Below are 144,179 nucleotides of genomic sequence, written 5' to 3'. Positions count from 1 at the left end.
AGATATACAGATCACCAACAAACACATGAAAGGATGCTCAACATCACTAATAATTAGAGAAATGCAAATTAAAACTACAATGAGGTATCAACTCACACTGGTCAGAATTGCCATCATCAAAAATCTACAGACAATAAATGCTGGAGAGGGTGTGGAGAAAATGGAGCCCTCTTCCAGTGTTGCTGGGAATGTAAATTGACATAACCCCTATGGAGAACAGTATGGAGGTTTCTTAAAAAACTTAAAATAGAGCTACCATATGACCCAGCAAACTCACTACTGGGCATATACCCTGAGAAAACCATAATGCAAAAAGAGTCATGTGAAGAGGAACCAAGATGGTGGAGTAGAAGTACGTGCTCTCACTCCTTCTTGCAAGAACACTAGAATCGGGTTTCCCTGGTGGTGCAGTGTTTGAGATCTGCCTGCTGCTGCATGGGGCACAGGTTCATGCCCCGGTCCAGGAAGAACCCATGTGCCATGGAGCGGCAGGTTCCATGAAGCATGGCCGCTGAGCCAGCACATCTGGAGCCTGTGCTCTGCAATGGGAGAGGCCACAACAGTGTGAAGACCGCGTATGGCAAAAAAAAAAAAAAAAAAAGAAGAAGAAGAAGAAGAACACCAGAATCACAACTAGATGCTGGAGAATCATTTACAGGAAGACACTGGAACTCACCAAAAAATATATCCCACAACCAAAGACAAAGGAGAAGCCACAATGAGATGGTAGAAGGGGTGCAATCATGGTAAAATCAAATCCCATAACTGGTGGGTGGGTAACTCACAGACTGGTGAACACTTATACCACAGAAGTCCTCCAACTGGAGTGAAGGTTCTGAGCTCCACATCAGACTTCCAAACCTGGGGTCCTGGTAACAGGAGGAGGAATTCCTAGAAAATCAGACTTTGAAGCCTAGTGGGAATTGATTGCAGGACTTCAACAGGGCTGGGGGAAACAGAGACTCCACTCTTGGAAGGCATATAAAAAGTAGTGCGTGCATCGGGACCCAGGGGAAGTTGCAGTGATCCCGGGGGGAGACTGAACCAGACATACCTGCTAGTGTTGGACGGTCTCCTGCAGAGGTGGGGGGTGGCTCTGTTTCACCCTGGGGACAAGGACACTGGTAGCAGAAGTTCTGGGAAGTATTCCTTGGTGTGGGCCCTCCCATAGTCTGTCATTAGCCCAACCAAAAAGCCCAGGTAGGCTCCAGTGTCAGGTTCCCTCAGGCCAAACAGCAACAGGGAGAGAACACAGCCCCACCCATCAACAGTCAAGTGGATTAAAGTTTTATGGAGCTCTGCCTACCAGAGCAACCCACCACCAGTCCTTCCCTTCAAGCCTCTTAGATAGCCTCATGCAACAGAGGGCAGAAAACAGAAGAAAGAAGCACTACAATCCTGCAGCTTGTGGAACAACAACCACATTCACAGAAAGATAGACAAGATGTAAAGGCAGAGGGCTATATACCAGGTGAAGGAACAAGATAAAACCCCAGAAAAACAACTAAATGAAATGGAGATAGGCAATCTTCCACAAAAAAGTATTCAGAATAATGAGAGTGAAGATGATCCAGGAGCTCGGAAAAAGAATGGAGGCAAAGATTGGGAAGATGCAAGAAATGTTTAACAAAGACCTAGAAGAATTAAAGAACAAACAAACAGAGATGAAAAATACAATAACTGAATTGAAAACTACACTAGAAAGAATCAATAGCAGAATGACTGAGGCAGAGGCATGGATACGTGACCTGGAAGACAGAATGGTTGAATTCACTGCTCTGGAACAGAATAAAGAAAAAATAATGAAAAGAAATGAAGACAGCCTAAGAGACCTTTGGGAAAACATTAAACACATCAATATTCTTATTATAAAGTTCCCAGAAGGAGAAGAAAGAGAGAAAGGACCAGAGAAAATATTTGAAGAGATTATAGTGGAAAACCACCCTAACATGGGAAAGGAAATAGCCACCCAGTCCAGGAAGCACAGAGAGTCCCATACAGGACAAACCCAAGGAGAAATACACCGAGACACATAGTAATCAAATTGGCAAAAATTAAAGACAAAGAAAAATTATTGAAAGCAGCAAGGTAAAAATGACAAATAACATACAAGGGAACCCCCATAAGGTTAACAGCTGATTTCTCAGCAGAAACAGTACAAGCCAGAATGGAGTGGCATGATATACTTAAAGTGATGAAAGGGAAGAACCTACAACCAAGATTGCTCTACCCAGCAATGATATCATTCAGATTCAATGGAGAAATCAACAGTTTTACAGACAAGCAAAAGCTAAGAGAATTCAGCATCACCAAACCAGCTTTACAGCAAATGCTAAAGGAACTTCTCTAAGTGGGAAACTCAAGAGAAGAAAAGGACCTACAAAAACAAACTCAAAACAATTAAGAAAATGGTCATAGGAAAATACATATTGAAAATTATCTTAAATATGAATGTATTACATGCTCCAACCCAAAGACACAGGCTTGCTGAATGGATAGAAAACAAGACCCATATATATGCTGTCTACAAGAGACCCACTTCAGACCTATGGACACATACAGACTGAAAGTGAGGGGATAGAAGAAGATATTCCATTCAAATGGAAAGCAAAAGAAAGCTGCAGTAGCTATACTCATATCACATAAAATAGGCTTTAAAATAAAGATTGTTAGAAGAGACAAGGAATGACACTATATAATGATCAAGGGATCAGTCCAAGAAGAAGACATAACAATTATAAATATATATGCTCCCAACATAGGAGCACCTCAATACCTAAGGCAACTGCTAACAGCTATAAAAGAGGAAATCAACAGTAACACAATAATAGTGTGGGAATTTAAAACCTCACTTACACCGATAGACAGATCATCCAAAATGAAAATAAATAAGGAAACAGAAGTTTTAAATGACACAATAGACCAGATAGATTTAATTGATATTTATAGGACATTCCATCCAAAAACAGCAGATTACACTTTCTTCTCAAGTGTGCACAGAATATCCTCCAAGATAGCTCACATCTTGGGTCACAAATCAAGCCTCAGTAAATTTAAGAAAATTGAAATCATATCAAGCATCTTTTCTGACCACAATGCTATTAGACTAGAAATGAATTACAGGGAAAAAAAAGTAAAAAACACAAACACATGGAGGCTAAATGATATGTTACTAAATAAACAAGAAATCACTGAAGAAATGAAAGAGAAAATCAAAAACTACTTAGAGACAAATGACAATGAAAACGATGATCCAAAAGCTATGGGATGCAGCAAAAGCAGTTCTAAGGGGGAAGTTTTTAGCTATACAAGTCTACCTCAAGAAAGAAGAAAAATATCAAGTAAACAATCTAACTTACACCTAAAGGAACTAGAGAAATAAGAACAAAAAAAGCCCAAATTTAGCAGAAGGAAAGAAATCATAAAGGTCAGAGCAGAAATCAATGTTATAGAAACAAAGAAAGCAATAACAACGATCAATAAAACAAAAAGCTGGTTCTTTGAGAAGATAAATAAATTGATAAACCATTAGACAGACTCAGCAAGAAAAAGAGGGAGAGGATTCAAATCAATGAAATTAGAAATCAAAAAGCAGAAGTTACAAGAGACACTGCAGAAATACAAAGCATCCTAAGAGACTACTGCAAGTATCTCTGTGCCAATAAAATGGAAACGCTGGGAGAAATGGACAAATTCTTAGAAAGTATAACCTTCCAAGACTGAACCAGGAAGAAACAGAAAATATGAACAGACCAATCACTAGTAAAGAAATTGAAAATGTGATTAAAAATCTTCCAACAAACAAAAGTCCAGGAGCAGGTGGCTTCACAGGTAAATTCTATAAAACAGTTAGAGAAGAGCTAACACCTATCCTTCTCAAACTCTTCCAAAAAAAGTGCACAGGAAGGAACACTCCCAAGCTCATTCTATGAGGCCACCATCACCCTGATACGAAAACCAAACAAAGGTACTACAAAAAAAGAAAATTACAGATCAATATCACTGAAGAATATAGATGCAAAAAACCTCAACAAAATATTAGCAAACAGAATCCAACAACACATTAAAAGGATCATACACCATGATCTAGTGGGATTTATCCCAGGGATGCAAGGATTCTTCAATATATGCAAATCAATGTGAAACACCATATTAACAAATTGAAGAAGAAAAACCATCTGATCTTTTCAGTAGATGCAAAAAAAGCTACTGACAAAATTTAACACCCATTTATGATAAAAACTCTCCAGAAAGTGGGCATAGAGGAAACCTACCTCAATATAATAAAGGCCATATATGAAAAACTGACAGGAAACGTCATTTTCAATGGTGAAAACCTGAAAGCATTTCCTCTAAGATCAGGAACAACACAAGGATGTCCACTCTCACCACTATTATTCAACATAGTTTTGGAAGCCCTAGCCACATCAGTCAGAGAAGAAAAAGAAATAAAAGGAATACAAATTGGAAAAGAAGAAGTAAAACTGTCACTGTTTGCAGATGACTTGCTACTATACATAGAGAATACTAAAGATATTACCAGAAAACAATTAGTGCTAATCAATGAATTTGGTAAAGTTGCAGGATACAAAATTAATGCACAGAAATCTCTTGCATTCCTGTACACTAATGATGAAAAATCTTAAAGAAAAATTATGGAAACACTACCATTTACCATCACAACAAAAAGAATAAAATACCTAGGAAAAAAACCTACCTAGGGAGATAAAAACCTTTAAGCAGAAAACTATAAGACACCGATGAAAGAAATTAAAGATGATACCAATAGATAGAGGGATATACCATGTTCTTGCATTGGAAGAACGAATATTTTGAAAATGACTGTACTACCCAAAGCAATCTACATATTCAATGCAATCCCTATCAAATTACCAATGGCATTTTTTTTATGGAACTAGAGCAAATCATCTTAAAATGTGTATGGAAACACAAAAGATCCCGAATAGCCAAAGCAGTTTTGAGGGGAAAAAAACAGAGCTGGAGGAATCAGACTCGCTGACTTCAGACTATACTACAAAGCTACAGTAATCAAGGCAATATGGCACTGGCACAAAAACAGAAACATAGATCAATGGAACAAGTTAAAAAGCCCAGATATAAACCCACACCCTTATGGTCAACTAATTTATGACAAAGGAGGCAAGGATATGCAACGGAGGAAAGAGTCTCTTCAAAAAGTGGCTCTGGGAAAACTGGATAGCTACATGTAAAAGAATGAAATTAGAATACTCCCTAACAACATACACAAAAATAAACACAAAATGGATTCGAGACATAAATGTAAGACTAGACACTATAAAACTCTTAGAGGAAAACATAGGAAGAACACTCTTTGACCTAAATCACAGCAAGATCTTTTTTGATCCACCTCCTAGAGTAATGGAAATAAAAACAAAAATAAACAAAAGGGACCTAATGAAACTTCAAAGCTTTTGCACAGCAAAGGAAACCATAAACAGACGAAAAGAAAACCCTCAGAATGGGAGAAAATATTTGCAAACGAATCAACAGACAAAGGATTAATCTCCAAAATATATAAACAGTTCATGCTGCTCAATATTAAAGAAACAAACAACCCAATCCAAAAATGGGCAGAAGACCTAGATAGACATTTCTCCAAAGAAGACATACAGATGGCCAAGAAGCACATGAAAAGCTGCTCCACATTACTAATAATTAGAGAAATGCAAATCAAAACTACAATGAGGTATCAACTCACAGCAGTTAGAATGGGCATCATCAGAAAATCTACAAACAAGAAATGCTCTAGAGGTTGTGGAGAAAAGGGAACACTATTGCACTGTTGGTGGGAATGTAAATTGATACAGCCACTATGGAGAACAGTATGGAGGTTCCTTAAAAAAACTAAAAATAGAACTACCATATGATCCAGTAATCCCACTACTGGGCATATACACAGAGAAAACCATAATTCAAAAAGAGTCATGTACCAAAATGTTCATTTCAGCTCTATTTACAATAGCCAGGACATGGAAGCAACCTAAGTGTCCATCAACAGATGAATGGATAAAGAAGTTGTGGCACATATATACAATGGAATACTACTCTGCCATAAAAAATGAAATTGAGTTATTTGTAGTGAGGTGGATGGACCTAGAGTCTGTCATACACAGTGAAGTAAGTCAGAAAGAAAAAACAAATACCGTATGTTAACACATATATATGGAATCTAAAAATAAAAAAAAAAAATGTTCTGAAAAACCTAGAGGGGCAGGACAGGAATAAAGATGCAGACGTAGAGAATGGACTTGAGGACACGGAGATGTGGAAGGGTAAGCTGGGATGAAGTGAGAGAAGAGCATGTATGTGTATACACTACCAAATGTAAAACTGGTAGCTAGTGGGAAGCAGCCGCATAGCACAGGGAGATCAGCTCTGTGGTTTGTGACCACCTAGAGGGGTAAGATAGGGTCGGTGGGAGGGAGGGAGATGCAAGAGGGAAGAGATATGGTAACATATGTATATGTATAGCTGATTCACTTTGTTATATAGCAGAAACGAACACACCATTGTAAAGCAATTTGAATCCAATAAAGATGTTTAAAAATATTTCATCTATAGAACTTGAGGAGGATGTAAAATTCCTTGAGTTTTTTAAGTGACAAAACTATTTTTATTTTGTCCTGTTTGATGGCTTTTTCCTTGTTTTTTCATTTTCTCATTTCTCTGATTAAATTTATTCTTTGACTAAAGTTTTTCCACAGACGAAAAGCAGGAGGACATGGCAGGGAAGAATAATAGGGTCCTGCTTCATTTCAACTCTACTTCATGTATCATTTAGAAAATAAATAATTTAAGAAATTTGTTATTACATTTTTCCTTGCTGTTATTGTTGTGTGTCATTCTATGCTATTTCAAAACTGTTGATTGAAATGTGACTATCAAGCTAAAATACAATTTGCTAGCATGAAGCCAGAAACAAGTTTTCCTTGACTTTATATTAAACAATTAAATTTTGTCAAAATAATATGTAAACTCATCCATAGCACCCAGTATTTTAAAAATTGTTTATCTCACATGTCAAAATGACAGGACAATATATTTGTACAATATGACATAGTCCCTGAAAATCTTCCCCATTTCATTCTGAATGGATGTATCATAAAATTCTTACAAAATCAGAATTGTTTTTGTCTAAAAGACAGAAAATTGAATGATAGAAGCCTTCTGCTAACAATACACATAGCATCCCTATAGAGCACTTTACCAAAATATAGCTGCAACCAAGAGATATAAGAGATAGATTCCCTTTAACAATCTAGCGTTACTATAATTCAGCCAAGGCCTTTAGAGATCAAATGGAATCTCCTAACTAAGCATTATAGAACATGGAAATTATTGTTACTCTCTTATAAGATGTCTTTATCAAGTTTTATTGTGATCTTTAAATCCCTCCATGACAGAAATGCATGTTTAGTCTTTGTTTTGAGTCACACAGTCTACCTAGAGTCAAATTACAAGCTTTTACTTTTAAGACAACAGAGGCTGTTAATCACTTCACTTCATTTCACTAGAGAGCAGGAGAAAACATCACTAAAATGAACCAATACAAAGGTCTAATGAGATACTGACATTTAAAGAAGAAATATTTGTTTCATACGACCAAGATCCATGCTCCATGGACCCTATACAGATAGAGGGTTGCAACCAAGCAAAATGTGAGGGTTAGATGCTCTGTCCTTGATACCACTGAATCAGCAGGACAGAATGGCTGGCTTGAGAGTTTAAACTGTGCATGTTTTGGCACATTTCCAGTACCACTTACAAAATAAATGATTCCCTTGCCATTGTTGAACATTCAAGGCACGTTCACCCTTAATTCCCAGGTCAATCAAAATGAACAGAGTAAATGTTATTGAGAAGTCATTTGATTTCTACCTTGTGTTGATAATACAAGCCTTTGGACAAGTATTCTTTTAAAGTTCCTTCCACCCAGTTTTATCCAGACATCCATGCTCTTTCTTTAGTTCAGTGTTTTTCTTAAGGTGTGCTTTTCCATTTGAACCCTGAACAAGAACACTCATATCATATCTATTTTCTCACACTTCCAGGAGAAGGCAAGTTTTATATGTATCTTAGGCTGATTGTCCCTTCAAATCCTGAACAGTTCAATATCTTCTGTTCTCAGATTTTAATTTAAATGCTTCAATATTTTTGTTATAATTAAATCTAAACAAACCCAGGAAATTCTCAGTAACAAAGTTGGTTTACTACACACAGCTGAATCTTTTGAGAACTCAAGTCATGAAATGTAAACAATGATTCTGATTTCCAGTGATGATTTATATGCAAAATAGTAAGAGTTGTGTGTTAGAGCTTTGATATCATAAGAGAAAAACAAAAATATACACCAAGTTATAAAACAACAGAGGTTGTTCAGAAAGTTAAAATGAATGCTTTTGTGGGGAGGATATTTGACCACTTAAATCCCCTACAAAAATTAAAACCTTTTGTATACTTTCCTAAAGTAGATTTGAGAAGATTCTCGACATTTCTATAGTTTGTGCATGTAAGTTGAATACAAAAATGAAAAAAGATTGGAATGGCAGAAACCATTTTTGGAATCCCACATGGTTTAAAAATCCACTTATTAGTATGGTGATTAATGAAAACCAGGAGTCTAAGTTATTTGTAAAAGCACTCTCCCTTTTCAGTTTTGTAAACTATGTGCACATAAAACTAAATATTAACTGAAAAATCTAATCAATTATCAAGATATTTTAAAATATTTAGTAACAAAAATATCCAGACATTAAGCTGACCATTTATTGACATTTTCGAACACATGTTTTGAATAAGAGTCACAAAAGTTATGTTAAATATTTTTTTTTTCTTTTAAGATGAAAGCCAAAATGGGAATGTGCTTACTTACTGATTTTTTTTTAATAAGAAAATGATCTCAACATAATCATTACTCTTGAAACAGCACCGCATTTTGTTACTGCTTTGCTAGTAATTCATCACATTATTTAAAAAACAAAAACAAAAATATTTGTTTACCAAGAGTTCAGAGCATCTCCATGTAAAGCAAAGCATTCACACATCCAACTGACTGTCTCCATAGTGCATTACCAGATATCTGTAAATGATATCTCACTATCTAAGGACATCTGTGAATATGCTTTGGCCTCAACAGCAAAGCAATGCAATGCCAAAACAATCAATGTTGATTTATACAATCTTTATGTCCTTGGCTGAAGGGCAGAATAATTTTGGTAATACATAGGCAAAAAATAAAAGGCTATGTAACCAACCTAGTCAGTCAGGCTATTTTATTTTACATAAACTTTGACAAAAGATATTTATAGTGACAGCCACTTACAATGTATACAACTAAAAAACTTGCAAAAGTAATAATAATCAGTGAATAGGTTTAGTAATCAGAAATCAGATAAAAACCTTCTTAGTTATTCTTTATTATGGCATAAAAATGAAGAAAATATTATTGAAGAATAACTATAACTGGCAGAAAATTATTCTAACAACTTAGTCTATATTATCTATATTGAGTGAAGTAGGATGATCCCATAATATTCCTAACTTTCAACAGCATTAAATGGAGATTATATATACATACGTATGATTTTTTAGACATATATATATATAATGTTTCTTAATGGATTACTAATATGTAGAATATATATATATATATTTGAATGATATATTCTGCAGAAGTAAGAAATTCTGCTTTGCCTCCCAGTTCTATATTACAAAAGATAATTTGTTTTTCAATAGTTTAGAATGGACTGGTATTTGGTCTCACAGAATCCCTATTACACAGGTGGTGATCTTTCATCTTCTTATGATATACCCAAGACAGTTGAATAGGACTTTTCCCTCCTTTTGTCTGACTTATTACATATTTGCAGTAGTTTGCTGGCTCTTCCACAATCAAGCTTATGGGAACAGCTAAACTCAGATTTACCCATTTATGATCCTATTTGTGGTCTAGTCAGTAGTAAACATGACCATAACCAAATGCTTGTTGATAAATGGATGAATTACCTCAGTACCTACTCAGATAAGTCAAAGTAGAGCAACAATTTTCTTGCTGAATGATGGACCTCAAAGTGAAATGGTAAAATTGGACCAGAGTAAATTTTATTTGGATTTATCTATTTAGGGATTTGAAACTGAATAGCAACTAAACAGCAGATAGACAATCTCTGATCATCAAACTGTTCTGTTTTATTTAAAAATTTTGACATTGGGATCATGGGCTGGTAAGCAGCACTGACACAGAGACATTCAATCATTTAGCAAAGACTTATTGGACACTTATTCTCTGTTTTAAATGCTGGAACTATGAAAGTGAACAGGAAAGGCATGAACTCTCGTCTAATGAGGGAAAGAGAAAAACAGGTTAAAAATATTTTTAAAAGAAGAAATTGTGGAATTTGTTGAAATAGGAAATAAATGTGGGTTGAGATAGGTATTTACAAGAGAAGAGCAAGAGAGAGTGTGTGTGCGTTGCTTAGAGAAAGCCTTTAAGATAAAGAGAAACTCTCTTTATGCTGAGCTATAAAAATTGAGAAGATAAATCTTTGAGGAACAGGGAACAAGCATTCCAGACAGATAAATTAGTATGAGCATAATGATAGGAAAGTCACAGAATGGAACATTACACTGACTACAGCTGCACATATAAATGTCTATGTATTTTAACATTTTATCTCAAATTATTTTCCCCTTTCTTTTAAACTGTGTTCTAACTTACTACTTTGGAACTCAAAGAGAAGGTTAGTTTATTCATTATGGAAGGGAATTCTTGGAGATTGGTTGTAAATGAATATTTTGGCATAGGAAAATGGTTCATAATTTTTTCTAAGCAGGCATTGCTTAGATGCTCATGACTCAGATAATCATGTCATGCTTTCATTTTTACTCTTCACTGGAAGGAAATTATTCCTTGTGATTAACTTAAATTCTCATGCCATACATTTTTTCTGCTCTATTTGTCATCCCTTGTATAGAGAGAAAATTAAAGTTGAGCATTTCTCAGTGAATTGTGATAAAAAAATAATAAGTATATGTTTTTCTTTTCCTCTATGCTTTTCTTCCTGTATCAGACAGGGTTAAACCAGAGAAGCAGAACCATTAAGAGATATTCTCAGAGGTTTATTACAAGGAGTGTATGTATGTGATTGTGAGGATGGTTAGGAAAGTCCAGATACATAGGGCAGGCTGGCTGTCAAGAAGGGCAGGTTGGTACACTGGAGCATAGATGGAAGCTGCTTTCCACAAACAAAATTTATTCTTTTCAGGGAAGCCTCAGCTCTGCACTTACAGTCTTTCAGCTGATTGAATATGGTCCACCCATACTATCTAGAATAATTTCCTTTATTTCAAGTAAACTGATTATGAACTTAACAAATTTATTCATAAAACTCCTAGATTTGTGTTTGATTGAATATCTGGGAACTGTAGAATCACCAAGTGGACACATAAAATTGACCATCCCACTACCCTTACCTTTCCTCTCTTCCCTTAGTAAAATATTGGGTCCAGGGTGTATTGGTTGGAATTGAGTATGATAGAGGTCCACATAGAAAGGTAGGTTTAAAGAGCTACAGTAGTCTAGATTGAGGTATCAGAACCCAGTTAGAGAAAGAAAGCAATGCATGCAAGAGAATGACAATAGCAGTGATTCAGAGAAAGAGACATTTGTGCAAGAGGGTGACCCAGCATGGGAGAGGAAGCCTGTGTGGGATAAACAGGGAATCCACAAGGGAGAGGTAAATACACTGATGATCTGGTATGAGATGTCAAAGCCTCAGAGGAAAGATGAGTATGTCCACATGGGGGAGAGTGGGAGTGGTGGCCATACCAGTGTTTTATTTTTGTGTATATATGCACATGTTCCCTAGAGCAGAATTATCTCAGTACCAATAAGCATACCTAGAGCCCAGATCTTGGCTTCAAGTATCATTCTCCACCCACAGAAACCATGATTTCTTGGGGAAATAGCTGACTCTGGGACTGGGGAAGGATAAGTCCAATATAAACCTGGAATATCTGATTGTTCCAAACAGTAAGGGAGTGCTCAAAGAATGAAAGGGACATGCATTGTAAAGCAACTATACTCTAATAAAAATTAACTAAAAAAAGAAAGGGACATGCTAAAAGAATACAAAAGCCATCTTCTCCAGGGCTCTCACTGGGTAAATTTGAGAAAATCCGGGCACCAAAATAAATAACAATAGTAATGGATTATTATTTATAGAATAAAATGAGCCTCTACTTATGTAAATAAATGAATTTTAAGTTGATAAGGAAGAGGATATTTTCATAGCCTCAAAATATCTCCAACAAAATACTTATTAATTACAAAGGGAATAAAATGAGTAATTTTACACTAGAGAATCTCAGCAGACACTATCTTAATTAAATGATCAAAGTCAACATCACCATTAATGGGAGGAATCAAAATCACACATCACCTGAGATAATGCAATAAAGAACAGCATCACTTCTTTCATATTTCTCTGTATTTAATTATGAGAACACATCAGACAAACATCAATTGAAAGACATTCCACAAGCTAGTTGATCTTCCAATTTATCAAGATGATGAAAGTCAAGGAAAGATGGAGGAACTGTTCTACATTAAAGAACCCTAAAGAGACAGATGTATATTCACCTAACTCTTCAAGGAACGTTGAGAAGAATACAGGGAGAATATTTTTATTCTGATTAGATAAGGAGAGACTTGGTGATCCTAGAAATAAAAGGACTTGTGTGTGCTTCTAGTTATCGAGGAATTGGTCAATTACACATCTATTCAGTTTTTTGAAAATGTAGGGAACCAGTGATTACTATTTTTAAGTTTTATTTTCAGTGTATCCTGTGAACCAGTGCTTTTCATACATTACTGGGCATACAAACTACCCAAAGGTCTCAGGGAAACAATTCTGATTCTGTAGATTTAAGGTGCATTCTGGGGTTTTGAATTTTTTTTTTTCAGTACGTGGCCTCTCACTGCTGGAGCCTCTCCCGTTGTGGAGCACAGGCTCTGGACACACAGGCTCAGCGGCCATGGCTCACGGGCCCAGCCGCTCTGCGGCATGTGGGATCTTCCCAGACTGGGGCACGAACCCATGTCCCCTGCATCGGCAGGCAGACTCTCAACTACTGCACCACCAGGGAAGCCCTGGGGCTTTGAATTTTAATAAGCTTCCAGGTAATGCTAATGCTTCTGACCCATGAAGCATGCTTTGAATCACAAGGTTCTTCACTAGCATAAGGCATGGTTAGGGTAGGATCATAATATAAATGGTACTAGTCTCGTATGACTATTATAATTTTTTAAATATATCACAAATGGAAGTAAGGGTTTATTTTTATGGGTTTAATTCCTCAAGAAAATTGTATGTCCATGCTACTCAAGTTTTATGCAGGCACTCAAAGTAACTATGATAAGTACATGCATGAATTTAAATGCAAGTAAAATGAATCTTTCTCTTTTAATGGCTGCTCAAATATCTGAATCCACTTTTCCTTTCTCAGAAAATTTAATCTTGTGATCTCCAATTGGCTAGATGCATTATGGTTTATGTTTTGCCTGCCCCTGAAACAACAAAAGTAGGCCTCTGCCATCGAGGGCTATTAGATTAAATGGACAATTAATGTGATTTCCTGTGCCAGCTCTTGTGGAGTTTAGCCAAAACGCTGAATAAAGTGACACAGACTAAACATTTAATGCAAAATGGAAATGACGTGGAAACAAAGTCCTAGGAAATTTGTTATCTGGAAAAGAACTGTTCTGCATTCAAGGAAGAGATTTTCCCTACAATCTTTGCAAATAACAATTATAAGAAACTGGTAACAGAAATGCCTTCTAAGAGGCCAAAGTGCTTTGATCTAAAGAAATAAATCTTTGAATTTGAGCCAGTGAGTACATTAGAATCTTATTCTCCAGAGATATTGTTTTACTTGCCATGCACCTGTTTTCCCAGAATCTTCCATACGAAGTAAATTCCCTAATCTTATTATAAGCCTATCTCTGCCACAGATATTTCACAATTTTATTGGATATCCAAGATATTAAATCAAATTAAGTCGCTAAAGATTATTTATAAGAAACACACACACACACACACACACACACACACACACACACACCCCTAAATGGAGATAAACTTAAAGCAACATAAAATGTTTCTAGCCAAAATGAGGGAAAATAGAATTATCAAATCTAAGATATTTAACAAATCCGGGGTTTCCACCAAGCCAGACATAGGTCTAAGACAAACCATTTGGAGAAACATCTCATCGACCCCATAATGTTTTAGCCAAAAGGGTTTTATTAAAAAGTATATTATTTACAAGGAAGATAAAACAGGTGAGAAAACATATCTAGGAATAAAGAAAGAAGTAAAAAGAATATGGCAATAAATCTATGCAATTAACAAAGATAAGAGCAATTTGATTGAGCAAGACGTAGCCAGAGGTAGGACAGAATAATAACACATTTCCTATAAAAAAAATCTAATACTTAGTGTTTTCTTTAATTTTTTCTCCACTCTTTAACTTTAGTATTATTCTAGTTTTGCATTAATAAGACCCTGTTTGTTAGAAATAAATCTATTTATTCTAAGTAATTCAATAGAATATAGGAAAAAGAACAATTTTGACAATATGAAATTCTTGATGTGTCTAATTCAATTTCCCTCTAAAGACCACAAAGATTAGTGTCTAAGAAGCTCACTCATGCATATGACACAGAATCATTCCTTTTGTCTGAGTGTCAAAATTTATAACATAGAATAGTGAGGATGTAGCAAAATACTATTTCTCCAGACAAAAGGTTAAAGGGTCATAGAGTCCCATACCCTCAAGTATTTCTTCCTTTCCCCACTAAAGTCTTCTGGCAGGAGCTTCCGACTCTGTGAAGACTCAAGAGTTCTGAATCAGGAATTAAGAGGTATTAAGTCCTGGAATACTCAGACTGGTACATGATGAAATCAGTGGAGCTTTACAGACAAGGATTTATTTATTTATTTATTTATTTATATTTATTTTTTTCAACTTTTTATTTTATATTGGAATATAGCCAATTAACAATTTGTGACAGTTTCAGGTGCACAGCAAAGGGACTCAGCCATACCTATATACGTATCCATTCTCCCCCAAACTCCCCTCCCATTCAGGCTGCCACATATCATTGAGCATATTTCCCTGTGCTATACAGTAAGTCCTTGTTGGTTATACATTTTAAATATATCAGTGTGTACATGTTGTTACCAAACTCCCTAAGTATCCTTGCCTCCCATGCTTTCCCCAGTAACCATAAGTTCATTCTCTAAGTCTGTGAGTCTGTTTCTGTTTTGTAAATAAGTTCATTTGTATCATTTCTTTTTAGATTCTGCATATAAGGGATAAAATACAAAATTTCTCTTTCTCTGTCTGACTTACTTCACTCAGTATGACAATCTCTAAGTCCATCCATGTTGCTATAAATGGCATTATTTCATTCTTTTTAAAGGCTGAGTAATAGTACATTGTGTATATGTACCACATCTTCTTGATCCATTCCTCTGTCGATGGACATTTGGGTTGCTTCCATGTCCTGGCTATTGTAAACAGTGCTGCAATGAACATTGGGGTGCATATATCCTTTCAGACCATGTTTTTCTCCAGATATATGCCCAGGACTGGGAATGCAGGGTCATATGGTAGCTCTATTTTTAGTTTTTTAAGCGTACTCCATACTGTTCTCCACAGTGGCTGTAAAAATTTACATTCCCACCATCAGTGTAGGAGAGTTCCTTTCTCTCTACATCCTCACCAGCATTGACTGTTTATGGATTTTTTACTGATAGCCATTTTGACTGGTGTGAGGTGATATCTTATTGTAGTTTTGATTTGCATTTCTCTAATAATTAGCTATGTTGAACATCTTTTCATGTGGCTCTTGGCCATCTGTATGTCTTCTTTGGAGAAATGTCTATTTAGGTCTTCTGCCCATTTTTTCATCGGGTTGTTTGTTTTGATGATATTAAGCTTCATGAGCTCTTTGTAAATTTTGGAGACTAATCTCTTGTCAGTCACATCATTTGCAAATATTTTCTCCCAATCTGTGGATTGTCTTTTTGTTTTGTTTATGGTTCCCTTTGGTTTATGGTTTCCTTTGCTGTGCAAAGGTTTGAGTTTAATTAGATCTCATTTGTTTATTTTTGTTTTTATTTCCATTACTCTTTGAGATGGATCAAAAAAGATATTGCTGTGATTTATGTCAGAGAGCATTCTGCCTATGTTTCCCTCTAGGAGTTCTATAGTGTCTGGTCTCACATTTAGGTCTTTAATCCATTTTGAGCTTTCTTTTGTGTATGGTGTTAGGTAGTGTTCTAATTTCCTTCTTTTACATGTAGCCATCCAGTTTTCCCAGTACCATTTGTTGAACAGACTGTCTTTCCACCATTGTATAGTCTTGCCTCCTTTGTCACAGTTTAATTGACCATAGGTGCGTGGGTTTATTTCTGGGCTTTCTATCCTGTTCCATTGATCTATATTTCTATTTTTGTGCCATTACCATACTGTTTTGATGACTAGAGCTTTGTAGCAGAGTCTGAAGTCAGAGAGCCTGATTTCTCCAGCTCCATTTTCCTTTCTCAAGATTGCTTTGGCTATTTGGGTCTTTTTTGTCTCCATACAAATTTTAAGATTTTTTTGTTCTAGTCCTGTGAAAAATGCCATTGGTAATATGATAAGGATTGCAATGAATCTGTAGATTGCCTTGAGTAGTATAGTCATTTTGACAGTACTGATTCTTCCAATCTACAAACATCGTATATCTTTCCACCTGTTAGTGTCTTCTTCAATTTCTTTCATCAACATCTTACAGTTTGGGGAGTGCAGGTCTTTTGTCTCCTTAGGTAGTTTTATTCCTAGGTATTTTATTCTGTTTGATGCAATGATAAATGGGATTGTTTCTTGAATTTCTCCTTCTGATCTTTCCTTGTTAGTGTATAGAAGTACAACAGATTTCTGTGTATTAACTTTGTAACCTGCAACTTTACCAAATTCATTGATGAGCTCTAGCAGTTTTCTGGTAACATCTTTAGGATCTTCTATGTATAGTATCATGTCATCTGCAGACAGTGACAGTTTAACTTCTTTTTCAATTTGTATTCTTTTATTTCTTTTTCTTCTCTGATTGCCATGGCTAGGACTTCCAAAACTATGCTGAATAAAAGCAGCAAGATTGGACATCCTCATCTTCTTCCTGATCTTAGAGGAAATGCTTTCAGCTTTTCACTATTGAATATGATGTTAGCTGTAGGTTTGCCATATATGGCCTTTATTATGTTGAGGTATGTTCCCTCTATGCCCGCTTTCTGGAGAGTATTTATCATAAATAGGTTCTGATTTTTGTCAAAAACTTTTTCTGAGTCTAGATGATCATATGTTTTTTATTCTTCAGTGTTTTATGTGATGTATCGCACTGATTGATTTGTATATATTGAAAAAAACTTCTTGCATCCCTGGGATAAATCCCACTTGATCATGGTGTATGATCCTTTTAATGTATTGTTGGATTCAGATTGTTAGTATTTTGATGAGGATTTTTGTGTCTATGTTCATCACTGATATTGGCCTGTAATTTTCTTTTTTGTGTGATATCTTTGTCTGGTTTTGGTATCAGGGTGATGATGAACTCATAGAAGGAGTTTGGGAGTTTTTCTTCCTCTGCAATTTTTTGGAGTAGTTTCAAAAGGATAAGTATTATCTCTTCTCTAAATATTTGATAGAAATCACCTGTAAAGCCAACAGGTCCTGGACTTTTGTTTGTTGGGAGTTTTTAAATCACAGTTTCAATTTCAGTGCTTGTGATTGGTCTGTTCATATTTTCTATTTCTTCCTGGTTCAGTCTTAGGAGACTGTACCTTTCTAAGAATTTGTCCTTTTCTTCCAGGTTGTCCATTTTATTGGCATACAGTTGCTTGTAGTTGTCCCTTATGATCTATTGTATTTCTGTGGTGTCAGTTGTAACTTCTCCTTTTTCATTTCTAATTTTTTATTGATTTGAGTCCTTTCCCTTTTTCTCTTGATGAGTCTGCCTAAATGTTTATCAATTTTGTTTATCTTTTCAAAAAGCCAGCTTTTATTTTCATTGATCTTGACTATTGTTTTCTTTGTCTTTATTTCATGTCTTTGTCTTTATTTCTTTGTCTTTATTTCATTTCTGCTCTGATCTTTATGATTTCTTTCCTTCTACCAACTTTAGGTTTTGCTTGTTCTTCTGTCTCTAGTTGCTTTAGGTGTAAGTTTAGGTTGTTTACTTGAGATTTTTCTTGTTTCCTCAGATAAAATTGTATTGCTATAAACTTCCCTCTTAGAACTGCTTTTGTTGCATCCCATAGGTTTTGGATCATTGTGCTTTCATTTTCATTTGTCTCTAAGTATTTTTTGATTTCCTCTTTGATTTCTTCAGTGATCCACTGGTTGTTTAGTAGCATATTGTTTAGCCTCCATGTATTTGTGGTTTTTTGTAGTTTTTTTTTCTTGTAGTTTATTTCTAATCTCATAGCATTGTGATCTGAAAAGATGTCTGATGTGATTTCAATTTTCTTAAATTTACCAAGGCTCACCTTGTGGCCCAGAATATGGTGAATCCTGGAGAATGTTCTGTGTGCACTTGAGAAGAATGTGTATTCTGCTGCTTTTGGATGGAATGCTCTATTAATATCAGTTAAGCCCATCCCATCTGGTCTAAGGTGTCATTTAAGTCCTATATTTCCTATTGATTTCCTGTCTGGATGATCTGTCCATTGAAGAAAGTGGGGTGTTAAAGTCCCACACTACTACTGTGTTACTGTTGATTTCTTCTTTTATGGCTGTTAGTATTTGCCTTATATACTCAGGTGCTCCTATGTTGGGTGTATATATATTAACAATTGTTATAACTTCTTCTTGGATTGGTCCTTTGATCATTATGTAGTGTCCTTCTTTGTCTCTTATAACAGTCTTTATTTTAAAGTCTATTTTGTCTGATATGAGTATTGCTACTCCAGCTTTCTTTTGATTTCCATTTGCATGGAATTCCTTCTTTCAAACTCTCACTTTCAGTCTGTATGTATCTCTAGGTCTGAGGTGGGTCTCTTATGACAGCGTATATATGGGTCTTGTTTTTGTATCCATTCAGCAAGTCTATGTCTTTTGATTGATGCATTTAATCCATTTACATTTAAGGCAGTAATTGATATGTGTATTTCTATTGTCATTTTCTTAATTGTTTTGGGTTTGTTTTTGTAGGTCTTTTTCTTCCCTTCCTCTTTTATTCTCTTCTCTTGTGGTTTTATGACCATCTTTAGTGTTGTGTTTGGGTTGCTTTTTCGTTTGTGTGTATCTATTGTAGTTTTGGGGTTTGCTGTTCCCATGAGGTTTTGATATAGCAGTCTATATATGTATAAGGTTGTTTTAAGTTGCTGGTCTCTTTCCCCCCTAAAGAAGTTCCTTTAACATTTGTTGCAAAGCTGGTTTGGTGGTGCCAAATTCTCTTAGCTTTTGCTTGTCTGTAAAGCTTTTGATTTCTCAATCAAATCTGAATGAGAGCCTTGCTGGGTAGAATATTCGTGGTTGTAGGTTCTTCCCTTTCATCACTTTAAATATATCATGCCACTCCATTATGGCTTACAGAGTTTCTGCTGAGAAACCAGCTGATAACCTTACAGGAGTTCCCTTGTATGTTATCTGTCATTTTTCCTTCATTGGTTTTAATATTTTTTCTTTGTCTTTAATTTTTTCTCAGTCTGATTACTATTTGTCTTAGTGTGTTCCTCCTTACGTTTATTCTACCTGGGACTCTCTGTGCTTCTTGCATTTGGTTGACTGTTTCCTTCCCATGTTAGGGAAGTTTTTAGCTATTATCTCTTCAAATATTTTCTCAGGTCCTTTCTCTCTCTCTTCTCCTTCTGGGACCCCTATAATGTGAATGTTTGTGAATTTAATGTTGTCTCAGATGGCTCTTAGGCTGTCTTCATTTCTTTTCATTCTTTTTTTTTTTTCTTTATTCTGTTCTGTAGCAGTGATTTCCACCATTCTGTCTTCCAGGTCACTTATCTGTTCTTCTGCCTCAGTTATTCTGCTCTTTATTCCTTGTAGGGTATTTTTCATTTCAGTTATTGTATTGTTCATTTATGTTTGTTTGTTCTTTAACACTTCCAGGTCTTTTTTAAACATTTCTTACATCTTCTCAATGTTTGCCTCCATTCTTTTCTGAGGTCCTGGATCATCTTCACTATCGTTATTCTAAATTGTTTTTCTGGAAGGTTGCCTATCTCTATTTCATTTTCCTGTTTTTCTGGGGTTTTATCTTGTTCCTTCATCTGCAATATAATGCTTTGCGTTTTCATTTTGCCTAACTTTCTGTGATTGTGGTTTTCGTTCTGTAGGCTGCAGGACTGTAGTTCTTCTTGCTTCTGCCTTTTGCCCTCTGGTCTATGAGGCTATGTAAGTGGCTTATGCAAACTTCCTGACTGGGGGCACTGGTCGTGGGTAGAAATGGGTCTTGCTCTGGTGGGCAGAGCCATGCTCAGTAAAACTTTAATCTACTTGTCTGCTGTTGGCTGGGGCTCTATTCCCTCCCTGTTAGTTGTTTGGCCTGAGGCAACCCAGCACTGAAGCCTACAGCCTGTAAGATGGGGCCAATGGTGGCCTCCAGGAGGGCTCGTGCCAATGGGCAGTTCCAAGAACTGCTGCTGCCAGTGCCCCTGTCCTCGTGGTGAGCCACAGCCATCCCCCATCTCTGCAGGAGATGCTCCAATGCTAGCAGGTGTGTTTGGTTCAGTCTCCTATGGGGTCACTGCTCTTTTCCCCCTGGGTCCTGGTGCACACAATACTCTGTGTGTGCCCTCCAAGAGTGGAGTCTCTGTTTCCCCTAGTCCTGTGGAAATCCTGCAGTCAAATCCCGCTGGCCTTCAAAGCCAGATTCTCTGGGGATTTCCAGCCCTGTTGCCAGACCACCAGTCTGGGAAGCCTGACTTGGGGCTCAGAAACTTCAGTCCAGTGGGATAACATCTGTGGTTTAATCATTCTCCAGTTTGGGTGTCACTCACCCAGCAGGTATGGGATTTGATTTTATTGTGATTGTGCCCCTCCTACCATCCCATTGTGGCTTCTCCTTTGTCTTTGAATGTAGGGTATATCCTCCTTGGTGAGTTCCAGTGTCTTCCTGTCATTGGCTGTTCAGCAGTTAGTTGTGATTTTGTTGCTCTCACAAGAGGAGGTGAGTACACGTCTTTCTACCCGGCCATCTTGAACCAATCCCTTAAATAATATTTCTTCACTGGAAAGGTTTTAATTTGGGAAATCTCAGACAATTTCTCTTGCAATTAATTCATGGGTATCTGGCCCTCCCAACATGCTTGTGATCTCAGTGAATGATGTCACCATCTTCTCTGGTTCCCCAATCATAAAACTGGAGTTATCACCCTCTCCTTTCTTCACGTCTTCTAACCAATCATGTAATCCTATCAGCAATCATTTTTTCTATCCCAAGGGTGTGCTCTTAAATATTTTACCAGTGAAGAAAATGTGTATATATGTATGTAGAGAAGTTTATTAAAAATGTTACTGATATAGATGATGTGTCATACACAATTTATAAATAATCATAAAATATACAATACTCTATTTAAATTCCATATAGCCAGTCAGGTCTCACAGATGCTTTAGGTGATTTTTGCTCAAGTTTTGTGTACAGAGCCCATCTATGGTTGCAACCGAAGCAAATGGATGACCAACTGTGGCTCCTACAAAGATGTTGCTTCATATTTTTATTTGTATTAATGATTAAGATGAAAGTGAAGCAATTAAGATGGGTGTGGTAACTAAACTTAGTAAATACTGCAAGTGATGGCTTTCCTGAATTAGATAATAGCTTTTGAATACTGGCAGAATATTTACTTAATTTTTTGCACTATTTAAAATGTAATGTTACAGATATGACATACTGTTATTTTTAACCTGAATTGTTCTCTTTTCTCGCCACTTTCTTCAGTCTAGAAAATAACTTGGTAGTTATTTTCATAGCACTTTCAGATTTCTGTGGTGTAAATACAGAAATGTATCTCCCACCATGTCTCGTTCTAAACTAACAATGTGATATTCCTGAATGCAACATTAGAAATATGTGAACAGTGGCATAAAATTACATAGCATTTCTGCAGTATGGATACAGTAGATGTAAGTAAACTAGAGAACATAAAAAATAATAAAATGTAATAAAATAGGAAGGAAATGATGAGTTTCCAGTATTTTTTACCTTTGTTTTAATATAGTATGATTTTATATATTTTTAAAATTTGATTTTTATTAAAAGTCATGCTTAACAACCATTTTGAACAATTCTTGAAAATTTAACAATAGGTTCTCATGAGCCAGTGGGATTTGGGTCCAGCACACTGGTGTATTACCTACCCTCCAGCATACCCTATATACCCCTACACTTCCTAGTCGAAACCTAACACTTGTTTTCCTAGGCTGTTATGGCAAAGTAGCAACTGACTTTATTGTGCCCTACTCTTGACTCCCTTTGAAGCTGGAGGGAGCTTGCACAAGTCTTTAAATGACAATTTCCTGCTTAAATTCTTTTAGTAGTTCACTTTTATTTTGAAGATGAAATCAAATACTTTGTTATTAGGTACACCTTCAAGTTCTGAAAAGTTTATATTTCTCAATTTCACTTCCCAAACACTACCAAATGAACTGCAATGCTCTAGGCAAAAACAAACAAACAAAACACACACACACACACACACACACACACACTGTTTCCTGGACACTTTACCCTTCCTCACAAATGCTTACATTTGATTTCATTACTTTTTTTTCTGCCTCCAACTTTATTCCCCTGAATTGTATTAAAATACTTAAACAAACCCTTGTCATTGAAAACTCACTTGACCTACCTTGACTGAGCCAGGTATACATTTTCTGTGTTATAGCCATCAACAGTCCATTCATATCTGCAGTCGAAATTTTAATAGTTGATTTACTTGACTACATCCTTAAATAGTTTGAGAGTTACTTGCGTAGAAGCAAATTGACATTAGTTTCCTTCAATGTGCAAGAGACTGCTCTAAGCACTTTCCATATTTATCTCATTTGCCTAAAGGGACAACTAATATTTTACACATTAGGAAACAGAAACTCATAGAGCACATATACACTGCCCAAGGTCACAAGACTCCCAAATAGTGGGGCTCAGAATAAAATGAAGGGGAGCATAAAGATGGAGTTGCTTTCTGAAACATACCTTGCTTCCTTATTCATCTCCAGATTCCAGGAGTCTAGCACAGTATCTGGCAAAAAGTGGTGCTCGGTAACAGTGGAGAATTTTATGAAGAAATCCAATGATTCTCAAGTGTGTCCCCTATGGAACAGTGTTACTAAAAGAGCTGATTAAAGTGCAGACTCATATGGCTCACTCTAGACCTGCAGAATAAGATTCTTAATGCACACAAAATATTAAGGAATTTTGAATTAATTGTGTGTGTGATTAACTTTAGAAATTATTTCATATTCTTTCATTCTCATTCACAGTAGCCTGATATACAGTGGCACAGAATTATGCAATGTTTCTGCCATACAGATACAATGGACAGAAATAGTCTCAAGAGCAGCCTCCACCTTCCCTCTCTGTGAAGAGTCAGAGAATCAGGATTTCTAACACAAAATCTGACTGGTTTTGTTAGTAGACTCCCCACTGGGCATAACATTGGGAACCAGATGGCCTCCTTAAAGAGGAATGACCTATGATGGAGCCAGCTGGAACTGACTGTGCTTATCACTTCCCAACTCCACATTCATTGACTTCACATTGTTAGCCTGAAATTGGTTTTGGTGGGATTATTTACACCATGGAAATTGGCAAATGCTACAGATTAGGCCTTTCTCCCCTTCCCCTAAGAGCCACTTTCTATGTATTTACCAGTATGCTTCTGAATCACCAACCTAGGACCTGTGGTCACTGTGGAACAATTTTTTTTGAAAGGTTGAGCATAGTGTTTCTCTTAGATTTCCTCTGCATTATATCCCTGGATCAATTAGCAGGAACCTCTTATTTCAAAAATATTACCATATACAATTTTCTTAGTTCAGTCAGTATTCATTTCCTTGTGTTATGTCTTTTTGTTTCACATTCTTAAACTTTCAGCAGCAGTTTAGTGTTGTTTTTGATTCATGGTGTCTGCTTATATTACCTTCTCATTTAAAACCATGGGTGAAATCAATGTCATTTTTTCTCTCTGAATTTGACCTTGCTAATATCATCCCATAATCTTAAAATCATTTTCTATTTTATTATTCACTGATTTTAAGACTTCACTAAACAGCTAATCCATGTGGTACTAATTTTTGCCAATTCATTTTAGTAAAATTTAAAAGTAAGTTTATAGGAGGAGGCAGACAACATTATCTTCACTCAGTATTTTCTGTTTTCCCTCCATTATCAAATTTTGTTTTAACTTCATGCCAATTAGAATTTATACTGGAGTAGATAGATTGTTTTAAACCCATAAAAATTATTTTCCTCCTTTGGACAATTAAAAGTTTTAGCTCATTAAATTGGAATTGTGAATTTTAATTATTTAGCATGGAAAAGAGAAGGCTAATTTTGCAAAGTAAACTGGACATAAATTCAACCAATATAGCTAAAAAAAAACAAAGATATTTCAGGAAATATTATTGCCAAATAGTACCACTGGTTACCAAGAGTGGGTTAGATTTCCTTTCTTTGTGTGATTATTAAATAGTTTGGAGTCTTTGATTGCATATAGCAGATGCTAACTTGAGACAACTTTATTTAAAAGTGAAAAAAAATTATTACAGGGATATGTCATAGAAGCTAAGTCAAGGAATAAAAAAATGCAGCTAGCCTACTTTAAATGAATTGAACACAGGAAATGGAATGCTAAATGAAAATCTGGAAGAATTCTTTTTCTACTTCCCATTTCTCTTCTTTCTGTCTGATACTCTATTGTCTCTCTGTATACTAGCTTTTCTGCTCCTCAGATTACAGTTTAAGTGATTACTTCTTCACAGCTCCTGATAAAGCTCCTCTGCTCAAGACAGAAGCCCAGAATGACTGAAAAAATTTTAGTTCCAATTCGAAATTTTCTGGAAAAGGACCCTGACACTGTTTATACCTAGTATCTTAGTATCTTACTACATAATACAAGCATAACTGTTGGGGACAGTATTTATTTTCTGTAATGTGTAACAAATCACTACAAATTTAGAGATTTAAAATAATACATACTTATTATCAAATAGTTTCTGTGGTTTGGGATTCCAAGTACAGCTTAACTGGGTCCTCACAAGTCTGTAATCAAGGTGTTGTCTGGGCTGCATTCTTTTCTCTCCCTCTCTCTCTCTCTCTTCTGTTTTTTTTTTTTTTTTTTTTTTTTGTGGTAACGGGCCTCTCACCGCTGTGGCCTCTCCCATTGAGGAGTGCAGTCTCCGGACGCACAGGCTCTGTGGCCATGGCTCACATCCCAGCCGCTCCGCAGCATGTGGGATCTTCCCAGACCAGGGCATGAACCCATGTCCCCTGCATCGGCAGGCGGACTCTCAACCACTGCACCACCAGGGAAGCCAAACAAAGATCTTTTAATTCTGAATGGATTATAATACCAAATGTCTGTTAGGCATCATTGAGTGTTGTCATTTTTCTACTTTGATTATTAATGCAATGAGTTATAAGGATGTATTTCCTCATTTGAACCATCTTTACATTTGTGGAATAAATCCTGCTTAGAGTTGGGATACTTGTAAATATTCCATGAGAGGGAGTTGATTTGAGATTTTAATTATCTGCACTTACAGAGGTCTCCAATATTAGTTTTTTGAATGTAATTTTTATCAGCTTTTGGTGCCAAGATGATATTAGTATTGTAGTAACTTTTCCAGTTTTGTATGCTCTTGAATGTTTAAAATAGCAAGGAAAGCATTTCTTGAAGTTATGGTTGAAATTGCCCCAAACTTGCATTAATTCAAAAATTTTAATGAAGATAGGGAATCATTTCTAAGACAGGGTTAAATTACTTCCATGGTTATTGGCCAGTTAAAGTTCTGTCTTTCATAGGACAATTTTTTTACATCAATTTATGGCATATGTTTGGATTGTCACAACTTGTGATAAACTCTCACCCACCAATTGACCATGTACCTCACCCACTGGATACCCCTTGACTTAGTCTTTGACCTTTGTATCAAGTTGGGAAACTTTCTCTAATTTTTCTGAAAGAGATGGATAGTAAATGTTTTATGCTATGTGGACCAATAATAAAATTTAAAAATATGTATAGGTAAGTATACAACCAAGAGAATATAGCCATTTAAAAATACAAAAACCAGTCTTTGCCTCTGGGTCTTTAAAAAAGAAAATAGAATATGGTCTGGATTGTGCTAGCAGGTCATACCATTTATCTTAATTTATTGAAAATTTAGTACGGGTAAGCAAGTAGAATAGAGGAAAGAAGTAATATAAAGAGGTTTAGTATTCCTTGAATGACTATAAAGAGTTCAGTTTTTTTTTTGTTGTTGTTTTTGTTTGCTTTTGAGGGGAGATTGGAAGATTCAAGAAAAGTCTTTACTCCTGGTTCTTTATAATTTTTTAAACATACATGCATAAATAGATGTTTACATAAAGACATACATAGAGGCATTACATATATGTTTTAATATCACTGTTATTTGTCTGTTTCTTTATTGTGTTTCTTCCCTCTTTTATTTCTCCCACTTCTCCAAAACCCATGGAAACATAATTTATACACTTTCATATTTTCCTCTGAGATCATATTGTCATACAAAATATGCACACTTATTAGAAAAATACACATTTATATCCATAAGTATACCTATCATTGTTTGTGTTTTATGAAAGTAAAATAATTTAAGCACACTCCATTCTGCTTTTTAAAAAATATTAAGGATACCTCATGTAAATTCCTGAAAGTGAACTTGGGAAATTTCTAATTCAGTGCTTCTAAAGATTGTGTGTTCAGAAACCATTGTGTGTTTAGAAATTATTTAGAGTGTTCCATAATTTAGTCAGAAATTAACCACTTGAGAGGCGCTCATTATGCCTTCAGCATTGTTTTGTTTAGAATTTGTTTTCCTTGACATTTGGTGATATACATACTTGTGTTTATATCCTTACCAATATTTATTCTATGCTATTGATTCCAATGAAAATTTATAGTTAAAAGATATATGTATTTATAATTTTATCAGATGTTCCCAGTTTACTTTCCAATAAATTGAAGTAATTCACATTTCTGCAAAAAAATATGAGTAACTTTTGCCCACAGCCTGCTAGTAGCAGATATTGAACCTGCTAGTAGTAGTTTTCTAATTTTTTTTGTTTAAATTATTTTTCAGTGCAGATAATATAATGCATTGTTTTATTATAAGTTTATGAGTTTTTTTAAATATTTGAAATAAAGTTTATTGAAAAGCCATTAGAATTATAGTATAAAAACTCTTGAAAATCAACAAGAAGATAATTAAGACTCAATTCTGAGGAGGCAATTCACAGAGAGCAAATCAAAATCTCAACAATCCAACAGAAAATACACAACTCAAAAGGAAATAAAAATTAAAATTGTAATGGGCAATATGTCCTGTGATCTATTTCCGAATTCCCTCTCCTATTTCTATTGATTTGATTAAAGCAACACGATTGTTCTTCAAATTTTTCTTTACTATTTTCAACAATGATTCTTCCACATAAAAGTTAATGCTCTGATTTTAAATAGCTACAGGAAATTTATATCCTATTTCTATAAATTCTTTTTCAGCATTGATTCATATGACCAAATTATTTTCTCCTTTCATTGGTTATTATAATGAATAAGGTTGATAGGTTTCCTGATATTGAATCATGTTTCTGGTACTGAACCCAGATATTCTGATCTTGGAAATTTTCGATTTCTTTCTATGGCCTGAAAAGTTTTTAAAATATGAATACCATCTGATATTTAAAGGAGAACCCTAACTTTTTAGTAAACCCTTCTGATCCTATTGGCTTTTTACAATAGATTTATAAGCACTTTGCAAACTCTTCTATTATAATGATGCTATTGTAGATTTCTAATTCTTTTGTGTCGATTTTTGTAATTTATATTTTGCCTGGAAATTATTCACTTCTGAGTTTTGAAATAAAACATCTTAGAGTTGTAAGGCTATTCTCTTATAAATTTTTAACCCTGTCTTTATCTGTAGTTGTGTCTTTTCTCCATCTTTTCTAATTTTACTGTCTTTTTTTAAAAATCAGATTAATACCACATATTTACTTGTAATATATTTTGTTAATCTTGACAAAATACTATGAAAGTTATTGTCATCTCTGGTTTACAGATGAGACATGAATTTCTCCTAATCAATATGACAGATATTTTCAATCATAAAATCCATTTTTTATACTGGAAACGTGGTAGTATTTCATAATGCTGGTAAGCTTGTATGTTAAGATAGTATTTTGGCTACCAACTAAACAGCAATTGAGAAAAATTGTGACAATGTCTTTGTTTTTTAACATAGCTATTGTACTTCTAAATTTCTATGTAAGGATATAATTAAGATTATGCAGAAAGATTTAGCTAACTTGGAATGCTTACTGTCAAATAATTTAAGATATTAAAAATCTTCGAGACAAAATAAATGACCATGAGAAAACTTTGGATAAATAAACAATGGCACAGTACTACAATGAAATGAAGAAACACATTAGCTATGCAATCATTTAAAAGCTTTTCTAGCATTACTGATATGGAAAAATATTCACAGAATAATACTATGATGACAAAATTTAAATCTTATATGATCCAATTTTTAAAAATCTACACATGGATGCATGTAAAAACTATCTGATATGTTCATTTAGAGGGTTAACACTGGTGTAATTATTAGTGTTGTTTATTTTTTATTTACTTATTTTTTCTATAACCATTATATGCTTATGTAAGAGAAATCAAAACCCATTTATTTAAATATTTAAACTAATATAATGGTTTTGACCCCATGATAAGTAACAACAGCTTTGAGTTCTCAAACTCTCTGACATATTGAATCAGTTCAGTGAGACAGAAGAACTTGTAGAGTATTTATGCTATCACCTTATTTATCTACTTATTGACTCCACCAAAAGTGACACATTTATTTGAATGAAAAGACCCAGAACAAATATCACCAGCAGAGTGCTCTATTTCTATATCTCCCAGGTAAAACTGTTCCCTTCAAACTCTGCTCTTTATCTCTATCTCTCTACAAGGCATTTATTACTTTATAATTTTAATACAGATACTTGTAGAGCCACTGCTATTGGACTGTAATCTCCATAGAGCATGAAAACATATTTTGGTCACATTTGTATCTTCAATTGTACATATCACAGTAATTTAAATAACCTAAGTAATGGATTTTGTGATGGAATAAATTAACGAATTAATGAATGAATGAGAGTTAGTTAGGAGACTGCTACTGTGTTTGAGGACTCACGAAGAAAGAGGTGTGTCATAGCTTGGGATCCCTAGAAACAAAGTCTCAGACAAGGGTAAGATACCAATTTTTTTTACAGGATGTATAATTTCAGAGCAACCAAACGAAAAGAAAACGGAGGCATTCCTTCTTGACAAGCCACAAAAAAAAAAAAAAAAAACAAGTACATTCATTCGACCAGTCAGTCATAGAGGAACCTCTCTTCAGAACTGTATATCAGAAGGAAAAGGGGAGAGAAAGAGAATCCATCTGCCTGCTCTTTCTCTTGTTTGTCATTACTTAAAGTTTGCCCTACAAGGAGTTAACCAGATCAGATCCCACACCTCCTCACACTCGTTTCCACATTATATAACCTTTTTGCAACATCTCAGGAAGTCAGATCCATGTCTTATGTTACCTTGAGATTTCTGAAAGTGCTGGAAAGAGCTAGAAGTTCCAGCTGTGAGGTTGGTAGGCCTCAGAATACACACCTCATGGTCTTCAAAGGCATCAGTAAGCCTAAACAGAAGTTAAGGGGGATAAGTGGCCAAGGGTGTGGAAGAAGATTTGACTGAGAGAATTTAAAGAGGTGCAGAAGATGTATTCAATACAATATCCAAAAACACTGAAATACAAATTAATTATTAATTATTGTCAAGGTCACAAAGAAGTGCTGTTGTTAGTACTTGGGTTCTATTGTGAGACATTCTGCAAAACATAGGAAAAAATTAAATTATTGCCCTATGAAAGTAAAATAAAACAATGCATTATTTATCTGTGCAAAGATATGCAAAAAATTAATATTAATTTTATTTAATGCTTAGTATGGTCTAGCCATGTTTTTTTTTAAATTATCACTTAGTATACACAAAATTCTTAAAGATATGATTATACCTTTATATCGTTATAATTTCAAATTTAAAGATTAGAAAAGTGAAGCTTGGAAACTTTAATTTGCCCCAAATCACATAGCTAGTATGTTGTAGAGGTGATTTTAAAACCCAGGGAATCTGATTCCAGAGATGGTCCACTTAATGTACCACCCCCAGAACTACAAGACAAATTACTATAAGGTGAATACTGTGTGTTCCCTGAACCTAGCAGAAGGCTCACCAAGAAGAGTCAATCATCCATGGCAACTAAAGGCAACAGAATTAGAGTGAAAAGGCACTGTCCATAGATATTGTCTGAGTTTGAGACTATATCTAAATTTGATGGCAAATCTATGAGGGAGAGGGAGATTACAGAGCCTTAACCTGAAGACCAGAGAAATGTATTATAAACTAATGCCATTCCATTCTTGCTTTGTAAATCAGTCTCTGGGGTCTTATGTAATGCATCAGTCCCTATGAGATAGAGCTACTTCACATATGAGATAGAGCTACTTCACATATTCTAGAAATCATGTTTCAGAGTTTGCAAGGTGGGCCCAAAATCTTGAATATGGGGAATTCACCAAAGAATGAGACCTGGAAGTGTGATTTTTTTCTCCTGAAATTATGTTTTTTGTTTGATTTTTTTTTTAATTTAATGCCTTTTACATTTGGGCATTCATCTTATGCTTTCTACATTGTGATTGCTGTCTTGCCAAAATAAGAGTTACTGTGTCTCAAATTTAATTGTTTTCAAAATGTCTTATTTAATAAGAAGCAAAGCTAAAAGCATAGTTCTGTCTAAGCCTATATTTTGGTGTGAGATTGGTGTATTTTTACTTCACATTGAATATAGCCAGATACCGAAGGAATCTTTGATTATGGTTTTTGGGCACAGGTGACTAGGACCTGACCCCACCTATCTAGGTCTTTAGATTTGAATATATGTATAAGAGTAATAGCTTCCTTCTGACTTCCTTGCCTAATGAGCAGGTGATCTAAACTCATTTGATATGGGTCTGGCTACATCTGTGTAACCATTTTTTTCAAGGTTACAAACTTATGGCATTCATCCTTTTCTATAAAAAAGTTCATCCTGAGAATCAAGAATCCATAGGGTTAATTTTGTCCCCTGGAACATGCTTACATCATCCACCTCTCTGATTCTTAGTTTTTCATAATCCATCTCACAGATTTAAAGGAGACTTTAATAATAATGTTATTTTTTTTACATTGAAATTATATAAAACATTTGATATAATAAAAACTTCCTTAGCTAGCTATTTTAAGGAATTGAAATCTACTGGAGATATAAAAATTGCTCTCTAGAGGCCTTTTGATAGATATTAGTGACAGTGGAGCAGAAGTTATACCAGAGGAGAATGCATTGTGTCACACCAAAGAACAACATTTTGTAAATTCACAACTCACCCAGGTTTCAAAGTCTTTGTTGTAAGGCAGATTTGCTTTCATTAACTGAAATTCTATAGTAGATACTGGTGACCTAAGAGAAGTTGCTTAGTTAGGTGTCAAACTAATGAGGTTCTATTATAGAGGTTTGTTTATTTTTGGTTTTGTTTTTTCATTTAAATCTGAAGGAAATCAAGTTTAGGTCTTTTAAACACTAAAGATAAAAATTTGACTTATACTAGTGTTTAGTTTGGTGCCAAACTTCCAAAGAAATTAATAATTGTACATCCTGAATTTTATTTGCAGAGATTATCCTAATAGACTGATCCTTCACTTTAGTACATTCAACTGTCTTAAATTTTCCTAGGTCAAACTGCCCTGTTCATTAACTAAAATGATGTTAATTTTTCTTTCTTTTAAGTGAGAGAGAAAGAGAAATTAAGGCAAAACTCTCTGCTGGAATACTAAAAGATTGGGCTTTTTAATTTTAAAATTTGTAGTTATTATACTTAGATTTATTCCATAGTTATAGTAACATTTCTCAGCTCTGCTTCAAGTTTGTAAACAATGTAAACCCTCTACCAGAACCCCAGAAATTAGTGAAGGATAAAGCACAGAGAGGCAGGGAAAGAAAATAATCTACTTGAAAATGGTTTTGTTGAAAAAAGAAGAATGAGGGTGCGGTCACTCTTGAGACCTGTTCTTTAAACCCACAAGACTAGGCTGTTATCACATGGAGTTGTAAGATTTGCTTTGTGATTGACATCACAAAGTGATAGCAATCTGCTATAAAACCTAATTAAATTTTAAATTTTTCTATGCTTTCCATGTACTATTAAATACTGAAGAGCAACAGAATTGAGACTTTTTCTCTTGTCAACAAGGTTTCCAAAAGGGCGGATTCTTCTCATTACTGAAGCTTACTGATTTACAAGTATCTCTTAATTGACTTTAGATAATGACATTGAATATTTAATATTATGCTATCATTAGTACACTTATTATTCATCTAAATCATACAATTGTGGCAATTAAGTTGGCTGCCTTTTAAACAATTACCTCATTGATCTTTAATTACACTTATAAGAATTACACCGGGAGCAGCTTCAAGATGGCAGAAAAGTAAGACGTGGAGATCACCTTCCTCCCCACAGATACATCAGAAATACATCTACATGTGGAACTGCTCCTATAGAACACCTACTGAACGCTGGCAGAAGACCTCAGACCTCCCAAAAAGCAAGAAACTACCCAAGTACCTGGGTAGGGCAAAAGAAAAAAGGAAAAACAGAGGCAAAGAATAGGGACTGGACCTGCACCACTGTGAGGGAGATGTGAAGGAGGAAAGGTTTCCACACGCTAGTAAGCCCCTTTGTGGGTGGAGACTGTGGGTGGCAGAAGGGGGAAACTTCGGAGCCATAGAGGAGAGCACAGCAACAAGGGTGTGGAGGGCAAAGCAGAGAGATTCCCACAATGAGGATCGGTGCTGACCAACGCTCACCAGCCCAAGAGGTTGTCTGCTCACCTACTGGGGTGAGAGGGGGCTGGGAGCTGAGGCTCGGGCTTCAGAGTTTGGATCCCAGGGAGAGGACTGGGGTTGGCTGCGTGAACACAGCCTGAAGCGATTAGTGTGCCACAGTGAGACAGGAGGGAGTCCAGGAAAAATGTCTGGAGCTGCCAAAGAAACAAAAGACTTTTTCTTCCCTCTTTGTTTCCTGGTGCTTGAGGAGAGGGGATTAAGAACGCAACATATAGGAGATCCAGAGACGGCCCTGAGCCAGGGCTATCAGCACAGACACCAGAGACGGGCATGAAATGCTGAGGATGGTGCTCCTGCCACCAAGAAGCCTGTGTGTGAGCACAGGTCACTATCCACACCACCCCTCCCAGGATCCTGGGCAGCCCACCACTGCCAGGGTCCTGTGATTCAGGGACAACTTCCCTGGGAGAATGTACGGAGCGCCACAAGCTGGTTCAATGTCACACTGGCCTCTGCAGTCACAGGCTCACCCCGAACCCATACCCCTCCCTCCGCACCCATACCCCTCCCTCCGCCCAGGCTGAGTGAGCCACAGCCCCCGAATCAGCTGCTCCTTTAACCCCATCCTGTCTGAGTGAAGAACAGACGCCCTCATGTGACCTACACACAGAGGCGGTCCAAATACAAAGCTGAACCCTGGGAGCTGTGCGAACAAAGAAGAGAAAGGGAAATTTCTCCCAGCAGCCTCAGGAGCAGCGGATTAAAGCTCCACAATCAAGTTCATGTACTCTGCATCTGTGGAATGCCTGAATAGAAAGCAAATCACCCCAAATTGAGGAGGTGGACTTTGGGAGCAAAACATATATTATTTTTTCCCCTTTTCCTCTTTTTGTGAGTGTGTATGTGTATGCTTCTGTGTGTGATTTTGTCTGTATAGCTTTGCTTTCACCATTTGTCTTCAGTTATCTCCGTGTTTGTTTTTTTTGTTTGTTTTGATTTTCACTTTTTAACATTTTTTTCTTAATTATTTTTTTAATAAATTTATTTTATTTTATCCTCTTTCTTTCTTTCTTTCTTTCTTTCTATTTATTCTCCCTTTTACTCTGAGCCATGTGGATGAAAGGCCCTTGGTGGCCAGTCAGGAGTCAGTGCTGTGACTCTGAGGTGGGAGACGCAACTTCAGGACACTGGTCCACAAGAGACCTCTCACCTCCATGTAATATCAAACAGTAAAAATCTCCCAGAGATATCCATCTCAACACCAAGACCCAGATTCACTCAATGACCAGCAAGCTACAGTGCTGGACACCCTATGCCAAACAATTAGAAAGACAGAAACACAGCCCCATCCATTAGCAGAGAGGCTGCCTAAAATCATAAGGCCACAGACACCCCAAAACACACTGCCAGACGTGGAACTGCTCACCAGAAAGAAAAGATCCAGCCTCATCCACCACAAAACAGGCACTAGTCCCCTCCACCAGGAAGCCTACACAACCCAGTGAAACAACCTTAGCCACTGGGGACAGCCACCAAAAACAATGGGAACTATGAACATGAAGCCTGCAAAAAGGAAACCCCAAACACAGTAAGCTAAGCAAAATGAGAAGACAGAAAATCACACAGCAGATGAAGGAGCAAGGTAAAAACCCACAATAAATGAAGAGGAAAAAGGCAGTCCACCTGAAAAAGAATTCAGAATAATGATAGTAAAGATGATCCAAAATCTTGGAAATAGAATAGAAAAAATACAAGAAACGTTTAACAAGGACCTAGAAGAAATAAAGAGCAAGCAAACAATGATGAACAGCACAATAAATGAAATTTAAAATTATCTAGATGGAATCAATAGCAGAATAACTGAGGCAGAAAAACGGATAAGCGACCTGAAAGATAAAATAGTAGAAATAAATACTGCAGAGCATGATAAAGGAAAACGAATAAAAATAACTGAGGACAGTCTCAGAGACCTCTCAGACAACATTAAATGCACCAGCATTCAAATTATAGGGGTCCCAAAAGCAGAAGAGAAAAAGAAAGGGACTGAGAAAATATTCGAAGAGATTATAGTTGAAAACTTCCCTAATATGGGAAAGGAAATAGTTAATCAAGCCCAGGAAGCACAGAGAGTCCCATACAGGATAAAACCAAGAATAAACACGCCAAGATACATATTAATCAAACTATCAAAAATTAAATACAAAGAAAACTTATTAAAAGCAGCAAGGGAAAAACAACAAATAACACACAAGGGAATCCCCATAAAGTTAACAGCTGATCTTTCAGCAGAAACTCTGCAAGCCAGAAGGGAGTGGCAGGACATATTTAAAGTGATGAAGGAGAAGAATCTACAACCAAGATTACTCTACCCAGCAAGGATCTCATTCAGATTTGATGGAGGAATTAAAAGCTTCATAGGCAAGTAAAAGCTGAGAGAGTTCAGCACCACCAAACCAGCATTACAACAAATGCTAAAGGAACTTCTCTAGGCAGGAAACACAAGAGAAGGAAAAGACTTACAATAACCATCCCAAAACAATTAAGAAAATGGGAATAGGAACATACATATCGATAATTACCTTAAATGTAAATGGATTAAATGCTCCCACCAAAAGAAACAGACTTGCTGAATGGATACAAAAACAAGACCCGTATATATATCCTGTCTACAAGAGACCCACATCAGACCCAGGGACGCATACAGACTGAAAGTGAGGGGATGAAAAAAGATATTCTATGCAAACGGAAATCGAAAGAAAGCTGGAGTAGCAATTCTCATATTACACAAATAGACTTTAAAATAAAGACTATTACAAGAGACAAAGAAGGACACTACATAATGATCAAGGAATTGATCCAAGAAGAAGAAAAAACAATTGTAAATATTTATACACCCAACATAGGAGCGCCTCAATACATAAGGCAAATACAAACAGCCATAAAAGGGGAAATCGACAGTAGCACAATCATAGTAGGGGACATTAACACCCCACTTTCACCAATGGACGGATCATCCAAAATGAAAATAAAAAAGGAAACACAAGCTTTAAATGATACATTAAATAATATGGACTTGATATTTATAGGATATTCCATCCAAAAACAACAGAATATATATTCTTCTCAAGTGCTCATGGAACATTCTCCAGGATAGATCATATCTTGGATCACAAATCAAGCCTTGGTAAATTTAAGAACATTGAAATCGTATCAAATATCATTTCCGACCACAATGATATGAGACTACATATCAATTACAGGAAAAAAATCTGTAAAAAATACAAAAACATGGAGGCCAAACAATAAACTACTTAATAACCAAGAGATCACTGAAGAAATCAAAGAAAAAAATCAAAAAATATGTAGAAACAAATGACAATAAAAATAAGACAACACAAAACCTATGGGATGCAGCAAAAGCAGTTCTAAGAGAGAATTTTATGGCAACACAATCCTACCTTAAGAAAAAAGAAACATCACAAATAAAGAACCTAACTTTACACGTAAAGCAATTAGAGAAAGAAGAACAAAATACCCCCAAAGTTAGTGAAGGAAAGAAATCAAAAAGATCAGATTAGAAATAAATGAAAAGGAAATGAAGGAAACAATAGCAAAGATCAATAACACTAAAAGCTGGTTCTTTGAGAAGATAAACAAAATTGATAAACCATTAGCCGGACTCATCTAGAAGAAAAGGGGGAAGACTCAAACCAATAGAATTAGAAATTGAAAAGGAGAAGTAACAACTGACACTGCAGAAATACAAAGGATAATGAGAGATTACTAAAAGCAACTATATGCCAATAAAATGGACAACATGGAAGAAATGGGCAAATTCATAGAAAAACACAACCTTCAGGAACTGAACAAGGAAGAAATAGAAAACATAAACAGACCAATCACAAACACTGAAATTGAAACAGTGATGAAAAATCTTCCAACAAAAAAAAGCCCAGGACCATATGGCTTCACAGGCACCTTCTAGCAAATATTTACAGAAGGGATAACACCTATCCTTCTCAAACGCTTCCAAAATATAGCAGAGGGAGGAACATCACAAACTCATTCTACGAGGCCACCATCACTCTGATACCAAAACCAGACAAAGACGTCACTAAGAAAGAAAACTACAGGCCAATATCACTGATTAACATAGATGCAAAAATCATCAACAAAATACTAGCAAACAGAAGCCAAGAGCACTAAAAGAATCATACACCATGATCAAGTGTGGTTTATTCCAGGAATACAAGGATTCTTCTATGTATGCAAATCAATCAATGTGATACACCATATTAACAAACTGAAGGAGAAAAAACATATGATCATCTCAATCGATGCAGAGAAAGCTTTCTACAAAATTCAACGCCCATTTATGATAAAAACCGTGCAGAAAGTAGGCATAGAGGGAACTTTCCTCGACATAATAAAGGCCATATATGATAAATCCACAGCCAACATTGTCCTCAATGGTGAAAAAGTGAAACCATTTCCACTAAGATCAGGAACAAGACAAGGTTGTCCTATCTCACCATTATTATTCAACATAGTTTTGGAAGTTTTAGCCACAGCATTCAGAGAAGAAAAAGAAATAAAAGGAATTCAAATTGTAAAAGAAGAAATAAAGCTGTCTCTCTTTGCAGATGGCATGATACTGTGCATAGAGAATGCTAATGATGTTACCAGAAAACTACAAGAACTAATCCATGAATTTAGCAAAGTAGCAGGATACAAAATTAATGCACAGAAATCTCTGGCATTCCTGTACACTAATGATGAAAAATCTGAAAGTGAAATGAAGAAAACACTCCCATTTCCCATTGCAACAAAAAAATAAAATATCTAGGAATAAACCTACTTAAGGAGACAAAAGACCTTTATGCAGAAAATTATAAGATACTGATGAAAGAAATTAAAGATGATACAAATAGATGGAGAGATATACCATGTTCCTGGATTGGAAGAATCAAGATTGTGAAAATTACTCTACTATCCAAAGCAATCTACAGATTCAATGCAATCCCTATAAAACTACCACTGGCATTTTTCACAGAACTAGAATAAAACTTTCACATGTTTTGTGGAAACACAAAAGACCCCAAATAGCCAAAGCAATCTTGAGAAAGAAAAACGGAGCTGGAGGCATCAGACTCCCTGACTTCAGAGTATACTTCAAAGCAATAGTAATTAAGAGAGTATGGTACTGGCACAAAAACAGAAATATGGATCAATGGAACAGGATAGAAAGCCCAGAGATAAACCCACACACATATGGTCACCTTATTTTTGATAAATGATGGAAGAATATAAAATGGAGAACAGACAGCCTCTTCAATAAGTGCTGCTGGGAAAACAGGACAGCTACATTTAAAAGAATGAAACTAGAACACTCCCTAACACCATACACACAAAAAAACCTCAAAATGGATTAAAGATCTAAATGTAAGGCCAGACACTCTCAAACTCTTAGAGGAAAACATAGGCAGAACACTCTATGACATAAATCATAGCAAGATCCTTTTTGACCCATCTCCTAGAGAAATGGAAAAAAAAAACCCAAAAATAAACAAATGGGACCTAATGAAACTTAGAAGCTTTTGCACAGCAAAGGAAACCATAAACAATACCAAAAGACAACCCTCAGATTGGGAGAAAATATTTGCAAATAAAGAATCTGACAAAGGATTAACCTCTAAAATTTACAAGCAGCTCATTCAGCTCAATATCAAAAAACAAACAACCCAATCCAAAAATGGGCAGAAGACCTAAATAGACATTTCTCCAAAGTAGATATGCAGATTGCCAACAAACACATGAACTAATTCCCAACATCATTAATCATCAGAGCAATGCAAATCAAAACTACCATGAGATATCATCTCACACCTGTCATAATGGCCATCATCAAAATATCCAGAAACAATAAATGCTGGAGAGGGTGTGGAGAAAAGGGAACCCTTTTGCACTGTTGGTGGGAATGTAAATTGATACAGCCACTATGGAGAACATTATAGTGGTTCCTGCAAAAACTAAAAATATAAATACCATACGACACAGCAATCCCACTACTGGGCTTATACCCTGAGCAAACCAGAATTCAAAAAGAGTCATGTACCAAAATGTTCATTGCAGCTCTATTTACAATAGCCAGGACATGGAAGCAACCTAAATGTCTGTCAAGAGATGAATGGATAAAGAAGATGTGGCACCTATATACAATGGAATATTACTCAGCCTTAAAAAGAAACAAAATTGAGTTATTTGTAGTGAGGTGGTTGGACCTAGAGTCTGTCATCCAGTGTGAAGTAAGTCAGAAAGAGAAAAAGAAATATCATATGCTAATATATATATATATATATATATATATATATATATATATGGAATCTATGAAAAAAAAAATGACATGAAGAACCTAGGGGCAAGATGGGAATAAAGACACACACCTACTAGAGAATGTACTTGAGGATATGGAGAGGGGAAAGGGTAAGCTGTGACAAAGTGAGAGAGTGGTATGGACATATATACACTACCAAACATAAAATAGGTAGCTAGTGGGAAGCAGCCGCATAGCACAGGGAGATCAGCTCGGTGCTTTGTGACCACCTAGAGGGGTGGGATAGGCAGGGTGGGAGGGAGAGAGACACAAGAGGGAAAAGATATGGCAACATATGTATATGTATAACTGATTCACTTTATGATAAAGCAGAAACTAACTCATCATTGTAAAGCAATTATACTCCAATAAAGATGTTAAAAAAAAAAAAAGAATTACACTGAATAGGAAAGTTGCTAAGTGGCACAATTCCATTTTTTTGCCCCCAAATTTGTGTTCAAGTCATATAAATTTGCAAAATAGGAATGAAATTTTTGATGATATATTCTTTCTTTATATACTGTACAAAGTTTATAATTTTCTTCATAATTCTTTTTTTAATTTATTTATCCCCCAAATTTAATGAGTACCTACTCTGTTTCAGACACTATACTACTAGATACTTGGTATAAAATGATGAATAAGGTGAATAATTTTCCTACCTTTATGGAGTTTACATCATTAAAAATAAGAGATAGATACGAAGTAAATATAAATAAGATAATTCAGATTGATACTGGGGGAATTAAGCAAAAACATTTTTCTGATAGATATAATAAATACTGAAGGGATTCAGAACGAGCCTCCACAAAATGTGCCTCTTATGCATGCAGACTATCTTGAAAACTGAAGACAGTCAAAACCCAATGGACTCAAGAAACACTTTTACCTCTCCCTTAACTACCCTAAAGAATTTAGAGGTCCTGGCCCAGAAATAGCGCTATTACCCAGAGATAACTTTTTATCTGAATGACCTATCTTTATCGCAGGACACACATCTAATTACCAAACATCTGCTCTTTTTATCATCCTGTGAATCACCCTCCTCCCCATTGAAGTCCAGGCTTCTATCCCATTCCTTAACTCCAGATGGCATATAAGATTGAGTGGATAAAAAAATAGTAGGTAACAGAATTTATTAATTGCAAGACAACTCAAAGAAAATTTCCATAGAGTAAAAATAATGTAAAATACAGAAAATAGCATCAGAGATATATGGACAATATATAAAGGTCAAACACAAGTTTAATTAGGGCCACAGATAGAAAGAGGAGAGATAATAGGGTAAAGGAATATTTTAAATGATGAAAGCTAAGAATTTTCCCAAACAGATGAAAACTATCACCCATAAATTCAAGAAGCTCTGCAAACCCCAAGCAGAATTAAAAAAAAAAAATATATATATATATATATATATATATATATATACTTGTTCACATGAGAGTTAAACTGCTATAAAACAAAGGCAAATTTTAAAAGCAACCAGAATTATATGCACTTTTCTTTACACATGTTATATTTCAATTAACAGATTTAAAAATTGCAGAGAAAAAAAAAAGATTTTAATTTCAAAGTACCAAAAAAAATCAGCTGTCTGCTCAACAGAAACAATTAACAATCAAGATATATAATGATAGCTTCAAAGTTCTGAGAAAAAAATAACTGTCCATCTTGAATGTTACACCCATTAAAAGTATTCTGCAGAGATAAAGGTAGATTTAAGAGGTTTTCTGACAAAAAGAGGGAATTGGTGACCAGTAAACCGGTACCAAAAGACACAGTAAAGAAAAATTTTAGGTAGAAAGAAAAGGATCACAAAGGAAAACATTGAATGAAAGGAAGGCATGAAGTGCAAAGAAAGGAGTAAACATCTGGGGAAATATAATGAATACTCAAATCAATTTTGAAACAAAAATTAAAAGCAAAGGGTGAAGGTATCATGGATATTTGCATATGTCCAAACTCATCAAATTGTACATGTTACATATGTGCAATTCTTTGTATATCAATTATACCTTAATAAAACTATTTTAAAAATAAAATTTGACTGCACAAAACAATAACTGTAATGAGTTGTGGGATGAAAATATATAAAATTTTAAAAGGCATGACAACATTAACACCCAGGGTGGGATAGAGGTAAATGCAGTAAGAGTGTCCTGGGGATATTGTATTATTGGGGAAGTTGTAAAGTAATAATTTGTGTTGGACTCTAATAAATCAAAGATAGATGTTTAATCTCAAATGTAACAATTAAAAAATAGTAAAAATACATATGCAGCAAATTAGTGTATGAGAAAAAATGTGAAATGAAAATATTTGATTAATCGAAGGGAAGCTGCAAAAGTAGAGAAAAAAACATGAAACACTTGGCTTGATTGAACACAAATAACAAAATTATAAATATAAACCCAACTACATCAATAGTTATATTAAATATAAATAGAATAAATACTCCAAGTTAAAAGCTAATGTTGCCAGACTGGATTAACAAATAAACAAAATACAAAAGCAAAACAAAAATTAAAAAAATTATGCTTAAAAGAGATATATCTTAAACATACATAGAGAAGTAACCAAAACAAATATGGTACAGATATGCTAATACCAGACAAAATAGAGTAATGCAAAGAAAATTGCTAGAATAAACAGTGACATTACATAATGATAAAAGAGTTGATCCAACAGAAATATCATAATTCTATATATGTATGTACACAATCACATAGATTCAATACACAAAAAACAAATATTGACTGTTAAAATGAGAAATAAACAAATCTACAATCATGATGGAAGTGTTAAAAACTTTTATTTTGTAACTAATAGAATGAGCAGACAAAAAAAAAGTAGCAAGGATAGAGTATGTAAGAAACACCGTAAAATGGTGATTATGGATATGTAATTTAGACATGCAGAAAACTGAATCTAACAATGACAGAATAAACTAAAAATATATTTTTTTCCAGTACCTACTTCAAGATATCTAAAACCAAGGGAGAAGGCATTAAAAACATTTTTGGCTTGCAGTGGAATTTTATCCAAGGACATACTTAAACATAAGTTCCGTTAAATGCACTATATATATATATATATATATATATATATATATATATATATATATAAATATATATAATTTGTAACCTCTCTTATCACAAGGAATATTTCCATTTGCATTTGAACAGTTAACTTTATTTATTTATTTATTTATTTTATTTTTTTATAATAGTGTTTATTTTTACTTGTTGACAGTTTGCTTTATTTATTTATTTATTTTTGGCTGTGTTGGGTCTTCGTTTCTGTGCGAGGGCTTTCTCTAGTTGTGGAGGGCGGGGGCCACTCTTCATCGCGGTGCGCGGGCCTCTCACTATCGCGGCCTCTCTTGTTGCGGAGCACAGGCTCCAGACGCGCAGGCTCAGTAATTTTGGCTCACGGGCCCAGTTGCTCCGCGGCATGTGGGATCTTCCCAGACCGGGGCACGAACCTGTGTCCCCTGCATCAGCAGGCAGACTCTCAACCACTGCGCCACCAGGGAAGCCCCTGAACAGTTAACTTTAAAAGGTGAATCCTTGTCCCCAAAGTCTAGCTTCTGAGATAAAAAGTACTATGTTCTTTTTTGGCTCCATTACTGCAGTTTGAGTTAGGTATGACAACACTTCTAATAAAGATAGAATTCAGCTTATATGTCATCCTTGTTCTTTGTTGTGAATAGTTTAATAAAATTTAAATTACAAGCAAATTCCAAGTTTGTGCAACATTTGGTTACAATCCTGAGCTTTGGAGTCTAACAGACCTGGATTTAAATACAATCTTGATATTTGATAACTGTGATGTTGGGCAGATTAGCTAACTTCACCATAGAATGGAAATAATAATGCTTATTTCATAGGGCTGTGGTGAAAATTAAACAAGCTAATATATATAAAAACCTTATCAGAGTGATGGCATATTATAAATACAGACAAATTTGTGCCTATTATTCTCCTTTTCATCAGCTCAGGACATCACTAAATTCATCACCTTATAGTCCTGTATCAATATATTACTCCTCCTCAGGTAGTGCAGCAGTGGGCAGGGATGTAGGGAAGAGGTGGAGGAAAGGAACAAAGGACACTAGACATTATTTTGAAAAATAAAGCAAAGAAAATGATTCCCCAGCAATTGAGAAATGAAGTGTTAAAAAATTATAATCATGCTTAATTCAAGGAGCTCCACTTATAAAAGGAGAATACTTTACACAGTCATAGAATGTGTTAAAACTTAATTCATACTCACTGTCCAGACTGAACATGTGATATGAATGTTAATCTTTCTAAAATGTACTATGTCTTACTTGGCCAGCTTTTTCATGGAATAGTGTATTTGATGAACACTGGCAACACTTGGCCAGCAGGCCCTCCTTTATCCATGCTGTCATTATTGACCAATCTCCATTCTAATTAACAGGTCATTTTTAATCTTCTGATAAGTCAATAACTTCAATCAGATTCAGACAAGGTCTTATGGATATTGGAGCCATCGTCTACCATCAAGGAACAAATGTTCAGGCATACCTCATTTTACTGCACTTTGCCTTATTGACATGTGTAGATATTGGTTTTTTTTTTTGTTTTTTTTTTTACAAAACAAGATTTGGGACAACGCTGAGTCAAGCAAATGTTTTAGTGCGATTTTTCCAATAGTATTTGCTCACTTTGTGTCTCTGTGTCACATTTTGGTTAATCTTGCAATGTTTCAAACTTGTTCATCATTATCACCATTGGTGTGGTGATTTTGTGATTAGTGACCTTTGATGTTACTATTGTAATTGTTTTGGGATGTCACTAACTGTGCCCATGTAAGAGCACAAAATTGACTGATAAATGTTGTGTGTGTTCTGCTTGCTCCACTGACTGCTGTTCTCCATCTCTCTTTCTCTCCTCTGGTGTCCCTATTCCCCGAGACAAAACAATATTGAAATTAGGCCAATTAATAACCCTACAATGACCTCTAAGTGTTCAAGTGGAAGGAAAATTTGCATTTATCTCACTTTAAATCAAAAGCTGGAAATGATTAAGCTTAGTGAGAAAGGCATGTCAAAAGTTGAGACAGGCCAAAAGCTAGGTTTCTTGCACGAAACAGTTAGCCAAGATGTGATTTCAAAAGAAAAGTTTTTGAAGGAAATTAAAAGTGTTACTAGAGTGAGCATGGGAAAGGTAAGAAAGTGAAACAGGCTTATTGCTGATATGGAGAAAGTTTTAGTAGTCTGGACAGGGGATCAAACAACCTACAACATTCCCTTAAACTAAAGCCTAGTCCAGAGCAAGGCTCTAACTCTCTTCAATTCTATGAAGGCTGAGAGAAATGAGGAAGCTGCAGAAGAAAAGTCTGAAGCTAGTAGTGGTTGGTTCTTAAGATTTAAGGAAAGAAACAATCTGCATGACATAAAAGGGCAAGGTGAAGCAGCAAATGCTAATATAGAAGCTGCAGCAAGTTATCCAGAAGATCTAGCTAAGATAATGAAATAAGGAGGTTACACTAAACAACAGATTTGGAATGTAGACAAAATCACCTTATACTTGGGCTTCCTTGGTGGCGCAGTGGTTGAGAGTCCGCCTGCCGATGCAGGGCACGTGGGTTCGTGCCCCAGTCCGGGAAGATCCCACATGCCGTGGAGCGGCTGAGCCCATGAGCCGTGGCCGCTGAGCCTGCGTGTCTGTAGCCTGTGCTCCAAAACGGGAGAGGCCACAGCAGTGAGAGGCCCGTGTACCGCCAAAAGAAAAAAAAAAAAAATCACCTTATACTGGAAGAAGATACCATCTAGGACTTTCATAGCTAGAGAGGAGAAGTCAATGCCTGGCTTCAAAGTTTCAAAGGAAAGCCTAACTTTCTTGTTAGGAGTTAATGCAGCTGGTGACTTAAAGTTGGAGCCAATGCTCATTTATCATTCTAAAAATCCTGGGGTCCTTAAGAATTATGCTAAATCTATTTTGCCTATGCTCTATAAATTGAACAATAAAGCTTGCATGACAAGAAATCTGTTTACAACATGGTTTACTGATTATTTAAGCCGAGTATGGAGACCTACTGCTCAGGAAAAAAAAAAAAAGATTCCTTTCAAAATATTACTGCTCATTGAAAATGCACTTGGTCACTAAACATCTCTGATAGAGATATATAATGAGATTAATATTGTTTTCATCCCCGATAATACAACATCCATTCTGCAGCCCAGGGATCAAGGAGTAATTTTGATTTTCAAGTCGTATAATTTAAGAAGTACATTTTGTAAAGTCATAGCTGCCATAAATGGTGATTCCTCTGATGGATCTGGGCAAAGTAAACTGAGAAACTTATGAAAAAGATTCACCATTCTAAATGCCAATAAGAGCATTTTTTCATTCACAGAAAGAGGTCAAAATAGCTACATTAAAAGGAGTTTGGAAGAAGTTGATTCTAACCCTTATGGATGATTTTGAAGCGTTCAAGGCTTGGCTGTAACTGCAGAAATGGTGGAAATAGTAAGAGAATTAGAAGTGGACCCTGAAGATGTGACTGAATTTCTTCAATCCCATGATAAAACTTGAGCAATGAAGAGTTGCTTTTTATGGATGAGTAAAGAAAGTGTTTGCTTGAGATGGAAACTACTTATAGTAAAGATGCTGTGAAGACTGTTGTTGATAACAAAACATTTAAAATATTACATAAACAGTTTATAATGCAGTGACAAGTTTGAGAGGGTTGGCTCCAATTTTACAAGAAGTTCTATGTGGTTACAATGCTAACAAACAGCATTGCACGCTACAGAGAAATCATTCATAAAAGGGAGAATCAATCCATAACAGCAACCTTAACTTAACTATTGTCTGATTTTAAGAAATTACCACAGTCACTCCAACCTTCAGCACCACCACACTGAATCGGTAGCCATCAACATCAAGCTAAAATCTGTCACCAAAAAGATTACAACTCACTGAAGTCTCAGATAATGGTTAGCATTTTTAGCAATAAAGTATTTTTAAATTAATGTATGTACATTGTTGTTTATAGACATAATGCTACTTAATAACAATGCACACTTAATAGACTACAGAATAGTATAAACATAACTCTCATATGAACTGGAAAACCAAAAAAATTTGCATGACTTGCTTTATCCCAGTATGCACTTTATTGTAGTGGTATGGAACTGAACAAGCAATGTCTCTGAGGTATGCCTAAATATATCTAATCTTATTGATAATACATTAAATTAATTTTCTAAATCCCAGAAAGAAACATTTTTACCTTTATTTCCAAGTTATCTGAGGTGGAACACCTCATGACGTCATGCACACATTACTATTTTTTATTTTGGAAAACAGTACATTTGTTTCATTTATTTTTTAATACATCTTTATTGGAGTATAATTGCTTCACCATACTGTGTTAGTTTCCGTTGTGCAACAAAGTGAATCAGCTATACATATACATATATCTCCATATCCCCTCCCTGTTGAGCCTCCCTCTAACCCTCCCTATCCCACCTCTCTAGGTGGTCACAAAACACCGAGCTGATCTCCCTGTGCTATACAGCTGCTTCCCACTAGCTATCTATTTTACATTTTGTAGTGTATATATGTCCATGCTACTCTCACTTTGCCCCAGCTTCCCCCTCCCACTCCCCGTGTCCTCAAGTCCATTCTCTATGTCTATGTCTTTATTCCTGCCATGCAACTAGGTTCATCAGTACCATTATTTTTTAGATTCCATATATATGCGTTAGCATATGGTATTTGTTTTTCTCTTTCTGACTTACTTCAGTCTGTTATGACAGACTCTAGACCCATCCACCTCACTACAAGTAAGTGAGTTTCGTTTCTTTTTATGGCTAATATTCCATTGTATATATATGCCACATCTTCTTTATCCATTCATTTGTCGATGAACACCTAGGTTGCTTCCATGTCCTGGCTATTGTAAATAGATGCACACATTATTGAAATCTCAATCCGGTTTGTAGAAATGGGCCATCAAAATATTTGAGAATTAAACACACACACACGCATGCATGCACACACACATACACACACACCAAAATGCAGTTCCTGATTTTACATGTATTCCAAGTGTAAAAAAAAAGAAAGTTAAAGAACAGCTTATCTTTTTCCTTATAGAATATGAATAGTGTGAAATATACATAGATTCCTTTTTCTCCTAAAGCATTCTTGTTGTATCTCCATGTATATATTACCTTCTGGAATAACACAAAATAATGGACTGAACAATTCTAACAAAGTTCTCTAGTTAACACTCAGTAGAATCATTTGGTTATGTGTCTCTACCACTTGACCGTGAGTCAGTTGAGGTTAGTGGTCAAGTCTTACGCAAATATTTGTACCTCTAGCCTAAGACAGTGATGAATGAGTAAATTAATGCTTGGAAAGCATTTTAAATGGAAAGTTTTTATGAAACAGAATATGCTATTATATTCCTACCTTTATTCTTTTTTTAACCTTTATGTAATATGTACTATTTTATAGCACCATCCAAAGGAAAAAAAAATTCAACATCTCACATCCCTTTTGTCCCCACTTCTCACTCCCACACTATCTTTGCACAGTTGAAGAAGCAATTAAAAAACAGACCATTAAAAATTCAGTGGTGTTGGAGGAGGGTGAGTGTGAGTCTGAAACTTTATCAACCAGCTAATTTCACTTTCTATCATGGGGCAAGTGGACACTTACTTTCTAATTATTCCCCAAGCATGAGAGAGAGACAGAAAGGGAGATAATCACTAGCAATACTGCATGCTCCTAATAATAAGCTATAAATCAGGTCACTTTTCCTTACAGAATAGCAACAGCATTTTACAGTCAGCTTTTCAAGGTCTTCAATGAGAAGATAATTTTCCATATAGGAAATATAGGATACATGCAGATAAATTAAACTATGCCATTCAATATTCCCTGCATTGTGACTGCAGTAAAACTGGAAGAATGCTGCAAATTTAATTAGACACATATTATTTTCCAATTAAATATACTAGTAAAATGCAAGTGAGGATAATGATAACTACCTCACAAAATATTTTTAAGATCAAATGAAAGAGTAATGCCAAAGATGCTTTGTAAATTGTAAAGTGTCCGAGAAATATTGATTATCAGCAGTCATTATTAGTAGTACTTTAATTTTGTAGAAGTGAAGTATTCTATCATTTATGTGATATAGCTTAAAGGCACCGTGAAGGCATCATGTTAAGACAAAGTGCCCTGATAGCCTCTGAATACAATTAATGTACTATTTACTTGTTAGAAATAAACAGATTAATACTATTTGGAAGAAGATGAATTTGTTATTCACTCACAAGCTAGTATGAATTAATTAAATAGGATTATTTTCATCTCAAAAACTAGTTAAAAATAACCTATTGAAGTATAGGAGGAATGGAGGAGAGGCAAAGTTATGGCAAGGAACAGAGTGAGAGAAGCAGAGTTTGTTAATGTAACACAGGTGAATGCTGTGTAAATACAGAGTAGAGAAAGCAGCAGTAACAGGAAGTAATGTAAGAAAAGATAAATCAAAGTTAACAAAACTTGAGCAGCCTTTTAAAAGTGTAATTGGCCTTTAAAAGTGTAACTACTTTGACAAGGTAGAACTTATTATATTTAGTTTGGCCCAAGTTAGAGAGACCAAAGCTATGACCACCAAGACTCCACTACCACCCTCCCAAACTGTGATGCAGTGGATAGATAATCAAGATTATTTTCTGATGATACTGTATAAGTGAAGGGTAGAGAAAGATATGGAAAAGAATACTGCAAACAACAAAGGAATGTGTTGTTTTAGCTAACAATACAGTTTTTTGTGTCAACTGTGAAAAGAGGAAGTCACAACAAGAGGTTGCAAATATGTTTTTTAACAGATGAGCTGTTAGGATCACTTTCTGCCTTGCTTTTCAGATGACACCTTGAGTGTGATATGAGATTTTGGCACCACGCTTAAAGAGAGACACCAGCAAATAGGAATTCATTCATAACAGAGCATTTGTTATAGTGAACTAAAAAAACATGTTAAGCAAGAAACAGTTAAAGGAGCTTATATGTAAGGGAGCCTTATATATTATGGGAAATTAAGACATGGGAAAAAAAAGATACAGGGATGGCTGTGGATAAAAGAGGTATTAAATGAAGCAGATATAAGGGGCTATATCCCAACCCAGCACCGTGTTCATACAGCAGGGTTGTCACTCTGGGAAATGTGGACATCTGTACGCACCCCAAATTTTAGATCATTGGCACAGAAGATCTGCCAATGAAAAGAGGCAAACTTAAGAACAATAATTGCAAACCAATTATATCAGTTCAATGAAAGAAATAGGTCTCTCAGACAAGACTTTTGGAAGAGTGATGTGAGGAGTCCATCAGACACACTCTCCCCAGCAAAATAATCATGATTGGAGCAAACAAAAACAAAAACAAAAAACAACATTTAAGTGTTTAGAAATTGTCCTAAGGGCGCACAGAAAATGAAAAAACATTTATGGAGAAAATCTACAAAATCTTGCTAAGAACAGCAAGTGTGTGGCATTGCAGCTACTATCCATTCACTCCACACTCCCTAGCCTAGTGTGACAGAAGTTTCCCTCCGGTCAAATGTGCCAAGAATGGGCTACCTTGTCTCCCAGCTCCTAGTTTAGTGCTCCAGTTTCCTGCTGGAAGAAACAGACAGTCAGCGTTTCTCACTCTCCTAACCCCTCCCATCAGTTCCCTGTTGCAGAAGTTCTAATCTATTCTAGGTAGTGCAACCCAGGGTTTTGGACCTTATTTGGTCACAGTGAGCTCCCCCTTATAAGGAGGAAGAGCTTCCTGAAGTGAGGGAGGTCAATAATACTGGGTCCATAAATGTATATTTGCTTTCCATTCATCTCTCAGTTTCCTTAAAAGACACAAATTATATAAAGTAATAATTATAATTCATCATTGTTGGATTTGTTACATATATTGATGACATGTGTATATCAATAATAGTTTCAAAAAAAGGAGAGAGAAAATAGAGCTATATAGAAATAAAGTTCTATAAGCAGCAATCATAAGAGAGTTAGAGTGGCTCTACTCATGTCTGACTAAACAGAGTTTAAAAGAAATGTTCCAAGAGGTAAAATAAGACATTCTATGAAAAAGAGTTAATCCATCAGAAAATATAATGATTATACATATATATGCACCTAATAATAGAGTCCCAAAATACATGAAGTAAAGCTGACAGAATTGAAGGGAAACATAGACAAATCAACAATAAGAGTTGGAGATCTTAATAGCCCCCACTTCCAATAATAGATATAACAGCTAGGTAGAAGGTGAATAGGAAAATGAAGATTTGAAAAACACAAAAAAGCAACTAGACTTAAGAGGCATCTATAGAACTCTCTACCTAACAACAGAAAAACATGTATTCTCCTCAAGCAAGCATGTAAACATTCTCAAGAATAGACCAGATACTAATGCAAGGCCATAAAACAAGCCTCAACAAATTTAAAATGATTGAAATCATATGAAATATGCTTGTTCACCACAATAGAATGAAATTAGAAATCCATAACAGAAGGAAATTTTGAAAATGAAAAAATATACGAAAATAAAACCATAAATTTTAAATAACCAATAAGCCCAAGAACTCACAAAGGAAATTACAAAATGCTTTGAGATTAATAATAATAATAGTAATAATAATAATAATAATAAATATATATCAGTAGTGCTTAGAAGAAAATGTATAGCCATAAATACTAAAATAATATATATTTTTAAATCTCATATCTATATCTTAACTATACTATCTAAAGATACTGGAAAAAAGAAAGCAAACTAAACTGAAATTAGGTAAAAGAAAATTAATAATGGACATTAGAATGGAAATAAGTGAAGTAGAGTAATGAAAAAAAAGTAGAGAAAATTAATGAAACAAATTTTTTTTTAAAAGATGAACTATATTGACAAACATCATGTAACATCAAACTTAATTGTGAAAGACTGAATGCATTTACCCTCAGATCTGGAACAATGCGACAATGTCTGCTTTTGCCATTTCTAGTCAATATTGTATTGGAAGTTCTAGTCTGCGAAAGTAGACAAGAAACATAAATGACATTCAGACTTGAAAAAGAGAAGTAAAGTTATCTCCACTTGCAGATGAAATGATTTTTTATGTAGAACACTTTTAAAAATCAATGGGAGCAGTGTGCCTTACGTAACTAAAAAACAAGTTCAGCAAGTTTACAGGATGCAAAATCATTTTAGAAAATTTAGGTGTATATCTAGTCACTCACAATGAAGAATCTGACAATGAAATTAAGAAAGTGATTCCACTGATAATGGCTCAAAAAGAATAAAATATTTAGGAATAAATTTAACAAAAGAAATGTAAGAGTTTCACACTGAAAACTTGAAAATATTGTTAAAAGAAATTATAGAATACCTAGATAAATGTAATCACATTCAATGTCCATGGCTCAGAATACTTGATATTGAAATTTTTAAACTAACAATATTCCCCAAATTGATGGACAACTTCAACACAGTGTCTAACAAAATCCTAGCTGGCTTCTGTTCTTTGCAAAAATTAACAAGCAGATCCTAAAATTCATATGGAAATTCTAATAAAGAGAAGGCAAAATAATCTTAAAATTTGTAACAGAGTTGAACCCAGAATTCCTATTTTTAAAATTTACTATAAATCTACATTAATCAAGACAGTGTAATACCAGCATAAAGATAGACATATAGGATAATGGAATAGAATTTAGAGTCCATACATAAACTTTTATATTTTGGTCAATTGATTTGTGACAAGGGTGCTAAGACAATTACATGGGAAAATGATCATTTTTTCAATAAACTTTTCTGAGAAAATTGTGTTTTCACATGCAAAAGCAATGAAATTGAATCTTTTCCTTATCCCTGTTGATGAAAGTTCAATTAACAATCAAGAAGAAAAAAAGGGAATTTTACTCAAACCAAACTAAGGATCATAACCCAGGAGACAGACTCGCAGAAAGTTCTGAGAACTATTCTGCATGTTAGAAGTCGAAGGCACAGTTATATACATTTTCTAGACAAAAGAGCATACATCAAAATGACATATTGTTACTTTACATAAAGTTCACCAAGGATACATAATCCAGGTAAGCATGTACAAAACAAAGTGAGTAGCAAGTCATCATGACCCCCTACAGGGTTGGAAAAAATGCTATTCTTTTAAGAAGTTATGTTGCTAGAGTCAGAAAAAATAGATCATTAAGGTTGAGCAGGCACTCCCATCTTTGAAGAGGTCTGGTTAATGTGTAATGCAGATGTACACTGCACATTAGGGAGGGAGAGAGGAGACCCAAACGGACAGAGAGAGAGAGGATTTTGTTTACATTTTCTTGTCTTCCCTTAAAATATAAATTTTATTTTATCATCCCATACACAAAACCTAACTCAAAAAGGATCATTGATCTAAATACAGGTGATAAAAAAATAAATAAAACTCAGAAGAAAACATACGAGTGAATCTTCATAACCTCAGATTAGGCAAAGCCTTCACAAAATCTACACCAAAAGCAAAAATGACAAAATTAAAAAATAGATAGGGGCTTCCCTGGTGGCGCAGTGGTTGAGAGTCCGCCTGCCAATGCAGGGGACACGGGTTCGTGCCCCGGTCTGGGAGGATCCCACATGCCGCGGAGCGACTGGGCCTGTGAGCCATGGCCGCTAAGCCTGTGCGTCCGGAGCCTGTGCTCTGCAACGGGAGAGGCCACAACAGTGAGAGGCCCGTGTACCGCAAAAAAAAAAATAAAAATAAAAAAAAATAAAAAAATAAAAAAATAAAAAATAGATAAATAGGACTTTATAAAAATTAAAAAAAAAATGTTTTGAAAATGATACCATGAAGAAAGTTAAAATCAACACACATATTAGGGAAAAAATATTTTCATGGCATTATCTAAGATGTATGTCCAGAATATGTAAGGAACTCCTACATAGATAAAGATGCTCAGCATCATTAGTCATTAGGTAAAAGCAATTTCAAATCACAGTAAGATAATATTTCATACCTACTTGGATCACAAAAAAACAAGACAGACAATAACATATTGGCAAAGATAAAGGAGGAATTGGAATCCTTATACACTACTGGAAAAATATGAAATATTATAATAGAGCAGCCTTAAAAAACAATTTGACGATTTCTCAAAATGTTAAACATAGAGTTACCATATGAACCAGCAATTCCACTCCTAGGTGTTTATCCAAGATAAATGTAAATGTACGTCCACACAAAAATGCCTACATGAATGTATGTAGCAGCTTTAGTCTTAATAGCCAAAATGTATAATAATTCAATGTCCATCAACTGATGAATAGACAAAATGCAGTATAATCATACCATGATTATGATGAATAACAGAAAAATATTCAGCAATAAAAATGAATGAAGTACTAGTACATGCTAGAGCATGACTACACCTTGAAAACATTATAAGTGAAAGAAGTCAGTTTCAAAGGATCACATATTGTATGAATCCATTTACAAAAAATGTCCCAAATGCAAATCTATGTACAGAATGTAGAGTATTGTTTCTCTTGAGCTTGGAGGGGAGATGGAGTGTGACTGTTAATGGGTACAGGGTTTCTTTTGGGGGTGACAAAAATGTTCTAAAAATAGAATGTTAGAAGTCACACAACTCTGAATATTCTAAAAAAAAAACATTTCGTTGTGCACTATAGGTGAATTGAATGACATGTTCATTATATCTCATTAAAGCTGCCTTTTTAAGAAACTCACAATGAATTTGATCATAATATATTAAACAAATGAAAATCTAAAATAAGTTCACATCCTGAGATTATTTTTCTTGATCTATGATCATCAGAATGAAATCTTCCATACTTCACATCTGTTCTTAGGGTATTATAAATTCCAAGTATTCCTCTTAAAAGGGTTATATTCCTTAATTCTTTCTTCAATGTTTAAAGTAATCTCTAAGTTAAAAATTGTTAAAAATATTTTAGGATTCCTTGATTCAACTCAGAAATTAGAATACAATAGGCAGGTAAACTTGTGTATTTTCTGTATGCATTTCTAGCATTAGATATCTAATTGTAATATTATTTTAACAAATAAAGTTTAGCTACAGAAGGATAGTCTGATAAGATTGCTTAAATTGGGGGCTGATAATTTAAACTACTGTTCTCTCCAAATCACTTTAAGTGTACTAAGTTTTTCAAAGTTGTAAAACCAGGGAGGGTATTTACCATAGAAAATAATTTTCTATACTCTGAAAACTGAAGTGTGAGGCACTGTTCTGAATATTATACATTCTTTGTCCAATGGTCAAAATTGATCTAATCACTGTAGAACAACTGGTTATTCAAGGAAGATTTATATTATTATTCAAAATCATAGATGATGTTATCATCTAAACAGTATTTAATATTTCATCTAAAGCAATGTTCTGCAAATTCATTTAAAATTTTGATTTCAGGGAAACAGTGTTCTATTCACATTAATGTGTATATATCCTCTACTTAGACAATTAGAACTATGTATTAAGTTATTTCTAATATACCTTTGAAGAAAGCATACTATAAAGTATAAATCATTTAATATTTTTACCTTTGTATAATCATCTTCACATCTGTGACTAGAGAAAATTAATGAATTTGCTAGAAATTCACTATTTTTTTCATATTTTTGATCTAGCTTCTAAACTTCCAAAAGATAAGAATGATGCATTTCTTATTATCTGTTTATCCTGAGCCTACCACTGTGCCAGTTCAATATATATATATATATATATATATATATATATATATATATATATATATATATTTTTTTTTTTTTTTTTAATTACATAGAACTTTAAACAAAGAGAGTTAACCAAAATAGAATGCCCTGTTTTGGATAGCAATGACCTCTTCCATACTAGAAGGTTTAAGGACGGATGGCCAGGACTTTGCATGTACTCTAGTATATTGTAAGGGAGCAATCAATCACTTAAGGGTAGTTCAGGCTACATTAAATCCATGGTCCTTTCCAACACTATGATTCTGTGCATATGGGGATATTACACACTTATGCAGAGACATGTTTGTGTATTAAAAAAAAAAATGTTTCCAACGTTCCTCCCAGTGAAACTATGCACCATTTCATCAGTCAGTATCTTACCTAGAAGCTTGTAATTCAATTGAAAGTACATGAAAATACCACTGCTTTTATAAAGAGCACTATCTGGTAAAGAAACAAAAATTAATCAGTTCTTTAATTCAAAGTTTTAAACATTGGAGAGAGAAATTTGGATAGACTGAATTTCCCTAATGCAGTTTTTTTTTTTTTTTGCTTGTTTGTTTTTGTTTTTTGTTTTTGCGGTACGTGGGCCTCTCACTGTTTTGGCCTCTCCCATTGTGGAGCACAGGCTCTGGATGCGCAGGCTCAGTGACCTTGACTCACGTGCCTAGCCGCTCTGCGGCAAGTGGGATCTCCCCGGACCAGGACACGGACCCATGTCCCCTGCATCGGCAGGTGGGCTCTCAACCACTGTGCCACCAGGGAAGTCCCATAATGCAGTTTTAATAGCTGTGTTTACAACCATATTTCACCATACAATGTCTAAGTCTAAATGTAACATATAATTAATTTCATGAAGGGCATGTTTGTTTTTAATTGAAATAATTTGCACTCTCTGTAATTTTGCAAGGAATCTCAACATGCATATACTTAAACATGTCAGAGGTGAGTAGCTACACATTATGTATTCATGAGTATTGCTTTCCTGTGCTGGCAACACTAGTATTGTACATAATGTGCCCTGTAGCCCAGAAAGACATTTACATTGTAATGACTTACCTACAGGTTATCAAGAAATTAGTACCGAAAATCTCATGGCAATCAGTATGAGGGAATAGGGGAACAGTTATTTTTCATAGAATCTTTACTAAGAAAGTGAGTTCTTTTTCACCAGTTTTGGAAACTATATATTCTCACTATGTTTGACTTGAAAGTAAAGCTCATCACATTTATATGAATAATAAATGCTTATAGAGTCATTTGCTGTCATTCACAAAGGAATGTCAAATATATTATCTTATTTGAAATTCACAACAAATTTCTGAGCATGACTGGACAACTATTATTATACCTATTTGAGAGATCGGAATGCTGTGGCTTAGGAAGTTGTGTTTTCCTTAAAGTTACACTGCTAATTATTAACAAAGCTAGTACAAGAACCCAGATTTTCTGCATCATCTAGCATGGTGTTTGGTAAAGAATAGGTCCTTATTGAATATGTGTTGAGTACCTTCATGCTTGAAATTTTGGCCTTAGTATAGAGGGCTCTGTCTACTGCATTGTGTTACAATGGCTTTGTATGGAATTCTTTTCAATGGTGTCCTCTGAAAGACTTCATTTAGAAGAGCTGAAGACTTCAGATTTTGCTAATAGGTAACTAAGGTATCTGACTATGAATTTAGATAAGTGGGAGTTTCAAATATGTTGTTTTTAAACAGGTAGATCATCTTTGTTAGGTGAGGATGGGGAGGCTTCAGCAACAAGAAGTTTGTGGTGTTTCATTAAAAATATGATACACCAATAATCATATTTTGCTAAATTGTGCCACTCTGTCTTCTTCTGTTCATAGCATAGACATTATGAGAAAGTCAGGGAAAGGTTAATGGATGTCACTGTGAAAAAATAAGGGAAAGAATGATTACCACTTCTCAAGGCTTGTTAGTGCAAAACCACAATGGCTCACTTTGATGTTTTTTCAGAAAAAGGTCATTTGGGTCATCTATGTGCTGGCATATTAACTTAATTTCTGCCAAATGAGAGAGTCTATGCAGAAGTCATGATTTATTTTGGGTGGACACAAGTCAAAATCTCTTTGCTAAAGAGATGCTATATGCAATTCTGACGTGTGTAGTCTGAAGAGGTGAGAATAGAGGTCAGCTGACCCGAAGACTGGAAGACCCTTCTTTCAAGGCCAAGCAGGGCTACCTCAGAAAGGTGCGTTGAAGTGGCAGCCGTCCAGGATTTTTGTCGGGGACATGTTGACGATTTGAGCTGGCCTTGACCACTGTCTTGCATTTTTCTCTTTTGAGTTATTCCTGACCTGAATCTTGTCATAATTTTTTCCTTCCCAGTGATAGCATCAGCTTAGTGTCAGAATGACAGGACTTAAGACTCAGTTTGAGTCACGGATTCCAGCGCTGGTGGGAATTACAAGGAACTGGATACATCAACTAACAGGTTTCCAAGAATAGCTGGAAGGAGACACAAACCAAGAGACAGTGAGAGACTGTAGTGTCAGGGAATTAAGGGTCAGCAACTGAGAATCAGTATAAGTTCTTGTATTGAAGACCTCTGAGAAATTATCCCTGTACCTCTGCTTTGAGACAAAGGCTCCTTTCTTATCATCCAAGAGTATCCTGTGTTTAATTCTCTGTTGACAGCACCTTATAGAGATTAAGAGGGGCAGGTTGTAGGTCAGGCAGACCTGGATTTCATTCCAGCTTCACCACTAACCTTGATATTTTGGACAAATTTTAAATCTTCTAAGCCTCATTTTCCTGCCTTCTTAAATTAGAAATAGTAGTACTTTACTCACAGAATTGTTGAATGAATTAATATAATATATATACAGTGTTTATCTAGCATATATATATATACTAATTTTGTATATACATGTGTATTTCTATATAGTGATATACATATAGGAAATGTATCATAAAGATTAAGTGCACACTATACAATAGACATTATTATTATTATAGAAATTGGAAAACCATCTCTATATCAGTTTCCTCCCCTCATCCCCACCAGGGCACAGAGCTAGAGTTTCCCTCTTGTTATCAATATAATGGACCAGGAAGATGTCCACATCCTAAACCTCAGAACCTGTGTATACATTACCTTACATGGTAAAGGGCACTTTGCAGATATGATTAAGTTAAGGATCTCAAGCTTGAGAGATTATTCTGGAAGATTTAGTTGGACCCAATGTATTCACAATGGTCCTTATAAAGGGAGGCAGGAGATTAAAAAATCAATAGGAGAATAAATAACATTGGAAGCAAGAGTTTGGCATGATGTGAAGAGGGGACCACAAGCCAAGGAACACATGCAACCACTAGAGGCTAAGAAAGACAAGGAAAATTGTTTCTTCCCTCAGAGTCTTGATTTTGCCCAGTGAAACTGATTTCAGACTTCTGACATAAAGAACTGTAAGAGAATAAGTTTGTATTCTGTTAAAACACTACATTTCTGATAATTCTTTACAGCAGCAATAGGAAACTAACAAATCTAGATAAGTTATAGATGGGTATGGACACGTGAGCAAGATACAACAAGGAAATGTTGATGAAATCAATGTATCTGACAATAGACCTAGCCTATAAAAAGGTCACGTAATTATTCACCCTCTTTTGCTCTCTATCTGCCAATTGGGAGCCAAGAATTTAGAGGTAGACTCTACCTTGGAGCTTCAAGATGAGAGAAGCCTTAGTCCTTAAATCAACCTGTGGAAGACCATCTGCTAATATCTCACTTTACTGAAATGATTTTTTTGAGTATCTTTACCATGAGACAAAATGTATCAAAAAAGGAGGGTGTATCTTATTCCTGTAGCCCTACTGGTTAACATTATGCATAGGTGCATAGGAAGCAGACACGTTTAATCAAAATCAGCAATATTGATTTAAACTGAACTGAGGAAGTCAGAAATGTAAGATAACAAAAGCAGCCTGGGAAGTAGAGGGCAGAGTAGATATGATTTTTCAAGGGCAAAGTTGACAGTAAAGTCAGGGTCAGGGGTTAACTCATAATGGATATGGGCCAGTGGCTTGTGGTCCATGGGCTCATTTAAATGTAGAGAGCCAGATCAGTCATCCGCTACACAAATGATGACCATAGTAAAGTGGGATGAAAGGGAAGACATGAATATGAGACCTCTATTCAAAGTTAGTAAAGGAAATTGCTAGTTTGAATATATCATTATTATCAATCTCTTGATCAGAAATCACTTAGCCTTCCCTAAGTTATTCATCTTTTCACACATGCTATTTCAGTGTTAGAATAAACAAGATCGTGAGATACTTTCTACCCTGGTTCACATGGGAAAGCAATATAAAAAGGTCACACTGGAATGAAACTGATTTTTTTTTTACACCAATCAAATAAGCCAAGACAATCATCAAGTTAAAGAAAGAATTTTGTTGCTCCAAGTAATGTTGGTGATTCTTAGAGAACATTTACTTTTCCTGTTTTCAATCTACCTAAGGTCTGCATTATTTGAAGAGCAATCCAAAAATTTTTTTTAAACTAAATGCTTCTCTGATCTGGCACAAAGTTTTGCTTTTATCAGACAGTTCTCAGGCCTTATAATAGGCAATATCATTGTCATTGCAGCCCCAAGATATATCTCTTTCTCAGTGATGCATAAAAGGATTTTCCTCTCTTCAGATGATAATTAAATTAAAAGCAAAGTTGGGAAGAAAGCTTTGAACTGCTCTGGTGAGAAAGGTTACTGATTGATCAGCATCTGTTAGCACAGTTGTGTAGAGAAGAGACTTTCCAGCCTGATCGTCACAAGTGGGTTTTTCATATCAAGTGAGAAGGCAGTTGGTTATTCTTCCTTTAAACACTTTGCTAGTGATGCTCGGGAGCCAGCAAACATACAGGCATTTGGAGGGATTTGTAGAGACTTAGGTGAAACACCAAATTAAATTGTCAAGAACACCCACAAGAGGAAAATGCCATAAAACCCAAGATCAGAAAGTGAGCTGTGGTGGTGGAGCTGACTTACATCCTTTCTGTTAAAAGTGTCATGTGTCACTTTGCGCATCTCCTTGATCTTTGTACCACCAGAGGGGAGGGAGTTGCATGCAGTGCTTATGTTTAATATTATTCCTATAAGTTGCATAGTCATATCACTGTTTTTTATTCAGTGATCTAATATCTTTTAATCTAAAACAAATACCCAAGTGGTAATGACCAAGAGATTTTAGCATTGCTTAAAGAAAAGGAAAATGTATGCATCAGAGGCAGCAAGACATGGAATGCTGGTAACAGTCGGATTCAAAGAGATAACAATCTAAGGTTAACTAGTGGCAAGAAGTTTTGCCTGGGTACTTCTCATCCATACCTGGGGAATTAGAAGACAAATTTTACTAAAGTTTCTTTAGAGGACGGGAACTTGCCCATTGTGCAATTTCATGTTCAAACTTGCTTCCAATCACTTTCATTAAATTCTAATAGAAAAAAAGAATGGACTGACCTACTGCAGACTGGAAGTTGATTTTTAAAAGTAATTTACAAGTATGGCATTCATACAGTCATTTGTTTCCTTTAATAACTGCAAATGACTCATCAACCCCACTGTAGAAAAACTAAAAATGAGGATTTTGTTTATCATAGAGTTTACTATACACTGTAGAAGTTTGATGGCTAATAAAAATCATAACATTATCATTCATTGAGTAATGTCTACATGCCCATGACTGAATCTGTTTATATTCCCGGAAAAAGAAAAGGCAGTGGGTTGTGGATGCCTCAGCAAATATAGGAGCTTTTAGTTGCTTTTCTAAGCACTTTATATACATTGTCTCATTTCATGAATACAACAATCCTTAGGGGCAATTAATATTATCATTATTCTATGTGATCTTTAAAAATTAAGTAAAGTATGAACTTAATGAATCTAACAATTTAATAGAAAAAACAAACAAACAAACAAAACAAACAAACAAAGAAACCCTACTTTATGGTCTCCTAGTTTTCTCTGACAGATTTTTCTAACTTCAAATTAGGAGAAAAGACAACAGACTCAGCACTTTTCTTCCAGAGCTTCTTATGCCAAGCAGTCCAGGAATTCAGAAGTGAATTAATAAAAAGTTAACCTTCATCAATCACAAAAGGTGAACCTATTGCCTCCATCTCTGGCTACTTACAGTTTTGTAACTAGGAAAGGATTACCCAAGTGATACTTAAATGAAGAATTAAACTAAAACGTTCTCTTGATTAAAAATAATCTTATAACGTCTGTTATTGTTGATTGTTCATGAAAGGGTCCTTGCAATATACTGAGAAGTTTTTTTTTTTATTAGTTTCTGCTTTAAAACAAAGTGAATCAGTCATACATATACATCTGTTCCCACATCCCTTCCCTCATGCATCTCCCTCCCTCCCACCCTCCCCATCCCACCCATCCAGGCGGTCACAAAGCACCGAGCTGATCTCCCTGTGCTCTGCAGCTGCTTCCCACTATCTATCTACCTTAAGTTTGGTAGTGTATATATGTCCATGCCTCTCTTTTGCTTTGTCACAGCTTACCCTACCCCCTCCCCATATCCTCAAGTCCATTCTCAAGTAGGTCTGTGTCTTTATTCCCGTTTTACCCCTAGGTTCTTCATGACATTTTTTTTTAAATTCCATATATATGTGTTAGCATACGGTATTTGTCTTTCTCTTTCTGACTTACTTCACTCTGTATGACAGACTCTAGGTCTATCCACCTCATTACAAATAACTCAGTTTCGTTTCTTTTTATGGCTGAGTAATATTCCATTGTATATATGTGCCACATCTTCTTTATCCATTCATCCGATGATGGACACATAGGTTGTTTCCAGCTCCGGGCTATTGTGAATAGAGCTGCAATGAATATTTTGGTACATGTCTCTTTTTGAATTATGGTTTTCTCAGGGTATAAGCCTAGTAGTGGGATTGCTGGGTCATATGGTAGTTCTATTTTTAGCTTTTTAAGGAACCTCCATACTGTTCTCCATAGTGGCTGTACCAATTCACATTCCCACCAGCAGTGCAAGAGTGTTCCCTTTTCTCCACACCCTCTCCAGCATTTATTGTTTCTAGATTTCTTGATGATGGCCATTCTGACTGGTGTGAGATGATATCTCATTGTAGTTTTGATTTGCATTTCTCTAATGATTAATGATGTTGAGCATTCTTTCATGTGTTTGTTGGCAGTCTGTATATCTTCTTTGGAGAAATGCCTATTTAAGTCTTCTGCCCATTTTTGGATTGGCTTGTTTGTTTTTTTGCTATTGAGCTGCATGAGCTGTTTATAAATGTTGGAGATTCATCCTTTGTCAGTTGCTTCATTTGCAAATATTTTCTCCCATTCTGAGGGTTGTCTTTTGGTCTTGTTTATGGTTTCCTTTGCTGTGCAAAAGCTTTGAAGTTTCATTAGGTCCCATTTGTTTATCTTTGTTTTTATTTCCATTTCTCTAGGAGGTGGGTCCAAAAGGATCTTGCTGTGGTTTATGTCATAGAGTGTAATGCCTATGTTTTCCTCTAAGAGTTTGATAGTTTCTGGCCTTACATTTAGGTCTTTAATCCATTTTGAGCTTATTTTTGTGTATGGTGTTAGGGAATGATCTAATCTCATACTTTAACATGTCCCTGTCCAGTTTTCCCAGCACCACTTATTGAAGACGCTGTCCTTTCTCCACTGTACATTCCTGTCTCCTTTATCAAAGATAAGTTGACCATATGTGCATGGGTTTATCTCTGGGCTTTCTATCCTGTTCCATTGATCTATCTTTCTGTTTTTATGCCAGTACCACACTGTCTTGATTACTGTAGCTTTGTAGTATAGTCTGAAGTCAGGGAGCCTGATTCCTCCAGCTCCGTTTTTCGTTCTCAAGATTGCTTTGGCTATTCGGGGTCTTTTGTTTCTCCAAACAAATTTTGAAATTTTTGGTTCTAGTTCTGTGAAAAATGCCAGTGGTAGTTTGAAAGGGATTGCATTGAATCTGTAGATTGCTTTGGGTAGTAGAGTCATTTTCACAATATTGATTCTTCCAATCCAGGAGCATGGTATACCTCTCCATCTATTTGTATCATCTTTAATTTCTTTCATCAGTGTCTTATAATTTTCTGCATACAGGTCTTTTGTCTCCTTAGGTAGGTTTATTCCTAGATATTTTATTCTTTTTGTTGCAGTGGTAAATGGGAGTGTTTTCTTGATTTCATTTTCAGATTTTTCATCATTAGTGTACAGGAATGCCAGAGATTTCTGTACATTAAATTTGTATCCTGCTACTTGTACCAAATTCATTGATTAGCTCTAGTAGTTTTTCGGTAGCATCTTTAGGATTCTCTATGTATAGTATCATGTCATCTGCAAACAGTGACAGCTTTACTTCTTCTTTTCTAATTTGGATTCCTTTTATTTCCTTTTCTTCTCTGATTGCTGTGGCTAAAACTTCCAAAACTAGGTTGAATAAGAGTGGTGAGAGTGGGCAGCCTTGTCTTGTTCCTGATCTTAGTGGAAATGGTTTCAGTTTTTCACCATTGAGGACAATGTTGGCTGTGGGTTTGTCATATATGGCCTTTATTATGTTGAGGAAAGTTCCCTCTATGCCTACTTTCTGCAGGGTTTTTATCATAAATGCGTGTTGAATTTTGTCGAAAGTTTCTCTGCATCTATTGAGATGATCATATGGTTTTTCTCCTTCAACTTGTTAATATGGTGTATCACATTGATTGATTTGCGTATATTGAAGAATCCTTGCATTCCTGGAATAAACCCCACTTGATCATGGTGTATGATCCTTTTAATGTGCTGTTGGATTCTGTTTGCTAGTATTTTGTTGAGGATTTTTGCATCTATGTTCATCAGTGATATTGGCCTGTAGTTTTCTTTCTTTGCGACATCCTTGCCTGGTTTTGGTATCAAGGTGATGGTGGCCTCGTAGAATGAGTTTGGGAGTGTTCCTTCCTCTGATATTGTTTGGAAGAGTTTGAGAAGGATGGGTGTTAGCTCTTCTCTAAATGTTTGATAGAATTCGCCTGTGAAGCCATCTGGTCCTGGGCTTTTGTTTGATGGAAGATTTTTAATCACAGTTTCAATTTCAGTGCTTGTGATTGGTCTATTCATATTTTCTATTTCTTCCTGATTCAGTCTTGGCAGGTTGTGCATTTCTAAGAATTTGTCCATTTCTTCCAGGTTGTCCATTTCTTCCAGGTTGTCCATTTTATTGGCATAGAGTTGTTTATAGTAATCTCTCATGATCTTTTGTATTTCTGCAGTGTCAGTTGTTACTTCTCCTTTTTCATTTCTAATTCTATTGATTTGAGTCTTCTCCCTTCTTTTCTTGATGAGTCTGGCTAATGGTTTGTCAATTTTGTTTATCTTCTCAAAGAACCAGCTTTTAGTTTGGTTGATCTTTGCTATCGTTTCCTTCATTTCTTTTTCATTTATTTCTGATCTGATCTTTATGATTTCTTTCCTTCTGCTAACTTTGGGGGTTCTTTATTCTTCTTTCTCTAATTGCTTTAGGTGCAGGGTCAGGTTGTTTACTCGAAATGTTTCCTGTTTCTTAAAGTGGGATTGTATTGCTATAAACTTCCCCCTTAGAACTGCTTTTGCTGCATCCCATAGGTTTTGGGTCGTCGTGTCTCCATTGTCATTTGTTTCTAGGTATTTTTTAATTTCCTCTTTGATTTCTTCAGTGATCACTTCGTTATTGAGTAGTGTATTGTTTAGCCTCCATGTGTTTGTATTTTTTACAGATCTTTTCCTGTAATTGACATCTAGTCTCATAGCATTGTGGTTGGAAAAGATACTTGATACAATTTCAATTTTCTTAAATTTACCAAGGCTTGATTTGTGACCCAAGATATGATCTATCCTGGAGAATGTTCCATGAGCACTGGAGAAAAATGTGTATTCTGTTGTTTTTGGATGGAATGTCCTATAAATATCAACTAAGTCCATCTTATTTAATGTATCATTTAAAGCTTGTGTTTCCTTTTTTATTTTCATTTTGGATGATCTGTCCATTGGTGAAAGTGGGGTGTTAAAGTCCCCTACTATGATTGTGTTACTGTCGATTTCCCCTTTTATGGCTGTTAGTATTTGCCTTATGTATTGAGGTGCTCCTATGTTTGGTGCATAAATATTTACAATTGTTATATCTTCTTCTTGGATCGATCCCTTTATCATTATGTAGTGGCCTTCTTTGTCTCTTCTAATAGTCTTTATGTTAAAGTCTATTTTGTCTGATATAAGAATTGCTACTCCAGCTTTCTTTGGATTTCCATTTTCATGGAATATCTTTTTCCATCCCCTTACTTTCAATCTGTATGTGTCTCTAGGTATGAAGTGTGTCTCTTGTAGACAGTATATATATGGGTCTCGTTTTTGTATCCATTCAGCCAGTCTGTGTCTTTTGGTGGGACCATTTAGTCCATTTACATTTAAGTTAATTATTGATATGTATGTTCCTATTCCCATTTCCTTAATTGCTTTGGGTTCGTTATTGTAGGTATATTCCTTCTGTTGTGTTTCTTGCCTAGAGAAGTTCCTTTAGCATTTGTTGTAAAGCTGGTTTGGTGGTGCTGAACTCTCTCAGCTTTTGCTTGCCTGTAAAGCTTTTAATTTCTCCATCAAATCTGAATGAGATCCTTGCTCGGTAGAGTAATCTTGGTTGCAGGGTTCTCTCCTTCATCACTTTAATTATGTCCTGCCACTCCCTTCTGGCTTGTAGAGTTTCTGCTGAGAGATCAGCTGTTTCCCTTGTGTGTTATTTGTTGTTTTTCCCTTGCTGCTTTTAATATGATTTCTTTGTGTTTAATTTTTGACAGTTTGCTTAATATGTGTCTTGGTGTATTTCTCCTTGGATTTATTCTGTATGGGACTCTCTGTGCCTCCTGGACTTGATTAACTATTTCCTTTCCCATATTAGGGAAGTTTTCAACTATAATCTCTTCAAATATTTTCTCAGTCCCTTTCTTTTTCTCTTCTTCTTCTGGAACCCCTATAATTCGAATGTTGGGACATTTAATGTTTTCCCAGAGGTCTCTGAGACTGTCCTCTGTTCTTTTCATTCTTTTTTCTTTATTTTGCTCTGCAGCAGTTATTTCCACTATTTTATCTTCCACCTCACTTATCCGTTCTTCTGCCTCAGTTATTCTGCTATTGATCCCATCTAGAGTATTTTTCATTTTAGTTATTGTGCTTTTAATCGATGCTTGATTCATCTTTAGTTCTTCTAGGTCCTTGTTAACTGTTTCTTGCATTTTGTCTATTCTATTTCCAAGATTATGGATCTTGGGAATAGAATCTTGGATCAGCTTTACTATCATTATTCTGAATTCTTTTTCAGGTAGACTGCCTATTTCCTCTTCATTTGTTAGGTCTGGTAGGTTTTTATCTTCACCTGCTGTGTGTTTTTGTGCCTTCTCATTTTGCTTATGTTACTGTGTTTGGGGTCTCCTTTTTGCAGGCTGCAGATTCGTAGTTCCCGTTGTTTTTGGTGTCTGTCCCCCGTGGCTAAGGTTGTTTCAGTAGGTTGTGTAGGCTTCCTGGTGGGGGGGACTAATGCCTGTGTTCTGGTGGTTGAGGCTCGATCTTGTCTTTCTGGTGGACAGGTCCACGTCTGGTGGTGTGTTTTGGGGTGCCTGTTGCCTTATTATGTTTTTAGGTAGCCTCTCTGCTAATGGGTGGAGTTGTGTTCCTGCCTTGATTGTTGCTTGGCATAGGGTGACCAGCACTGTAGCTTGCTGGTCGTTGACTGAAGCTGGGTGCTGGTGTTGAAATGGAGATCTCTGGGAGATTTTCACTGCTTGATATTATGTGGAGCTTGGAGGTCTCTTGTGGACCCGTGTCCTGAAGTTGGCTCTCCCACTTCAGAGGCACAGCACTGACTCCTGGCTGCAGCACCAAGAGCCTTTCATCCACCCGGCTCAGAATAACAGTGAGAAAATGTAGAAAGAAAGAATTAGTAGAAAGAAAGAGAGAGGGAAAGAAAGGAACAAGGGAAGAAAGGAAGGAAGGAAGGAAGGAAGAAAGAAAGAAAAGAGGGAGGGAGGGAGGGCGGATTGAAAGAAAGAAAGAAAGAAAGAAAGGAGGGAGGGAGGGAGGAAGGATGGAAAGAAAGAAGGAAAGAAAGGAGGGAGGGAGGGAGGAATGAAAGCAAAAGGAAGAGTGAATGGAAGAAGGGAGGGAGGGAGGGAGGAAGGAAGGAAATAAAGAAAGACAGGAGGGAGGGAGGGAGGAAGGAAAGAAAAAGAAATTGGAGAGAAGAAGGGTGGGAGGGAGGGAGGGACGAAAGAAAAAGAAAGAAGGAAAGGAGGAGCGGTGGGAGGGAGGGAGGAAGGGAAGGTAGGAAAAAAAGAAAGAGCAGGTAAAGTAAAATAGAATAAAGTATGAAATATAGTAGCGTTATTAAAATTAGAAAGTAATTATTGAAAAGAAAACACGGACCGATAGAACCCTGGGACATATGGTGGAAGCAAAGCTATACAGAGAGAATCTTACACAGAATATTACACATACACATTCACAAAAAGAGAGCAGGGGGAAAAATCAAAAATCTTGCTCTCCAAGTCCACCTCCTCAATTTGGGATAATTCGTTGTAAAAAGAGGAAAAGGGCGAGAAGTCTGAAATCTTGCTAAGTCCACCTCCTTAATTTGGGATAATTCATTGTAAAAAGAGGAAAAAGGGGGGAAATTCTTAAATCTTGTCCTCAATGTCCACTTCCTCAATTTGGGATGATTCGCTGTCCATTCATGCACTCCACAGACGCAGGGCACATCAAATGGACCGTGGAGCTTTAATCCGCTGCCTCCGAGGCTGCACAGAGAGATTTCCCTGTCTCTGCTCTCACAACTCCCGGGTCTCAGCCTTGGACCTGGCCCCGCCTCTGCACGTAGGTCACCGGAGGGCGTCCGTTCTTCGCTCAGACAGGACGGGTATAAAGGAGCCACTGATTCGGGGGCTCTGGCTCACTCAGGCAGAGGGGAGGGAGGGGAGCGCAGTGTGGGGCGGGCCTGCGGCGGCAGTGGCCGGCGTGACGTTGCAGCAGCCTGTGGCGCTCCGTGCGCTTTCCCGGGAAAGCCATCCCCGGGTCCCGGGACCCCGGCAGTGGCGGGGTGCACAGGCCCCCCGGAAAGCGGGGCAGACAGTGACCCGCGCTCGCACACAGGCCCCGCGGCGGCGGCGGCGGCGGCGGCGGCGGCGGCAGCGGCGGCAGCGGCGGCAGCAGCAGCAGCCCCAGTGTCCCACGCCCGTCTCCGAGGTCCGCGCCTTACCCGCGGCTCGCGCCTGTCTCCGGCACTTCCCCAAGCAGCCCTCTTAATGCCCTCTCCTCTTGCACCAGGAAACAAAAGGGAAAAAAGTCTCTTGCCTCTTCGGTAGCTCCAGACCCTTTCCCCGGACTCCCTCCGCGGTAGCCGTGGTGCACTAACCCCTTCAGACACTCTTCCTGCCGCCAGCCCCAGTCCTCTCCCTGCGCTCCGACTGAAAGCCGATACCCGAGCCTCAGCTCCCAGCCCCGCCCGCCCCGGTGGCCGAGCAGACAAGCCTCTCGGGCTGGTGTGTGCCTGAGGGCACCGATCATCTGTGCCAGAAACTCTCCGCTTTGCCCTCCGCACCCCTGTTGCTGTGCTCTCCTCTGCTACTCTGAAGCTTTCCCCCTCCGCCACCTGCAGTCTCCGCCCGCGAAGGGGCTTGTAGTGTGTGGAAACCTTCCCTCCTTCACGGCTCCCTCCCACTGGTGCAGGTTCTGTCCCTATCCTATTGTCTCTGTTTATTCTTTTTTTTTTTCTCCTTTGCCCTGCCCATGTATGTGGGGAGTTTCTTGCCTTTTGGGAGGTCTGAGGTCTTCTGTCAGCATTCAGTAGGTGTTCTGTAGGAGTTGTTCCACATGTAGATGAATTTCTGATGTATCTGTGGGGAGGAAGGTGATCTCCACATCTTACTCTTCCGCCATCTTCCTCCGGGTCCTACTGAGAATTTTTTTGTTTTCCAGACACAAGTTTAAAAGAAGAATCACATGAAGTGATATATTTATGGATTTACTTTTATTAATAAAAGAAGATCCTGTGTAATTGGAACCCTCCAGGAAAAATCCACAGCTTACCTTATTCTTCCAATAATGTATTTGGAGGAAGCAGAATACCATTAATTGGGTCTGTCTTTTCTAGTTATTGGCAGCCTCTAGAAGAACAGTCCAACACTTTCACTCTATCAACTCACAAACATCACGAGAATAAATGAGAATCAAAGGTAAGATATGAAACTTTCTAAGAAGCAAAGGCCAGACCTGTACTGGATGAATTCCAGAATTTATGTTGGGCATAGTCTTATTTGGTGATAAAAATCACAGGGCAAGGCTATTGTCCTTTTACCTTGGAGTTACTCCAGAAGTCAAAGCCACACATCATCCTTTCCTTTTTTTTAACTCTATTTTTTAGAGCAGTTTTAGGTTTACAACAAAATTCAGAGATTTCCCATATGTCCCCTGCCCTCATACATGCATCGCCTTCCCCACATCAACATCACTCACTAAGAGGGTACTTTTTTTTAATCAAAGATGGACTTACACTGACACATTATAATCTCCCAAAGTCTGTAGTTTACCTTAGGTTTTACTCTTGGTGTTTACAGTCTACGAGTTTAGACAAATGTATAATGACATGTATCCCCCATTTTAATATCATGCATGATATTTTCACTGCCATAAAAAAGTCTGTGCTCTGCCTATTCAACTCTCAGTTTTGACACCAAAATACAATGTAATAATAGCTTCACTTTACACTTGGCCGTTGTTCTGTTCTGTTTCTAAATCCTAAAACAACCAATGATTTTAAGATACACCTTCAACTCAAAAACAAATTTTCAGTATCAACAAAATACTACACTAAATGCATACAGTAAATATTGTTATTTCTTGTGGTTTGTCTGTTTTTTAAATTAATCAAACAATAATGAGATACAGCTAAGTGCCATTCTCTCTCTGTCTCTCTCTCTCTCTCTCTCTCTCTTTTTAACCAAGAATAGCTTTGTGTAGATTTGATGTTTGAAGAAAAGTCACTTGAGGAGTTATGCTTAGTTAAGGTTATGTAAGGTGAATAGACACAATCCAAGGAAAAGCTAGAGTGAAACTCTGAAATTTAATGAAAGCTGTCCTGTCCCCCAACCCAAGGGTCCTTAGCTCTCAACACTGCAGAGAAGCATTGACGTACTTAATGCCTCATCTCCCATAATGTAGCCATGGAGGTCTGCTAGAGAAGAGCTAGTGACACAGACAAAGCTCTCTTCTGTAAAGGTCAAAGGAGAATGCATTAGGAGAAAAGAGTGGTACAGGCATGAAAAGTATCTCATTTTTTTAGGGGAGCACTGGCACATGGCAAAGATGTGGCTGTGCACATGAGTCTCCCACTAATAAAGACAAATAAATATGCAGGAAATGAACTGAAAATTAATTATAAGATATGATTTCACTGGTGTATGTTTTCCTCACAAAATTCATGCATACAAAATAAGTATTTTCAATATAAAGTCCTTGTGTAACAATTGGAAGATACATTAAACAATAATTATACAGAAAAAATTAAATTAAAATTAATCTAGATGTGGTTCTACCAATTTAAATAATACTGAAAATGTCACAATCAGATAATCACATAACTAAATTCATACATCTATAAACAGTGGCAGCTAGGGCCACTGTGAATTATACCCAAGTCTCAGCCTGGTGATCATAGCATTTCTTTATATATCAAAAATAATTAATCATAGTAAGTTACAAATAGTTCTAAAAATGCTACATTTTTTGTGTGTGTCCAAAAATTTTAATGTGTATATAAGTATAAAATATAATGAAATGCATTTTCTTCAATAATCTCACATGAGGGGTACTGTGCCTGAGTCAGCATGCGGGTATTCAAAAACCCCCAGGTACTCCATTCTATTAGCTAAATTCATGGCATTCCATGTAAGCACAAAAAGTACTACTTGCCATTGTGATACATCTTAACAGTTTAGCTAGTTCAAATTTTAGTAGTAACAACAATAATTTATGCAAAACTGAGACTAGACATAATTAGTTGCCTTATATTTTAACTCTAATACTTATAGCAACCCTGAAAGGGAGGAAATATCAACATCATTTTCAGAAAATATAGTGTATTCATTCATTTATTAATTTATTGATCCTATAAGTATTTAGTACTTTCTTATTTGCAGACATTTCTCTGGATACAGAGAATTAAATATCAAACAAAAGAATTAAAGTCCGTAGTTTCATAAGCAAATAAATATACAAAATAGAGGCAGGAAGTTATGATCAAATTAAGAAATACCACCAGAGTTACAAGATAGAAAGTCAGGATAGGGATAAGTTTTATTTTAATATTATGCTCATAGAAGGGATCTCTGAGCCCTTAGTCATATCACAGATCAAAAATAAACATCTTGATGAAAGGAATTCCAGGTAGAAGCAACAGCAAGGGCAAATGCTCTAAGATACGAGTGAATTCAGTGAGTTCAAGAAAAACCCTCTAAAAAGTAAGCATAGAGGAATCAGGCTCCTTGACTTCAGACTATACTACAAAGCTACAGTAATCAAGACAGAATGGTACTGACACAAAAACAGAAAGATAGATCAATGGAACAGGATAGAAAGCCCAGAGATAAACCCACACACATATGGTCATCTTATCTTTGATAAAGGAGGCAAGAATATACAGTGGAGAAAGTACAGCCTCTTCAATAAATGGTGCTGGGAAAACTGGACAGCTATACATAAAAGAATGAAATTATAGCACTCCCTAACACCATACACAAAAATAAACTCAAAATGGATTAAAGACCTAAATGTAATGCCAGACACTCTCAAACTCTTACAGGAAAACATAGACAGAACACTCCATGACATAAATCACACAGCAAGATCCTTTTAGACCCAACTCCTAGAGAAATGGAAATAAAAACAAAAATAAACAGACGGGACCTAATGAAACTTAAAATATTTTGCACAACAAAGGAAATCATAACCAAGACGAAAAGACAACACTCAGAATGGGAGAAAATATTTGAAAATGAAGCAACTGACAAAGGATTAATCTCCAAAATTTACAAGCAGCTCAGGCAGCTCCATATCAAAAAAACAAACAACCCAATCCAAAAATGGGCAGAAGACCTAAATAGACCTTTCTCCAAAGGAGATATACAGATTGCCAACAAACACATGAAAGAATGCTCAACATCATTAGTCATTAGAGAAATGCAAATCAAAAGTACAATGAGATATCATCTCACAGTTGTCAGAATGGCCATCATCAAAAAATCTGAAAACAATAAATTCTGGAGAGGGTGTGAAGAAAAGGGAACCCTCTTGCAATGTTGGTGGGAATGTAAATTGATACAGCCACTATGGAGAACAGTATGAGGTTCCTTAAAAAACTAAAAATAGAACTACCATACCACACAGCAATCCCACTACTGGGTATATACCCTGAGAAAACCATAATTCAAAAAGAGTCATGTACCAAAATGTTCATTGCAGCTCTATTTACAATAGCCAGGACATGGAAGCAACCTAAGTGTCCATCAACAGATGAATGGATAAAGAAGATGTGACACATATATACGATGGAATATTACTCAGCCATAAAAAGGAACGAAACTGAGTTATTTGTAGTGAGGTGGATGAACCTAGAGTCTGTCATACAGAATGAAGTAAGTCAGAAAGAGAAAAACAAATACCATATGCTAACACATATATATGGAATCTAAGGGAAAAAAATGTCATGAAGAAGCTAGGGGCAAAACGGGAATAAAGATGTACACCTAGTACAGAATGTACTTGGGGACACAGGGAGGGGGAAGGGTAAGCTGGGACAGAGTGAGAGAGTGGCATGGACATATATAGACTACCAAATATAAAATAGATAGCTAGTGGGAAGCAGCCACATAGCCCAGGGAAATCACCTTGGTGCTTTGTGACCACCTTGAGGGGTGGGATAGGGAGGGTGGCAGGAAGGGAGATGCAAGAGGGAAGAGATATGGGGATTTATGTATATGTATAGCTGATTCACTTTGTTATAAAGCAGAAACTAACACACTATTGTAAAGCAATTATACTCCAATAAAGATGTTAATATCTATCTATCTATCTATCTATCTATCTATCTATATATATATATATATATATGCTGACTTTCCACAATAAATAAATAAATAAATAAATAAATAAATAAATAAATAAATAAGTAAAGCATAAAAAATCCTAGGTTGTTTGGAACATAGTGGTCATGGAAAAAAGTAGAAAGAGGAGAAGAAAGAAGACTAGGTCAGGGCCAGATAAGATAGGGTCTTAAAAGCAATCATAAGGAATATATAATTTTAATTTGAGCCAAGGAATGCTTTCAGCTAAGGCATTTTATAATCTATTTTGATTTTGAGGTTCACTCTGGTTATAGAGTGATAATGGAGATAAATTTTGTGTAGAATAAACTGTAAAGAATACATAAGTTAAAGCAGGGAGACCAAATAGGAGGCTATGGCCCAGTGAAGAAAGATGATGCATTTGACCAGAGTTTTTGGTCCTGGAGCGATGAGAAAAGATAAAGTTCAGAATAGATTTTGAACGTGAATTTGTGGAACTGAGCTAAGGAAGTCAATCATGAGTGTTAATTTGGGGTCCTGAACAAGTGTGTGAATTATGATAATATTCATGAATATGCTTAAAACATAGCAAAAGGGAAGAAGGGAAATGAGAGTACCAATGATCAGAAAATTAAGCAACTTGCCGAAGATGACTAGATGACTACTAGAGTTTAAATTTGCACCCAGCTTGATCTGATCTGCTTCCAAAGCCTACCCTCTTTGCATTCACTATATTATAGAAAGTCCTTAAGGCATAAAAACTGCCCATGTGTTTCCTCTACAAAATAAGTGAAAATTCATTGCTGAGCTTAGTGGATTTCCAGGCTTTTGGTAAATCCACTGCACTATTTTTCAATATTATTAGAGCTCTCGGGAGAAAGCAGAAAGGAGATGTTGACCCTCTTGAGCAATTGACAATGGACACAGATTAGACAGAATTGCACTTATTTGCTAGGAAGATATTGACACTGATAAACATTGATGCTATTTATAGTTTAGATGCTGCAAGCAGCCTGGGAAATAATGTGCAAAAAAATTTTTGCTTACCTTACTTTCTTTGGATATATTCTCAAAATATACTTGCAGTAGTTCCTTGGGGCTATTATAACAAACATTTTCTCACCCAGAAGAAGTAAGGGAAATAGCAAAAGAATAAACTAACGCAATTAAAGCAACAGCTAAAAAATTGTGGTAGCTACAACCTGTGACTTAACTGTGTTACATAGACTCCTGCTCTAAGGAGCTCATGCAAGCAGAGGAACTCCAAAATGCAGGTAAACAGGAAACATTGCCTCTGCTGCTCCTGAGGATGTTACTGTTAACAGAATAGACCTGGGTCAGTTCAAAACCTCCTGGAATTTATTCAGCATTCTTGGCAAGAAGGCAATACTGACGGAACAGAAGTTACCTACTGGTATGGCAGCCTTTATACATTATCCATGAAAGGTACTGTCAGATGCCCTGAGGCTTTAGAGAGAAGTAAAACCATATGGTCACCGCTTGCTAGAGTGACTGTAAAAAGCCATAGCCCTTGAGCCATACTGATGATGTTAGTTGGATAAAATGATGGCACCATAAGGTCTTTCTTTGTGAATTTTAATAAGTTAAATGTTCAGAAACATAAGGTTATGCACCCCCAAAGACTCCAGCCTCACTAATCTATTTGTTTCCCAGCATCGCTGTCAAGTGGGAGAGGATGCACTTCTTGAATGCTGAGGTAAGAGATGATTTCCGTGGTCTTTATCCTGACATTTATTTGCTGGTAATAAGACAGTGTTTGGGCTAGGTGATGCTCCAGCTTCTCAGCAGATGGTAGAAATTTACAGAAGAATAAGCAGGGCTTTTTCAGTGGCTGGGTTTTTAACTAAAAGGCTGTGTCTGTACAGGATTTTGGAGGTGGTCAGATGTATGTTCAAATCCGAGTTGTTCCTCTTACTAGGGGCAAGACCGTGGGCAAGTTGTCTAACCTCTCTGTATTTCTGTTTTATCATCAGAAACATGGGACTAATAATACCTACATCTTATGGTTATAAGGATTAAATAATAATGTAATGAGGCACACATAGCACAGTGCTGAAAGTATAATAAGTACAAGGTAACTCTTCCCAGTCTGTCACCTCTGTGACATTTTTCTGACTGTGCAGACTTAAACTTCTGTTAACAATAGAAAGTAAATAAAAGCTGTGATGTATTTGTAAACTATTAAAGCTTTAACTACATATTTTAAACAGTTTTTCTGACCCCATTTTGTTAAACCGTGCAAACATGATTTAAATCTCCTACAAATACTAGTCATCGACTTATAGGGACCTGGAAAAACACCTCAGTGGACTGTTTAACCTGGCATGGAGCAAAGTGTCTGGGACTCTGCCCTGACCCTCAGTCTAAAAGGCAACATAAAGGATTATAAATAGCTGCTCCAGCTCCAGCTTCAGCTGTCAGTGACCAAAAAGGAAAGGGAATGTCAGGGGAAACTCCTGGAAGCACAGATGAAGTGGGGGCAGGTCGTGGTGGAGCGATGCACAGAAATAGTCCATTAAAATATTCACTGAAACAGTCCAATGCCTGTTCATGCAAGCATCACTTATTGATCACTTGGTATGTATCAGGCACTGTAGAGAATGCTCACCAGGAAAGGCAGCACAGCTTAATGTAAAGACTGTAGGTGCCAGAGTCAGACACATCAGGACACATCAGGACTCTGTCCACAGGCATTTCGTTGGTGTGCATGGGGAAAGCTAAAAACTGAACTCGCCCCAACTCTATTAATTATGGATTGTTTATCTTATATACATAACTCATTTCTTTTTGTTTCTGGAAAACACAGAAGTCCTGTACTCCTAAAAGCAGTGACAGAATCTCCTGCTTTGAGACTTTCTTACCTCTGGTGACACAGCAAGGGAGGATCCAACTTTTAACTCTGTAAACTATATGTGTGGAAGCAAAAACACACACCTATTCCTATGCCTCCCATTGCCAGGTAAAAATATGAAACCTTATCATGGTATATAGAACTTGTCACCATTTGACTCCCATTAATCTGTGAAGTATTTTCTGTCGAATACCACTTCCCATCCTGAATATAACACCCTTAATACACAAAAATGTATGCAAACTTTTAGACAATGGTGTGTAGTAGGTGAGAAGTAAATATCAGGTCCTTTTTCTTCTTTTCAGATGCCCTCCCTGAGCTGAGCATGGGCTGGAATGATGAGCAGAACCTATTTTGGTTGTAGATAGCCAAAAAAAAAAAAAAAAGCACAAAGTCAAGTTTTATATTCACTGCAAAGTCTTTGTGCCCCGCACTGTAGAGAGGAATTTCACACATAATCTACCCCACTCCCTCTCTAATTATGAAAACCCAGACCTTTACAGAAAGGAGCTTTATATCAAAGTTTTTTCAATCCCTTGGCTACATGACTAAGACCTGCTCACCCTCCTTCTCAATGAGTTTTTGAAAGGTCTTGGCAAAATCACACAGCCTCCTCAGCTAAGTGGAACCAACTCCTGAAAGAGTACTCCTTATAAATTGTCTTGTCCATATGTTTCTGGAGGATGTGCCATCTGGGATTAGAGTGCTCATATTTTATGAAGCAGGAAAGCAAAAATATGTTCACAATTTAACAGTTCCATTTGATGGGAAACTGGAATTGAATGCATTTTTAACAAACTTATATCATCTCAATATGTGAACCCACTGTGCACCAGAAATCCTATTAGACACTCTTTGGAGTTGAAATGAGTGAAGAGACATTGTGCTTGCCTTTAAAGAAGCAGAAAGTCCAAAGAGAGACGGAGAGTGAACATGCCTCTGGTCAACCTGTCAGTAACATACAAACAAAGTTATAAAAAAAAATCCTAAAAGCAGATTTCATCATCCATGCCAGATCCAAGAGATTGGTTGCAGCTGTTGATATCCTTATATTGGGAAAGAATCTGAGGTTCAAAGAAATGGGGTGTCATTACAATACCTGCCATGAGCAGGCAAAGGTGGTGGCCCATGTGTCATGCCTTGTCCTCTTTGTCATAGCTGAAAGAAGCAATGACCATGCTTGACAGCTATTTGTAAGTGATGCTAGCTTCACACAGCTGCATTCATTTAACAGCATTTATTAAGAACCAACAAATGCTAAGTGATACATAGAGTAAAAATGACCATAACCCAGTGCTTGCCCTCAATGTGCTTATCATGTCCCCCTCCTCTAGCCTTTTTTGGCACCTCTACATGTACCTGTTGTGTGACTTCTCACATTATGTAATTTCCTAATTAGTTGGCCATATTACCTCAGTGTGTCCAAGCTACAGACCAAAGCCCATTATCATATCATTAAGCAGAGTTCAGTGGGTCATGACAAGGATTCTTCTTGCTATTATTAACAACAAAATAGAAAGTGGAATGGATGGAAAATATCAGAGTGTTTTACCCAGAAATGTATTATATTAATGTCTGTATGTACCTACACAAAAATATGTATGCATATGCTGGATTCAATTGTATTTTTAGTGTGGATTATACTTTAGAAAATTTAAATGCCATCTCCTATTTATCTAAGAATATTCAGGGACTTCCCTGGGTGATGCAGTGGTTAAGAATATGCCTGCCAATGCAGGGCACACTGATTTGATCCCTGGTCTGGGAAGATCCCACAAGCTACAGAGCAACTAACCCCATGTGCCACAACTATGATCCTGTGCTCTAGAGCCCACAAGTCACAATCACTGAAGGCCACATGCCTAGATCCCATGCTCCACAAAGAGAGAAGCCACTGCAATGAAAAGCCCGCATACCACAATGAAGAATAGCCCCTGCTCACCACAACTAGACAAAGCCTGTGTGCAGCAATGAAGACCCAATGCAGAGATGGCAGACAGCAGAAGCAAGAAGAACTACAATCTTGCAGCCTGTGGAAAAAAACTACATTCACAGAAAGATAGACAAAATGAAAAGGAAGAGGGCTATGTACCACATGAAGGAAAAGAAAAAAAACCCAGAAAAACAACTAAATGAAGTGGAGATAGGCAACCTTCCAGAAAAAGAATTAAGAATAATGATAATGAAGATGATCCAGGACCTCAAAGAAAGAATGGAAGTAAAGATCGAGAAGATGCAAAAAATGTTTAACAAAGACCTAGAAGAATTAAATAAAAACAATAAAAGAGATGAACAATAGAATAAGTGAAATGAAAAATACACTAGAAGTAATCAATAGCAGAATAACTGAGTCAGAAGAACGGTTAAGTGACCTGGAAGACAGAATGGTGGAATTCACTGCTGTGGAACAGAATAAAGAAAAAAGAAGGAAAAGAAATTCAGTCAGCCTAAGAGACCTCTGGGGCAACATTAAATGCAACAACATTCACATTATAGGGGTCTCAGAAGGAGAAGAGAGAGAGAGAAAGTTACGGAGAAAATATTTGAAGAGATTATAGTCAAGAACTCCCTAAACGTGGGAAAGGAAATAGCCACCCAAGTCCAGGAAGTGCAAAGGGTCCCATACAAGTTAAACAACAAAGGAGAAACACACTGAGAAACATAGTAATCAAATTGGCAAAAAATAAACACAAAGAAAATTTATTGAAAGCAGCAAGGGAAAAATGACAAATAACATACAAGGGAACTCCCATAATATTAACAGCTGATTTCTCAGCAGAAACTCTACAAGCCAGAAGGGAGTGGCATGATATATTTAAAGTAATGAAATTGAAGAACCTACAACCAATATTACTCTGGCTGGCAAGGATCTCATTCAGATTTGATGGAGAAATCAAAAGCTTTACAGACAAGTAAAAGCTAAGAGAATTCAGCACCACCAAACCAGCTCTACAAAAAATGCTAAAGGAACTTCTCTAAGTGGGAAACACAAGAGAAGAAAATAACCTACAAAAACAAACCCAAAACAATTAAGAAAATGGTAATAGGAACATACATATCAATAATTACCATAAATGTGAATGGATTAAATGCTCCAACCAAAAGACACAGGCTTGCTGAATGGATAGAAAAACAAGACCTATATATTTGCTGTCTACAACAGACCCACTTCAGACCTAGGGACACATACAGACTGAAAGTGAGTGGATGGAGAAAGATATTCCATGCAAAAGGAAATCAAAAGAAAGCTGGAGTAGAAATATGCATATCAGATAAAACAGATTTTAAAATAAAGAATGTTACAAAAGACAAGGAAGTCATTACATAATGATCAAGGATTCAATCCAAGAAGAATATATAACAATTATAAATATATATGCACCCAACATAGGAACACCTCAATACGTAAGGCAACTGCTAACAGCTATAAAAGAGGAAATCGACAGTAACACAATAATAGTGGGGGGCTTTGGATAGATCATCCAAACAGAAAATTAATAAGGACCACAGCTTTAAATGACCAAATAGTTTTAATTGATATTTACAGGACATTCCACCCAAAAACAGCAGATTACATTTTCTTCTCAAGGGCACATGGAACATTCTCCAGGATAGATCACATCTTGGGTCACAAATCAAGCCTCAGTAAATTTAAGAAAATTGAAATAATAGCAAACATCTTTTCTGACCACAACACTATGAGATTAGAAATCAACTACAGGGTAAAAAATGTAAAAAACACAAACACATGGAGGCTAAACAATATGTTACTAAATAACAAAGAAATCGCTGAAGTAATCAAAGAGGAAATAAAAAAAAATACCTAGAGACAATTGGCAAGGAAAACACGACAATCCAAAACCCATGGGATGCAGAAAAAGCAATTCTAAGAGGGAAGTTTCGAGCAATACAAGCCTACCTCAAGAAACAAGAAAAATCTCAAATAAACAATCTAAACTTACAACTAAAGGAACTAGAGAAAGGAGCACAAACAAAACCCAAAGTTAGCAGCAGGAAAGAAATCATAAAGGTCAGAGCAGAAATAAATGAAATAGAAACAAAGAAAACAATACCAAAGAACAATAAAACTAAAAGCTGGTTTTTTGAGAAGATAAACAAAATTGATAAACCATTAGCCAGAATGATCAAGAAAAAGAGGGAGAGGATTCAAATCAATAAAATTAGAAATGAAAAAGGAGAAGTTACAACAGACACCACAGAAATAAAAAGCATCCTAAGAGATTACTACAAGCAACTCTATGCCAATAAAATGAACAACCTGGAAGAAATGGACAAATTCTTAGAAAGGTATAACCTTCCAAGACTGAACCAGGAAGAAGCAGAATATATGAACAGATGAAACAGAAGTAATGGCATTGAAAGTGTGATTAAATATTTTTCAGCAAACCAAAGTCCAGGACCAGATGGCTTCACAGGTGAATTCTATCAAACATTTAGAGAAGAGCTAACACCCATCCTTCTCAAACTTTTCCAAAATATTGCAGAGGAAGGAACACTACCAAACTCATTCTATGTGGCCATTATCACTGTGATACAGAAACCAGACAAAAGTACTACAAAAAAAAAGGAAAATTACAGACCAATACCACTCATGAATAGAGATTCAAAAATCCTCAACAAAATACTAGCAAATAGAATCCAATAACACATTAAAAGGATCATACACCATGAGCAAGTGGGATTTATCCCAGGGATGCAAGGATTCTTCAATATATTCATATCAATCAGTGTTGATACACCATATTAACAAATTGAAGAAGAAAAAACATATGATCATCTCAATAGATGCTGAAAAAGCTTTTGACAAAATTCAACCCTGATTTATGATAAAAACTCTCCAGAAAGTGGGCACTGAGGGAACTACCTCAACATAATAAAGGCCATATATGACAAACCTACAGCAAACATCATTCTCAATGGTGAAAAACTGAAATCATTTCCTCTAAGATCAGGAACAAGACAAGGATGTCCACTCTCACCACTATTATTCAACATAGTTGTGGAAGCCCTAGCCATGGCAGAGAAGAAAAAGAAATAAAAGGAAGCCAAATTGGAAAAGAAGAAGTAAAACTATCACTGTTTGCAGATGACATGATACTATACATAGAGAATCCTAAAGATGCCACCAGAAAACTACTAGAGCTAATCAATGAATTTGATAAAGTTGCAGGATACAAAATTAATGCACAGAAATCTCTTGCATTCCTATACACTAATGATGAAAATTCTGAAAGAGACATTACTGAAACACTCCCATTTACCATTGCAACAAAAAGAATAAAATACCTAGGAAAAAACCTACCTAGGGAGACAAAAGACCTGTATGCAGAAAACTATAAGACACTGATGAAATTAATTAAAGATGATACCAACAGATTGAGAGATATGCCATGTTCCTGGATTGGAAGAATCAATATTGTGAAAATGACTATACTCCCCAAAGCAATCTATAGATTCAATGCAATCCCTATCAAATTACCAATGGCATTTTTAGAGAACTAGAACAAAAAATCTTAAAATTTGTAGGGAGACACAAAAGACCCCAAATAGCCAAAGCAGTATTGAGGGAAAAAAAAACGGAGCTTAAAGAATCAGGCTCCCTGACTTCAGACTATACTACAAAGCTACGTTAATCAAGACAATATGGTACTGGCACAAGAGCATAAGAATAGATCAATGGAACAGGATAGAAAGCCCAGAGATAAACCTACGCACCTATGGTCAACTAGTCTATGACAAAGGATGCAAGAATATACAATGGAGAAAAGACAGTCTCTTCAATAAGTGGTGCTGGGAAAACTGGACAGCTACATGTAAAAGAATGAAGTTAGAACACTCCCTAACACCATACACAAAAATAAACTCAAAAAGAATTAGAGACCTAAATGTAAGACTGGACACTATAAATCTCTTAGAGGAAAACATAGGAAGAGCACTGTTTGACATAAATCACAGCAAGATCTTTTTTGATCCACCTCCTAGAGTAATAGAAATAAAATAAATAAATAAATAAATAAAATTAAAAAGAAGACCCAATGCAGCCAAACATAAATAAATAAAATAATTTTAAAAATAAAAAAATAAATGTATTCAAAAGAAGTGTATACAAAGTGTATTTCAAAATGGCAGGAATATGGCTTAAAGAAATAATAACACTAAACAAGTTATAGTATTTAGGATGTGATATTCTTTTTTCTGACCCTAGAGTTCATAGTCTCCATTAAAGAAAGAGAGAGTGACTTCAGCTCTTCTGTGAGGACAGATCTGCCTGCATTTCCTCACTACTAACTCCCACTCTATCCTGTGTATCACTAAGGCTATCACTCGATCATATCACTCATCATAGTGTGCCCAGTTAATCAGTTTACTTATGTGTCTTCTCAGTAGACTGAGGGCACCTTGAGGATAGGGAACTTTTTTTCCATTTCTGAATTCCCTAGGATTTAGCTCAGAGACAAGTATTTTGTAGATATTCACTAAACATATACTGAAACACCCAGACCTATGGGAGACACCACAGGAAAAGGGATTTTGCCCTTCTGTCAGGCCAAAAGTGACACAGACAAACTATAAGATGATAGACTGATTGACTGGCTTAACCCGAATGATTAAGTGAACAATGGAACTCCTAGCAGATTAGTAGATGTCGACATGGAACACTTTATGAAAATATTAAATGCTTTTTGAGAGGTAACTTAGACTTGCTGCAGGTGTCTGGGCATAATTTTGAAGTGATATTCTATACTATTCCTAAGATAGTTTGTATTCATTGATGAATGTTGAAAATCTTATTAAGAGAGAAATCCAAAACTTAACCTACAAAATGCATTACAGGAATGTAAAAGTGAGGAGTTGGGGTGAAAATTAAATGGAGAGAAATAATCTCCCTTAAAGTACTTCAGAGAAAGGATTGGCATGATATAATGATGGACTACTCAAGAAACTTCACATTTACCATTATAATAGATGTTCCAAAAATGAGTCATCTTCTCAGGAGTGTGGTGACAGTGATATTACAGTCAGGGTTAGATTTATTGTGGTCAAACTGCCATTGGTTTTCTCTGATTATATAAGAATTACAGCCAACTTGGGCAGATGAAATTAAGATTTTGGAGACTGTGAACTCTGAATCTGACTGAAATCACCATACACATCTTAGGCCAGGATCTCATTTCAGCTAAATTCAAGTTCTAAGTCCAAGGCAGGTGAAAATCATAAGAAGTAAGATCCTGGAATACAATCCCGAGTAAAGGTCAAGGAATCAGTTCCCAGACTTCACCTAACACAGGGTGAAGTTTTATCAATCCAAAAAAAAAAAAACAAAAACAAAAAACACTACTATTTGTTTTCTATTTTTGATAATTAAATTTTCCTGTAAATTATATTAAAATGTGAGTGTTGTGTTACTGCTCTGTACCAGCATGTACTGGAATTTTATTATAAACTGTAGGTGAGGACGTGCAGGCAGCCTGGCTGGCATAATAGAAACATTTATTTATACACTATCTACCATATGTCAGCCATCATGCTTCATTTTTGTACGTGTTATTTTATTCAAACAAATATGCACCTTACAGATGGATTACAGAGAGATGAAGAAACTTGCCTAAGGTCACAAACGTAGAAATCAGCAAAGCCAGCATTGGAAGTCAGATTTCTTCAAATCCAAAGTACGATGATGTTCCTTCCACTACACCTCACTGCTCCTCTAAAACACACCTTTCAACAGGCTATCATATGCCAGAGATGTTCTCATGTTATTTTATTGATGTAACCAACTTCCATCAGTTTCTTATTAGTAACTCATTTTTGTAGATGGAAAAAGAGAAATGCAGAGAGAAGAAATTCCTCTTCTAAAGTTATATCACTGTTAAAAAGTAAAATAGTTTTAGATACAGATCTGTCTGACTCCAAGTAGTGGAGTTTTAAATTGCCTTTAGCACTATGCTGAACAAATTCACTAATACAGGAAGAACAATTTACTTAAAGCCTCATTCTTATTAAACCTGAGGCTATAGGACTTGGGCAAGTCCTTTGTTCTCTTTGAGTCTGTATTTCCCCCCCTCCCTTACTATCTAATTAGGCTGCTGTTATGACCATGTTAAAGAAAATATAAATCATTGGATTAGAAAAGCATGTATGAGACTGTATAAAGAGTTACTCAATTTTATCCCAACATTTAATGGTTTAAGACATAATTATTTTATTATCACTGAAGACTTAATCTGTTTAGTATTACTTTGAAATGAGATTTTGATAAAATGTATTAAATTATTCTCTGTTTATGTTAATCTCCTTTATAAAATCCCTTTGTTCAAGTTTTACTAATATTTACTATTTAGAAGGGAACTCAGTCTATAGAATGTCACAATTTTTCTTTAAGAAATAGAATTTTCTTAGTATGCCAAATAATTGAAAACAAGTTGATAAATTGAAGTCCAGCTTGGACTATTTTAATCAATTAGATATATTTACTTGGTATTATTCTTATCTGGAAATAAGTAACTTATCTTATTTTTAAAACATCATATAATTATACATAAGATTTACATTATTTTTGTTCCATATAAAACACTGAAATATATCTGTCTGGGAAAAATACTCCTGTGTTTCCCCTTTACTCACACACACAAAATGCTTCTGATGCCAGATATGTGGGACATTCTTCCCTCTACACCAAACAATTATTTGCAACACCAGCTGTGTATCTTACAATTCAATTCAATTCTAACACTAATCAGAGTCAGTGCAGACCCCACAGGTTAAGGGTTCAGTCTCATAATACTGCCCTCCCTTACTTCAGATAACAACTGAAATTAATAGGTCCCCAGGTTATCCACAACTTCTGTTTGACTCAGCTACAAAGAGGAGTTTCCCACGACCCCCTCCTTGGATTCTATCATTTGCTAGATATAGCTCATAGAATTCAGGCAAGCACTTACTTACATTTACCAGTTTATTATATAATAAAGGATAGAATAAAGCATACAGATAGACAGACAGATGAGGAGATACAGAGGGAGAGATATGGAAGGGTCCTGAGCACATTAACTCTTGTCCCTGTGGAGTTGGGTTGCACCTCTCTCTTGGCACATAGATATGTTCACCACCCAGGAAGCTCTCTGAATCCATACTTTAGTAATTTTTATGGAGGCAACATCACATAGGCATGATTGGTCAGTAACTCAATCTCCAGTCCCTCTTCCCTTCCCAGAGGATGGAAAATGTGGCTGAAAGTTCCAAGCTTCTAATCATGGCTTGGTCTTTCTGGTGACCAACTCCCATCCTGAAACTATCCAGAAGCCCACCCAGAGTCACTTCTTTAGAATAATAGACACTTCCATCACCCGGGAAATTCAAAGGGATTTAGGAACTCTGTGTCCAGAAACAATAACAAAGACCAAATATTGAAATAATAGATGCTCTTAGTGCTCCTGGCACTTAGGAAATTATTAGAGGTTTAGGAGATCTGTACCAGGAACTGGGAGCAGGTCTATATTTATATACATTTTTTCCTATTATTTCACAATGTTTTTTCTTTATATATGGTGCAAAACTAGGCTTCAAAACAATTCAGGCCAATAATTGCAAATTACATATCAGTGGCCCCTGAATTAATGAGGTTTAGGTGTCTCTATTTGACAAATAAAATGGTTGAGGTAATATTACAAAGAAGTAATAATCATTGTATTATTACTTCCTTTATGCCTAATAATTGCAACATATTTCTTACAAGATTTTTATGATTGTATAACACAGATGCAAGTATGTAATTAAAAAAAAGGAATGCTCTTTTTTTTTATCCTTCAAATAAGCCTAAAGAAAACTGCTGAGTGGGCAGTAAGTAGTATACCCACTTTTCTGACTGGTGGGTTGGAAGCTGGGGCCATGGATCTTCATTAAGGGAGCTGTCATGTCTCCCCACTCACAGTTGTTGCAAACATTCTCCTTCTGCCATGGGGCAGCCTCTCTCAGAAGACAGTGTGGTACCTTGTGAGATGCAATAAAATTAGGCTTCCAGTGTTTTCCCAATTCTCAATATAGATAATTTTCCAAAAAATGTTTTCCAGGAGGCCACAGCTACAGAGTTAACTTCTCCTGACCTCCACCAGAGCTAGTTTCAAATATATATATTCATAAGGTGATATTTCTTTGTCTATCATATTAAAAAATAATACACAGTTGTCATGAACAAACCAAAATTGTTTCCTTTCCCAGCTCCCAAAATACTAACACTGAACCTCGTAACCTCTCTGCTATTACTGGGTGAGCTTTTCTATTTATGCAGAGGTCTATGGAAAACCAAGTTTCCTAATAGTTCAAAGTGCCATTTTACTAATAAAAATAAAGGGTCTAAAGTAGTTTTCTCTACCTGTGTAGACAAGTTTATAATAGACATATTTTTAAATAAATATAATCCACTTATTAGAAAATTTGCTTTTCACAAATAATTTTCACAATCATCTCATTTGCTCTTTCCAAGAACCCTGTAAGAAAACAAGGCATGGATTATTACATTCATTTTACAGATAAGGAAACAGAGGTACAACAGAATAAAATAAGGAGTCAAGGTCTCAGGATCAGGAGGTGGTGAAGCCAGAACAAGAACAGTACAAAACTGCCTTTAAGGTTCTAGATTCAGATTAGTGTCCACCTATGTTAAAAAAACAAGCAAAGAAAGAAAACCACTCATACTTCTGGAATTGAGTGCTGTGGAAACAAGAAGAAAAAGAAAGAGGAAACAGAAAGGTGCCTATGAGAGGAGGCAGTATTATCTTAGACTAGGGAAATGTCAGGCCTTTATTCAGCTCTCTTGAGTGTCTGTTTGGATAGGTAAGCCTATCCGACAGCCTGGTTACTAGGGCAAAGATAATATTGCTTCAGGATCCATCCATGGTAGGAGGGACATGAGACTCCTGTACAGCAGGGAGATATGGGTTAAGGAATTAAGGGCTGTGTGAAGGATGAGTCTGACGTCTATACTTATGATATATTCTAAGCCATGTGATCTCCCCAAAATCCTGCATTAATGAATGTAAATGAAGAGAATTGAGGAGAAATGGGCTGACACAGTTATTCAGGGCTACCTAAATTATTGGTGATAAGACTGCAATAACATTTTTAAATTTGGAGGCTGGGATTGATCCTTTATAATAATATATGGGAAGCCATGAAACTTCTTAGAAAAATGTACAAATGCATTTTAACAAACACTATTTCCTAGATTTCTGGTATGTTTATAGATTTCCTTATGTCAACTTAAAAATCTCCATGAAATCTATAAACCTGAAACTAAGAACAACTGACCTACAATCTGATAATCAATGCATTAAGCGAGGACTTCAGCACTAGAAGACAGACATTTAGGCAGTCTGATGTTAAAAACAATCAGCCAATTATTTTGATTTAATTAAAAAATCAGTTCATTCTATAAGGGAAAAGAAATCTACTGGTCATCAGGCAAAAACAAAACAAGAACAAAAGACAATCAAACATGTATTTAAATTTGTTCATTTCTAACAGTAATTTAATTTAATTTCTTTCTTTCTTCCTTTCTTTTTTCTTTCTTTCTTTCTTTATTTCTCTCTCTCTCTACCTCTCTCTTTCTTTCTTTCTTTCTTTCTTTCTCTCTCTCCCTCTTTTTCTTTCTTTCTTTCTTTCTTTCTTTCTTTCTTTCTTTCTTTCTTTCTTTCTTTCTTTCTTTCTTTCTTTTCTTTCTTTCCTTATCCCACGTGGCTTGATATATCTCCATTCCCAGACCAGGGATCGAATCCAGGCTCCTTGCAGTGGAAGCATGGAGTCCTAACCACCGGACCACCAGGGAATTCCCTATTTTAATCCCTTGTTCTCATAGTTGGTCAGTTGCTCAGAAATGAAAATAATACACACATATTTAACCCATTTTCTTCCCATATCATCAGTATACTCTGCATATTGTACTATCTAAGACTGAATCAAACACAGGACAGAGTACAGGAATACCGGGGATTCTGTGATGTCAAATGGTTCACAAGTAGGTCACCCAGGTTAAAGGTCCATCAGATTCCTCTCTTTGCCCTCACAACTGAAATTCTCCCCATAATCAAACTCTTTGCATCTAAAGCAGTAGCAACTGCTCCAGTGTGTACCAATAAGTGTAAACCAACCACATCTTGGCTCCAAGATCCCCTAAAGGTGGGCACTCTTAGGATCCTTCCTATGTTGATTGCTTCGACATGGCTGCAGGATATAACAGAATATGTCTTTGAAATTTGCATTTCTCTAATTAGTGAATTTGCACATTTGCTACCTCCACAGCAACCAGATGCCACTTGTGTCTCCTGCATGTATGACACCTCAAAACACCACAGAGGCTTCTCTCTGAATCCTCAATTAAAGTGCAAGATTACATCTTTGTTAGCCAGTCGGAAAAATATATACCTCTACTTATTTTGCTTTCCCTTACATAAACTTAGAATTGACCAATTTCTAAAGTGTGAAAGAAGAAAATATTAGAACTACTATTTCCTGATTCCTCCAGCCCAGGATGGGTGGAAGGACAGAGTCCAAAGTGCTCTGCTTATGATATATTCAATTAAAGAGAGAAATTAATGTAACCAGGAATAGCTTAAAATGAATTGTCACTAGAGACAATGTAGGTATTGCTGAAAAGTGTGATAAATACAAAGCATATGTTTTACCTAAAGCAGTATCATTTTGGCTCACTCTGATTTCTCCCCAAAAGGCAAGGAAATGTGATTATTCCACAAAAAAAGTGAAAACTATCAAGAGATAGCACCTATGTAGACCGTGACAAAGTGGTGGTGATATGTTCCTCATCCTTAATTCTCTTGGACTACAGCAAGTCATTCAAATAAAGATATGAGGTTCCTCTAAATAGTGCATGTTCTGCTGGATTCCATTTTATGCAGCTGAGTATTTGCCAATGGATACAAATGAGAAAGCATTGGGGAAAAAGTCCAATGGCTATGAAATTAAATCCAAATAAAGGAAACTATCATATGAAAACATTATCCCCTTTCCCCCAACTATGAACAACCAGTGACACCATGAATATTTACAGTGGCAAAGACCTAAGACATTATTTTGTACCTTATCTATGATAGTTCTCACATTATGGAGACAGAGTTTGAAAGAAGTGAAGTGACTTGGAAGAAGAAAAAAAAAACACTGTATAAGAAACAAACCTGACTTAAGCATCACCTAGCCTTTACTCAGCAAGTGTGAAATGTTTCTCACATATTAAGTATTATGCTAGATGCTGATGATGTAGAAAAAAATAGAATTTTTCCTTAAAGAGTCAGTCTAAAGGAGGAGCTAAACTTGTAAAAAAAATCAACAAAAGCTTATGAGAGTCACACTGTTAATTTCCAATTTCTGATCCATTAAACAGACCAGAAAATTGAGGTTTTGAGATGTCACACAGATATTGAGTGGAACACTCAAATCTGGCTGACTTCAGACTCCATGTTCCTAACCTGTTCTTTTTAAGTGTAAGAGTTTTCTGATAAACATGTTTGAGTGTATTGTGTGTGTGTGTGTGTGTGTGTGTGTGTGTGTGTGAGGTGGGCAGTGGTGGGAGGAGATTACATGCAGTATGTGTATTTTCATTGTTTTCCTAATCCTGCTCCAGCGAGCTGTCCAACAACCTCTATGAGAAAATAAATACCAGCGTTTACCCACAAACACTGACCTTTGACCAGAAACATTTTGCAGAGGCACAAATAAAATTGTATTAGTCAATACTCATTACCTTGAGCAGGATTGTATGTGTGTGTGTGTGACAAGTTTCTATTGATCCTACCTAGGCTACAAAGAGGCAGAGAACCCATCTGCCAAGAGCTTTCTAAAAACCTGCTCTGCTTCATCTCACCTAGATCCTCACCCTAAGAACTAGAAACTTGACAGGAAAAGACAAGCAGCCATTACCTGCAGGGCCTGTCTTGTTAATGATGTTGGCTCTGTTCCATTCTGTGATGGTCAGATCTATGCTGCAGTTTCAACTGATGTTGTAGAATGAATTCTGTTCGTGAGTAGAGAGATGTCATCTCTATGATCTCAGCAAGGCGGATAGACGGTAACAGGCTAAACAGAGGATGGGATCCATGACTGGATGGATGCTTACTAAGGATAGTATTCATCCCTATAGAATAGTCAAATTTATATTTTGTAGTCAGAAGAATAGGAGGAGACTCCAAGTTCAGCCAGAAGCTGAATTACATAGAAGAAGTAGTCAGACTGATGTGTTAACTGTCTATGATATTTTTCGCAGTAGGAAACCTGACTTCTTTTAGGAATGTTCCTTAGAATATCCTCCAGTATAATTTCACTTAATAGCAACAACTCTAATAATAATGAGAAATAATATATATTTTTAAATTTATAAACACTAAATTACAAAAATTATCCATTTCAAACTTCACAGTGTGTGGCTTCCCTTATTCCCATTTTGTAGATTGAAAAAGGCACCAAAACAATTATTAGCTCAGTGACTCAGAGCTAATTAGTGACAGACTGAATCAACTTTAGGTCATTCTGGCTCCAGAGCCATGTTTTTCTGTTATGCATTAGTTTCCCAGGTTGCCAGAACAAAGTATCACAAACGGTGTGGTTTAAAATAACAAAAATTTATTCTTTCAACGTTATAGAGGCTAAAAGTCAAGAAGTTGGCAGGGTTATGCTCTCTTTTATTTGTTCAGCAGTCTTCCTACTTCTTTTTCTAATCAATTCATCTATTTTTTCTTAATATGTGCTATATCTCTCAAATTGGCCTAATTTGCAAATTTCCCTTACTATTTACACCATTCTAAGAGAGTGTCAAACTGCTAATTAACTTGGATCTAATACAAATCTCATGACACCCACCCAGACACCTTAACAAGGTGGGCTTAGGGTGTCTGGGTATATATTTATCAATTCTTTTTGTTGTTAGTCTTTGATCAATTTGCTCTCTGGCATCTCTCTATGAACATGATTTGATTTTTAGAGAATAGGAGTGCATAAAATGTCTCTATTGATTCGTACATAAAAAGATAAATAGGCATCTTTTGAACATTTTAAAATTCCTTCCCTGTCTCCAGTCCACACAAATTATATTAGGTTTATTGCATTAGTGGATAATTTGGATTTTAATATCAATATTTTAGAACTATGGGATTAGATGGGAACTTAAGGTTACGTCTATATGTGACATCCAGACACAATAATTTCAGATTGGTCCTTGTTAGGGAATGACACTTATCCTAATCCTTTATTCCCCATTTTTTTTTCTTAAAGGGGAAAGAATGGCTTATCCATGCCTAGAAGGGAACAACATCAGGAAGACCTCCATCCCACTCTCCACCCCCATCTCTGACTTATTTCAACTGGTTAAATCAGTAGCTGGTGAGAGTGGTGAAGGTTTGGTTAATTAGGACTGTAAACATATGGTGTCAAGGGATAGAAAATTTGGATAAATAGAAATCGACACTAAACAGGGTACAAGATATCAGCCTTCTAACCTAAAGTGTAGGTTTCCTAATAAAGGAGAGTTGGAGAACACTGTAGTCCCTTCCTCATTGAACTGAATGACTCCAAAGCAGGGCAGCTATAGAAGTGCTGCTTCCCCACTGCTGTCTGTGTCTAGTACAAGGTAGACAGGGTGTATGGATGGCCATCTATTCTAAACAAGAAGAGGAAAATGAACTCAGTTGATCTGAATACAAATAGGTCCAAGACAGAAAGAGCAAGATCCAAAAAGCCAGGATATACTTTATCTCTGTTCTAATTTTATCAACAAGAAATATCATTCTTCCTTGGTAAAGAGGAGGGAATCAATGAGGGTAGAGAGACTGAGAGGTGTCTTCCAACACCTTTTCCTTCTCAGGGATGAAACAGGAACTCCTTACCTCCACCTGCTTCTTTGAAATAAAGTAGGTTAATCAGGAGGCCCTTTCCCTTCCTCAACAGCTGAACAGACTATTGGACAGGTACTGACCAATTGTATGGTCAATGGTATTTACCCCATTCCGGTGCCTAAAAGTCCAAGCAGCAGTTAACACCAGTAAACTAAGGAATTTTTCATGGTGCTTGCCTCTCTCTCTCTCTCTCTAATCCTTCAAAACCTTTCTATGCTCCAGTAATTTTATCAGATATCAAGATACTATTTCTCTTTATCTCGCTGTACTTTCTATCTCACTTTATTTTTAGTTTCTCTCCTTGACACTCTCTCAGCTTCACACCTTTTATCTAGAGGATGCATCTCAGTTAATCCTCACCCTAGGCCTGTGGGACTTCTTCAGCTCAAATCAAAGGTCTGAGATCCAGTTTATTCAAGAAAGAAAAATGAGAAAATGTGTTTCATCTAGATTCAGATCCAAATTAACCTAATGTTTATTTAGATATATCTATTTATCTATCTATCTATCTATCTATCTATCTATCACAGACATTACATTATCCTGACCTTACTTTGTTCAACAACCCTGTGAAAGGAAACTTTTACCTCAACAGCAGATTATAATAAGTAATAATTATTGAATGTTTCTCATATATCAATCATTCTAATTGTTTTACTTCTTATCACATTAATCTTTACAATAAATCTATCAGTCCAGTGCTATTCTAATCATTATTTTAGTGATGGGGAAACTGAAGCACAAAAGGTTAAGAACTCTCTCAATATTATAAGCTAGAAAGTGACAGAACTGGGATTTGAATCCAGGAAAGTTTATCAAGATGGGGAGGTTAAGGTTATGACAGTGGAATTACTTGACCAACTTCACAATTAACAAAGCCTGGTACCGGAATTCAAGCCCAAGACTGTTTTTCATCAAGATCTCTTTCCTAATATACCTTAGTGCATGATAAATCAGGAATAAGGAAAGAAAATTGGCATTTAGTAGTATAAATACCTGAATAACATATTAAAAAATAACCTTGACTGAATAGACAGAATTCGAGATTGTATTCATCATTCTCTCTTTTATTCGATAGAGAGCCCAGTCTATTGTTAAACCACAATGGCCTCATCAGTGGCTCCTGCAAACGCCCAGAAAGTTTAAGTTTTCAGTACACAAAGGCACTTGGTATTCACATCTTAAAAGTTTTCTACTAAATTTTAATATCTTGATTTAGATGGTGGAGGCACAACACTGGGAGATTTTCAACATATAAAGTTACTAGAAGGAAAAACCAGAAGGTCTACTACTCAGTTCAATTCACTGGCTGACGTAGACACCACAGAGGCCCACTGCTTACCTGATAAAGGCTGTGAACTGTGAAATTAACCTCATGATTTCCTAGGGTATTTAAAGGAGATTTCCCTCCAGCCCCTCAACAAACATAAATGCTCAGGTTTTCCTGCTGCATCTAGGAAAAAATCATCCTACCACTAGTAAGGGAATAGCAGTCAGAGAGCTCTTTAATCTTATAGTTCATGGTGCTTTGTGCCTCCCAAATACTCACCCACTCACTACTTCCAGAGTAGAGCCAGAGAGGAAAAAATGGAGCAAATTTATTGTGTGTCTCTCATTTGTATCTTCCATACTATGTCTTACATCAAAATCAGGAGTTGAGCAGCTGCATTTCTTAACTGTATTTTCTCAGTTAATTTATGCCAACGCCATGTAAGAACTATATAAAAGCCTTGCTAAGATCAAGCTATAAAATAAAATCTTACCTTTATTGCCCATTTGGTTTATCAGTGAGTCTGGTTTCATCAGTATTTATGGCAGAGGGAGTGAAGACAATTAGCCTCTGTCATCCATTCAATCACGCACACATTCATACCTTTAATCTTAAAACTACTACATAATTAGCAATTATTTTGAATGGTTCATCCTATGCACCATTCTGATCATAATACTCCACTGCTCATAATTTATTATTGGTTGCCCTATATTTAGGGAAGGAAGTCCCAAATCTTTTGCATGCATTCAAGAACCTCCATAATTTGGTGCCTAGATATGTTTCTGCCAAGAACTTTGCCCATCACCTTATCCCATTTTGAATTGCCTGTCTTTTCTAATCCCATGTCCAATGCAAGTTTCAGGACTTCACCTGTTCCCCATGGTTTCTTATAAGTAGTCATTATTTTTTTATACAGCAGGTTCTTATTAGTTATCTATTTTATGCATATTAGTGTATATATGTCAATTCCAATCTCCCAAAAGTAGTCATTCTTCATCTCAAGTTATTTGAGAACCTCCATCAGATGAAAGATCTTGGAAGACATTATATATTTCTTCTTCACTATTCCATTGCAGTTATAGTGTCATATCTCTAGTTTTGTGTGGTTTTGTTTCAAACAAACGGTTACTCATTGACCTAAATTGAATCTAAATGTGTAGCTGGGTATGGACATATAGAAGATGATTATTAGCTATTACTATTCATTGAATTGTAGAGGATGTAAAGAAAAATAAATCTCCTTTCCTTAAGTAAACCATCATCTACTTAGGGATAAGAGGGGTACATGGGAAACATAGAAGACTGAAAAACAATGCCAAATTGCCAGTGATGGAGAATTAAAGATGTGATACAGACATTATATTTTACACAGGGCTCAGAACATCATATGAAGAAGATGAGTTGGGGAAATGAAACTTACAGATGGAACTTGAGGCAAGCCTCAAAAGTTGAGTAAGATATGAAAGAGCAAAGACTGAGACAAGGGTGTCTCAGGTGGCTGGAAAATCCAGAGGACATGAATTGTCAACTAATTTTCAAAAAAGGAATGGGAAATGACCACTACCTGGAAGACTCAACATGACAGTAATACCATAGTTACCTCCCTCTCACTTTAGTCTGAAACTAGTCCATGATGACCATAAACATGATGCTCCATTGACTTTCATAAAATTCTGTCACTTCCTCTAATAATAATTTATTCCTAGCTTCTACACACTCTTATTAAAAAGTCTCCTTGTTCCCCCTTGTCAGAAGTCAGTTCTCATTACATCTGCATAGCAGTGGTAGGATATATGATATCATACCTCTGGCATCAGCTGATTGGAAAAATATTGGTGCCAAGTTAAGCCAACCTTCCTCTTTCCCATGGACACTTTAGGACTTTTTAACTGGGATTCCATGTAATGCTGGGTTAGGTATTACTATAGATCCACCAAAGGAGAGAAAGTAACTCTCCAGAAACAAGGAGAAAAATGAAGTAGGCATGCAAAGAGAAAGAGAGATGAGGAACCATGCAACCTCAGAAACACAGAGAAGGTAACGCTTCTCATATCTGATTCTAGGAATATAGGAGGCCCTTTATTCTCTTGGAATCTGTGATAAATCCCAAGTATGCATCACCTTTTGTTCCCCCATTTTAGTGCTTATTCCACCACACCAAAGCCTGTAACCCACACTTATCACCTTTTCATTAACCTTTAGCCCTCTCAATTTCCTCTCATTTCTCTCTTAGCCTTGCTTAAATTGTAAGGTCAATCATTTAAAAATGAATTCCTTGTTTATTTTCTCATCTCCTTACCTCTAACTTTGAAATACTCCTTTTTTTGAAACTTCCACCTTAGTTAAATCCAATTTTCCAGTTATTTGATGTCTAATACCATGCAGCTAAAAGTAGCTAAAAAAACCTCACAATCACATTATCTGAATATATTTTAATATACTGACCTCTGATTTCAAGTGAGCCTTTAATACTGCCCAAAAATCTTACTACCTTTCCCTGGAGTATTTACTTTCACAACTTTAATATGATGATTTCATACTTTCTGTCTCCTCAAACCTCCAGTCCTTATTCTCCTAGCCTCCATCCTCTCTCTCAGATAACATTTCTTCTACAACCTGAAAAAGAAAGAACAATTACAAAAGCACTTCCAGAAACTCCCACCTCCATATCTCACCCCGTGCACATGTTCTTTCTTCCTATCAACATAGATGTTGTGTCTGTAATCCTCTGCATAAAGAGTAGATTTCTTTTGTGTAATATATCCTATATACTTCCCTACTCAGTATCGCAACTTTAATGTCATAAAAAGCAGTTTCCTTTTACATTTCTCTTTATCTTATAATCCATATCCACTATATCAGCAATATCTGTCAGTTTACAAATCAAAATGTAAACAGAACGCCGCAGCTCACCATTTCCACTTCTCTGAATTGCCATCATTTCTTGCCTGGAATACTGCAGTAGCTTTCTAACTTGTCTCTTTGCTTGTACCTTTACCCTCTGAAGTTTATTCTCAGCCAACCTCAGGAATGATCATTTTAAATTTAAGTCACATATGACAATATTTGCCTTAAGTTCCTGCATTCGTTCTCCACTATGCATGTAGTAAAAGTTAATGCCTTTCTATTGACTATAAGGTCTTATGTGACCCAGTCCTTGTAACTTTTCTGGCCTCATTTTTTACCATTCTCCTCTTCGACTTCCTAGATGCCAACCACTCTAGTCCTCTTGTATTTCTGAAACATATTAGGCATTCATCTGTATCAAGCTCCTAGAATTCTCTTTAATCTCTGCCTGGGAATTGCCTTCTCCTAGATATACACCTGGATCACCCCTTCACATCCTACAAGTGTTTGGTCAAATGTGTTTTCTCAGAGACAACTTCCAGCCAGTGCTTCCTGTCAAAATACTTCCTGAATTTGCAGTAGGTTGACCAACCATCCTCATTTGCTTCAGACTATCCTGGGTTCAGCATTCAAAGTCTTACATCTCAGTAGCTCACTCAGTTCCAGGCAAACCAGGATAGTTGACCACCTTAATAGCAATCACTCTCATTCATCCATCACCTATACTTTCCTTGTTTTATTTTTCTCCATAGTACATTTTACCACCTATGTACCAAATAATTTATTTGTTATGTTTATATGCCTCCTCCTCTCATTATTTTTTTTCCACTGTAAACTCCAGAACAGTAAGGATTTTAGTATGTTTTGTTTCCTTTTGTAATTCTTACTACTTAGAATAGTGTTTATAGGAAGCAATCCTTAAATAATTGTTGAATGAATAAACCAATCATTTAATAAAAGAACAAATAGTTCTCACAATTCCCTGTGTTTGGTTAAGTTAGGCTAATTGGGTTTCTCTTCCTTGCAACTCAATGAACTGTAAGACTCTACCAACTTCCTCTTTGGGGACAGACTAAATTGGTTCTTACATCTGTGCTATTGATGACAAATTCCTCTGATCAGATTCCTGAATCAGCTTTGATTCAGTTCTCTATGGGGATAGTTACCATCACACAACAGAGATCACATGGCAAGGGGTACATGAGCTTTACTGAAACACATGGAAAAAAAGGTGGGCAGGGTGGTGGAGTTCTAGTCCAAGGTGGTGACATAGGAGACTGCTGAAATTACCTCCTCCTATGGATACACTGAATCTACAGCTCTACATGGGAACTTACAACTCCTAGCTTCACCCGGAGGAGTGAAGGGTTTGGACCCAATATTTACCACCTCAACTTTTAAGTCTTCCACTAGAGGTATGGGCCTCCAAAATACCCAGCTCTGAAAGCAAGAGGGACTTGCTTCCAAAAGACCCACCAGACTAGAGCAAACAAGCAGTTCTGAATGGGATCGCAAGGTTTGGCCATGTTTATCCCCTGTGGACAGAGACTGTTGCCTGCCATTTCAGTAAACAAAAGATGTATTCACCAGAAATCTATCAGCTACCGCAGCCACCCCCAGACAGTGTACCCTGAGGGGAATTCATGATGGAGAAAAACAGGATACGTTTCTGAGATATTTAAGATGCATGTCAAAGGAATAATTTCAATAATCTCAGACTCCTGCATCTTCTTATACATAGAAAAGCATTAAATTCATTAACTTAATTGTCTGGTTTTTTTTGTGATTAGCAGCATCTTTGTTTTTTAACATCTTTATTGGAGTATAATTGCTTTACAATGGTGTGTTAATTTTGGCTTTATAACAAAGTGAATCAGTTATACATATACATATGTTCCTATATCTCTTCCCTCTTGCGTTTCCCTCCCTCTCACCCTCCCTATCCCACCCCTCTAGGTGGTCACAAACCACCGAGCTGATCTCCCTGTGCTATGCGGCTGCTTCCCACTAGCTATCTATTTTACGTTTAGTAGTATATATATGTACATGTCACTCTCTCACTTTTATCACAGCTTACCCTTCCCCCTCCCCATATCCTCAAGTCCATTCTCTAGTAGGTCTGTGTCTTTATTCCTGTCTTACCCATAGGTTCTTCATGACTTTTTTTTTCTTAGATTTCCATGTATATGTGTTAGCATACACTATTTGTTTTTATCTTTCTGAATTACTTCACTCTGTATGACAGACTCTAGGTCCATCCACCTCAATACAAATAACTCAATTTCATTTCTTTTTTTGGCTCAGTAATATGGACACAGGTTGTTTCCATGTCCTGGCTATTGTAAATAGAGCTGCAGTGAACATTGTGGTGCATGATTCTTTTTGAATTATGGTTTTCTCACGGTGTATGCCCAGTAGTGTGATTGCTGTGTCGTACGGTAGTTCTATTTTTAGTTTATTGAGGAACCTCCATACTGTTCTCCATAGTGGCTGTATCAATTTACATTCCCACCAACAGGGCAAGAGTGTACCCTTTTCTTCACACCCTCTCCAGCATTTATTGTTTCTAGATTTTTTTGATGATGGCCATTCTGACTGGTGTGAGATGATATCTCATTGTAGTTTTGCTTTGCATTTCTCTAATGATTAATGATATTGAGCATTCTTTCATGTGTTTGATGGAAATCTATATATATTCTTTGGAGAAGTGTCTATTTAGGTCTTCTGCCCATTTTTGGATTGGGATGTTTGATTTTTTTTTTTTTTTTGATATTGAGCTGCATGAGCTTCTTGAAAATCTTGGAGATTAATCCTTTGTCAGTTGCTTCATTGGTAAATATTTTCTCCTATTCTGAGGGTTGTCTTTTGGTCTTGTTTATGGTGTCCTTTGCTGTGCAAAAGCTTTTAAGTTTCATTAAGTCACATTTGTTTATTTTTGTTTTTATTTCCATTTCTCTCGGAGGTGGGTCAAAAAGGATCTTGTTGTGATTTATGTCATAGAGTGTTCTGCCTATGTTTTCCTCTAAGGGTTTGATAGGGTCTGGACTTACATTTACTTCTTTAATCCATTTTGAGTTTATTTTTTGTGTATGGTGTTAGGGAGTGTTCTAATTTCATACATTTACATGTACTTGTCCAGTTTTCTGAGCACCGCTTATTAAAAAGGCTGTCTTTTCTCCACTGTATATTCTCACCTCCTTTAACAAAGATAAGATGACCATATCTGCGTGAGTTTATCTCTGGGCTTTCTATCCTGTTCCATTGATCTATATTTCTGGTTTTGTGCCAGTATCATACTGTCTTCACTACTGTAGCTTTGTAGTATAGTCTGAAGTCAGGGAGCCTGATATCTCCAGCTCCATTTTTTCGTTTTCAAGATTGCTTTGGCTATTCGGGGTCTTTTGTGTTTCCACACAAATTGTGAGATTTTTTGTTCTAGTTCTGTGAAAAATGCCATTGGTAGTTTGATAGGGATTACATTGAATCTGTAGATTGCTTTGGGTAGTAGAGTCATTTTCACAATGTTGATTCTTCCAATCCAAGAGCATGGTATATCTCTCCATCTATTTGTATCATCTTTAATTTCTTTCATCAGTGTCATAATTTTCTGCATACAGGTCTTTTGTCTCCTTAGGTAGGTTTATTCCTAGATATTTTATTCTTTTTGTTGCAATGGTAAATGGGAGTGTTTTCTTCATTTCATTTTCAGATTTTTCATCATTAGTGTATAGGAATGCCAGAGATTTCTGTGCATTAATTTTGTATCCTGCTACTTTACCAAATTCATTGATTAGCTCTAGTAGTTTTCTGGTAGCATCTTTAGAATTCTCTATGTTTAGTATCATGTCATCTGCAAATAGTGACAGCTTTACTTCTTCTTTTCTAATCTGGATTCCTTTCATTTCTTTTTTCTTCTCTGATTGCTGCGGCTAAAACTTCCAAAACTATGTTGAATAATAGTGGTGAGAGTGGGCAACCTTGTCTTTTTCCTGATCTTAGTGGAAATGGTTTCAGTTTTCACCATCGAGGATGATATTGACTGTGGGTTTGTCTTATATGGTCTTTATTATGTTGAGGAAATTTCCCTCTATGCCCACTTTCTGGAGAGTTTTTATCATAAATTGTTGTTGAATTTAGTCGACTGCTTTCTCTGCATATATTGAGATGATCATATGGTTTTTCTCCTTCAGTTTGTTAATATGGTGTATCATGTTGTTTGATTTGCATATATTGAAGAATCCTTGCATTCCTGGTATAAACTTCACTTGACTGTGGTGTACTATCCTTTCAATGTGCCGCTGGATTCTGTTTGGTAGTATTTTGTTGAGGATTTTTGCATCTATGTTCATCAGTGATATTGGCCTGTAGTTTTCTTTCTTTGTGACATCTTTGTCTGGTTTTGGTATCAGGGTGATGGTGGCCTCATAGTATGAGTTTGGGAGTGTTCCTCCCTCTGCTATATTTTGGAAGAGTTTGAGAAGGATAGGTTTTAACTCTTCTCTAAATGTTTGATAGAATTGGCCTGTGAAGCCATCTGGTCCTGGGCTTTTGTTTGATGGAAGATTTTTAATCACAGTTTCAATTTCAGTGCCTGTGATTTGTCTGTTTCTATTTTCTGTTTCTTCCTGGTTCAGTCTCAGCATGTTGTGCATTTCTAAGATTTTATCCATTTCTTCCAGGTTGCCCATTTTATTGGCATAGAGTTGCTTGTAGTAATCTCCATGATCCTTTGTGTTTCTGCAGTGTCAGTTGTAACTTCTCCTTTTTCATTTCTAATTCTATTGATTTGAGTCTTCTTCCTCTTTTTCTTGATGAGTCTCACTAATGGTTTATCAATTTTGTTTATCTTCTCAAAGAACCAGTATTAGTTTCATTGATCTTGTTATCATTTCCTTCACTTCTTTCTCATTTATTTCTGATCTGATCTTTATGATTTCTTTCCTTCTGCTAACTTTGGGGTTTTTTTGTTCTTCTTCCTCTAATTGCTTTAGGTACAAGTTTAGGTTGTTTATTTGAGATGTTTCCTGTTTCTTAAGGTAGGATTGTATTGCTATAAACTTGCCTCTTAGAACTGCTTTTGCTGCATACCATAGGTTTTGGGTCATCGTGTCTCCATTCTTATTTGTTTGTAGGTATTTTTTGATTTCCTCTTTGATTTCTGCAGTGATCACTTGGTAATTAAGTAGTGTATTGTTTAGCCTCCATGTGTTTCTATTTTTTACAGATCTTTTCCTATAATTGATACCTAGTCTCATAGCATTGTGGTCAGAAAAGATACTTGATATAGTTTCCATTTTTTAAAATTTACCAAGGCTTGATTTGTGACCCAAGATATGATCTGTCTTGGAGAATGTTCCATGAGCACTTGAGATGAATGTGTATTCTGTTGCTTTTGGATGGAATATCTTATTAATATCAATTAAGTCCATCTCATTTAATGTATCATTTAAAGCTTATGTCTCCTTATTTATTTTAATTTTGGATGATCTGTCCATTTGTGAAAGTGAGGTATTAAAATGCCCTACTATGTTTGTGTTACTGTCAATTTCCCCTTTTATGGCTCTTAGTATTTGCCTTTTGTATTTGGGTGCTGCTATGTTGGGTACATAAATATTTACAATTGTTATATCTTCTTCTTGCTTTGATCCCTTGATCATTTTGTAGTGTCCTTCTTTGTCTCTTGTAATAGTCTTTATTTAAAAGTCTATTTTGTCTGATATGAGAATTGCTACTCCAGCTTTCTTTTGATTTCCATTTGTATGGAATATCTTTTTCCATCCTCTCTCTTTCAGTCTGTATGTGTCACTAGGTCTGAAGTTGGTCTCTTGTATACAGCATATATATGGGTCTTGTTTTTGTATCCATTCAGCCAGTCTGTGTCTTTTGGTGGGAGCATTTAATCCATTTACATTTAAGGTAATTATTGATATGTATGTTCCTATTCCCATTTTCTTATTTGTTTTGGTTTGTTATTGTAGGTCTTTTCTTTCTCTTGTGTTTCTTGCTTAGAGAGGTTCCTTAAGCATTTGTTGTAAAGCTGGCTTGTTGGTGCTGAACTCTCTCAGCTTTTGCTTGTCTGTAAAGGTTTTAATTTCTCCATCAAATCTGAATGAGATCCTTGCTGAGTAGAGTAATCTTGGTTGTAGGTTTTTCTCCCTCATCACTTTAAATATATCCTGGCACTCCCTTCTGGCTTGCATAGTTTCTGCTGAAATGTCAGCTGTTAACGTTTTGGGGATTCCCTTGTGTGTTATTTGTTGTTTTTCCCTTGCTTCTTTTAATTTGTTTTCTTTGTATTTAATTTTTGATAGTTTGATTAATATGTGTTTTGGCATGTTTCTCCTTGGATTTATCCTGTATAGGACTCTCTGTGCTTCCTGGACTTGATTAACTGTTTCCTTTCCCATATTAGGGAATTTTTCTTCTATAATATCTTCAAATATTTTCTCAGTCTCTTTCTGTTTCTCTTCTTCTTCTGTGAGCTCTATAATTCTAATGTTGATGTGTTTAATGTTTTCCCAGAGGTCTCTGAGACTGTCCAGAGTTCTTTTCATTATTTGTTTTTTATTCTGCTCTGCAGTTGTTATTTCCACTATTTTATCTTCTAGGTCACTTATCCGTTCTTCTGCTTCAGTTATTATGTTATTGTTCCCTTCTAGAGTATTTTTAATTTCATTTATTGTGTTGTTTATCATTGCTTGTTTCCTCTTTTTTTCTTCTTGGTCCTTGTTAAATGTTTCTTGCATTTTCTCTATTCTATTTCAAAAATTTTGGATCATCTTTACTATCATTATTCTGAATTCTTTTTTCAGGTAGACTGCCTATTTCCTCTTCATTTGTTAGGTCTGGTGATTTTTACCTTGCTCCTTCATCTGCTGTGTGGTTTTCTGCCTTCTCATTTTGCTTATCTTATTGTGTTTGGGGTCTCCTTTATGCAGGCTGCAGGTTCATAGTCCCCATTGTTTTTGGTGTCTGTCTCCAGTGGCTAAGGTTGTTTCAGTGGGTTGTGTAGACTTCTTGGTGGAGGGGACTAGTGCCTGTGTTCTGGTCGATGAGGCTGGATCTTGCATTTCTGGTGGGCAGGTCAGCGTCTGGTGGTGTGTTTTGGGGTGTCTTACAATGGGGTGGCCATTTTAATGTTGTGGCCAGTATTTGGGGTGGCCTTATAATAATTTTAGGCAGCCTCTCTGCTTATGCGTGGGGTTGTATTCCTGTCTTGCTAGTTGTTTGGCATAGGGTGTCCAGCACTGTAGCTTGCTGTTCATTGAGTGACGCTAAGTCTTGATGTTGAGATGGATATCTGTGGGAAATTTTCACTGTTTGATATTTCGTGGAGTTGGGAGGTCACTTGTGAACCAGTGTCCTGAAGTTGGCTCTCCCACTTCAGAGGCACAGCACTGCCTCCTGCCTGGAGCACCAAGAGCCTTTCATCCACACAGCTCAGACTGCAGATGAGGTAGCCAGTCCTGTTTAAACCATGGGTACAGTGGACACCAATAACTCTGTCATTTTCTTTATTTTCTTTCAAAAACCCATTAAAAGCACATTGGAATTTAAAAATAGTGTCATCATCTGGCACCTGATGCCCAATTGTACAAAATTTTAAATAAGGAATAGTTTCTGGTAAGTCCTCGGGCTTGTAATAGTGGCAAGTATATGTTAAGTCAATAATCAGTCCAAGTTCTTCATTCTGTTCTTGGATTTTGTTAAAAAACCTCCAAGGGGAAAAACCATTCTTCTGGAGCAAGATTCTTTTCAAAACTCTTTTTTAAAAGGAACTTTGAAAGCAATGAAATGAGTTCCAGGCATCCACTGTCCAGGTGGGAGATAGTCTTTCCACCTTTCCGGGATGTGCTTTCCGGCTTTCCTCATGGCCAATAAACGTCCGGAAAAGCTTGCAGTATCTTTTGATGTTCAACTACATGGTATATTTTTGTTTGTTCATTCGTTTTGTTTTGTTTTATTGTTTGTTTTGCAAAACTCCTGTATATCCTGGTTCTTTCCTTACCTGTTTCTGAGCAGTTCTTCAGAGCTATCAGAGTCTGTATCACAACCTGTAGTCCTCAGTAAGACCACCAAATAAATCATAATTCTCAACTTTTAGGTTGTGCAGATTTTTTTTCAGTTGACATCCCCACGGCTCTAAGCAGAGGCAGCAGACAGAAATGCCCAGCTCTCAATCTTCCCTGAAAGAGGTAGATTTACATATCTTTAGCCTCCACTTGAGGGTCATGCTTCTAACTGAAGACACATCTAGGAACATACTGCAGTCTTTTCCAGAGACTTAGAACGCCTGCAGGCGCTATCTCTGCATTTTTATCTGGCCAGCTCCAGGGTGCATATATCTGACACACTGGCTGTTGCAGCTCCCACCCAGAGGACACGCCATTGATCACCTGCTGCTGGTGGCTAGTGGGGTTTCAGATCTAAGTCCCACATGATTATAGAAAACAAATGAATACTTCTTATCTAGCTCTCCTTCCAGTTCTCAGTGCAGAGGGAGCAGAAAGAAATGCCTATCTCCCAGTCTTTCCCTTAAAAAGGCCTATTTGCATACGTTAACAGGTGCTGTCTGAGGGTTGGCTTCTAATTAAACACACATCTCGGGACAGACTTCAGTCTATCCTGGACACCAAGGAGGCTGGCTGTCACCATATCCAAATTTCCCTCTTGCCCATTCTAAGTCACAAGTGTCTACCTAGAAAAAGTTTATACACACATCTGGTGCCCCTGCTTTTTCAGCTGCTAGCCAGAAGATGCACCACTTGATCACCTGACTCTGTTGGCCAGGGGGCTTACATTCATAGGTCCCACAGGATTGTAGCAAAAAAATGAAACTGTTATGTGACTATTCCCCCAGGGCTCAGCACAGAGAGAGAAGATAGAGACACCCAGATCCTAGTATTTCCCTGAAAGAGGTCTGCTTTAAAAGCTCCTCTCTGAAGAGGAAGCTTCCAATCAACCAGCATGTAGGTGCTGACTGATATCTTCTTTTTGGGATACTGAGTGGTCTTGGCTCGCCCTCAACTACTAGGAACCACTAAACGTAAAAGGTTGTCATGGAATCACAAAGATTTAACAGACAACCAAGAGATAGGGACAGGCTGGCTGACCTTAATGAAATGGAGATGAGTGATTTACCTGATGAAGAGTTCAAAATAATGGTCATAAAGATGCTTACCACAGTTAGGAGAACAATTTATGAACAAAGTGAGAATTTCAACAAAAAGTGATCCAGCAAATTCACTTCTGGGTATACACATGATGGAAATGAATTTACTATCTTGAATAGATATCTGCACTCTTATGTTCATTCCAGCATTGTTTACAATGACCAAGACATGAAAACCATGTAAGTATCCGTTGATGGATCAATTGATAAAAAAGTATCTCCCTCCATATATATATATATATATATTTCTGCTATTAAAAAACAAAGGAAAGCCTGACAAATGCAAGGACATGGATGGGCTTTGAGTGTGTTATGCTAAGTGAAATAAATCAGACAGTGAAAGACAAATGCTATAACATCTTATTTATACATGGAAACTTTAAAAAAAAAAAACTTCATAGATACAGAGAACAGATTGGTGATTGCCAAAAGTGGGGGGGGAGGGGTGTAGGCAAAATGGTTGAAAGTGATCAAAGGCTACAAACATCCAGCTATGAGTTAAATAAGTCCTGGAGCTATAATGTAGAGCATGGTGACTATAGTTAACAATGCTCTAGATTATATTTGAAAGTTGCTAAGAATGTAGATCTTAAAAGTGCTCATCATAAGAAAAAAAAGCTGTAAGTATGTGTGGTGATGAATAAACTTATTGTGGTTGTCATTTTACAACATGTACATAATCGACGTATCTGGGAGATACTGTGGGTTCCATTCCAGACCACCATAATCAAGCAAGTATTGTAATAAAGCAAATTACACAAGTCTTTTGGTTTCTCAGTGCATATAAAAGTTATGTTTACACTATACTGTAGTCTATTATGTGCACAATAGCATTAGGTCTAAATAAACAATGTGCATAATTTAATTTAAAAATAATTTATTGTTAAGAAATGCTAACCATCATCTGAGCCTTTAACAAGTCATAATAGTAATGTCCATGTCAATGATCACTGATCACGCTAAGAAATATAATAATATTGAAAAAGTTTGAAATGTTGTGAGGATTACCAAAATGTGACACAGAGACACTAAGTGAGCAAATGTTGTTGGAAAAATGATGCCAATAGACTTGCTCGATGCAGGGTTGCCACAAATCTTCAATTTGTAAAAAACATAACATCTGAAAATAGAAATAGGGCAAAGCATAATAAAATGAGGTATGCCTATATATCAAATCATTATGTTGTATACCTAAAACTAATAAAATGTTATATGTCAATTATATTTCAATAAAATTGGAGGATAAAATGTGGGGACTGAATTGTGTCCTCTCCAAATTACTATATTGAAGCCTTAACTGCCAGTATCTCAAAATGCAGCCATATTTAGAAATAGTGCCTATAAAGAAGTAATTAATGTCAAATGAGGTATCATGGGTGGGCCCTAATCCAATATGACTGGTGTCTTTTAAGAGGAGATTAGGACACAGACACTCACAGATGGAAGATCATGTGTAGACATTAGAAGAAAATGGATCGAAAAGCAGAGAGAGGACTTAGTAGAAACCAACCTGGTCAACACATTGATCTTGAACTTCTAGCCTCCAGAAATGTGAGAAAATAAATTTCTGTTGTTCAACCTGCCCACTACCTGGTGCTTTGTTATGGCAACACTAGCAAGCTAATACAGGGACTTAATTAGGAACAGTGGCCTGGAAGAGATTTAGATATACAGGTTCTAATAATAGAAAAATCAAAGGCTAAATCCTAAATCCTATTAGTGACATTTCCCACTTTGATACACAGAAGCCCCCCAAAACGGTCTGTCTGAATATAAATGCTCAAAGCATAGTTTGCCTAGTAGGACAAGAGATTTGACATCTGGAGAATTGGTTCAAGTCCTGGTTCTGTTTTCTCACTTCATGATTTTTGAGAGCCAATAATCTATTCTGAGCATCATTTCTTTTTATCCAATTAAATGTTAATAGTGAGATAACAGTACCAATTTTCAGAATTGTTGAGAATATCAGATCTTATGCTCAAAAGAAAAGGACTTAATATTAGCATTGTAATTAATAATGACTACAATAATAATAAGTTTGTGTTCATTAATATTATTTATGAATTATGAATACTATTTTTATTATTAATTTAAATATCATTTAAAATAAACTTCTATGGCAATGTTTGATTAATAACAGCACTGATGTTTTAATGAACAGTTGTTATTGTTTGGATGCATCTAAATTAGTTGTATTCAGATATTATCTCCAGCTCCTTACCCATTAATGATAGGAGAATGATTTAAATGTTTTATTTATACACCTAGTAAATTAACTGACCTGTAAGTCTGCAGCAATTTGAATTTTGAGAATACAAACTCAACTTCAGAGAGTTCTAATAGGCCTATCTAGCCAGTTCCATTATAACTTGATGAAGGTCAATCAATTTGATGGTTGTAGGTTTAAACTTCTTTAATGGACTTAAACATACATTCTACCTTCCCCCCAAGTTTTTATATGGTTGTCCAGGTGCTGTGGTACTTAATCTACAGATATAAAAGCAGAAGACTCAAGAACAGAAAGGTTTAGTTATTTGTGTACCATAGTCCCACTGTTAGAATCGAAATCCCAGTTTTGTTCCCTTGCCAATAAAATAATTCTAAAAACTGTCTGCTTTCCTTTAAACTGTCTCTATATTTTTCTACTGACATTTTATTACATCATTTCCTTTTTTATTTATCTCATCTTTCTTATAATACCCTAATAGATTCCAATATCTCTTCCTATTTCTAAATTCATACTAAGAGGATAAGAAGGAAAGGGCTTTAATAAAACACAAGGAAACAGAAGTGCAGAGAGTCCAGAGAAGATAAATTAATAACCTAGAACGTGCCAGATACTAAGTTATGCTCTTTATGCACTGTGACATCCATACTTCCAAAGAACTACTGGATACATGTCTCTTTCCTCTACTTGCCCCACTCCCCACTTCCAGAAAGTAAGTTTCACAGACGTTAAAAAGTAGTAAGAGTTAGAACGGGGATTTCAATCAGGTCAAGGTGATTCCTGAGTCTATATTCTCTCTACACATAAAGCTGTCCCTCAAGTAAAATGTCACTGTGTTGCATCTACCCTAGTTTCTTGCATGCTCCCTTTGGCAGCATGGACCCCATAGGAACACCTTACTAAGATTTTAAGTCTTTCCAACTCATCAGTTCTCTCAGAAGAGATCAGTTTTTCTGAGCTCTTTGGTGCTCCCTTCTTTCTAATCTCCCCTGCTGAGGTCTCTGAAGTTAGTCTCACACATCTGTGTTTCCACTAGTAAACCTCTTATCTCTTTTGATCTGTAGCATCAGATCCTCAGGGCAAGCTTTGAGGATCCATTCAACTATTCCCCACACACTATAAAATAATCATTTATACCAGTTTCTTTCTTTTCTTCTTATCTTTAACCAACTCATTATTTTTAATTAAAAAAAAAAACTCAGAACCTTGAGTTACCTAATCATCTCAGTTATCTCTACATTCCAGTAGTTAATCCTTGAAGTAAAACCATCAATATTCACTTGAGCCCACATAAATCACTAGTTTGCAAAATATGGGGAAATATGAGGATCTATTTTTAACTTTTTTTTTTCCTTTTCGGCCATGGGTTTCCATCATTGCCAAGATATTTTAAGTTGCTTTATATAATACTTTTACCCTAAATACATCCTATTATCTTCTTCACTCATCATACCCAACAGAGGTTTGTTGTTTCTTTTTCTTTTTTTAAAGTGCAAAATAAGGAAAAATACAACTGTCTAAAAACAATGACGTTTTGATTCTAGAGAGAAATTCACTTAGTGCATTCCAGTTTCAAAGGTATGTTAAGCAACCTCTTGGCCTAAAGGAACTCAATGTCTGGTGTGGAAGACTAGTCACTACAGCAGAATATGGGGAGAAAAGAAAATAAGTATCATAAGCAATTTGCCATAGGAACACATCAGAGAAATGAATAACTCAGCTCGATCATTTATAAGAGACTTCATAGAAATGATGCTTTAGTATCATCATGAAAGATAAATAAGAAGCAGAAAGGGAGTCAGAAAGTAAGTCATAAAAAGCTGACAAATTCATTTGGCCTCTGACACAAGAGCTCTGTTGGGTGAGGAAAGGACTAGGTTTGGGTTCAGTAAACCTGAGATAGAATCTCACCTCCATTAATTGCTGTGCGACCTGTGAGAACTTTCACAAATTACTTACTCTCTAAGACATGATTTCCTCATTTTAAAAAGAGTAATAATCATTTCTACTTCATTGAGTTAATTTGAGGATTAATCATGAAATATATACTAAATTCTCAATGTATAGTGATATTCATTCAAAGTTAGAGTCTTTTCCTGGCAACAAATACAGTGAACAACTTCTCTGAAATAAAAGGGAAGACACCAGAAGTAAGAAATCATTCACTCTGAGTCTTTAATTGACTCATTCATACTGCAGTGTGATGGGTAGAGCAAGAATTTGGGAGTGACTATAAGACTGGAAATCTGGGCTCTCATTTGTTTGCTGAGTGACTCTGGGCAAGTTATTCATCCTCTCTACATCCTCAGTTTCTCATCTATAAAGAGGCAACCGCAATAGAATTGTCATCAGTATTATTATTATTGTGAGAGACTGCATATATGTAAAAGTCAAAAGCAAAGAAATCCTTTCTATCTGTAAATATTCTCTAGCTATCTTTTCACCACTTTACTTCATTTTACCTGTTGTGTGGTTGCAGGAATCAAACCTTCTTTAGTTCTTCTCCCAGCCTTGCTTAACACATTTAGATACACTCCAAGTAAAGGCTTGTTTGGCCCACCACCTTCAAGTTTCACCCGCGTACTATTTATGTTTGATCCACCTGTCAATTTGAACTAACAATAGATTTAGCACATATGCTACAATTAGATTGAGATATAATCAGCAGGGCAAGGACTCTGTACACATTTGTTGGGTTCTATAAATCAATATGCTAGTTCAGTATCCCAGATAAAAAGACTATACTTGGTTTTCTCAGGACAAAATAAAAATATGGTCAGATGTAGTTTTTATTTGAATTTTCTCCTAGACTTCATCAATTGTTGCTTGGTCAAATTTGCTCAAAGCATGCCTGACTGTAAAAATAATACTCCACTAATTGATTATTTAGACAAGTGCAAGTCTTCCCTTAAGCCAAATTTTCCAATTATAGTATGGGAATAATGATACCATGAGGTCTTCAAGGCAGGGGTTATGTCATATATTTATGCTACCAAAACTAACAGATAGATGAACATAAGTATCACATAAAGAGGTAAAATAACATCTGTTGAATTAATTATATACATCTTGAGATTGCCCTGAGGAATGACTCATAAAAATAATATTATCTAACATTAATTAAAAGTGTACAAAATGCTAGATATTATGTTAAGTACTTTACCTCTATTATGTCCAATCATTAATTTTTTGAGGTAGGTACTATTATTTTCATCATTTTATAGACTAAAAAACAGTTTTATAGTCTAGTGGCTTGTCCAAGATCAAATAGCAAGTGCCAGAGTCAAGACCCAAACCAAAAATCTGACAGGAAAGAAACAAATTTTCATCACAATGCTAGATGGGAAATGAAATAATAGAATTAAGTTATTAATGCCCAAATTTAGAGCTCCATCCCATTAAGAGCTCCTCCCTTGAATTTCAGATTCACATAATTAGTCATACATCATTTCCACTTGCATATCTAAAAAGCATCTCAAAATAGTATGTGTCAAAATCAACATTCGCTATTCCACACATCCATACCAACTCTCCCTTCGGTGTATGGCAGTCCACTCCCACCATGTTCAGGCACAAAATGTGCATTTGTTATTTTCCTCTCTCAGTCCATGACCAAGTTATCAGTATCCCCAAATGGCTACATCTTCAAAATTTTTCCTAATTTGACTACTTCTCATCACCTCCATGACTGTTACCCTACTCCAACTTTCACTTTTACCCAGCAACTTTCACATGACCTACTGCGATAGTCTTCTGACTGTCCTTGACCCCTTCTGCCCTTGACCCCTACCTTACAATATATTATCCTATCAAATTAGAAACTGACAATATATTATCCTATCAAATTAGAAACTGATCCTATCAAATTAGAAACTAACACCATCACTAAATCCATACTAATGGAATAACATGAAGCAGTAAAAGCGAGTAAAAATAATTTCATATACATTGAAAACAAGTAATCTCTAAGATATACTGTTAAGTGAGAAAGGAAAATTACAGAATATAATATAGTATTAAAAAAAGATGCCATGAATATGTATATGTGTTTCCTTATATCGGCAAAAGTAAACCCTGAGAGTATAAACAAGCAAAGAAAATATTATCCAAAGGAATAGGAGTGATCAGCAATGGAAAAAATTCCTCTCAGTATACCTTGTTATATAGTTTTGATTTCAGACAAATCTAATGGTAGCATGATTTCAAAAATAAAATTAAACTGAGACATAAAAAAGCAATCCTTAAAAGTAAGAGCAAATAAATGAATGAACCTAACCGTATATCAAGTTGGTGACATAACTACCTAAAAATAATTTTTCTAGTGACTTCAAAACACAATATTTTGACTACGTAGGAAAAATTGAATATATCCAAAGGACAAATAGAGCTGGGAAGAAATCTTAAGCTTTGCTCAGTAGTCTTATTTTGAGTAGTAATATGTTAGCACTTCTGTTTTGAAGCTATTTCATACATTATAGAATAAAAAAAAATCATTATTTAATGTCATTTGGAGCCAGTATTTCCCTGTTAAGAGAAAAGAGGTATAAGTATAGAATAAATAAATTTTAACTATTTTACATTTCATTTAGATATACAAGTATGAATTCTGATATTTTCCCTAAAATACTGTTTCCTTGTTCCAGCCATTGAAAATACCAAGAAACAATAATGAAACCAGAGCAATGAATACATCTACTGTTCTGATAGTAGTCTCCATCATTCCTCACTAAAAGAAGTCAGTTTTTTGGTAGGATTGGCTAATTTCAGGATGAGACAGAAAAATAGATGAGAAAGTGCATTTTACTGTACCACAAAACAAACTTTCAAAAAAGAATGAGGTTGTGTCAAAAGGACAAGAGTACAGATCCTAACTAAAGGGTTTCTTATTGGACAAAACAGAGAAGTTGAGCATCAAAAACAATAATTATTATAATAGATTGAAGCATACTGAGTATATAAAAATAATTCATATTGATATTCCAAAGAGAGAAAGATACAGATAGAGAGGTAATAGACATTGCTGGTAAGTAGGAAACAAAATCCTTTCTTTGAAAATGACCATTCAAATAAAAGACTTCAACATATATATCACCTTTCCTGGGCAAACTGTATTTAAAGGGAACAATAGCACTTGGTATTTAGAGAAAATTATTTTATACATAATACCAGCTGATAAATATGGGAAGACTGACAGAATTAGAAAATTGTCATTTAGTAAACCCTAATGAAATAATTGATTCAGGCAAAAATCATCAATCGTTGATAAGATAAAATGTTGATGGAAAATTTTACAATGAAAGGATAAGGCAGTCATGAACTCAAAACACAGACTAATCATAGTCTAACTAATAGTGGGGCAGCCTGACACTGTACCTCGTGCTGTGGCATAATCTGAAGTACACAGCCTCAATCTTTGGGAAAAAAAAATCCAATCAAGAATTCTCAGCTAACCTCCAGTTTATAATTTTTTTCAATTATTTTTAAAAATTTAAAAGATAGAGAAAAAGGAGAAACATGTGACACCACAATAAAGCAAACAGAAAAATTCTTCCTATGAAACAATTTACAGTAAAAGTGACCACATGTATTCAAAAAATCAATGGGCATGGTGAAAATATACTGGTGGTGGGAAAGAGAAGCACTGCTTCCAATTAAAGGAGATTTAAGAGAAATAGTAATCAAATACAATGTGTATAATCAGTTTGAGGTCTTAGTCCAATATGGTAGTCATATAATATAAATTTCAGGGCTTCCCTGGTGGCACAGTGGTTGAAAGTCCACCTGCCAATGCAGGGGACATGGGTTCGTGCCCCAGTCTGGGAAGATCCCACATGCCGCGGAGCAGCTGGGCCCGTGAGCCATGACCGCTGGGCCTGTGCATCCGGAGCCTGTGCTCCACAATGGGAGAGGCCACAACAGTGAGAGGCCCGCATACTGGAAAAAAAAATTGGGATCTTTAATCCATTTTGAGTTTATTTTTGTGCATGGTGTCATGGAGTGTTATAATTTCATTCTTTTACATGTAGCTGTCTAGCTTTCCTAGCACCACTTATTGAAGAAGCTGTCTTTTCTCCATTGTATATTCTTGCCTCCTTTATCAAAAATAAAGTGACCATATGTGCCTGGGTTTATCTCTACTTTCTATCCTGTTCCATTGATATATATTTCTGTTTTGGTGACAGTACCATACAGTCTTCATTACTGTAGATTTGTAGTATAGTCTGAAGTCGGGGAGCCTGATTCCTCCAGCTCAGTTTTTCTTTCTCAAGATTGCTTTGGCTATTCAGGGTCTGTTTTGTTTCCATGAAATTGTGAAATTTTTGTTTTTAGTTCTGTGAAAAATCCATTGATAGTTTGATAAGGATTACTGTGGGTAGTAGAGCCATTTTCACAATGTTGATTCTTCCAATCCAAGAACATGGTATACCTCTCCATCTGTTTGTATTATCTTTAATTTCTTTCATCAGTGTCTTACAGTTTTCTGCATACAGGTCTTTTTTCTCCCTAGGTAGGTTTATTCCTAGGTATTTTATTCTTTTTGTTGTGATGGTAAATGGGAGTGTTTCCTGAATTTCACTCTAAGATTTTTCATCATTAGTGTATAGGAATGCAAGAGGTTTCTGTGCATTAATTTTGTATCCTGCTACTTTGCCAAATTCATTGATTAGCTCTAGTAGTTTTCTGGTAGCATCTTTAGGATTTTCTATGTATAGTATCATGTCATCTGCAAACAGAGACAGTTTTACTTCCTCTTTTACGATTTGCATTCCTTTTATTTCTTTTTCTTCACTGATTGCTGTAGCTAAAACTTCCAAAACTATGTTGAATAATAGTGGTGAGAGTGGGCATGCTTCTCTTCCTCCGGATTTTAGAGTAAATGGTTTCTGTTTTTCACCATTGAGAATAATGTTGCCTGTAGGTTGTCATATATGTCCTTTATTATGCTGAGGTAAGTTCCCTCTATGCTTACTTTCTGGAGAGTGTTTATCATAAGTGGGTGTTGAATTTTGTCAGAAGCTTTTTCTGCATCTATTTAGATGATCATATGTATTTTTTTTTATTTTTCAGGTTGTTAATGTGGTGTATCACATTGATTGATTTGCTTATATTGAAGAATCCTTGCATTTCTGGCATAAACCCCACTTGATCATGTTGTATGATTCTTTTAATGTGCTGTTGGATTCTATTTGCTATTTTGTTGAGGATTGTTGCACCTATATTCATCTGTGATATTGTTCTGTAGTTATCTTTCTTTTGTTTCATTTTTGTCTGGTTTTGGTGTCAGGGTGCTAGTAGAATGTGTTTGGGAGTTTTTCTCCCTCGGCTATATTTTGGAACAGCTTGAGAAGGATAGGTGTTAGCTCTTCTCTAAATGTTTCTTAGAATCCGCCTATGAAACCATCTGGTCCTGGGCTTTTGTTTGACGGAAGATATTTAATCACAGTTTCAATTTCAGTACTTATGATTGGTCTGTTTGTATTTTCTATTTCTTCTTGGCTCAGTCTCAGAAGGTTGTGTTTTTCTAAGAATTTGTCCATTTCTTCCAGGTTGTCCATTTTATTGGCATATAGTTGCTTGTAGTAATCTCACAGGATCCTTTGTATTTTTGCAGTGTCAGTTGTTACTTCTCCTTTTTCATTTCTAATTCTATTGATTTGAGTCTTCTCCCTTTTTTTCTTGATGAGCCCGGCTAATGGTTTATCAATTTTGTTTATCTTCTCAAAGAACCAACTTTTAGTTTTATTGATTTTTTTCTATCATTACCTTCATTTCTTTTTCATTTATTTCTGATCTGAACTTTATGATTTCTTTTCTTCTGATAACTTTGGGGTTTTTTTGCTCTTCTTTCTCTAATTGCTTTAGGTGAAAGGATGTTTATTTGAGACTTTTCTTGTTTCTTGAGGGAGGATTGCACTGCTATAAACTTTCCTCTTAGAACTGATTTTGCTGCATCCCATTGGTTGTTGGTCACCATTTTTTCATTGTCATTTGTTTCTAGGTTTTGTTTTGTTTTGTTTTCTCTTGCATTCTTCAATGATCCCTTGGTTATTTAGTAGCATACTGCTTTGACTCTATGTGTTTCTATTTCTTACATTTTTTTTTCCTGTAACTGATATCTGGTCTCCTAGCATTGTGGTTGGAAAAGATACTTGATATGATTTCAATTTTCTTAAATTTACCAAGGCTTGATTTGTGATCCACGATATGATCTGTCCTGGAGAATATTCCATGAGCACTTGAGAAGAAACAACATTCTGTTGTTTTCAGATGGAATGTCCTATAAATATCTATTAATTCCATCTTGTTTAATGTGTGATTTAAAGCTTGTGTTTCCTTATTTATTTTCATTTTGGATGATCTGTCCATTGGTGAAAGTGGGGTGTTAAAGTCCCATATATGATTGTGTTACTGTCAATTTCCCCTTTTATGGCTTTTAGCATTTGCCTTATGTATTGAGGTACTCCTATTTGCATGCATAAATATTTACAATTGTTATATCTTCTTAGATTGATCCCTTGATCATTATGTAGAATCCTTCTTTATCTCTTGTAATAGTCTTTATTTTAAAGTGTGTTTTGTCTGATATGAGAAGTGCTACTCCAGCTTTCTTTTGATTTCCATTTGCATGGAATATCTTTTTCCATCCCCTCACTGTTATTCTGTATGTGTACCTAGATCTGAAGTGGGATTTTTTTGTAATTAGCATATATCTACAGGTCTTGTTCTTGTATCCATTCAGCCAGTCTATGTCTTTTGTTTGGAGCATTTAATCCATTTACATATAAGGTAATTATCAATATGTATGTACTTATTACCATTTTCTTCATTGTTTTGGGTTTGTTATTGTCAGTCTTTTCCTTCTCTTGTGTTTCCTGCTTAGAGAAGTTCCTCAAGTATTTGTTGTAAAGCTGATTTTGTGGTGCAGAATTCTCTTAGCTTTTGCTTGTCTGTAAAGGTTTTAATTTCTCTATTGAATCTGAATGATACTCTTGCTGAGTAGAGTAATCTTGGTTGTAGATTTTTCCCTTTCATCACTTTAAATATGTCCTGCCACTGCCTTTTGCCTTGCCGAGTTTCTGCTGAAAGAGATCAGCTGTTAATCTTATGGGGATTCCTTGCATGTTATTTGTTGCTTTTCCCTTGCTGCTTTTAATATTTTTTCTTTGTGTTTAATTTTTGATAGTTTTCTTAATATGTGTCTTGGCATGTTTCACCTTGTATTTTTCCTGTATGGGTCACTGAGCTTTCTGGACTTGATTGACTATTTCCTTTCCCATGTTAGGGAATTTTTCCAGTACAATCTCTTCAAATATTTTCTCAGACCCTTTCTTTTGCTCTTCTTCTGGGACTCATATAATTCGACTGTTGGTGCATTTACTGTTGTCCCAGAGGTCTCTGATACTGTCTTCAATTATTTTCATTCATTTTTTCTTTATTCTGCTATGTGGTAGTTATTTCCACTAGTTTATCTTCCAGGTCACTTATCCGTTCTTCTGCCTCAGTTATTCTGCTACTGATTCCTTCTAGAGAATTTATAATTTCATTTATTGTGTTGTTCATCATTGTGTGTTTGCTCTTTAGTTCTTCTAGCTCTTTGTTAAATGTTTCTTGTATTTTCTCCATCTTTTTCTAAGATTTTGGATCATCTTTACTATCTTTACTATTACTCTGAATTCTTTTTCAGGTGGACTGCTTATTTCCTCTTCATTTGTTTGGTCTGGTGGCTGGTCTGGTGGCTTTCTACCTTGCTCCTTCATCTGCTGCATATTTTTCTGTCTTCCCATTTTGCTTAATTTACTGTGTTTGGGGTCTCCTTTTCACAGGCTGCAGGTTCGTTTTTCCCATTGTTTTTGGTGTCTGCCTCCAGTGGTTGAGGTTTTTTCAGTGGGTTGTGTAGGCTTCCTGGTGGAGGGTACTGGGAGGGTACTTGTGGAGGGTATGTGTTCTGATGGGTGGGTCTTGATCTTGTCTTTCTGGTGGGCAGTGCTGCATCCAGTGGTGTGTTTTGTTGTGTCTGTGAACTTAGTATGATTATAGGCACCCTTTCTGCTAATGTGTGGGGTTGTGTTCCTGTCTTACTAGTTGTTTTTTTTTTTTTTTTTTTTTGCATTACGTGGGCTTCTCACTGCTGTGGCCTCTCCCGTTGCGGAGCACAGGCTCTGGACGCGCAGGCCCAGTAGCCATGGCTCACGGGCCTAGCCGCTCCGCGGCATGTGGGATCCTCCCAGACCGGGGCACGAACCCGCGTCCCCTGCATCGGCAGGCGGACTCTCAACCACTGCGCCACCAGGGAAGCCCTTACTAGTTGTTTTTCATGGGGCATCCAGCACTGGAGCTTGCTGGCCATTGTGTAGAGCTGGGTCCTAGCACTGAGATGGGGGTCTCTGGGAGAGCTCTCACCATTGATATTACATGGGGTGGAAAGGTCTCTGGTTTTCCAATGTCCTGAACATGGCTCTCCCACCTCAGAGGCTCAGACCTGACACCAGGCTGGAGCACCAAGACCCTGTCAGCCACACAGCTCAGAAGAAAAGCAGAAAAAAAAAAAGAACACAAATTTAAAAAGCAATAAAATAAAATAATTAAAAATTAAAATTTATTAAATAAAAATTAAAAAGCAATTAAAAGTTTAAAAAGAAGAAAATAACCAAACCAATAAACAAATCCACCACTGATAACAAGTGCTAATAACCATACTAAGATAAACATAAAAATCAGAAACAAGTCCATTGCTGACAGCAAAACTCAAGTCTACACTTTCTTCCAAACTCTACCACCTCAATTTTGGGTTGATTTGTTGTCTATTAAGGTATTCTACAGATGCAGCATATCTCAAGTTAATTGTGGGGAATTAATCTGCTGCTCCTGAGGCTGCATGGAGAAATTTCCCTTTGTCTTCTTTGTTCGTACAGCTCCTGGGGTTCAGCTTTGGTTTAGGCCCCACCTCTTGTGTAGGTTGTCCTCAGGCTTATGTTCCCACCCAGACAGGATGGTGTTAAAGCAGTGGCTGATTAGGGGGCTCTTGCTCACTCATGCCAGGGGGAGGGAGGTGTATGTTATTTATATTTGGAATGCAGGGTGAACCTGCAGCGGCAGATGTTGGCATGGCATTGCAACCGCCTGAGGCATGCTGGGTGTTCTCCCAGGGAAGTTGTCCCTGGATCACGGGACCCTGGCAGGGGCAGGCTGCACAGGTTCGTGGGGGTGTGGATAGTGACCTGTGCTTGCACATAGGATTCTTGGTGGCTGCAGCAGCAGCATTAGCATTTCATGCCTGTCTCTGGTGTCCAAGCTTATAGCCGTTGCATGTGCCAGTCTCTGGAGCTCGTTTAGGAGGTGCTCTGCCTTCTGTGGGCAGACAGGGAAGGAATCCCCTCTCCTCTCACACCCTGGAGCAATGGTCTCTTGCCTCTTAGGCAGGTGCAGATTTTTTTCCCAGACTCCCTCCTGGCTGGCTGTGGCACACTGGCCCCCTTCAGGCTGTGTTCGTGCAGTCAACCCCAATTATCTCCTTGGGATCTGACCTTTGAAACCCAAGCCTCAGCTCCCAGCCCCCACCTGCCCTGGTGGGTGAGCAGACAAGCCTCTCAGGCTGGTGAGTGCTGGTCAGCCCTAATCCTCTGTGGGAATCTCTCTGCTTTGCCGTCTGCATTCCTGTTGTTGTGCTCTCCTCTGTGGCTCCGAAGCGTCCCTCCCACCCACCCCCTGTCTCCGCCAGTGAAGGGGCTTTCCAGTGTGTGGAAACTTTTCCTCCTTCACAGCTCCCTCCCAGAATTTCAGGTCCCATCCTTATTCTTTTGTCTTTGTTTTTTCTTTTGCCTTACCCAGGTATGTGGGGATTTTCTTGCCTTTTGGTAAGTCTGAGGTCTTCTGCCAGCATTCAGTAGGTGTTCTGTAGGAGCTGTCCCACATGTAGATGTAGTTCTGATGTATTTGTGGGGAGGAAGATTATCTCCCCATCTTACTCCTCCACCATCTTGAAGGTCCAATCATATTTTAAATGAAGACAGTATCAAATGTTTTGAGCCCTTCACTCAGTGCATCTTCCCAAATGTACACCATTCGGAGGACTGCTGCCATCTATGTCAGTGCGGGTGGGAAATTGGACTCATAGCTGTATATATTGTACTCTCCAAGAAATGAAAACATATTGGAATTTAAATTGTGTGTGGCATTTAGAAGTTGTATCTGAAATACCCTAATAACTCTTAAAATGAATAGACTAGAAAGTTTGTGTAGCAATGAAACACAAAGATGAGCTCCCAGCTCTCAAGATCAACTGCTTTTAAGGTCTGATATTCCATATAACATGATTGCTTTGCATTTCTCCTCATTTGCTATATGCCCTATAAATCAATAGAAGAGATTTGCTATAACAGGGGTTAAGGAACTTGTGCTTACTGATAGAATTACTCTAAGAGAATCTACCCCCTTAAGCTATTATAAAACCAAGTAAATAACATTGACTAAATGACAACTGAATATGAGGCAACTCTGTGATTCATGTTATTATAGCCCACTTTTTTTGGGGAAAAATGTTTTTCAGCTCTTCTTTTATATCCTCTGAGAAGTTAATACATTTTCTCAAATTAAAATGAATGTAAGATGTAGCTATGACATTTCTCTCTCATTTTTTAAAATTAAATTGTCACACTGCTAAAGTTCTATTTCCCTTTAATTAAGTGACCATTAAAAGGGTTCAAGTTGAGCATTCAAAAAAAATTCTAACAGATATGAAACAGATTCATTAATTTGGAGATCAGTGTTAATGGTCATGTCGTTACTGTCATTTGTATTCATTTGCCATTTAAAATTAGAGGAATGTCCACTAAAGTTAAATTCTGACCCCACTTTACAGACAACTGTGTAAGTGACAGTTGGAACTGCAGACTGCCAATTTTTCTTCTCTTTGACAGCACTTAGCTTATGGTACCCAAAAATTTTTATGGATTTTGTTTTCAACATCAAAAGTAGGTAGTAAAGCTATAAAAATATTTATTTGCCCACTATTAAGTCTGTAATGGAGCCAAACAGCTTACCTGCTATAATTACCTAAAATCTGTTGGCAAGCAACCTGTGAACTAGCATGGCCCATGCTTCAAGCCTTTCAAGGCAACCTCATTCTTTGTGAATACAACCAAAGTGGATTTATAGAAGGGGTCAATATCCCCAGCAAGACTGAACTCTTACCTCTGGCAACACTTAAGGCATGGAGAAGGGAAAGACACCCAGAGTCCCATCAAAGTCCTGATTTCTGCTCTTCTATACAAGATTAGCTGGAGACAGACAGGCAAATTATTTAATTTGGATCACAGAGCAGGATGAGAAATACAGATATTCAAATTTACTTTTATTGATTGTTGGTAGGTCAGGAGGTTTAAAATGGATTTACATGGATGTCTGCCTAGATGGTCAATTAAGTTCATAATCATGAATTGATGCAGGACTCCCGCTTGCACTGAATTATGGGGATTTCCTTTCTCATGTTCGAAATATGTACTTTTTACATGAAATCTTATGTACTTTATAAGAGCTAGACTTTAGAGTCAGAACTGGGTTTGAATCCTACTTCTACCATTTTCTAGTGGTGGTATTAGACCTTAACTTCTCCAAGCTGACATTTCCTCATTTACAAAATCAGCTTGGTAAAAGCAGAGATAACTGTATAAGGTGTAAAAATTAAATAAAAATTGCCTATGAAATAGTTAAGCACATTGTTTGGTATATAATTATTCAATAAAAGTAGCTTTTAAAAAATCATCCCATACTCATCTAATAAAAGAAGAAAATCTGTGTATCCATCAAAAAGCTGTGCCATATCTCTTCCTCCACAATGTCTTCACTGACTATCCCAGGAATAAAGTAATCTCTCTCTTATCTGCAGGTATCTCTCAGTGTATATCTCTTTCCTTCTTTCAGCTAATGCCTCAGTTTTGTTTACCTCCCATGAACCTCAGGGTCACATACCTCACTCCCAGCTCCAGAACTGGTCTCTCTGGTTTAAGGGTAGCATGATATGAAGCAATACAGTGTGTAGATTGAGTGCAGGTTCAATGGCTTGACGTGGCTGACTCACATGCTCACTTCCTGACTTTGAGAAAAGTACTTAATCTCTCTCTTCCTTAGTTTCTACAACTTTAAAGTAGTGAGTCATAATAATATTAATACCCATATCACAGAGATTTTATTAACATGAAATGCAGGTGAAGCACATAGAACATTGTCTGTACCTAGTAAATGCTCAATCAATGTTGCTAGTATTATTAAGGGCAACCTGTTCCTCCTACTTATACATGATTCAGAAATGGGCACATGACCCACTTATGGACAGTGAGACAAGAAGGAACATCTGGGGAGCCTGTAGCGTAAGCTTCTTTGCTAATAAGACATGAAGAAAGAATCTCTTTTTTCCACTGTATGTTGTTGGGTCTGGCTATGAACCTTGGTGCCATCTTGCTCTTAGCCTGAGATCAAAGGCGACACTGAGAATGATTGGGCAGAGATAAAGACAAAGAGTGTCTTTCATCACATAAATAAGCTGCTTGCTATACCTGTCCTGGATCTAATCCTATCAAAGATAGGACATCTCCTTATACTTTAAGTCCGTTTCAGCAAGAGTGTCTATCCTAATTTAAATATCGGCAATGTGGATTTATTACATGCTGTCTTGTATTTTGTTATTTGTGGATAATATCTACTTCTTCCATCCTCCCTCCCACCACCACAAGCTTGTAAAATCTTTGAGAAAAAGAAGACTGAAGTTGGATAGGTTTGGGTAAACATCCTGTCTCTATAACTTCTATGCTATAAAATATTGAAAATTTTTCTTGAGCTTTCTGAGCCTCAGTTTCTTCACTTCTACACTGAAGAAAATAATATCCACTTTGCAAGGTTTTCTGATAATTAGATGATATCTGTGCAAAACGTCTATCAGTGTTTAACCCTGAATTGGCACTCAGTAAATATCACTTCTATTTTGCCTTTCCCCTTATAATTTGCATCATTTTCTGCTTTACTTCTGGTAGATGATCAACAAATATTCCTTGAAACCACAATTTATGTTTCTAATTTTGGCATTAGGACTGCAATAACTGCACTATGAATTTAAAAGCATCTTTCTTCAAGATGTGTGAAGCTGGATATCACCTGGGTCAGTACAGACCAGAGTGAGGATGAAATTCCAGACCTTTCATAATGTCAAGCTTCCACCTGTACAAGTTTCTTAATCCTCCCTTTCAGTCGAGGCCCAGTTCCAATCTTTCCTTTTTGGTGAAACTTTTCCTGGCTCTTAAATCCACAATCATCACCCCTGTCTTAGAATTCTGCAGTAAGTACATTCTCATTTACAATCTAGCATCATGTTTATTAGCCATCTCTTAACATGAGTAACTTATATTCACAACAATAAAAATTTGAAAGCACATTTTCACTTTGCTTTCAATCTCCTGATTGTACTTAAACCAAGTGATAGTTATTTACTTATTCAGAAATAATAACTGCCATAGGTATATAATGTTACTATTCATAAGGAACGACTGTGTCTATTAATCTGTATTGAAGACTGAACTCCCCCTGTTGGAAAGTTGGCTGGTAGGGTTATCACCATTTAGTAAATGAGGACACAGACTCAGAAGGAGTAAGCAATCTGTCCATGGTTATATAACTAACTAGAATCCCAGTTGTTCTCCTGGGAACTTGGGCACAGACTTGGCTTCAGATATACTACATTCCCATATACTCTACATTCACATTCAAAGAAGAATGACAGAATGCAAGTTAAATCCGGGATAGATCACATCCTGGGTGACAAATCAAGCCACAGTAAATTTAATAAAATTGAAATCATAGCAAGCATCTTTTCTGACCACAATGTTATGAGATTAGAAATCAATTAAAAGGAAAAAATGTAAAAAAAAATGCAAACACATGGAAGTAAAACAATATGTTACTAAATACCCAAGAGATCACTGAAGAAATCAAAGAGGAAATCAAAATATACCTAGAGACAAATGACAATGAAAACATGACAATCCAAAACCTATGGGATGTAGCAAAAGCGGTTCTAAGAGAGAGCAGTTTAGAGCAATACAAGCCTACCTCAAGAAACAAGAAAAATCTCAAATAAACAATCTAACCATACACCTAAAGGAACTAGAGAAAGAAGAACAAAGAAAAACCAAAGTTAGTAGAAGGAAAGATATCATAAAGATCAGAACAGAATAAATGAAATAGAAACAAAACAAACAAACAAAAATAGCAAAGATCAATAAAACTAAAAGCGAGTTCTTTGAGAAGATAAACAAAATTGAAAAACCATTAGCTAGACTGATCAAGAAAAAGAGGGAGAAGACTCAAATCAATCAAAATAGAAATGAAAAAGAAGTTACAACAGACACCACAGAAATACAAAGCATCCTAAGAGACTACTACAAGCAACTCTATGCCAATAAAATGAACCACCTGGAAGAAATGGACAAATTCTTAGAAAAGTATAACCTTCCATGACCGAACCAGGAAGAAATAGAAAATATTAACAGACCAATCACAAGTAATGAAATTGAAACTGTGATTAAAAATTTACCAACAAACAAAAGTACACGACAGGATGGCTTCACAGGTGAATTCTATCAAACATTTAGAGAAGAGCTAGCACCCATGCTTCTCAAACTGCTCCAAAAATCTGCAGAAGAAGGAACACTCCCAAACTCATTCTATGAGGCCACCATCACCCTGATACCAAAACCAGACAAAGATACTAGAAAAAAGAAAATTACAGGCCAATATCACTGATGAATATAGATGCAAAAATCCTCAAAAAAATCCTAGCAAACAGAAACCAACAACACAATAAAAGGATCATACACCATGATCAAGTGGGATTTATCCCAGGGATGTGAGGATTCTTCAATATACACAAATCAATCAATGGGATACACCATATTAACAAATTAAAGAATAAAAACCATAAGATCATCTCAATAGATGCAGAAAAAGCTTTTGACAAAATTCAACATCCATTTATGATAAAAACTCTTCAGAAAGTAGGCATAGAGAGAATCTACCTCAAAATAATAAAGGCTATGTATGGCAAACCCACAGCAAACATCATTCTCAATGGTAAAAAACTGAAATAATTTCCTCTAAGATCAGGAAGAAGACAAAGATGTCCACTCTCACCACTATTATTCAACATAGTTTTGGAAGTCCTATCCACAGCAGAGAAGAAAAAGAAATAAAAGGAATGCAAATTGGAAAAAAGAAGTAAAACTGTCACTGTTTGCACATGACATGACACTATACACAGAGAATCCTAAAGATGCCATCAGAAAACTACTGGAGCCAATCAATGATTTTGGTAAAGTTTCAGGATGCAAAATCAATGCACAGAAATATCTTGCATTGCTATACACTAATGATGAAAAATCTGAGAGAGAAATTAAGGAAACACTCCCATTTACCACTGCAAACAAAAGAATATAATACCTAGGAATAAACCTACCTAGGGAGAAAAAAGACCTCTATGCAGAAAGCTATAAGACGCTGATGAAAGAAATTAAATATGATACAAACAGATGGAGAGACATACCATGTTCTTGGATTGGAAGAATCAATATTGTGCAAATGACTATACTACCCAAAGCAACCTACAGATTCAATGCAACCCCTATCAAATTACCAATGGCATTTTTTAGAAAACTGGAACAAAAATTTTAAAAAGTTTATGGAGACACAAAAGACCCCTAATAGCCAAAGCAATCTTGAGGGGAAAAAAGCGGAGCTGCAGGAATCAGACTCACTGACTTCAGGCTATACTACAAAACTACAGTAATCAAGACTGTATGGTACTGTCAAAAAACAGAAATATAGATCAATGGAAAAGGATAGAAAGCCCACAGATAAACCCAGGAACCTATGGTCAACTAATCTATGACAATGGAGGCAAGGATATACAATGGAGAAAAGACAGTTTCTTCAATAAGTGGTGCTGGGAAAACTGGACAGCTACATGTAAAAGAATGAAATTAGAACACTCCCTAACACCATACACAAAAGTAAACTCAAAATGTATAAGAGACCTAAATCTAAGACCAGACACTGTAAAACTCTTAGAGGAAAACATAGGAAGAACACTCTTTGACATAAATCACAGCAAGACCTTTTTTGATCCACCTCCTAGAGTAATGGAAATAAAAACAAAATAAAACAAATGAGACCTAATGAAACTGAAATTTTTTGCAAAACAAAGGGAACTACAAATAATATAAAAAGACAACCCTCAGGATGGGAGAAAGTATTTGCAAATGAATCAATGGACAAAGGATTAATCTCCAAAATATATAAACAGTTCATGCAGCTCAATATTAAAATAAACAAACAACCCAATCCAAAAATGGACAGAAGACCTAAATAGACATTTCTCCAAGGAAGACATACAGATGTCCAAGAAGCACATGTAAAGCTGCTCAACATCACTAATCATTAGAAAAAATATAAATCAAAACTACAATGAGGTGTCACCTCACACCAGTTCGAATGGGCATCATCAGAAAATCTACAAACAACAAATTCTGGAGAGGGTGTGGGGAAAAGGAGACCCTCTTTCACTGTTGGTGGTAATGTAAATTGACACAGCCACTATGAAGAACAGTATGGAGGTTCCTTAAAAAACTAAAAATAGAATTGCCATATGACCCAGAAACCCCACTACTGGGCATATACCCTGAGAAACCATAATTCAAAATGACACATGCACCCCGATGTTCTTTGCAGCACTGTTTACAATAGCCAGATCATGGAAGCAACCTAAATGCCCATCGACAGATGAATGACTAAAGAAGATGTGGTACATATTTACAATGGAATATTACTCAGCCATAAAAAGGAACGAAATTGGGTCATTTGTAGAGACGTGGATGGATCTAGAGACTGTCATACAGAGTGAAGTAAGTCAGAAAGAGAAAAACAGTTATCGTATATTAATGTGTATATGTGGAACCTAGAAAAATGGTAGATTTGAACTGGTTTGTAGGGAAGAAATTGAGACACAGATGTAGAGATCAAACGTATGGACACCAAGGGAGGAAAGCAGCTGGGGGTGGTGGTGTGATAAGTAGGGAGATTGGGATTGACATATGTACAGTAATATGTATAAATGGATAACTAATAAGAACCTGCTGTATAAAATAGTAATAAAAAATAATGCAAGTTAAAGAGAATGGTGTTGAATCTATTTTAATTAAGTCAATAAACTACAAACTTCAGTACTGTACTATTCACAATACATTATTTATGATTTACCTTGCAAATAATTTCAATGTACGAGTACCACACAACTCCTGTTTTGAAAACCTTGGCTTTAGATTATAAGTACAGGCAGGACACAAGTGTTTCTGTCTGCTGAATGAGGAAGAGGAATTAATTCTTGGCATCTAGAAGGCCATGCTTTTCCACTCTTAGCATTCCTTCCATTTAAGTGATTTTTTGAAAGTCAGTTTTCCAGTGTTAAGAATGCTGTGGATGTTATATTATAGTGGATGAAGTGATAATCAATTTCAACCAGCATTTGATGATCAAAACCTTTCTTGATATAAGTGTAAACCTTTGCTGCAGCTCAAACAGAGGATTCTGCTCACCTTATTATTCATGGGCACAGGCTGATAGAAGACCCCTTACTACACATGCTTTCGTAATTGTTGCAGCAGGGGAAGAGGACATGGCAGATTGTACTCTGGCTCTTCATGCATCTGTATAAGTGATGCCCACAGTCCTGCTCACATAGCCGTCGCCTAAGGTTCAGGGAAGCACAATCTTACATAGGACTGGAAGGAAACTAGTGTTTGTGAATAGCCCTAATGAACATCACAAAGACATGCCCAGTTTCAACACTATTCTAAGCTGTGCAGAAGTCAACAAGGTCAGCATCCAAGGTTATAATGATAACCCTTTTTAAAATAATAAATATTTGATGCACACACACACACTTATATATACATAAATACAACATATATTATACTTATGTTATAGATATATAGTATCCTCTAGATACTCAAACACACACAGGTTACTAAAACACACACAGGCAGGTGCACACACACGCACACACACACAAACAGTATTTATCTTCTCTTTAGCTTTTTATAAATAGCACCCTTCCCTGCCTCACTCATTTTACATCACTTCTACTTCACTCAATATTGATAACTACCGCAACTTTCTTTTAGTCCCTTCTGTATATCCAACTACTTTCTATTTTAAAGCTTGTATGTATGATGTTGCCTCGCCTATAATGCTCTCTGCACATACATTTACCTGATCCTTGTCCATCCTTCAAGACAAACTTTAAGTTGATATCTTTAGCTTCCAAAACTAGATTATGTTGATTGGTTTAATCTTTTTATGGAAACATTTTTATGTTGCTTATCACAGCCATAATTATGTGAGTACCTAACATTAGAGTTCCTTCTGCACTAAAAAAAAATTATCACAGTATGTCTAGTGTCTAGTACAATATCAGGTAGAAAATTATGTGTTAAATATTTTGCTGAACTAACCAAGATTTCTTGGCCATGTGAATACTATTTCTCAGAGAGTAAAATCTAATACAAATCTCTGTCCATCTCTATCCCTTACCTTAGTTTCTGGTCTTTGTAAAGAAATCATCTTAATTAGAACCAGGTCTTTGGAGATACTGATGGCTAAGCTTCCCTTTAAACCTAGTGACAGGGATTTCAGGTGATTAGAGCTTTATATTTTATTTCACCAGAATAACTTTCAAATTATTTATATTCTTAAGCTCTCAGGATAGACATAACAGGATTGCATTCCCCTGTTCTTTTTTCATTCTCCAAACATTTGGAAAAAGATTCAGCATATCACAGCAACTACCAATTTCCCTGTCTCTTTCTCGGCTGGGTGCTGAATTGTTGGGTTCACTTTAAAATCTAATCTCAGGATTTATACTATCCCTGACATCTTCATACACCTTTCATTCTGCTGATCTCACAAAATCCAGCTTGGTATGGGTTGCTTGGCTTCTTGATTTTCTTCTCCAGAAAATGTTCTGGCTACATTGTAACTCCCAAAACAGAGTACAGATAGCTGGAATCTGTGTCTCCCTCTAAATTCTAAATTTATTATGCAAATTTGTATGCTAAACAAATCCAAAAGTAGCAATGCAGCAAGACTTTATTAGATGACGCAGGACAGACAGTTCTACTTCTTTCCAGCTTCCTCTGAAAAAGACAAACAAATGAGAACTGTATTAATATGTTATGTTCCTGGCATTGATTTTCCCATCTAATCTACATCTGTCTTCCTTTTCACTTTGCTATTTTACTTAACATCACTAAAATAGTTTCCCCTGGGTTGAATTTGTTAACCCAATCACAAACAAGGAATAGCAGGAATTTGCCTGTGCATACAAATTAGGTAATGCAAACCTTATATTGTCCTCAAGTCCAAAATCTTACCTATTAAGTAAGATTGTAAGTCCCCAATTATAATGACTGCTTACCTTTGACCACATGAAATTTGTCAGAGAGTGTGGCTAATTACTTAGTTCCTCTCTAAAGACCTCATTCCTTTCTCTTTCACTAGCTTGGTTTTCTCCTCTGGTCCTCTGGACTGTGCCATGTCTCCAGAGATGAAATCTTAAGCCTGAATTTTAATTTATTCAATGAATATGAGAAAAAATGTATTATACAGAAAACACACATCCAATCTACTTTGGAGAGATAACTATCTGGAAGCCAGGACCTCTCCTTGGAGAGGTCATGCCAGCCTTTGGCTCCGTGGCTTCCCTGTGTGTGAGCCTTGTGACTGCTAACCAACTATGTTCCCATGTACCATTTTCCTTGAGATAATTTAATACCTCCAGTATGATTATAGCCAAGGATTACTCTGGCTTTGCCTATAACATTCTTTTAAGTGATTTCTATATAATAATTTATATTTGTTCTTATAGTTTACTTTCTTGGAACTATATTAGTTTTTCCACTTTTTAGATTCTCATGGGGATAGAGATGAGGGTTGAAGTGAAGGCTGATGGGTATAAAATTGAAAGCCTCTGAATACTTGATTTTATTTTTCCTTAATATTTTTAGAAACTTCAGTCTTGATTAATAAAATGGGCATTATGATACCCACTTTACAGATTGCTTTAAGAATTAATGTGGTAATTTTATAAAGCACCTGGAATAATATTTAGTACAAAGTAGTATTCAATAAAGGTGAATGTTATTATGCTGAAGCAAATTTTACCTATTATGAGCAACATGAAACTATATACTGATACTAAGGTAGTAGGTACAAATTTTAAAGTCATGTACTTACGCAAACAGTGGTAAAATTTCCTTTTATTTTTAATACTTAAAGTATTTGTTCTATAAATATATTTTGACTGCCCTCTATGTGCCATGAACTATGTTCTATGTTGGAGATACAACAATGAATAAAACAGATGAATATTCTTGCTCTCAAAGCAAGGAGACAGGTAATAAGCAACATTTTTCCATATACATATCTTCACATAGAGGCACGTATATATCTAATATATATATCTAATATTTATGTTATTGATTTTCTACTCCCTTGAGTCAGATTTACATGGCTTCCTGTCAAGATTTGATGAAATAGCCCTTCCAAATACTGGAACGGATAGAGTAGAACTTAGAACATGTTCATGAATAGACTGTTTTGATAACTTACATGGCAATAAAAATCAATTTTTAGTTAATTTTAATAAACCTTCAAAAGCTAAAGAGAAAAAATAGGATAGAAAAGGAATATATGAAATTGTTGTATGTGGAAATGTAATTAAATTAGTTGTCTAGAGAAATACCCTTGATTCTTGTCTCCTGTCAGAAATTTAGGTTATGAGTCTTTAATCAGAGGTTCATGAACCTTTTAGAGAGTACATCAATAATTTTCAATAGTTTTGAGACTCCTATAAAAGTAGATGCAGGATTTTGTTTTTTGTGTCTCATGTCCCTCCCCTGGTACTCCTTACCCTGCCCTGGGGAGAGATTCCACAGTTTTCCAGAGATATTCAAAAGGCTTGTGGTGGGAACATTTAAGATCTAGTCCCTTAGCAGCTTTCAAGTATATAATACAGCCTCGTTGACTATAACCATGCACTCTTCTGTGATGATTGTATCATAATATATACATGTATCAAATCAATACACTGTACACCTTAAACTTACATGATTTTATATGTCAATTATATCTCTTTTAAAAAAGAAAAAGACTCATTAAGAAGTATTCATTTAGTCAATAGTTATAGATGCAGGTCTCTCTCAGAGTGTGAGTTATGAGGTTAATTCTTAATTTAGTGGGCTGTATCTGATCATATAATAGACATCTTGCCCTGGACCCTAATCTTTGCCTTCCTCCAGAAGGGTTTACACCAACAGGCATCAACTTACCTGTAAGAAGGGCTTACTAAATGCAGAGTTCTTGGGACACAAGAGACTTTAGTTTTGTCCTAGAAGGGACAGTGACACTCAATAATAATTAGAATACAATGTATTCGGTGCTAGAGTAATACAATAAACAAGTTACAGGCTTTTTCTTTATTCCATTCAGATATGTTAACAAATTTTTTCACAAGTTCTTAGGTGTACAATATGTATAAATATTATTTAGCCTCCCTATAAAATCAAGGAGCCCAGATCAGTCTTGGACACAATCAAAACTTACATTTACTGTTAAAAAAGTTTACCTTACTATTTAAAAAGTTTCTTTAGATATATTGCTTTATTCGGGATGAGGAAAACAAGATGCAGAAAAGCTTGCCGGAAGTCATATAATCAAGAGAATGTTGTAACCAGTGAAGTTTCCACAAAATGCACTGTCCAAATCAAGAATTTAAGAAATAGAAAACACCTCTGAGATTATGTAGGTAATTCTGCTTATTAATAAAAAAGACTATTTAATTGCACTTTGTTGTTTCAGCATTTCCTCCTATGCATAGTAACTTTAAATGGTTAAACACCTAATGAATTCTGCTGCTAGAATGATGTGATCAAAACAGTTTTCATATCTATTTACCAAGTGCTCTGAAGTGAAAAGTACTATACTATTATTATTCAGGGTAGTTCCTCTTTTCATAAAGTCTTGTTCTCAAATGACTGTTATATATCTCCAGGGTATTCTTATTCTGAAATCTCAGACATCCAAGGCACTGATTTCTTTGATAATTTCTGAATATTTTCTTTTATCTAGCTTGGTCTGTTTTTATTCCTGATGCAGTCACTATGAAGAGAGTCTTTAAACATATAATAATTTTTCTTTGAATAGCCTATGCCATCATCCATTCTAATATCTCATCCTACTTAATGCACTTAAGAAAATCTGACAGTCTTTCAAGCTTAATATATTAATCAAAATTCACAGCTTTATTCATCCCAGTATTTCTTTAGTTTATTGGGAGAAGGGGGAGTGGTGTAGGGAAGGCCAGGGGTAAGATACCTGTGCCTTCTTCTGAGAGAATCTACCCAATCTTATTTATTTCTCATTTTGAATCCAGCTGAATTTTACAGGAACAGCAGTTTACATTAGGAGTGTATATGTGAACCTCAGGCAAACCTCAGAAAAGTAAGTGAAAAGAAGAGTGAAGATTCTCTTACATGCCTTTATCAAGTTAATATTTTTTCTCTCTCCATTTCAAGAGCAGCATTTGTTTTGTTTTGTTTTGTTTTTAAGAGAAGATCCTGGTTCCCTTTGAATTTAATATTGGACTGTGGTGTTCAGAAAGACACTTAGAAACAAAGATTGATAACTCAAAAAATAATCCATCTAATCTAGTAATAATATTAGATAATTTTAGAGTAATGATAATTATATTGACAATAATAGTCATAGCATGCTATATGCCAATGACTGTGCTGTCTGGTATGAAAACTATCTATTTAATCTTTGCAACAATAATATGAGATAGAGAACATTAATAAATGCTATAACACTTAAACCTCTGAAATCTCAGGTTTTCTCATATACATAATCAAATCTGATCACAACTGTTACATTTTTCATTAATCCAGGTAGAGCTGAAAATACCTATACACAAGTTCTAGTCATTGGACATTGTAATATACACACTAAATATCCCCCATCAGTTTGTTTCCATCACCATGAAATGTCTGATATTCACCCTTTTAAATTTCCAACTATCTTTCATTCTTAATTTAAAAATCAGAAAAATAATTTATGTTGGTATAGATTATTTTTGTGACATATTGTTAGAGGAAATTCACACTGGATGTACGAAGCATATTAACATAAATATCCCTGAGGAACTGGAATAGTAGGGAGTTTATTTATTTGTATCTGTATTTTCTAATTTTTATATAATAAACATATATTACTGGTGTAAATTTAGGGTAGTTAAAATATTGATTTATTTTAAAGAAAAATCTTATAAGTAAGCAGAATCTAAGATACAAAAAGTTAGTACAATACAGTAGTTATAAGTTCTGAAGCCAGACTATCTGAATTTGAATTCCAGCTTTGCTTTGTGACTTGGGCTAGTCGTTTTACCTTTCTGTTTCTCGGTTGCGTCTTCACTGGGGTTAATGAAACTACCTACCATAGGATTAAATGAACTTTAAATGAGTTAGTTAAGGGTGCATAGTATGTAATACCTCACAATTGTATTATAAAATCAACTACCATTATAAGATTAAAATAGTGACTGTGTGTAAATAACACTATAAATTGAATTCCTACTTCTCACTTCTTTCCCATCTACCTCAAAGTAGCATCCATGAAAGACTGACAAAATATCTGAGATGTCCATTATTGCTGCATTATATTGGTATTAGGTGCTAAATCCTGAAGAGGCTCAGATGCAAGTATTTCTAAGAATAAAATATTTCAAATTTCCAATTATTTTATACAGTTAAAATATACCTGGGCTTATAAATAGAAGCTATAGAATTCATTCCCGTGTCTGTCTCTGTTTAGTTATGAAATGGAAAACAAGTCACTTTATCTCATGATGCTTCAGTATTTTTATCACTCAGGAAAATAATTCTTAAGTCATAGGGTTATTTTAATATCACTATGTAAGTTTTTACAGGAGAAACCGTGGAAATTTTCGAAACTATGATAAAAATATCTTCATGATTTCAGGATAGGAAAATATTTCTCTGAAAAAGACAAAAGTCACAAAACATAATAGAAAAAAGATTGGTATATCCGGCCATGTGAAAATGAAATATTCTATCTGACAAAAGACATTAGAAGTGAAATAAAATATTAAGATGCAGGTATGAGAAATCACATAGCCAACAAATATTTAAATACAACCTACATGAAGATTTCCTTTAAATAAATAATAAATAGATAAGTAGGTCAGTTTTATAAAATAGACAAAAATTTTGAAGAAGCATTCTGATAAGAACCCAAGTAGTTAATAAAATGCAAATATTATTAGCAATCATAAGAATAATGCAAATTTAAACATTAATAGAAAACAGTCTCATTTCCAGTGATTTTTTAAAATGAATTTAAGAAATCTGATAACACTAGATTTTAGTGAGGATATGGGGAAAAGGGATACTATTTATTGTTGTAGGAGTATCAATTGCTATAACCTGTAGAGCAAATTAGCGGCATATGAAGAGTTGAAAATCCCCATAAAACTTCCACCTAAGCTATTCTACTTTGATAAAAACTGTGCATTAAGGGCATACATCCAAGGACACTCACTACATGCCTCTATAAGAAGCAAACAAACAAACAAACAAAAAGCCTACCTGCTCCTCAATAGAATTCATAAATATTCTATGTCTCGTTCATATAATGGAATAATATATTAATTAAAACAAATTAACTATACTACAGATACCAACATGGGTAAATCCATAATATTAAAGGGGAAAAATAGCAAATTGCAAACAAATAAGTAAAATAGTGCCTTCTATGTAAAAGCTTAACATAAAAACAATATTCTATTCTCTGTATAGACACACATTAAAAGTAGAGGTATAAAAACAGACCTAAGAATGATACACATCAACTTTATGATTGTAGATACTTTTGTAGATAGCTATGCCTAATTATTCCTGGCTTGCTGAGAGATTTTTTGGTTTTGTTTGCTTTATCATGGATGGATATTACATTATATCAAAAGCTTTTTTGGCAATAATCATGAAGATGATACAGTATTTTTTCCTCTCCACCTAAAACTGTGTTTAATCATTTGAAGATTAAATGTCCCTCACATTCTTATGTTAAACTCCACTTGGTACTGATGTTTATTTGTATGTGTGTTTGAGTGATTGAACTATTAGTTTGTTTCTTCTGTTAGAGTCTATTGGCTTATATTTCCTAATATATCAATAGATATTTTTGTACCAATATTAAGAAGCCAGACTGATTTTTCTTTTTCAAATTTCTCTTTTGCAGCTGTGGTAACATATTTGAAATAGTTTATGTAAAATAAATATTATTTGTTCTTTGAATTTTTGATAGCACTGGCCTGTGAAACTCTAGTTAAAAAGAAAATGAATTAAAAAATTATAGTATACTCATACAATAAAATACTACTCAGAATAAAAAGAAATGAATAATGGATACAAGCAATAACATGGATGAATCTCAAATATATTTATAATAAGTGAAAGAATTCTTACACAACAGAATACATACAATGAGATTCCATTTATATAAAATATTCTATGGTGAGAAAAAATCAAGAAACTTGTTTCCCCTGGGGAAGTGGTGGGGAGATTTATTGGGAATTATCATGAAACAACTTTCTGAAATAGTGGTAACGTGCTAATACCCTGTATCCTAATAAGTGCTAGATTTCACTGTTCTATACAATTGCTAAAAATCAGTTTAAATTTTATGCATTCCATTGTATGTAAATTTTACATAAAAATAAAAATGCTGGAAAAAATGAATTCTAATTAATGATGTGTATCCTGAAATATTTAGGGTGAAGTATACTGATGTCTGCAATTTATTTTGACATGCATCAAAAATAAGATGGAATGATGGATAGATGGAAGAATGGATAAATTGATGGATATGTAAAAACACCAATATTGTAAATGTTAATGGCAGAATCCAGGTGGTGAAAATATGAATTTTTCCTGTTCATTTTTTCTATATGTTCAAAACCTTTCATAATAAAAATATTAGGGAAAAATCTCTAAATATTTAAAATATCTATTCAGCACTGAATAGAGCTTCAGTGGTAGTTTACCACTCTGGTTTCAGCTCTCTTTTTCTGTGTTGGTCCCTAAAATTCCCTTTTCTTATTCTAAGAATAGCTACATATTTAAAACGTTCTTTTGAGCTTCTCAAACATGAAAAAATATATATAGTTTGAGGAATTTTTAGAGTATATAATCTTTCATACTTCTATAGAAGGGACAGTCTTTTAAAATATATTTTTTTGCAATCTCCATTTGCTAAATTGATCACATGATACTGTATTCTTGAAAGTTAATACATCCATTCTCACCCTTTTTAAAATTATGGACTCATCTTTGCAGCCCTACCTCCTTTCCCTTCCATGGACAAATTCTCTAGCAGGCTGAATTTTCAGTGTTTTTTTTTTTTTTTTTAATGTTTGCTTCTTTCAGACATCATAAGGATATCTCTGGTGTTTATGTTAATATTTATGTTAATCTGGGTCATTTGGATAGTGTAAAACCCATGTGAAATACCTGCTTTTAATTTTGATTTCTCTGGGGGGATTACTTTTTGTCACACAAAAACAACACTTTCTGAGATGCAGCCCTTCCTGGGTACTAGATTTCTGCAATTGTTTCAATATTATCTCACCAACTTGGAGACCCAATCCTTGTCCCTGTCTTTTCAATTCAAACCCTTATGTTACTGGCAATTATTACCTTCCAAAGGGCAACCACAGTATCAGTTCTTGTGCTGACCATTCTGTGATCCAGTTCTCAGTGCATCACGGGCATTTATATGGCTTCCGTCTTTTACGTTTAAAGTTTAAAACATAGCTTTTAGGAAGTTAAGCATCTCTAAATGCTTTTCACATTACTTTAATCTGTCAGTTTTTCAGAGCTGCAAGTTCCAGTCACTCTTTAACCAGTTCCAATGTGGCCATTATCCCAATCACTCCCCAGAAAATGCTTTTTATTAAGGGTACCATATTGATGGATGTAATGGTCATTCTCTGTACATTTCTTACTTGACCTGTTGAGTAGCTTTCAACGGAGCAGACCACACCATCTTTCTTGAAACACTTTCATTTCTAGGCCTTTGTGATAACCCTTCTCTTTGTTTTTCTTTCACTTCACTCTGACTGTTCTTTCTAAATATCCTTTGCTGACTCTTTTTCTGTGCTCCACCTCTGAATGCTGAATGGTTTATGACTCAATCTGGGATATTTTATTTTTGTCTATACTCTCACTAGGTTTTACATATGTTAGCTTGCATATTTTATATATAGCCTTGATCACTCCTCTTAGACCCAAATGATATGCAGCCATATAATTTACTTCAAATTTACTATGATTATGACTTCAACCTTAAGATACCCAAAGCCTATCATTTTACATTCTCACTAAAACTTTTGGTGGCCGTGTGTTCTCAGTATATCACAACCCTTTAAAAGTCCCTCTTAATTCTTGGTTTTCTTATACTTTACACGTTCTATCCATCCATTGCCATCTCCTGTTTTGCTTACCTACAAAATATTGTATATCCATAATCTCACACTTCTCATATTCACAGACACTATACGGGTCTAAGTATCAACACCTTTTATCTGAATTACTATAACGGCTTCCTAACTGTTTTATTGCCATTTATCTTTCCTCCAATCAACTACACAAAAGAGCAAGAATGAATATTTAAATCAGAAAATAAGATTATACCATTCCAGTGTTGTTATGCCCTTCAATCATCATTTATTGAATTCAGGAGAAAATCCATGGCCCACTCTATCCTCCGATTCCATGTCATGCTATACCTCCTCCCTCTTCATTTGTGATGCTCCAGCCAAACTGGTCTAATGTTACAGGAATATACCTAGCTTCCTTCTGCTTTCTAGTTTTCACAGTTGATATTCCATTTGTCTGACGTGTTCTTCTCTGTTTCCATAAGTGGTTGGCTTTTTCTCAAGGTTTAGGTTTTAGTTCAACTGTAACCTACATATTTCTATCTAAATTACAGCTCTACTAACTACTTGACTTCTAAGGAAGGTTACCCACTGCCCCCCACACACACACTCCTGAGGGATCAGTTCTACATAATAATGGATTTGGGGAGGATCAAAATTTTATCAGGTCATAAAATATATAGCTGCATTTTTTTTAAAAGAGTTTTCTCACTTTAGACTTGCATAATTAAGAAAGTCCATTCTTCTGGTCCTTCCTTAAATGGAAAATAGCTAACCAAAGGTGACTTGTCTTGCGTCACCTCCACCACAAGACACACACACACATACTAGAAGCATTTAGTATTTGGGGTGTGACAGTCCTTCCTTGTATGGGACTGTCACACACATGGCAGCATCTCTGGCCTCCTGTCACTAGTACCAGTAGTGCCCCCTTGTCATTGTGATAAACCAAAAAGACCCATACACATTTTCAACTATCCCCTAGAGAGATAGTACTGCACCTAGTTGAGAACCCCAAAAAACAAACAAACAAAAACAGCTAATAGGTTCTGTTGAAAAAAATGAGTTTCTTCTCTACAAGCACCCTATCATGGTTGATAATATTATACATGTAAGAAGATATGGAGGCTCAGAAAAAGAAAACAGTTTGCCTAATAAGTAAACGGTGAGTGACATATCAAATGAGGATTTGCAGAACTCTAAAGTACACCCAACATTAGACTACCTCTGTCCACAACATAGAGCAAAGTAGTGGTAAGTGTCTTGGTTGTTACAATGAGTGAGATAACATCTGATTCTAGGGTTCAAGCAAGGCTTCCTAGATGAGAGAATTTAACCTGATACTTGAAAAATAGCTAACAGTTTAGCTTATAGAATGTTATCCTTCAAGCAGAGGGACTATCATTAACAAAAAAAGAAATACGGGAAAGCCCATAGCAGGTTCTGAGAACAATAAACAATCCAATTTGACTATTATGTGCAGGGGAGCACTGGAAGCTTTTTGGAAACACAGGTTAGGGCCATATTATGGAAAACTTTAAGGAATTTGTACTTGATTCACTAGGCAACAGGGAACCTTTGAATGTTTTTGAGAATCAGTAGACTAAATGAATGGAAGAGGAGAGTCAGAAGAGAAAACAGTTACCTCTTGACCACCAATCACTTTTAGTCCCTTAAGTACAGGCCAGCTTTCTTACTGCTATAAATAAGGTGGATAAGATATCAGGCTTGAGATTCAGGGAGTGTATATTTGAAATTATGTTTACTCAGTTGCATAATTCTAAGCAATTTATTTTATTTTATTTTTTTCTCAATCTTGATTTCTTTACCTGTAAAGTGGAATTCATAAGAATTTTGTATACTGTTGCAGCATAGATATCACCCAGTAAACCACAGCTATTGCTATAAATATTATTGTTAGGTTATTTGTTTCCTGGGTAGCAAGCTGTCTTAGATGGCAGAATTCATTAATGCTTTTAGGTCTGTGGTACACATGAGGCTCTGCATATGAATTCTGTGATGCCATCTCAGAGAACAATTAGATGCTGCCAATAATTGAGACCTAACACTGTGTGTTTGTGTGTGTGTGTGTGTGTGTGTGTGTGTGTGTGAACATGAGTTGGAGTGCCAGCTATCAGTTCACTGTGGTACAGTCTGGCTTTTTGATGCTCTTCAATGATGTTTGAATTGACATTGACCAACAAAAACTTGAGAGTCTCCTTTTCAACCGTGAAACAATCCCAGTAGAACATTCTCTATATATTGCTTCCCTAAACCTTCTTGATATCCATGGGGATAGCTAGTGAAATAGAATTCACTGTTTGGATTTTCTTCATAGCCCTGCTTATAAGGCCCATATCTCATGCTAAGACATTTTAAGACAGAAGAAGAGAAGCAGAAGGTTAATCAATTGCATAGTAAGCTCAGGCTAAATATTTGTGAAAACTTTCATTACCAATCAACTTTAGGGACTAAACTCTCTAGATTATACTCATTATCCAAATTCCACTTTAGTTTTGCTGGATAATCCTGGGTTAGCTTCTCCCTGGAATATATAATAAGGGAAGGATAATTAATAATTATTAAATCTCAATTATATCACATGCATTTTGCTTAAACATCTTCATGTTCCCCATTTAATACTCAAATATTCCAGAAAAGCAAATGTGATTAATCAACTTATAGTATTTGTAGTAAGAATAATAAAAGTGATGGTGACTTCGGAGTAAGATTAATAATAATGGTGACTTCATTTGTGGCTCATTCTGTGCTATGTGCTTCATGAGTTTATGAGACTATTGATCTTTACAACTGAAGTTCAAACACACATCTGTTCAACCTCACTAGACCACACTGACTTTCCATTCTTCCTCAAGTGGAATTTCACTTATTCCTGATTTTAAAATCAAGAGATAAAATCAAATATCCCAGTGTATATTTGAAAACTATGTAAGAAAATAAATGTGAACAAAGTAACATCTACACCTGACCTATACTGGAAAGTCAATAAATGATTTCTTTCTTATTTTTTTGCAAACTGTCATCTCTAAAAATAGAAGATACTGATAATTAATCCAATTTCTCAAAAACCATCACTACCTATTAATAATCAAGAACTAAACCACTATTTATTGAGCATCTACTATGTACCAAGCGCTTGGACCGTGTTGTCTAAATCTTGCAAGATGAATGCTATTACCTTTGTTCAAATGAAGAAACTGAGTCTTGGGAGAAAATACTGTTCCTTACATAGCATAACTTGGGCTTTTCACTGGGTTTTTACTAGCTGCAAAGTTGAACTCTTTTATTTTAATTGCTGCCTCCCCATATCTCTTTGACTTCCCTGCTTTTACAACCAGGACCTAACCTGACAAATCTATTCAAGGATTCTTTGTACTATGCCAGGCTAGGCTTGGTACAGCTTGTTCTCACTGTTTTAAGAGATGCTTTCCAGCCTTACAACTGAGATTATTGAGTTCTCAATGAAGAACTGAATGAGATCCAAAAATTAGAGCAGGAAATATTTCCTTCTTGTTATATCAGTGGGCTATATGTAAAGTGGTAGCAGTTGGTGGAAGGAAATATCTGGAGAAAGCAGGGTAATTCTTCAAGGATTCTGACACAGCTATTTAATAGTTAAAGCAAATAGGTGAGTAATTTATAACGTTTTTCAAAGTATTTCTTTTGAAAAATAACTGACTGACTCATACATTATTCCCATAACTTTCCAATGCTCTCTATTCTTATACCCTGGATAGCCCATTGGATAATTAGATTAGCACTCCCTCTTAAGTGCACTCATAATAACTTATAGTTCTCTCATTGTAGTGCTTATCACACTATTTATTGGAACGGCATCACTATTTTTCTGAATGAACCTCCATAATTTAAGCTCTGCAAAAACAATGTCCATATCTGTTTTATTTATATTATATTCCTAGGAACTCATGTTTTCTAACTCTTTTCTGATTTTGAAGTAAATAATAATAATCTCACCAATCTCTAAAACCCCCAAATGGTGTTGGCATAGAGTGTTTCCTGATTCAAACCTACTAAATCCAGGTCACTAGCGTTTGTGAATCTCACATGCTGAACTCCTTCCATCTGATGAATTATGGTTACAGCTAGGGTGATATGAAGGAGAGCATTCTATATCTCAATAGCCACATGTATTTTGTGACTCTTCTATCTGTTCTACCCTTTACACCTGTTGGGTGAAGTTTTAATCATCCTAATGCATTAGATTTCAGAGAAGTCCAGCCAGTTGTAATCCAGGAGGTTTGAATTTTACACTAAGAAAACAACATATCCCTTCAGATTTCCTACTAATACTACAGCCAAGGATTCTTTTTGCTGCCATGCTGCATCAGGGACAGTCTTTAAAAGAAAGGAAACAGTAGAGTCAAGATAGGGAGAGAAAATTAATAACTTTCTTGAACCTATAGAATAGCCGTGTCTGAATCCAGACAGCAACATGAACAGCTTTTTGAACTAGCTAAAAAACACCTTTTTTTTTCTGCTTAAATTAGTTTAATTGGACTTCCATCAAAAAGTACCTACATTAAAATGTTGATTAACTATTCAGCTTGTATCTGTCTTCCATGAATTCAGGTAAATACACGATCCTGTCAAAGATAAAATGCATTTATTAAACTCTTCCCAGGATATGGGGACAAGGAGGGTAAAGAGATCAGCAACAATAACCCCTAGCATCAAAGAGCTTCAAAATGGAGCAGAAAACCATTCTTACAGATATAAACTAACCAGAGAAACACATGGGAAGTTTATGGGAATAAACTATAGATTCTACTGAATCTATTAACAAGAAGAGTGTCCATCACTCAACGTTTGGGAAGAATGGTGAGCTTCATATCTTGTAAATATGTCACTACCATTTCCTTATCATATGATAATCATCTATAACTGATGCAGTGTTTTTTTTCCCAATAAATATTTAAAAGACCTCAGGAAAAAGATGTCATCTAGTAAGAAAGAGAAAAACAAATATTGTATATTAACACACATATATATATATAGAATCTAGAAAAATGATATAGATGGTCCTATTTGCAAAGCAGAAATAGAGACACAGACGTAGAGAACAAATGTATGGATACCAAGGGGGAAGGGGTGGGTGGGAGGAACTGGGAGATTGGGATTGACACATATACACTATTGATACTATGTATAAAATGGATAGCTAATGAGGGCATACTGTATAGCAGGGGTCCCTGACGCCTGGGCCACAGACTGGTACCAGTGCCTGGCCTGTTCGGAAACAGGCTGCACATCAGGAGGCGAGTGGTGACAACTGAGCGAAGCTTCATCTACCACTCCCCATCACTAGCGTTACACATGAACTACACCCCGTGGAAAAATTTTCTTGCACGAAACTGGTCCCTGGTGCCAGAAATGTTGGGGACCACTGCTGTATAGCACAGGGAAATCTGCTTAGTTCACTGTGGTGACCTGAATGGGAGTGAAGTCCAGAAAGGAGGGAATATATGTATACGTATGGCTGATTCAATTCGCTGTGCAGTAGAAACTAACACAACATTGCAAAGCAACTATACTCCAATAAACATTCCCTAACACCATACAAAAATAAACTCAACATCGATTAAAGACCTAAGTGTAAGGCCAGACACTATAAAACTCTTAGTGAAAAACATAGGGAGTACACACTATGACATAAATCATAGCAAGATCCTTTTTGACCCACCTCCTAGAGAAATAGAAACAAAAACAAGAATAAACAAATGGGACCTAATGAAACTTAAAAGCTTTTGCACAGCAAAGGAAACCATAAACAAGATGAAAAGACAACACTCAGAATGGGAGAAAATATTTTCAAATGAAACAACTGACAAAGGATTAATCTCCAAAATTTACAAGCAGCTCATGCAGCTCAATATCAAAAAAACAAACAACCCAATCCAAAAATGGGCAGAAGACCTAAATAGATATTTCTCCAAAGAAGATATACAGATTGCCAAAAAACACATGAAGGGATGCTCAACATCACTAATCATTAGAGAAATGTAAATCAAAACTACAATGAGTTATCACCTCACACCAGTCAGAATGGCCATCATCAAAAAATCTAGAAACAATAAATGCTGGAGAGGGTGTGGAGAAAAGGGAACCCTCCTACACTGTTGCTGAGAATGTAAACTGATACAGCCACTATGGAGAACAGTATGGATGTTCCTTAAAAAACTAAAAATAAACTACCATAAGACCCAGCAATCCCACTACTGGGCATATACCCTGAAAAAACCATAATTCATAAAGACTCATGTACCAAAATATTCACTGCAGCTCTATTTACAATAGCCAGGACATGGAAGCAACCTAAGTGTCCATCAACAGATGAATGGATAAAGAAGATGTGGCACATATATATAATGGTATATTGCTCAGCCATAAAAAGAAATGAAATTGAGTTACTTGTAGTGAGGTGGATGGACCTAGAGTCTGTCATACAGAGCGAAGTAAGTCAGAAAGAGAAAAACAAATACCATATGCTAATACACATATATATATATTATCTAAAAAGAAAAAAAAAATGGTTCTGAAGAACCTAGGGGCAGGACAGGAATAAAGACGCAGACATAGAGAATGGATTTGAGGACATGGGAGGGTGGATGGTAAGCTGGAATGAAGTGGGAGAGTGACATGGACATATAT

This window comes from Hyperoodon ampullatus (genome assembly GCF_949752795.1).
Source record: "Hyperoodon ampullatus genome assembly, chromosome: 7".
Taxonomy (NCBI): domain Eukaryota; kingdom Metazoa; phylum Chordata; class Mammalia; order Artiodactyla; family Ziphiidae; genus Hyperoodon; species Hyperoodon ampullatus.
Note: the sequence above shows the minus strand (reverse complement) of the source record.